Here is a 135242-nt window from a genome sequence, read left to right on the forward strand (position 1 = left end):
GGCAGCATCTCTTAATAAAACACCAAAAGGAATAATTATCTCCATACTGATAATTTTTAGAAACATCTTTTACAAAAGTCAGCCTGGTGCTGATCAGCATTTGCTGCAGCAATAGATGTTGTACAGATTGAAAGCTGTAAAACATATTTTCCTCACATATTGTTTTTCGTTCCCACTGAGGGCACACTTATTTATTCATATTTTCCCTTAAGAATATATGCAAAACATTAGTCATGCAACAGACATATAAAAACATTGTGAATTGTACCTTTAACGTGCAGGTGCATATATCTTAGTATAAAGTGTAATCCCTAATTTAACCCTAAACAAGCAGGGCTGGACTAACCAGTCTGCCACTCTGGCACTGTGGTGTCCAGGTGCCTTCAGAGCAGATTGTGCTGTGGTGGCCCAACCTGCCATCATGGCCCTTTGCCCTTGCAGCATCCTGCACTGTGGGGCTGGTTTGAACATTTTTTATAGGCCTGATTTTGGTTTCTAGGCCGGCCCTGGAAGCAAGAAGGACACATTAATTTTCAGTGTTGAATTTCCTAAAATCCTTGGGACCAGTTCAGCTGCCTAGTAAGGGTACAAAGTGTTCGGAGATTAATAAATGTAATAGTGCTCCCCTGTCATCTATTGGTTGATGTAAGGGAGATTAGAATGAATTACTGAGGCAAAATGTTTCTTGATGTGTAAAATATCGGGATGGGTGATAAATACACTTTTTTCTCTCTTGTGCTGAGTGTCAACACGTTTCGACATATCAAGGACAATATGGAGTGAGGTCTTCATCTGAACAGATAAAGAGTGGTTTCATGCTGGTACATGCCAGAGGCTGTTTGAAAATAAACTCTATTGGTGAAGGTTTTCTTTTTTGTGAACCTGGGGGCAGTAAATGGACTGGCATACCTCTTAAGGGAGTCTTTCCTTGTTGGGGACCTTTGTCCTGCTTCTTGTGGGAATAATTGAGGCAGATACTTGTTTGGGACTCTGCACTTGTTAAACAACCTTAACTTCTCGCTTGTAAGTTGGCAGGAGCTATCTGGAGTGGTAATCGAAGGAAAGTAGGATGTTTCTGGCATAGTTACCCCCACGTTTTATGTTTTGACTGTAGTATACTCGGATACTGCTGATCAGGACCCCAGTGTCTGTGCTCTCTCTCCTCAATTCACAGGTAAGTACTTTGTATACCCCACAATAGGAATACTGGTGTACCCTTGTAAGTCCCTTGTATATGGTACTAAGGTACCCAGGGCATTGGTACACCAGGGGTCTCCCATGGGCTGCAGCATATATTAAGCCACCCATGGGAGCCCTAGCAAATTGTGTCTGCAGATCTGCCATTGCAGCCTGCGTGAAATTGTGCATGCATCTTGCACTGCAGATATAAGGTTTTCCTTATATCCTGGTCACTGCACTTAGAACCCATAGTTCACCCCTAAGGTAGGCCTAACTGCCCACAGGCAGGGTGCTTGGTTCTACGTATGAGAGTGTCCCTGCACAAGCAAGGACACCCTTACAAACCCCGGAGTCCATTCTCTGGCTTTGTACGTGCAGGAATGGCATGTTAAGGTATGTAGTGGACACTGGCAAAGTCGAGATGTCCAGCTACATAATCGGTTCACTGAACCTGGACATGTTTGATATCAAACATGTTGGAATTATGCCACTATAACGATTCCGGTGCTAGTTGCATGATCCAATGTACTGGAGGGCTACTCAAGGGAACCCCTATGTCTTCCTGTGTAGCCTTGTGGGGTTTGCGTGCAAGCCAGGGCTGCTGCCGACCCCAGGCACTGTCCTGCCCTCCTGCTGCTGAGCAGGGGAAGGCAGAAGAAAGGATTTCATGTAGAAAACAAAGGATTTGCACAAGACAAGAGGTGTAACCACCTCTCCTTTAGAAATAGCTGTTTTAGGCTAGGGTGGGGCTGCTCTTGGGTGTCTCTAGAATCCTTCGAAGGGCGCATTTGGTGCCCTTCTTGCATAAACCAGTTTGTCCCAGGCCAGGATCCCTTGGCACCCACACTGGCGCAAAACTACACAAAAGACAGGGGAGTGACAACCCCCCTATTCAGCCCTTCCCCTAGGTGGTGCCCAGAGCTCCTCCAGGTGGCCACTTGATTCTGTCATGTTGAATCTTAGGTGGGCTGAGGCTCCTGGGAGCATCTGACTGGTTACTCCTGCAGAGTAGCATCCCTACAGACGTCCATCCCCTTTACTGGGTTACTTAAGGGCTCCCCTGAGGGTGGATCCTTAGATTTGTCCGGTTTGTTTTCAAGAACCGACTGGCTTCATCTGAAGTTCTGTCTAAAGACTGTCCTGCTGTTGGACACAGAACTCTGCTGCTGGGCTGAGCCGGGAACCAAGACAAAGACTGCTTCTGGCAGGAAGGCTCCTACTGCAACTTCATCTCCATGTTTTTCCACGTTCTGGAACTTCTGTGGCTGTGCATCCTCCTAAGTCTCCCATGACTCTGCCTGTATTTAGATAGTAAGAGGGAAACTCCCTTGGAGTGAAGGAGTCACTCCCCTGCATCTGCAGGCACCTCAATGGCGATAACAGGCTTGTGGATCCTGCTGTCCCAGGGACACCTCCCAGCTCCACAATACAGGTGGTGGTTTGTTGGCTTTCCAGAGGTATGGCCAGTCTTTCCTGCAACTTGGGAGATTGTAAGCCCTCTCCAGTTGACTGGAACTACATCCCTGTGCATTGCGTCCGTTTGCTGCTACTAGGGCTAGTTGTCTCTCCTGACTGAAGATCTTCAAGCTCCAAGAAGCCCCAGCCTTCAGCATCCTACAGCCCTAAGAGTGACATCCTCCCTGCTTCTCTAGCAACGTGAGTATCCATCTTCTGTGTGCTGCAGAGGCCTGCCTGCGACTCCCTGTGCCTGCTGCCAGAGGGTCCTTCTGGGGTCTCCATCAATTCCTTCTGGCTCTCCTGCTTGCTGAGGGCCATTCCTGACTTACCTTTGCTGGGTGATTCCCACAGACCTTGCTGTGCTGCAACTAATTATTGTTTCCTGCAACCTGTCTGTTGTGTTTGCCAAGACTTGTTGGTCGTCCTGCTGGCCACTGACTCTCCTGCATTCTTCGACCGACGTAGGACAACTCACGGATGGCTCCTGTGCTTCATTGGCCTGGGCTCAACAGCTGCATCTTCAAGACTACTGTGCTACAGCAAAGTACCTCTGGCAAGGGCTGGCATTGTGCTCCTGCTCCTCCGGGACACCTCCGGGTGGTTTGGACTCTGTCCCCTTCCTTCACAGGTACTTCTCATCTAGGTTCCGTGTTTGGGCTCCACCGATCTGGTCGACGAGATTCTGCAGCCGGCAGACAGCCGAGGTCCCCCATTGACTTCAACGGGCGGTTCAACACCAATTTGCACCTATGCACCTGGGCTTCCTCATTTAGGTATCTTGGTTTTCTGGGTATCCACGGGTGGGGGTGTCCTCCAACCTCCCTGGTTCCAACGGGTTTCCTCTGGGTCCTCTGGGAAGGGTCGTGAATCTGTAAAACTCCAACCGCGACTTCCCCATGTTCTTCTACGGAAGCTGACCCGGTGTAGCACCTCTGCACCTGGGCACCTTGAGAATCATAGTTACTCACCTGTGGTGGCTTCTTGCTTTCTCTGGTCCACAGGTCCTTGGGTGGTAGTCTCGTTTGGGTGCTCACCTCGCATTTCATTTTCTTAGTATATGGTTTGGCGCCTCACAGGGGCCCATGTGTTTTATGTGCTTTACTTACCTGTTCTTAAGTATATTTTATTGTGTAGTGATATCTGCGGGTAGAAGATATACCAAAGTAGTTTTAGTCTTAGTGTACAATAAGTGCAAGGTATTTTCTAAATCTGCTGTGGTCCTTTCTTGTGTGTAAGCTTTACTGACTGACTATGTGGTAATGTACCTGCTTTACACCCTCCTGAATAAGCCTTAGCTGCTCTCCACAGCTACCCCTTGAGAGCTCCACTACAACTATCCCTAAGGGTTGCCTGGACTCAGTGCAGGGTGCCTTACCAATAGGTGTACACAATATACTGAGCCAGCCTCCTACAGTAATGACACCAACGTCCCCATCTTGCATTACCCACTGTCAGTTGAAGCACACAGAGTGCAGTGGAAGGACCAGACTCTTTGCAGCTTTCTTAGCAATAAAGGGAAAATTCTAATGCAAAGTCAAGCTATTTCAGAGGCTGATGAAAGGAAAGCTATACGCACAAAGGCGGTGCAAGTCAACTCTAGTGGCATACTGGAAGAGAAAATGGCAATGCCAAGAGTGGCAGCTGGCACTGTCCATGGCAGCTGCACTCAAAGACAACATCCTGGTGCAGGGCTAAATTCCTCTTGGGAATGGCACGACAGCAGGAGACAAGAGCCAATCATGGGTAGAGGGCCCATGGCCTCAAGGGTCATGCAGGAAATGCATGCTGCATGTCACTTCACACACAAAATGTAGGGAATTTGCAAAGGGCCTCTGCAGTGGGTGTCAGCATCAGTGCCTGGCGAAGCGGAGTTCACTGGAAGACTGGTGGGGTAGAATTATCCCCTTTTAAGTAGGCCTGGGCAAAATTTCCGTTCCGTTCGCGGAATTTGCGATAATTTGGCATTTCCGCGTTCCGCGGAGAGCGCAGAAATGTCAAAAGTTCCGCATTCCGCAGCTTTGCGATAATTTGGTTCTTGCTCACGCTGTAAAATAATACAATATCGCGCGCGCGCGATCGCCTTACCTGAATCCCCGCGTTCGCCGACAAGTTTTCCCGATCCGGTCGCGTTCTCCATGAGATGTTGTATTGTTTTAGCCATTTGCGCTGTCTCGCGACAGTTCGCGTCCGCAGTGACGTCATGCGTCACGCGATCACGTCTTTTTTCTCGCGATCATGCACCGCGAGACAACTGAAAACAAGATGGCCGCGCCCGCAAGCAACCACATGGGTAAGTTGGCGACCCGCAACCATGCAGAAAATCTCGCGAACATGCCGGAAAAAAACTTCCGCATCTTCGCGATATTTCCGCTTGTTTGCGGAGATTTTTAACATTTTCGCGATAATTTGCGAAAGTCCCTTTCGCAAATTTCGCCCACCCCTACTTTTAAGTCTAATTTCAGTAGAATATTTTGGCAGCAGACCTGAGATGACTGCTCTGAATGCCATCCATCTGCTTCTGTTTATCTTTGTTGTACATGTGAGTACAGGCTTGAGTGATCCTTTTGCACATCGGTCCTACACAGCATGAACTATTGACCAGGGTTGGACGTTCCTCTCACACATCTGTCCTAAATAGCATGGACTGTGGACCATGCGTAAATGTTCCTCTCACACATCTGTCCTAAATAGTATGGACTGTGAACCATGCCTGAATTTTCCTCTCACACATCTGCTGTAAATAGTATGGACTAAGGGCCATGCCTGAATGTTCCTTTCACACACCTGCCCTAAATAGTATGGGTTGTGGGCCATGCCGGAGTGTTCCTTTCACACATTTGCCCTAAATAGTATGGGTTGTGGGCCATGCATGAGTGTTCCTTTCACACACCTGCCCTAAATAATATGGATTGTGGGCCATGCCTGAGTGTTCCTTTCACACACCTGCCCTAAATAGTATGGGTTGTGGACTATGCCTGAATGTTCCTTTCACACATCTGCTCTAGACAGCTAGGCATGTAGACCAGGGCTGAATGCTCTTTTTACACATCTGTCCAAGATAGCGAGGCTTGTGGACCAAGGCGGAGTGTTCCTATTACACATATGTCCTAGAGACCATGGGCTATGGACGGGGTGCCACTGTCACACATTTGCCATAGGCAGCAAGGCATGTGAGCCAGGGCTGAATGTAAGTTTCATACATCTGTCAAAAACAGCATTGAATGTGAACATGGGCTGTGTGGTTTTTCACACATCTGTTCAATGAGAGCAGAGGCCATGGAGAAGAACCACGTCTCCTATACTAGTAGATATTTACCTTAGGGTTGCAAGGCTGTGGAGAATGGCTGAATGCCCTATACTGGCACATGCCTATCCTAGGTTAGTGGGGCTGTGGAGGAGGGTTTATTTATTTATTATGCAACTTATAACGCGCAGACTAAACCCGAAGGTATCAAGGCGCCTATCAAAATCAATAAACAATAAACAGAATATACAAAGCACCACTACGGGAATGCACGTGTAAAAAGGTGAGTCTTAAGCGCGGATCTAAAAGTTTGCAGAGAGGGACTGGATCTTACTTCCAAAGGGAGGGCATTCCACCACTTAGGTGCCAGGAAGGAAAAGGCCTTGCCTCCCCATCTTGCTTTTCTGACACGGGGTACAGAGAGGAGAAGTTTGTGACTGGAGCGAAGATTTCTACTGGGGTTATGCCGAGAAAGAATAGATCCCATGCTTGTAGGGCTGGGTTTAGCTAAGGCTTTATACACCAGGCACATGGATTTGAAAAGGATCCGGTATTCAACGGGGAGCCAGTGCAGTTGTTTTCGGGCTTCGGTGGCAGAGGCACGTTTTGGTAGGTCAAGAGCCAATCTCGCTGCCGCGTTCTGGACCACCTGCAAGCGCTGTAGAAGACTCTTGTTCAGCCCTGCATACAGCGCATTGCAGTAATCCAGTCGCGAACCCAAAAGAGCGACAGCAAGTTGCTTTCTTGCCTGGGGTGACAAAAAGTGCCTGATTTTCCTCAGAATGTGGATAATCCCCCAGCAGGTCGAAACAGTCCTGTTGACCTGTTGGCACATACTAAGGTTGGGGTCGATCATAACTCCCAGGTTTTTTGCTGACAAGGTGGGCTCGGGACATACGCCCAGCGAGTTCGGCCACCACTCCGCCGACCAGATCGGTTCCTTTCCTCCAAAGACCATCACCTCCGTCTTCTCCCCATTCAGTTTTAGTGAATTGTGGATCATCCACTGGCCAACTGCCTCCATGCAAGATCTAAAATTGGCAGCAGTTGATGTAGCTGGCTGGGAGAGAGAGACTAAGATCTGGGTGTCGTCCGCGTAGGAAACTACCTCCATCCCAAAAGATCTAATGAGTCTGGCAAGGGGGGTCACATAGATATTAAAAAGGGTAGGACTGAGCGCTGACCCTTGAGGGACCCCACATTGCACAGACAGGGATGGAGATAGAAACGATCCCAGCATTATCCTTTGTTCTCTATGGTCGAGAAAAGAGGAAAGGAGTCCCAGAGCAGGCCCGCGGACCCCAATCTCCCTCAGGCGAGATGTTAACACCACAGGAGACAGGGTATCGAAGGCCGCTGTGAGGTCTAAAAGGATCAGGAGGGAGGTCTGACCCTCATCAACTCTAGTGAGGATGGTATCCAGCACTATGGTGAGGGCAGACTCAGTGCTGTGTTCCCTCCTGAAACCATGCTGGGAGAGATCCAAACAGCCCGAGCTCTCCACAAATGCAGCCAGATGTTTATTTAGATGGGCTTCAAGCATCTTTGCGGGAGCCGGGAGCAGTGAAATGGGGCGAAAGTTCTTTAACACCCCGGGGTCCAGAGAAGGCTTTTTAAGCAAAGGTTTTACAACAGCATTCTTCCACTGCTGGGGAAAAATGCCTTCCTTCATCGCTCTGTTCATGATGTCAACCAGAGGAGGAAGGAGAGATTCTCTGCACTGCTTGAGGATCTTTAGCGGGCAGACATCCAACGGAGAGCCAGATTTAGTTTTATCAAGCAGGATTTCAAGATCCTGACAGGAAAGGGGAGGAAAGGAAATCAAATCCTGATGTTGAGAGGATTCAGCAACACTGGGCTCAGGGAGAGCAGGCAGCAAAGGAACGGCGGTCAGGGATTTTTGGACCTCCAGAGCAGCATAGATGTCGGCGATTTTTGACTGGAAAAAGGCGGCTATCTTGTTGCACAGGTCCTGAGAGGCAACCACAGGATTCGGTGTCTGAAGGGTCGTAAGGGAATCGACAATCCTAAAGAGTTCTCTAGGAGATGACAATGAAGAGGTGAGTGCCGTGAAGTATTCCTGCTTGGTCTTAATAACTTCCAGTTTGTAATTTTTAAGCAGGACCCTATGGGCTTCTCTATCCTTAGGGGCCCAACTAGAGTGCCATAAGCGTTCCTGCCTTCTTACATCCTGTCTCCGAAGCCGGAGCTGTTCGGAGAACCAGGGAGCTGAAGGTCTTTTTCTAGCAGAATAGCAAGACCTTGCAGGAGCAAGTTCCTCTAAGGCCTCAGCAATGGTATTTTCAAATATAGAGACCGCAGTGGAGGTATCTGCCTCCTGAGGAATGGACAGACTGGTTGTCCATGGATGGAGGGAATCTTCCCTGATCTTTTTGAGGTTCCTTCGCACTTCCATGGTGCTCGAGGCCCTTCTAATATAGCCCCGTGAGGGATACATCATATTAAAGGGAACGGCCAGATGGTCCGACCAGGAGAGATGGAAGGGGCTGGCAGCTGTCAGCCTAGGGTCGTTAGAAAAGATGCCATCGAGCGTGTGCCCCGCTCGGTGGGTGGGACCGTTCACCAGCTGGGTGAGTCCGCAGGCTGACATTATTTCTACCAAGGAAATAGTGTCGTGAGCCTCCAATAGCTCAAGATGGAAATTGAAATCACCTAGAATGGTCAGATTTTGTCGGCCAAAATAGGGTTCCAGAACCTGCATCAATTTCAGCCCAAATCCTGCTCTTGGGCCAGGGGGGCGGTAGACCAAGATTCCATTAAATGCTGGATTAGCAGAATCGGAGAGGGAAAAATATAGGACCTGGAATGTGTCCTTGGGGTCAGAAAGGGGTATAGTGTGGCAGTGAAATTTGTCCTGATATAAAATAGCCAGACCACCGCCAACACGGCCTAATCTGTCAAATCGAGTTAGGCAGTAACCCTCAGGGACCGCTTCAACCAGATCAGGACCCGAGGAGTCTTTGGCCCAGGTCTCCGTAATAAAAACCCAAGAAGGTGTTTTATCTAAGACCAGTTCCTTGAATACAATGTTATTTTTAATGAGCGAGCGAGCATTGAGAAGAAGACAGGACTCGCTGGGATTTTTAGATGTTGATAAAGAGCAAGACTCCAGAGGAGCAGAGGAAAGAGAAAGCAGAGGCTCATCTGCATCAATCGGAAAGCACGCACAGCTAGGACATGTCAAATAATCCTCAGGTCTGTAGCGATGTGAGCAAGGGGCAGGGGCGGGCTTAAGCCGCAGCATTTCCCTTAAAGAGTATTTCAGGACAGGGGCGCCTGCCTTGTAATGGCCAGTGGTCCAGCCGTCCAGCCCGTCCTCAGCGCGGACGGGCGCAGACGGGCAGGACTCAGGCACGACTCCGGCGCAGGTTCGGCGCGTCCGCTGAACGCGTCCGCTGCGCGGAGGCATTGCCTTCCGTTTTTATAGTGGCCAATAGAGAACGTGGAAACGCTGCCCCAAACCAAGATGGCCGCCAAAGTCGATTCTACCTGGCCGAGGCTCGGCTATCTCAGCATCCAAATCGGCTGAGGGTGATCCGAGTATCAGGGTGAGTGCTAAGTTAAACAAGCGGGGGGCAGGGGGATAATTTCTGCCACTTTTACATCAAACAGAGTAAATCAGTCACAATTACTAAACAGTGCAGCTAAGCTTCGTTTTTCAAGCCAAGTGCAGTGGAGTTAAAAGCTAAAAATACGGCGAGGATTTAAAAGGTGCAAAACGAAATTATAATCAAACAAATAAAGCAGCAACCTCCCGGCTTCCGCCTCAGGAGGGGATTAAATACACAGCGAATAGGAGTGCTTGATAGGGGATGTCCTTTTATAGTGGCCAATAGAGAACGTGGAAACGCTGCCCCAAACCAAGATGGCCGCCAAAGTCGATTCTACCTGGCCGAGGCTCGGCTATCTCAGCATCCAAATCGGCTGAGGGTGATCCGAGTATCAGGGTGAGTGCTAAGTTAAACAAGCGGGGGGCAGGGGGATAATTTCTGCCACTTTTACATCAAACAGAGTAAATCAGTCACAATTACTAAACAGTGCAGCTAAGCTTCGTTTTTCAAGCCAAGTGCAGTGGAGTTAAAAGCTAAAAATACGGCGAGGATTTAAAAGGTGCAAAACGAAATTATAATCAAACAAATAAAGCAGCAACCTCCCGGCTTCCGCCTCAGGAGGGGATTAAATACACAGCGAGGGTTGATAATGGTGAAATGTCGTACACTGGCACTATCTACTCTACAGTAGCAGGGCTGTGGAGAAAATACGCTTCCTATTCTTGCACACATCTAACCTAAGGTAGCAGAGCTGTGGAGAATGGCTGAATGTTTCATACTAGCACTCATCTGGTCTATGGTATCCAGGCTGTGGGGAATAGCTGAATGCCATATACTGACACATATCTAAAATAGGATATCAGGAATGGGGTGAACGGCTGAATGTTGCATACTGGCACAGATCTTCCTTAGGGTAGCAGTTCCGTGGCGAATGAGTGAAAGTCATATATTGGCACACATCCACTCTAAGGTAGTAGGGCTGTGGAGAATGGCAGAATGTTCTCTACTGGCACACACTTATTCTACATTAGCATGGTTGAGGGGAAATGCTGAATGTTGTATAGTGGCGCTCATCTTCTGTACAATCAATCAACAATCAATCAATCAGGTTTCTTGCAAAGTGAGACTGCTCAACCGTTAGGGTCTCAAAGTGCTGGAGGGGAGGGGGATCTGCGGTTCAGTCAAAGAGCCAGGTCTTGAGGTCCTTCCTGAAAGGAGGCAGCAACGTTGATTGCCTGAGATGCAGAGGCAGGGAGTTTCAGGTCTTCGCAGCAAGGTAGGAGAAGGATCTTCCTCCAGCCATGGTCCTGCAGGTTCGTGGAATGGTGCCAGGGCCAGTTGGGCCGAGCAGAGGTGTCTGGTGGGTGTGTAGAATGAGAGGCTGTGGTTGAGGTATGCATGTCCTTCTTTGTAGAGGGCTTTGTAGGCATGCGCGAGGAGCTTAAAGGTAATTAGTTTGTTGCTCAGGAGCTAGTGGAGGTCTCCCAGGTGGCAGGTGATGTGGCTGCAGTGGGGGATGTTCAGGATGAGTTTGGCAGAGACATTCTGGATGTTCTACAGTTACTTTAGGAGTTTTTGGGTGGTGCCAGCGTAGAGTGCGTTGACGTAGTCAAGTCTGCTGCTAAAAAGCGCATGAGTTACTGTTTTCATGGACTCGTTAGGGATCCGCCTGAAAATCTTCTAAAGCAGGCGGAGTGTGGGGAAGTAGGAAGAGGAGACGGCATTGATTTGGTGATTCACTGAGAGCGAGGAGTCCAGGATGATACCGAGATTTCGTGCTTGATCTGTGGGCGTGGCGTAGGTTCCAAATCCTGCGTACCATCAGGAGTCCTCAGAGGCTGAGAGGGTGGAGCCCAGGATGAGGACTTTGGTCTTGTCTGAGTTGAGCTTGAGTCATCTGTCCTTCATCCAGGTAGCGACTGCCTTCATACCGTTGTGGAAGTTGCCCTTGGTGGCTGTGGGTTCGTCTGTGAGGGAGAGAATCAGCTGGGTGTCGCCGGTGTAGGAGACGATGTTGAGTCCGTGGTCTCTGACGATGGCTGCAAGCAGGACCACGTAGATGATGAAGAGGGTGGTGTTCGGGGAGGATCAGTACAGTAGAAGGACTGTGGACAATGGCTGAATGTCATATAATGGCAAACAGCTACCCTAAGAGACAGCTACCTAGCAGGGTTGAGGAGCATGGCTGAATTTTGGTTACTGGCACACTTCTACCGGAGGATCGCAGAGTTGTGGAAAGTGGATGAATGTTTTATACAGGCACCCATCTACTCTATGGTAGTAGGGCTGGGGAGAATGGCTGAATGTTGTATAATGGCACCTGTCTATCATAGCAGGGCTGTGTGAAAATGGCTGAATGTCCTATATTGACACAAATCTACTTTAAGGTAGCTGGGCTGTGGTGATTGGCTGAATGTCCTATACTGGAACACATCTACTCTACAGTAGTAGGGTTACGTGGAAATGGCTGAATGTCCTATATTGGCACCAGTCTACCGTTGCTGTTGAGAATGACTGAATGTTGAATACTAGCACCCATCAACTCTAGGGTATCAGGTCTGTGTAGAGTGTCATATACTATCACAAATCTATCCTAGGGTAGCAGGGTTGTGGAGAATAGTTAAATGTCTTATGCTGGCACCCATCTACTGTAAGTTTACATCATGGTAAGACATGAATGTCCTATATTAACACAGTTGCCCAGGAAAAACACCGACTGTGTAGCAAGGCATTCATAAATTATGATTTTGCAACCAAACACAGCCATGCTAGAGAAACGTCATCAGAGGTCTCCACAGGTGCTGTGCTTTCATGAACACGCTACAGTAGATGTCCAGCGAGAGCAAATATTCTCAGCACCTCCACTCAGTTACTTAATCCCAAACTACAACAGAGAGGACCACATGACCGCAGCTTGGTTTTAAAGAGAAGCTGTATCTGTATTTACTCACAGGAGTCAGACTCATCTTCACATAAATGGCAGTTAATATTGCAATGTGCAAAGGATGTCATCAGTACCACACAGCTTGGACCATTACAACCCAAATGTTTAACTGTATATCACAAGATTGTGTACCATTTGAATTTCAACCCGATTTCCCATATGCACAAATTTTGTACATAGTATGTTCCATTGCATTCTGCTTTTCTCCGTGTCACACCTGCATTCCTTTGTTGATGCCAATGTTAGAGCACTTTTATTCATGAGAACTATAATTCTTCATTTAGATTGACTGATTGGCATGACTGGGCCACAGCTAGCGTGCATTTACCCCTTTTTGTGTTTGCAGAAAGGAATATGCACTTTTTTAAAGTCAGCAAGCTTTTCTACGTGCATGTGTTTCTCTGTCTGCTTTTCCACTTTAGAAAAGAGAAATAGAAGCCTGAAGAACTTGTATTAAAATAAAAAATAGTATTGATTTGTGTTTGTCCAGAGAAAGCCCTAACTTGGTTATTCTTGTCTCTGTAACCTCCAAGGTTCTTTATTGGAGTATTTTCTATGGGCCATTCATTAGTTAAACTGTCTATGGTATTTTTTCAATATATAACTCTCATACCATTTCCTTAATTTCTTATACACACCTGATTCGTTAATATGCAGTAGAAGTAGGTGTGTCTAGGTGTATCTTATTGAATTTATCTTGTATGTTGTAATATTCATTAGCTTACTAGAATGATACATTGCTAGATGAACAATATTATGTCACATCTCACCACTGAATGTGTGTAGCTTTTAGTCTAAAAGCCTATAAAATATTATGTTTTTGGGGTATGTGCAAGAGTTTCCTTGCCTTTCATACTATGCAGACTCTATGCTAGTCTTTCATTTGATTTAAACTTAGTTCTGGCAGTTTCTTTTTTTTTAGGAGGTAGACCTTATGTTGACCCTCTCACAGTAGTTGATTTTGATTTTCTATTGAGACATTGATTGGTACTGATCAACTAACCACTTCTTGCCTACTGTAATGATCTACATTTTGAATAAACCTATATGGTTTAATTTGAAACTCTGTATCATGTGGGTTTATTTCGTTGGTTCTGACTTAGTCTTCTGAAGACTCGGATAATCCTGATCCTACGTATTAACCGTTTTAATTACACCTACACCAACACCAACATTCACCTGAAACCCATGACCTAGGATCACTATTTCCCTTCTAGTAACATGCAAATATAACCATGGGTCAGAGTCAAGTGAAGATGTCAATCGGCCCACCTCACCCTCCAGCTTGCCCAAACCCAAATCAACAACCCTTTAAAGGACTAGGGGGCATATTTACAACGGGGCGCTAAAAAATTATCGCCGCTTTAGCAGCCGTTTTCGGCCGAAAAGCGGTGATAATTTTATCGCTATATTAGCAAGGTCACGCTTATGCGTGAAACCTTGCTTTAGCGTGGGGATTTCTAACGCCCAGCTTTGCATCTCTAATGTGGGCGTTCCTGACCTGGCATGACAGGAGAAATGTCGCTAAGCGACATTTCTCCTATCATCAAGCCCCATGCTATGAAGCATAGCGTCAGGAAAAGTAGCGATAACACCTGTTATCGCTACTTTCCTAACACCTGCTTCAGGACTGACTTAGCCATGATATCCTATGGAAGGAGGATATCATGGCTAAGTTTGTGAGTCCCTATCAACAAACTAACGTGAGATTACAGCTGCGTTTCCAGCGATATTCTCACGTTAGCCAGTTAGCGCTAGGATTTTTATCGCTGATGAGATAAGCGTTGCTAATAGCACGCTATCTCAGCGATAAAAATCGGCGCTAGCCGGCGATAATTATCCGAGCGCTAAGTGCGCACAGCGATAATTATCGCTGTTTGTTGTTGATATGCCCCAATGTAATTATGTACATCAGGCATTACTTCCAGGATAACAGCAAGCCAGGTGGGAACAGGGGCTCCCCGGCATCACTTAGGCGTACAAGTCTGACACTCAATCTATCCTTTATGAAAGTGGCCCTGAATGAAGTCCCTCCCTCCACATTCATCTTTGGTGGTAATATGAATACAAAGACCTTGAATGTGGACAGGTGCAAACCCTCCCACTCCTGCCCCTTCTCACTGATGTAGCAATGTGTGCTCGCCCATCAGATTAGCTAAACCAAGCTTCAATAATAGTACAGAGGCACCCCTATTTCTCTGCTCGTTCCCCCACCTTTCCTCCATAGACCTCCACTGTCCTTTGTCCCGGTGACCACTGGGGATGAGGCATGGCCATCGCTTTCCATTTCCAGTCCTCATCCCAGTGACTCTTCGAGGGTTCTGGCGTGGTTCAGCTGCTAGATCCATTGCTGTGGCAGAGTCACTGGTCAGAGGAGTTTCTAAATCAACATCAATGAGAAAAGAAGGAAAGATGACAGCTTTCCCACTTCACAGGATGTGATGCTCTGGGGAAAACCTACAGACTGGGCTTCTGTGATTCTTTACTTTATGTGTCTGATCCAGCGGCGCACCAACAATAGGTACTCCAATACCATATACTCACCTGGGCCCACAAACACATGCTAAATTGGGTAAACCGCTGGAGTCGAAGTTTATGTTTCGAAAATCAAGATTAGTTACCTCTTATCCCTAACTAACCTTTCACTGATCAAAAAGTTCTTTCCTCTGGTCGATGGACCATTAGTTGAACTAGTTGATGGTGAAATGACATAAATTAACCCGTCTTACTTATAATGAAATGACCACAGACTCGGGAAAGGTAAAAATCTTTATCTAAATTAATTGCATGTGAACTACTTCAAAGTACAGTACAATCACTGTCACCCATAGGAGGAAACATGTAATCAATCAAATCATTCAAAACATACTCCAAACTTTGCAATGACTCATGCTCAGAAAGGAAAGGACAGAGAGAAAAGAACATCTACTAATGCACGGAATTCTAGTTACCAAGGATGGAGTGAAGACCAACCCCCTGGCCAAAGGGCTGGTAAGGGTCCCCCGGGATAGATCAGGCGACAAAGGCTTCAGGACAGGAATCAGGACAGGATAGATTGACCTCTCTAACACCGACGGTCACGTCGCACCCCTCTCTGTCACTCTCTTCCTCCTCGAGATTCTTTTGCGATCTTCTTTCTAATCCATATAATTTAGGATATCAGGCTCAGCATTCGATTCTTTATCAGCATCTCTCGCTACTCTGACAGCACCCACGGCTCACAGCATCGACGTCTCTCTCAACAGCATCCAGATCTCTGCAGCATTCAGCAAATCTTCATCCACTAACTAACTAAAAGCTACCTCAGTTATACCTTTCGTCCTTAATAATCCACCCACTAAAGTTTCAATATCGTAAAAATTGTAATTGTAATAGGTTCTTATATAGCTCATACTGCCACCCTACGCGTATCCTGGCGCTTAGACTTGAGTATGACCGTGATATGGGCAGACCGGAGTAACAGGAAAATGGAGATCAGTCCTTAGGAAAGAGCCAGGTTTTCAGACTCTTTCTGAACTCAATCAGGGAGTTGGCTTGTCTGATGCTCTGGGGTAGCTCGTTCCATAGAAATACTAACTCTGATTGTTCAGGCAAAGGGGGGAAAGATCATCACACCATGCTTACATATCACTCTTTTCAGTTAGCTCTTTGTTAACCAACCCGTCCCCCTAATGTTTATTCATACTTTATTTTCCCACCCGCATTCACATTTCATCTGCAACAAATGTGTTTATTTGATCATATAGTCTCATTCATTCAGGTTCTTTGCTGCTGGTTCTCAGGCTCAGGCAGGCTGTGTCCTTATCCTCTTTTTAATCCACACGTCATCCTTCCGGGCTGACTTTCAATTGCCATGCGCGAAACCCACGTGATTCGGCTCACTTCGGACATATCCAAGAGGCCCAAATGCGCACTAGTGATAAAGTCAGAAAGACAGACGTTACTTTAAAAAATAAACAGTTTCACTGTATACCACCCAACTCTACTCTTTACTTATCAATACTTTCCCCGCATTAGCATTAATAAAATAGCTCGATTTCATTTCAGTTAAGTAGGTGCCATGCACGCGAGTCTTCAAGACTCCCTATTAGTGCCTTCTGCTCATGTGCAAGAATTTACCTCCAAGTGACAGCTCGTCATACTGCGTAGATGCTGTTGACGCATGCGTAGTAAAGATTTCCCTGTTAAAGCGGTTTTGTTAGTTAGTTCGAATAGTTATCGTTAGTAAACACATATGCAAGCTTCTCTAACCCTCATTTTTATGTGTTGCGCATTAGTTTTACACAATACATAATTAATAACATATTAGGGAGTTAAATGAGAGGACTGCTTCCAAGCAAGTCTCTTTTCCACGAGTCCTTGCTCCATCAATCCCCTCTCTGATGGCATTTTGAGCCATCACAAAATTACCCATCTCAATCAGATGCCAACTTTAGCATATTTCAGTTTCCTTTCCTCCTTTTTCGTTCTTAATCTCATCTTTGTTTTTCAAATCCTTCATTCTTTTATACAATTTTCCTTTAATTTCCTCCAGCTGAATCTCTTCATATTTTCTTTTCTTTCCCTTTCCATTCACTTCATATTTTCTTCCTTTCCCTTTGTTTCTCCAACATTTATTATTGTTAAAACTAATATTGTTATACCAACTAACGGGAAAACTATTTGACCTAAAATACCTGTTCCTAAATCAGTAAACCAAGTCCCTATTGAAGAAGTACTTTTTGTTAGTCTTTCCCATACCCTGTCAACCTCCAGTGGTTTCAATTGTTCATGACGTTTTGTAATATTCTTTATATATCCCTTAATTTCCTTACTCTTGTCAGGAATGTAAGGGCAACAATGTTGAACTTTCAGCATTTTACAGATTCCACCCTCTTTTGCCAATAAGATATCAAGCGCAAGTCGGTTTTGTAAAACCATAGACCTAATCGCAACCATTTCTGTGTTAATCATCAAGAAACCCCCAGCAGTATCAGTCGGGAGACGATCAACCACTGTTGACAATTGACAGATTCTATGTGAATTTAGAATGACTCCCACTGAAGGTATCAATGCACCAAATATATCACCTATTATTTCTGAAAAACTATCTCTCTTTCTGCGTGTTAGTTCATCAGTGTTTTCATTGCTTCCAGTGATTCTTATTACATGATATATTTTCGAAAATATCATTCCAAAGTAACAACTTCTGTACCACCGTGCAGGTAATTTATAGTAAGCATTGTTCCCACACACGTAGTAAACCCCAGGAAATACTGGATCAGTTCCACCTTTTAGTCCCCTACCTCCCAAAATCAGGAAGTTATGTTTACATTCATTGGAACCAATAAATACATTGTTATAGTCTGTCTTTATCTATGGAGGTAGGTTTTCCCTTTCTTCACAAAGCCTCAGGACATCGCAGCATGAGCTTTGCTAGCTGTATAAATTCCCTCTTTCTCAGCCCATGGAGGTACATGGGTTTTTTGTTCAGCAGCTTTTCTTTGGTAATTCTGTCTCCTTTCTTCAACTAAATTCAAAAACACTTTCTCTTCTTCACGTAATGTACATGTTAAGTTATTTTTGTGTGCCTTTATTATATCTATTGACTTCATTGTTAGGAAAATAAACTATGTGTCTGGACTACTAAGCACTGGATTCATATTCTTTCTAATAGGAATTTCTGAAAATACTACATCTAAGTTTGAGTATTAATATTGAAGTTTTCCTGTTCTATAGAATAGACTTGTTAGTACACTACATACAATACCATATGTTAAAGGTAAATAATGGTATTTAACTCCCTCTGACACTGAAGCTGGTAATTTCATACAAACGTAACAATCACTAATTTCCATTGTATCACCATACTGAAATAATAACTTTGTGAAAACATTTAAAGACGTGTCATTATCTGATACTGTGTGATGTAAACCTATCTCATGTGCTGCTTCTAATTCTACTCTATCTGCTTTCATGGTGGCTATTCTCTCGATAGTATCAGTATTGTTCTTCTTGTCTGTTATCATAAGATAAGGAACTACTACTGTTAGAAATAGCCATACTGTAACCACTAATAAAATGCTACATATACAAGCTCTACAACATCTTCGTTTAAAACTTCGTTTTGGTCGCTCGGTAACCTCGTCTTTAGCCATTTTCGTCTAAAAAAAAAGGTTCCTCTTCTTTTCTTTTCTTATAAATTCAAACTCTTGTTTTTCAAGGAGGCCTCACTTTCCCTTCATCAATCTGTGCAGTATTTGCTTCTTCTGTTTCTTCACTCAAATCCAAATTTTCAAATTCTTCTAATATTACATAGGTCCACTCAGGACATTTGAATTTATTGTTCAGAATTCTCAGTCTTGGACTTCTTCGAGTGTTTTCCACAATTGACTGTTTAGACTGAGTAACTTAATTTATTTGTTCTGGTCGTTCATTTGTTTTCCTCAGATAATTCTCAGTCTTTTCACTCCATCTGGCCAGTTATCACCTTTTCTGACCCTTTAGACTTGTACTGCACTTTCACCCTCACTGTCTTTTTCTAAAAGTTCTTTTATTTTCAGGGTCTCTAGGCACAATCCGTTCTTCTTCTGAGTCACTCTCTACTTGTTCCCATTCAGATCTTCTTATTGTAGCTTCATCTGCCTGAACTTGTTCTTCTTCCTCTATCTGTTCCTGTTTTGGTCTTATTTCATATTGACCTTCTTCTGCCCAATCTTGCTCTTCTTCACCTAACTGGTCCTGTTCAGGTCTTACTACAATTGGTTCTTCTGCTGCCTGAACATGTTCTTCTATTCCTGTCTGTCCCTGCTCAGGTCTTTTGGTGGGTCTGCATACCTAAGTATGTTCTTCTTTCCCTGTCTGGTCCTGCTCAGGGTCTCGAGTAACTCTGTTAACTTATTCCTGAGCGTGTTCTTCTACACCTATCTGATCCTCACTACTTTCCTGTCTTTCTAATCTGGTTCTGGTATCCAACACTCCTGACTTGTGCTTGGTTGTTCCTTGTCTAGCACTCTAGACTCTTCGACTTCACATCCTTCAGCTGTTTAAACTGGTTCACTCAGTTGTTGTTCTTCTTCAGTAGGATCTGGTACCTTTTTGGTATGACTGGCATGAATCCAATTGGGTTAACCTGCACATTTCACTGCTGTTGTAGTGACCAGTATGACTTGACGTGGTTCATCCCACCTGGGTGCTAGGCATGACTTTCTGGTGTGTTTCTTCACTACCACCCAATCTCCAGGATTCAAATCATGCGCCTGTGCTGGCTGCCTGGCAACTGCGTCTTCCCCAACCTGATGAGACAGAAAGCACTAGGTCAGCCAACCCTTTCCAATAGTCTAATACCAGATCATCAGTTATATTTAGCAATTTATGTCCAGGAGTAAATGCTTGTCTCATTGCCCTTCCCATGAGTATCCTGTTTTCCTGTCAGAAATACTTCGGAGTCCCATTAACACAAGAGGCAATGCATCTTGCCAACTCAGCGATGTAAATGCACAGACTGTACTAAGCCTGGATTTGATTGCGCCATTTAATTGCTCAACCACACCAGAAGCCTCAGGGCGGTATGCACAGTGCAGTTTTTGTTAAATTTTGAATGCTTTACAGATTAATTGAATTATTTCATTATACAAATGAGGTCCTCTATCTGATTCCAAAGTGACTGGGAAACCAAAATGAGGAATCAACTCCCTTATCAGTAACTTAGCAACTGTAAGACTGTCGTTTCTCCTAGTGGGGGGATGCCTCCACCCATCGTGAAAACAAACACACTATGACAAGGATGTACTTCATTCCGTTGCTTGGTGGTAACTCTATGAAATCAAGCTGTAGTCTTGTGAATTATCCTTCGGCTTTTTGAATTTTTCCTCAACTGACCACTGTCTTCCTGCCTGGATTTTGCTGTTGACAAATTAAGCATCTCTGGCAAAGACTCTCTGCGACTACCCTAAACCTTGGGTTTTACCAATTTTGTCTGAATAGTCTGATCATGGCATCCCTACCTACATGCGTGTCTCCATGATACATTCTTGCCATTTGAGAAAGTAGGCAGTCTGGCATGACTGGTCTGCCATCAGTGTACACCCGCACATCATCCTCTGTCCTTCTTTAACAACCTGATCTTATCCAGTTTTCCTTTTCGCTTACCTCAACTTTTTCCTGCAATTGTCTCACCTCATCCCATGTTTCTAAAGCTGTGAATAACATAGGTTGGCAGCTGATTTCATTTGTTTTAATTTTTCTGTTCAAAGCCATATTATTTCTCGCACAATATTGAGCAATATGGTCAGCGTATCTGTTACCTGCTGCCACATAGTCATTTCCTGACCGGTGGGCAGCACACTTGACCACTGCTATTTCTTTTGGCAATTGTATTGCTTCCAATAATTCTTTCACATTTTTACCATTTCTGATAGGGGACCCTGAGGAAGTCAGAAAACCCTTTCCATAGCTGGCCAAAGTCATGCACAAACCCGAAACCATATTGACTGTCCGTAAATATGGTTATTCTCCAATTTTTCCCAATTTTTAATGCCTTTGTTAGGGCCACCAATTCGGCTACTTGAGCAGACTTGACTCCCAGTAAACAGGATGCTTCAACAACCCCAGATATTTTGCATACTGCATATGCTGCACTATGTTCTCCCTCCCCTGTTCTCATGCAAGAGTCATCTGCAAATAATTCATGATCGGGCTCTTTCAGAGGCTCTTTCATTATATCAGGACGGGGCTCGGTACACATTTCAGTCACATCCAGGCAATCATGATCCACTCATTTTTCACTTCTTCACAACGTGAGTCTGGTAATAATGTGGTAGAATTCACCATTGTACATCTAATCACTGTCACATTCGCTGCTCCAAGAATCACTCTTTCATACTTAGTCATCCGACTAGGGGTAAGATGCTGCATTTGAGTTCTTGTTAAAAGAATCTTGACTGAATGTGGGACATAAACTTTAACTGGATGTCTCTTCACGATTGACTCCCTTTGCTCCAGACTCATACAAGTAGCAGCTACTGCTTTTAAGCAGCCAGGTAAAGCTGAAGCCATAGGATCCAAGGTAGCAGAAAAATATGCTTTTGGACGTCGGCTTAATCTATGCCTCTGGATCAAGACTGAAAGCGCACAACTCTCTCTCTCGCAACAGAACAATGCAAATTCTTTGGTATAATCAGACATGCCTAAAGCAGGGGCCTCACACAAACAATTTTGCAATTCCACAAATGCTTCCACACATTCATCGTTCCAGACAATTGGACCCTTCGCTCTTTTTCGTGTCATCTGAATCAATGGATTTGCCAGCAGGGAAAACCCAGCAATTCACTGCCGACAGTACCCAACCACTCCGAGAAACATTCTTATTTCTCTTTGCATCTGCGGTAACTGCATTTGCTTGACTTAATTCTCTCAGGGGTCACCTTTCTCACTCCCCTTTCTATTTTGTGGCCTAAATATCTAACTTCTGTTTGACAAAATTGTAATTTTTCTGGAGACACCTTGTGTCCTCCATCAGCCAAATGATTCAGTAATGCAATTGAATCAGGAACACAGTCTTCTAGTGATTTTGATGCCACTAGTAGGTCATCAATGTACTGAACCAGAACCGAATTCTTGGGCATGATCAATGTTTCTATGCATTTTTTCAAGATTTGATTAAAAATTGAGGGACTTTCTGTATACCCTGAGGAACTCAGCACCATGCCAAGATACGGTCTTCGAACTTAAAGGCAAAAAGATACTGGCTGTCTGGGTGCAAAGGAATAGAGGAAAAGGCTTGGCATAAATCAATTACTGTAAACCAGCCTGCATTCCAGGGTATCTGATAAAGAATCACTGCTGGATTTGGCACTACGGGGCAACAAAGCACTACAATTTTATTGATCTTTCTCAAATCCTGCACTTTCCTGTATTTTACGCTAGGCTTTTTAAGTCCCATTATAGGCGAATTACAAGGACTACTCGTTATTTCCTTTAAAATGCCTTGTCTAATTATTCGGTCAATGTCTGAAGCAACTCCTGCTTTCACCTCTGGACTCATTTTATATTGTCGGGTGTTGGGATAAACTGCACCCTCTTTCACTGTCACCTTCACTGGATCTACGTTTGACATTAACCCAATTTTTTTCCCTGTGAAATCCCATACTTCTGGGTTCACTGTTGTTCATAGTTCTTCTGGTAAATCCTTTACTGTCATCAAAGAATACATTTCATCTACTTCCGTGCCTTGTTTAGCTAGCATGATTTTCTATACAATATCTTCATCAGGGGTTTGAAAAGCAACACCATCTGGTGTGCAGTAGATTGTAAAATTCATTTTGCACAACAGATCCCTTCCTAATAGATTTACTGGGCTAGAATCACAAACTACGAATCTGTTCATGTCTTTAAAATTTCCAATGTGCACTTCCATTGGTTCTGTAATTGGGGTTCTAATGGATTAATTCGAAACTCTGACAACTTCGATTGAATCTCCAGAGAGGGGAAGTTTTGGGATGTCTGCTGTTCTCACAGTAGAACGGGGAGCACCAGTATCCAATAGAAAAGTGATATCATTACCTTCCACTTTCCCATCAACAAATGGACCTGACTGATCTACCGGCAAGGATGCGCCAAGTACGCACTCCTCTTCCTCCCCCTCAGGCACCGTCATTGCAAAAAATTAAATTCATCATCATTATTCTGTAAGAGATATTGTGAAACCACAGAATTTTTCTTACCACTTGCACCTTGAAATCCGATGTCCGCACTGTACTTTAGTTGGTTCACAAAATTTGGCATGGGAGCTTGTGGCACCTGACACTGTGGGTTAACTACCTGCTGGGCTGATTCATAAGCGCTTCATTCTGCTTCTGTGGATTTAAATTTTGGTTTGGCCCGTTATTATTCTGAATACTCTTACACTCGTTCTTCCATGGCCAAGCTTTCCGCACGCATGACAAAGAAACTTCTTCTTTGCAACCTTTCTATTCATTCGTCCTCTTGATTTACCACCATTTGCCGCATAATCACTATTCAACTTAACTTCCTGCTGTTCTGCCAATTTCACTTGTGCCCACATCATTTTCTCTTTTAGCTTTCTATACCTCGCCTCAATATCGTCCCCACAATATTTTGTTTGCCTATTTCAAAACATCATCTATCGGTTTTCCCTGCCAACACAACATGTGCTGCTGAATCATCTGACTAATCTCTGGTTTCAGACCATACACAAACCGATACACAAAATGTCCCATATCTTTATCACCAATGTTCTCAAAACCACTATATTGCTTAAATACCTGTAGCAGTCTCTCATAATACATGTGTACAAACTCATTCGGTTCTTGAGTTGTTCTATCTATTTTTACCCAATCATTTTTTTGGGTTGAATTTTCCTATTCAGAAAAGTAATCACTTGATGATATTTCTTCATCACTTCATTTGAGGGTGCCCCTGTTTTTGAATCTCTTGGATACTCCTCACTTGGCCAATCAACTGTAATCTTACACTCTGCCCATAAATCAGTAGGTACCACTATGTCAAACAAACTATCCAAATCCTTTATCAAAACCTTCGAAACTTTCACAAATCTTTCAACTTGTTTGTACCATTCAACTGGTTTCACTCTTAATCTGGGGAAATCGTTTGTGAACGACAAAATATCCTGTCGGCTCCATGGAACATGAACATATCCTCCACCGGGTACCTCTCTCATGGGACACAATCTATCTACATTTTCTGATTCTTTCAACAAGTATGCAGAGAACGCTTCCTTCGCCTGTGCTTCCTCCTTCTTTCTTGTCCACCTCGTCCTCCACTTATCAATGTCTCCCCTTTTTTGTAAAATATTCATGAACCCCTTTACCTGTAGTTTCTTACCGGACACATTCATATTTTCTAAATCTTTATCCATAAACTCCACTCGATATGGTTTCTGTAACACTTTCGATCTCCCTATATCTATTCCCATTTCTGAAGCAAGTTCTGTCAATTTCTCATGATACAATTTCGCATTTCTGGTTATACTTCTACATATAAACAACAACTCTAGTTCATTGTAATTGTTTAATCTTTCTATTCCCACATTTCCACCTATCATCTCTTTCAATTCTACTTTCAATTTGTAAATATCTAAAATCTTTGGGGGTGATCTTTGTTTTTCTATTCCCTGTGCCCATCTCTCCAAATCTTCTGGTGTTACTGTTGTTAAACTTCTGGTTCTTGAGGGTACCACAGACTTTTTCTCTTTTGGACTACTGGGTGTAACTCTTCTTGGGGTTTCACTTACCGATTCTCTTATCAGTAGATCCATTAATGAAATGACTGAATCACACTCACTGGCTTGGTCATCAGATATTACTACCTCCTTTCTAGGATTACACAAAGGAGTTGTGACGGCTTGGGGTTTTGGATAACTTACTTTATCTCCATATAACGGAATAACAGGACCTATAGTCACTGGTACTGTCAACGCTTCAGGATTTAAATTCAATTGGCCAATTTTCTGTAATAATTCTTCTCTGTTTCTACTTAATGCTTCCTTTTCTTTGTCTTGAAGCACCCTATTGACTGATGTATCATGTAAAATTAGTGAAATTAAGGGCGTTCCCATCATTGGTGCACTTGGGGTGACTCTACTGGGTCCTTCCTGGTATGGTGGAGGGTTCTTAGTTAAAATTTCCTCTAATAATTCATCATCCGACTCACCATATCCTGTCACATTCATATGTTTAGTATTTTCTTTACACTTGCTCCCTGACTGTTCCTCAGCCATCAACACTGGGTATACCTTCTGATACCATTGCTCTTCTCCAATGCTTCATCTGACCTTCACGTGACTCACATAAATATCAAGGAAAAGGTCCCATATATCTCCCACTCCTGTTTCTCTCTCGTTCAAATGACTCAGTCTTCCATTCTTCTAAAGCCTCATACTGCGTTAACCTAGGTCTTGGATCCAAATCATTCATCCTCATCCTCAAAAATTCTCCCATTAAATGTATCATTTTCAGGGAAAGCTAGAACACCATCACCTTTAGTATATTCTATTAAATTATCCATTCATACACAAGTATGATATCCTCTTTCCATCATCATAAATGAAGCAGGCGTTTTTGGTGGCGTAATAGGAATTCCCTCTCTAGTCAACACCGGCTTATCTTTCTTAAAGAAATTCTTAATTTTCTTTATAAATGACATTTTTCTCTTTTCTCCATACATTCTAGATACCCGATGTAAGAAACAATAATCCATAAACCCTCGAGTTTTTCTGTCTGGGAGACTTGCACCAACAGGCAAATCAGAAGCAAACATACAAATTTTTGTCGACCAATCCTAAAGCAGACTCTATTCAATCACCCAATCAGACTCTAGCTCACGCTCGTGGTCTGACCAATGCCAGTGCAGCTTTTTCGATGTCATCAGTTCTGCTCTTTACTACTGACCCCTCCTTTACAATCTGCTTCCTTCACACGCCCGCTGTTTCAACCTATCCCAGCGCGGCTCTCTGTAACGTCAGTGCAACTCCGTCAACTGACCCTCCCTTCACAAGGTAACACAAAACTTTATTCCTTTACTTTTCTTCTCTTTAATGAAATTCGTTAGTAACAACATAAAAACATTCGCTACTCTGCCTGTTCCGCTAAACAAAGAATAGATTTCCGACTTGATCTGGAGTCTCAGAATTGCTCCTCTTCCACTGTGAGTAAAAACCTCTGTTTACCCTTCATTCAAGCTCAAGAGAACCTGTTACTCCTTCAGTGTTACCCATACTAGGTGATATAAGACCAAAGTTTCACCAGCAAAACTTTTTGCTACCATTCACACTCACCTTTTATACAAAATAGTCCCTACTTTAACACTGCCAGCCCTGCGTAGCTTCTCAGTGCTATTCCAACAGACGGGTAACCTCACTGTAGTGTGGCTTCTATCATCACCTGCTATTCATTCCCCCGGAATTAAACAAGATAACATAAAACAAGACGCTAACTCTTTTTGTTAAACATAAATCAATAATCAATAATCAATACTCATCACTAAACTAGTCAATAATAACTATAATTCTGCTACCACAAAACTGATCTAGCAGCGTACCAACAACAGATACTCCAATACCATATACTCACCTGGGCCCATAAACACACACTCAGGTGCCGAATACGATCCGGTAAAAAATTTCCCCGTGCGACTCGTATCCGGTCTTTTTACCGTACGAATCGTACAAGTGCCGTACGAACTGGCAATCACGATTCGCATGGTAAAAAGTCCATACGAACCGCATTGGGGATCATTCCCCACACGTCCTCGGGTCGGAAAATGTGTCCGACACGTCCTCGTACCATTTACCGTACAAATGTGAAAGGTGAAGTCCGACCGAGGAATCACGATCCATCCCGTGCGTCCGAGGTTACAACCGGATGGAAAAAACACCGTCCGCACCGAACTCCCATAGCAACCATGGAGACGTGCCCGCATACGCGCCGACCCCCCCAGCCCCCGTACGTACGCGCCGACCCCCCCCCAGCCCCCGTACGTACGCACCGAACCCCCCGTGTATGTACACCCGTGTACGTGTCGAACCCCCCCGTGTATGTACACCCGTGTACGTTCGAGTCGAACCCCCCTGTGTACGTTCGAGTCGAACCCCCCCGTGTACGTTCGAGTCGAAACCCCGTGTACGTTCGAGTCGAACCCCCCATGTACGTTCGAGTCAAACCCCCCGTGTACGTTCGAGTCGAACCCCCGTGTACGTTCGAGTCGAACCCCCCCGTGTACGTTCGAGTCGAACCCCCCCGTGTATGTACACCCGTGTACGTTCGAGCCGTACGACTCGAACGTACACGGGTGTACATACACGGGGGGGTTCAACTCGAACGTACACGGGGGGGGTTCGACTCGAACGTACACGGGGGTTCGACTCGAACGTACACGGGGGGGTTCGACACGTACATGGATGTACATACACGGGGGGGTTCGGCGCGTACGTACGGGGGCTGGGGGGGGGTCGGGGGCTGGGGGGGGGTACGGTGCGTACCGGGCCACCTACTCTGGTCGATTCGCGCCGTCCTTCGCTTTTCCGGCACTTTTTGGGTGCCGTGAAAATATTGCCGTCCGGACTGCTGTCGGTTCGAATCGTAATTCCTGGGTCGTGAAACGCTGCCTGAAAGCGTCCCGACGTCACGTCGCAGCATTCCCGGATCACATTCGTATGTATGTTTTCGTCGGTCGGTGTTTTTTACGATTCGTACGGAAATGGTGTTTCCGTGTGAATCGTAATTCCATGTTTGTAAAGTTTTGCGACCGGGTACGAGTCGGACGGGGAAAACGCTCCGACCGACGGTTCGTACCCGGTTTTTACCGGATCGTAATCGGCACCTTAATTGGGTAAATTGCTGGAGTCAAAATTTATTTTTCGAAAATCAAGATTAGTTACCTCTTATCCCTAACTAACCTTTCACTGATCAAAAAGTTCTTTCCTCTGGTCGATGGACCATTAGTTGAACTAGTTGATGGTGAAATGACATAAATTAACCCTCCTTACTTATACTGAAATGACCACAGACTCGGAAAAGGTAAAAATCTTTATCTAAATTAATTGCATGTGAACCACTTCAAAGTACAGTACAATCACTGTCACCCATAGGAAGAAAAATGTAATCAATCAAATCATTCAACGCATACTTCAAACTTTGCAATGACAAAGAGAGAGGACAGAGAAAAAAGAACATCTACTAATGCATGGAATTATAGTTACCAAGGATGGTGTGAAGACCAACCCCCTGGCCAAAGGGCGGGTAAGGGTCCCAAGGAATAGATCAGGCGACAAAGGCTTCAGGACAGGAATCAGGACAGGTTAGATTGACCTCTCTAACACCGACGGTCAGGTCGCACCCCTCTCTGACACTCTCTTCCTCCTCAAGATTCTTCTGCGATCTTCTTTCTAATCCTAATAATTTAGGATATCAGCCTCAGCATTCGATTCTTTATCAGCATCTCTCGCTACTCTGACAGCACCCACGGCTCACAGCATCGACGTCTCTCTCAACAGCATCCAGATCTCTGCAGCATTCAGCAAATCTTCATCCACTAACTAAAAGCTACCTCAGTTATATCTTTCATCCTTAATGTTCCACCCACTAAAGTTTCAATATCGTAAAAATACTAACTCTGATTGGTCAGGCAAGGGGGGAAAGATCATCACACCATGCTTACATATCACCCTTTTCAGTTAGCGCTTTGTTAGCAAATCCATCCCCTTAATTTGTTTATTTGATCATATAGTCTCATTCATTCAGGCTCTTTACTGCCGGTTCTCAGGCAGGCTGTGTCCTTGTCCTCTTCTTAACCCACACGTCATCCTTCCTAGCTGACTTTCGATTGCCATGCGCGAAACCCATGTGATTTGGCTCACTTCGGACATACCCAAGAGGCCCATATGTGCACTAGTGATAAAGTCAGAAAGACAGACGTTACTTTAAAAAATAAACAGTTTCACTGTATACCACCCATCTCTACCCTAACCCCTTTTACTTATCAATACTTTCCCCGCATTAGCATTAATAAAATAGCTCGATTTCATTTCAGTTAAGCAGGTGCCATGCACGAGAGTCTTCAAGACTCCATATTAGTACCTTCTGCTCATGCGCAAGAATTTCCCTCCAAGCGACAGCTCGTCATACTGCGTAGATGCAGTTGACGCATGCACAGTAAAGATTTCCCTTTTAAAGCAATTTTATTAGTTCGTTCGAATAGTTATCGTTAGTAAACATATATGCAAGCTTCTCTAACCGTCATTTTATCTGTTGAGCATTAGCTTTACACAATACGTAATTAATAACATATTAGGGCGTTAAATGAGAGGATTGCTTCCGAGCAAGTCTCTTTTCTACGAGTCCTTGCTCCATCATGTCCATGGAGCAGTGGCCAGGCACCACCACATCCTCAAACAGCCAAGTCCATCCCTTCTTCGAAGAGGTCGGTTGCTGGCTAATCCCATACAACCATGAAGATGTGTGTAGTGTGGAATACTTGGTTCTTCTTCATGGTCCCTGCTATCCCTGAATAGGTGTGTGAAAGGAGCTCTCAGCTCTGGTCCACAACCCTTGCTCTTGGACAGATATGTGTGAAAATAATATTCAACATTTGTCCAGAGTCCATGCTGTCTGGGACTGATGTGTAGGCCTGGGCGGTAAATTCCGTTCCGCTCGCGGAATTTGGGTAATTTCGTATTCCGGGCAGAACATGGAATTGCCAAAAGTTCCGCGATCTGTGGCTTTGCTGAATTTTTTGCTTGTTCGCGATTTCAAAATGCGTGTTCGCAAGATATTTCTCCCCGAGCATGCAAACAGCGTTCGTGAACAGGAAAAAAGCCTTGCGAATGGGCGGCACAAGCAATTCCGCGTGTTCGCGGAACTCTGTGTGCTCGCGGAGATTTTTTACCATTTCGCGGAGCTTTGCGTAGCGCGACTACGCAAATTCCGCCCACCCCTACTGATGTGTAAAAGAAAAATTCCGGCCTGGTACCCATACTACTAACGGCAGGTGAGTGAAGGGAACACCATGCCCTAATCCATAGTCTATGCTGTCCAGTGCAGATGTGTGACAGGGAGCATTCATGCTTGGTCAACAGTCCATACTATCTAGGGCAGATGTGAGCTGGTACTTTATGAAACTTAAAAATAGGGAATCATTTTCACTCTGGCAGGAGCATTTCAGAGTGTGAGGTATTGGGACGTTATAGCATCTGCTCCCCTGGCAGAGGACCAGGTGCCCTATCTAGAGATCACCACCAAGTTGGCTTGAATCTCTGTGCCTTCCAGTGGCGGCTCCTCTGCTATGGCAGAGGAGCGTCGCCCCACTGCTTTATCGCAGTGAAAGAAGCAAAAACATAAAATTATAATCACTTTCAGTTATTACCATTTTATGTTTCCTTTGTGGCTGGGTGGGGCTGCTCTGCTAATGGGGCAGGGCAGGGGAGGAGTGGTTTGTCCACTCCTCTCGTGCCGCCCAAAACAGTCATGCGCACTTTCTCCTTCTCCATGCAGGCTGCATTACAGCCTGCATGGAGATAATGCCCACCCTTCCAGGGTCAGACCAATCACAATGCTGCATTGCAGCGTTGTGATTGGCTTAGGGGAGGGAGCCTGGCTGCCTGTTTCCTGTTCCTGGAGTTGGAGAAAGCAGAGCAGAAGCTCCCTCTTACGTGAACCCCCCACGCATGAGCCCCCACTCGACCCCCCTGTGTGACCCCCCGCCACAAGAGCCATACCGGTGCCTTGAGCAGAGCTGCCATTGGAGCGGCTCCATTGAAGTCACTGAACATTTCCTGAGCAGGTGTCTTGTTTGATGTGCTCACGTGCCAATGAATTAATTTTTTAGAGAAACAAACACCTAAAGCTGCAGTTTGTATCCTGAATTGCCGTAAAGTCAGTGCTGGAATGTTCTCCTCATGTGTAGGTGCCTTTATGCTTTTTTCCCTACCTTCTACCACCATGCTCAGCATGGCGGTCCGGGGTGATGCAAAACAAGTAAAAATAGCCCTGTGGGTAAGGTCAGGGTAGCTGACACTTTGACATGATAGCCTTTTGGCATAAAGGCTGTCAGGTAAAAGGTTTGTGCTGGTGTTATAAACTATTTTCTGATTAGAATCCTATCTGCTTATTAACATGAACCTTTTGCCATTGAAACGATAATGCTGCGATGTACAGAGCTGTGTTTTTCTGGCATAGGTTAAACTAGGCCTCAACAAGGCCTCGACTCCATTTTGTTTTTGGAGCAGCCATCTTATTCATTGTGGACTTACACAGCACTCCAGGTCTTAACTTTAACTCATCCCCTACTTGCTCTGCCACTGACTCTCAACGAGTTCTCATGCATCGCACTTTACTTCTCTGTACCTTCAATGGATGTTTGTTAAACCACACGGGAGAAGCAGTTGTACAACTTTAACACACGTGGCCAGTGGCACCACAAGAACAATGAAAACGGAGGAAAAGAAATTGTGCAGAAGTCTGACTAGGAGAGGTGAGAGAAAGAGAGTAAGACAGGCGATAAAGGGACCTCATGGCTAGAGTAACAGGGGCATATTATCAACGGCCAGCGATAATTATCGCTGGCCGTGCTTAGCGATAATAATATTATCGCAGGCTATCTCTGGAATTTAACGCCCTGGTAGCACGTTATTAACAACGCGTTTCTCCAGGGCGATAAAAATTCCACAGATAGCGAGGTTATCGCCCTTTTGCAGGGAAAATCGCTGGTTTTCCAGCGATGTTCCCTGCAAAACGACAATAACCTTGCTGATACGACCCACAGGGTCGTATCAGCATAATCCACCCCCTATGTTAGAGATGGCTAAGTCAGGATTTTAGCAGACGTTAGATTTTGGCGAAAACAGCAGTTTTCGCCAAAATCAAACGTCTGCTAAAATCATGTGGGCTGCCTTGTAAATATCGCGATGTAAACATCAGCGATAATTGCAAGGTAGTCCATCCGGGGTACGCCCAGTAACGCCCACTTTGCATCTCATTGAAGATGCAAACGGAGGCGTTGGGAAAAAGGGTGCTAACATGCGATTATGCATGTTAGCACCCTCTTGTAAATAGGGCGCTGGTTTTATCTCTGCTTTTTTGGCTTTGTAAGCCAAATAAAGCGGCAATAAAGCCCTTGTAAATATGCCCCTAATAGAGTGGTGGAGACAAAGAGACAGGACGAATGATTGAGGGTGTGAATGTGTGTGTGTGTGTGTGTGTGTGTGTGAGAGCGAGAGAGAGAGAGAGAGAGAAGGAGAGAGAGGATGTGTGTGTAAAGGAAGGAGGGACTAGAAAGTGGGAGAGAGTCTGTGTGCGAGAGAACGAGAGAGAGAGTGAGAGAGAGCGAGAGAGAGAGAGAGCGAGAGAGAGAGAGAGAGACCGTGTGTGGATATGAGAAAGCACAAGACGTAAAAGAGAGTGCGTTTGTGTGGGGGTGAAAGAGTGAAGAGAGAGCGAGTGAGTATGGGTTTCAGAGAGAGAGAGAGCACAGGATCGAAGAAAGTGGGTTTGTGAGAGATGCAGAATGCAAGCGTGTAGAAAGAGAAAGCAGGTGATTGTGTACTTAAGAGACATAGCAAAAGAGAGCAAGAGTGACAGATTGACAAAAAGAGAAAAATATAAATCAAAAAAGAAAGGAACCTAAGAGTGCAGGAGGGGTGATAGCGAGAGAGCGAATAAGATGAGAGAGAGAAGTAGATAGAGAGAGAGAGGAGATGGGGTGGGAGAGAGAGATAGAGAGAAACAGAGAGAGAGAGAGAGGAGATGGGGTGGGAGAGAGAGATAGAGAGAAACAGAGAGAGAGAGAGAGAAGATGGGGTGGGAGAGAGAGAGATAGAGAGAAACAGAGAGAGAGAGAAGAGAGAGAGAGAGAAGATGGGGTGGGAGAGAGGCATTAGAACTCCTCGTCTAGCTCCCAACATGCCTTTTTCCAACGCAAATTGTCTTATTTAAGACTTATTTCAGCCTGAGGCTTCATATGTACTCTACCATGTTCCTACCACATTGAAAAAAAACTTCTGCCTTCTCACGACTCAGATAAAAAATACAAATAGATGGAGAAGAAAACAAATAGAGAGAGCATGTGCTGAAGCGTAAGAAAGAGATTAGCTGACCGCAAAAGAAAGACAGGAAATAGTGCAAGGGAGATAAAAAAGAGTGTGAGTGTGTCCTTGCTAGACTCACAAGGTCACATTCAGAGTGACCTTCCCCTTCCACGGCAGGGGTAATGCTGTGTGCTGCAGACAGACGGACAGGCGCGGCCCAGGCTGCTCCGCCCTGAAAAGCTGTGCCAGTGCTAGGCACGGACATCTGCGAACAAAGGTGGCGTGTGAAAGAAAAGCAGAGAGGAGAACGAACAGGACGACGTGGGGAGGGGGGAGAGAGAGAGAGAGAGAGAGAGAGGGAGGGAAAGAGAGAGAGAGAGAAATAGTGCCAGAGAAGGACAGGGGGCTGCACCACTCTAAAGACACACATTACTTTCTCACAAGCTCCATGCAGCTGCACATCACAACACCAGCTGGTGGAGAGGACGTGGTCAGGGCTTGCCTCTCTGATGTCACTGACACCTCCCAGAACACCACCATACCCTGCTGGTAGGTATGAGAGCAGAGGGACCAGTACTAACCGAGAGTGGCAGGAGAAGAAGAGGGAGTGACAGACATCAGCAACAGCCACTACTCATCTGCAGCCAGCCAACACTCATCTGCCACCAACCAAGACCCAATCAAGACCAACCAATACTGAACTGAGATCAACAACGAATCAAGCAGGCAAAAACAATACGAAACAGGTCTATCTAACCCTCAACTGAGATCAACCGGGACACCGGGTCCAGCCAACAGTCAACTGAGACCAAGAACGAGTGAACCAGGAATATCCAAGATTCAACTGAGTCCAGCCAAAACTCAACTGTGATCAACTAAGACAGAGTCAATCGAACAGTCAATTGGGACCAATCAAGACTATATTGAGAAAATCCAAGACGCAACCCGGTCTAAGTAACAGTCAACTGTGATCAACCAAGAGCGTACTTGAGACTGAACCAGGAAAAACCTATACACCTCAGGGCTAGAAAATATTCAACTGAGATCAACCAACACAATCAAGACGAGCTATCACACAATTAGCAACAGCCAACTAAACCCCAACCACATAAAAAACAGTACACAAGCAAAACTAACCAACCATCTGCTAAGATCAACCAAGACGGAACAAGGTCAAAACAAAGAGCAACTACCACCACACTGGCATCAACTAAGAAATAACTGGCACTAATCCACACAACCTGTGACCAACCAGCACTCAAGTGGGACCAACAAAGACAGAACAGAGTCCAGGCAAGTCTCAACTGACCTCAACCAACATATATCTGTGACCAACCAAGAAACAACTGGCAACAATCAGAACCCCACTGACACAAACTAATATAGATTCTGGATTGCCAAAAACTCAAAAAGCATCAACCAAGACACAACTGGGACCAGCCAACAGTCTCCTAAATAAACCAAAAGAAAACCCTAACCAATCCAGGACAACTCGGAGCCAGAACAACACCCGGACTAATTGTGAATTTGACTGACAACCAGAACATATTGAAAGCAGCTTTAAAGCTTTTGGCCACTTAGCACCATCTAAATCACTATCACCCAAAAAAAACACAAAAACTGGAAGCATCAATCATTGGATCCAAAGCTGCTCTAAGAACTCCAGGACACACCAGGGACCCACAGAGCCCACCTGAACCTCAGGCTAGTGGGATTTCATCAGCAGACAAAAGGAAGCCATGACCCCCTTGGAGCCCATGAAGGTAGGGTCCTAGCAGCTCGCTGCTGGGGGTCCTGTGGTCCTGTCTCATCCACGAGGAGTTCCTGTACCTCCTGCTGTTCTCGCTCTCCCTTCAGCATTTACCGTTCTCCCTGATTCTCTGTTCTTTGCCCCATCATTTTTCCTGCTGGCCCTGACGCCCCCACCCCCACCCCTTCTCTTATCTCAGAAGCTCCCACTCACGCGCATTTCCCAGGTTTGACCCTATTTCCGATCAGTAGTTTCTGACCCCCCTCCTCGCCTCTTCTTCCTCTACCGCTCTCCTTGGCAGCCAGTGCGCCCCCCCCCCACCCCTTCCCCCGCTGCCCCTTCCTTCCATCTGCTCCCCGGGTATCAGCGGCCACTTCCCTCCCTAGATGGAAGCTGGTAAGTTGATTTAGTTAAAGATAGCTCGGTGGGGAATGCCGCTGCTCCAGACGTGTGCAGGCTAACAACGGGTTGGATTTAGTGTTGTCTTAATATTTTTTTAGGACTCGGGCAAGATCTATTTTGGGACCCTTATTTAGAAAAACTTTGAATTCGATTGCCCATTTACTTTTAATTCAGCATGATGACAAGTGACATCGAATTATATGTCCTCGTCACACAAAAACAGCCAAATGATGTGTTGCCCAAGGGCCCAGTGTAGATGGACCCAGGGGTAGATGTAGGCAGAGATACGGAGACAGACTGGGGTAGAGAAACTGACAGATGTGAGATCACCTTCTCAGGGTGCCCCTTGGAGGGGGGGGGGGGGGGTGCTGGGCAGTTTCCCTCTTTTGCCTTAAAACGTCTCTGCAGCGCTTGACTCCTAGAGCCGCAGGGCAGGTTTTTAAGATATGCCTAATGAATATGTATGAGGGAAGGCATGTTTGAACAGTGTAAGTGGTGCTCATTCTGGCGCTGCTCTCCTAATTAAAAACAGGTGTTTTCTTTTACACAGTGAGTGCCTTCTTCGCACCCACCCCCTGTTGTGAAAAGGCCGCTGCTGGACACCCGATGACGCTCCTTTCGAGTCACCTGCTTTACATTTTTGGGTCTCATTAGACAATTATAAATGTTGCCGTTTTTGTTGTAAGTGCACCCAGGTCTACACTGGAGTGTCTGGCAGCCCTGATGTCTGTGCCAGTTAAAGGGCAATCGGAGGTCATAACGATAAAAGCATAGACGTCATTTAGGGGTCACCAGGGGTTGTAGCTGCGACCCCTGGCTTCCCCTTACGACTCCTGGCCTCAGAGGTGGCAAAATCAGTGCCAGGAACATACGGGCAGCTCGTCCGTATGGACAGCGGTTGATGCTCCACTTTCCTTGGTTTCGGTCAATTTTTTATTGTACAACAGTGATAATAATATATTAGTCACACTTAGTGCAACAGAAAATGGAGTGCAATTGGCTGCAAAATAACCTTCCCTGGCAGCAGAGGTAAGTAAAAAATGCTTTTAAATGTATGCTGTGTGCGTGCGTGCAGGTGAGAATGTGTTTACGTGATGGAGAGTCAGTGGTGTAGCTACATCTTTTGCCCACATGGTGGTCCCTGCATTTGCCGCCATGCGACGGCCGCAGGTAAGGGGGAGGTGCTGGCAATCCATGGGTTTGTTGCCCTGCGAGGGCCGCATGTAAGAGGGGGGTCCGCCGCCGCCAAAACATGTGTCGCTTCCTTGCTGCGCCACTGCGGAGAGTGTGTGTGCATTAGTGATTGTGTGTGTATGTGTAGGCATGCAAATGTGTGGGTGAACGTATAGGTCAAATGTCGTGTGTTGTTATTTTCGCTAACCCTAGCCTTTTGGTGAATTGACGTTCATGAATAAGAGTGCCTAAAAACTTCCTTGAGGAGTCTGCCCTGCAGCGCTTTGTGTTATGGATGGCGCTAGGAGAGGCCCGCAGGAAGCTGGGGTTTCAGTATCTGGTTACCTTGGCACCTTCTGCCAGTCCTGGCTTTTCAGCCAACAGCACTTTGCATGCTGGGACTTTGAATCTCTTATTTACTACCTCAAAATACCCAAAGGCAGAAATTCCCCAGAATGCAATGTTCTGTTGGCAAAAGAACTAGATGTGACTGAGGTGTCACACTGAGCATGGGATCCCTTGAGCGCCACGGAGGGACGGAAGCACCTCAGTTTCTGTTCTGTCTCCAGGACTGTTAGTCTTTCTTGGACAAACAGCACAGTCAGAACTACCCATCCAAGGCACTGATCAGAAACTGAGAAGTATGCACTTTTGCCTCTGTTGAGCCCTATTTTTCGGGGGGGAGGAAACCCCAAATGAGTCACATTGAACTCTACCTTAATGTACACTGGCCCACGATTGACGAATAACTCAGGACCCATTCATACAACTTCTTTTTTCATAAGTGTTTCACACATGGGAATGCAAGAGTTAAACCACAGCTCTTCTGAGATCAAGACACTGCTTCTCACAGAAACAGATCTGGTGAGTTGGGCCTATATGAGTTTCTTTCACACACATTTTTTAACTGCATTCTTTCATACCCTGTTCTTAGTATTTTTTCTTTTTTTTTTTAAGTTCAAAAACCTTTATTTCAACTTTCAGCAATCATACAGCCCTTCGCCTACAACCTCACCGGCCGGCTACGATAGAATTGTATTGAAATTACAAACATCTTGTACACAGCCAATCTGCCCACAACCCTGGGGTCCGGCGGCACGTTTGTATATACCCCTCTGAACGTCAATGTTGTGTGAGACAGAGCAGCCCCGGGCCACGGAATGAGGGAGCGTCCAGTAGGCCCATTCAGACCATTGAACTCTAACGCTCCCCAGGCATGGAACTCAACACCCCCACGCAGCCCACCAGGGACTACACAAGTACCAATCCCTCTGGACTATCAAGCAAAACACCCCCCCACATATGTCCCCACTCGTCTCTTCTCCACCCCGGCCAAGCCACAATGAGCCCCCACTAGTCGGACGCCACACCAGTCCGCCCTGCACTCTCCGGCACCTGGCTTTCCCCTGCAGTGGAGCTAGTCTGCGCCGCTAAGTATGCTTTAAACGGATCCCATATGTCTTTTGCCCTGCTCTTCAAAGGTTGCGTTTCGGCATATATCGCGTTCTGATCCTGACAGTACAGAACATCCGCTAGCCACTCCTTGAATTTTGGTGCTCGACCCCTACCCCACCTACATGCAACACGCCGTTTCGCAAGCAACAATACAATGTTAACAAATCGACGGTGCTCCTTAGGCACCAACACTGTATGGCCCAGCAGCATCACAAGCGGGTCAAGCTCAACCACAGCCCCCACCATGGCCGCAAGCGCAGTATGGACTTGCAACCAATAGTCAGCCACCCCCGGACACATCCAAGCCAAATGCAAAAAATCCGCCCCCTCCGATCGGCACCTTTCACATCGATCCGAATCCGACAACCGAAATCGAAACTTCCTAACAGGAGTGTAGTACCAGCGCTGCAAGAACTTATAATGGATGATCCGCAGTCTGCAGCTGGAAGAGATCTGGGAAGTGAGTTCACAGCAATACACCCACTGTGCCTCCGTGACGTCCCTACCCAACTCAACACTCCATCCGCGAAGCGCTTTACTGCCTGCAGTACCACCACCTTCTCGAAGACTGCAGTATAACTGAGAGACTAAATGCCTACCATCCGTAGAAGCAAGTAGAACCTGCAACGGCTTCACCACCTCGGGCTCCACCGGATAAAGCGGTATCACCATTCTCATCCCCTGCCGCAACCGGATATAGTAAAAGACCTCCAGTGGATTAGGCTGATATCCCTCGAAAAATTGCTCCTTCGTCTTGAACTGGCCATTCACAAAGAGATCTCCCCAGCGTCGGACCCCTATCTTAGTACATAACACGCGGAACCCGCCTTCCTGCAACAGAGAGAGGCCCGGATGATAAGCCAACGGCAACAGCGGAGCATATAACAGACTAGCTGACAGCCTGCGTAATATGCGCTGCCAGGCATCAATCGTGCACGTCACGGTGGTGAGCGGCGTCACGATCGCAGTGACGGGGCCATGAATGATTCCCTGTAGTGGCAGAGGCCGAGCCACCCAGTCTTCAACCGCCAGCTGCGGCATGCAGGGCGTAGGGGTGATCCAATGATAAGCAAAATGTGCCTGCGCGCTCAGATAATATGCCTGAAAGTCGGGGACGTCAAATCCCCCCTTACTGTACGGCAGGGTGATAGTCGACCAAGCTAGTCTGGGCTGCTTACCAGCCCAGAACAGTCGCAGCAGCTCAGAGCGCAACGTCCGGAAGAAAAACGCCCCTGGGTAATACGGAATGTTCTGGAAGAAGTATAAAAAACGAGGCAAAACCACCATTTTAATCAAGGAGGCCCTCCCGGCCATGGTCAGTGGCAACGATATCCAGCGCCTCACATCCTCCGCCAGCTTACTAATGGCTGTGCCATAATTCAGACGGAGAGTCTCTTCTCGGTCCGTCGAGACTCGAATCCCCAAATATCGGAGATCCGATTCACACCACTCCAATGGGTAATCTAGTGCATATCGCCCTACCGCGGCCGTCAGGGGGAAAAATTGCGACTTCTTCCAGTTAATGTGGATTCCAGACAGTCTCCCAAACACAACAAACTCGCGGAGCAGCGAATTCAGGTGAGTCTGCGGATCCACCACATAGAGCGTTAAGTCATCTGCATATAAGGACACATCAATCTGCCTTTGAAAACATTTGAAGGCACTCTGCTTATGGAGTTGTCGGATACGACATGCCAGTGGTTCTATCGCTATGGCGAACAGTAACGGGGACAACGGGCACCCTTGTCTGGTTCCCCTACTTAATGAAATCGGATGTGATAATTCCCCATTGATCAACACTCTAGCCTTAGGGTCAGTATAAAGCAATTTTATCCAGTCGACAAAGATTTTGGGAAAACCCATCCGATACAGAATAGCGAACAAATAATTCCACTCAACGGAGTCGAACGCCTTGGTGGCGTCCAAGAAGATAGCCGCGACAGAAAGTTCTGGCGCTATCGTTTGAATCAGGGAGAAGAACGTTCGCAAGTTACTGGCAGTAGATCTACCCGGGACGAACCCCGCTTGATCAGGAAGGGCAATTTTAGTCATTAACAATGAGAGTCGCGTGGCCAACACCTTCGCCAGAATCTTGGCATCACAATTTATCAAGGACAGTGGTCTGTAGGAACCGCAATCCACCGCATCCTTATCTGGTTTCAACAGGGAGGTTATCACCACCTCTCTCATCGATCCCGGCAACACTCCTGTCTCCAGGGCGTCCTCATAGACCTCTCGAAGTACAGGAGCCATTATATCAATATAGCATTTGTAAAATTCCGCCAGCAACCCATCCAGCCCAGGCGCCTTGCCATTTCTCACAGACATTATCGCTTCTCGTATCTCATCCAGCTCAAATCGGGCCCCCAAAAATTGCCTATGTTCATCGCTCAGCCAACATAATGCTACATCGTCTAAGAAGTCCCCAAACTGAACATCCCCAACATCACGGGCTGCATATAATCCCTCGTAATGCTCAACGAATTGCCGTAATATCCCCTTTGTGTCTTGATGTAGAGCTCCGCTCTGTGCGCGTATCTCTAATATGTGCGAAGCGCCCCGTGAATGCCCAGTGATTCCCGCCAATGCACGCCCAGGTCTCTCCCCTTCACAATATCGACGGGCCTGCCAGTGTTTCCCCCTGAAGTTGGCTTCTCTGTCCGCCTCTCGCTCGTATTGCGACAGCTTTTCCCGAAACTCCCCGTGGAGTGGGCCCATCGGCTCTCGGGCCATGGCCGTCTCCAGCTCCTTAAGTTCAGCCTCCAGCTTGGTGAGCGTGCCACGTATGGCCCTTAATACCCCAAAGCTCTTGGAGATGTAAAAACCCCGAACCGTAACCTTAAACGCCTCCCAGATGGTCTCAACACTGTCCACCGACCCCTTGTTGCGTGAAAAAAATTCCGCAATCTCCTCCCCCAGTTCCGTCTGGAATAGTGGATCCAGTAACGCCGTGGGTTGCAATCGCCACCGCGACGCTGCCCTGCCGTACCCCGGTATAGCTACCTGCACCAGCACCGGGCAATGGTCCGAGTAGGACCGCGGCAAATGCGTCACTCTGCCCAAGTCCACCGCCAATCCCCGGGACAGTAAGCAGTAATCAAGTCTAGCCCAGGTGTCGGCATACCCCGTGAAATGCATCCCCTCACGGACCCCAGCATGCACAAACCTCCAACTGTCTATAAGGTCGCCTTCCGTCATTATGCCCTCCACCGCGTCTCTCGCGTTTCTGTTATACTGGGGGCTACCCTCCGATCTATCTAGCCCAGGTGTCAATGTGATATTAAAATCTCCACCCCATAAGATATGCATGGATCCAGTATTCAGTACCTCACCCCACAATTTGGTGTAAAACGCAGGCGAATCCACGTTAGGCCCATAACAGTTGACAATAGTGACCGTATCAGTTCCCAGTCTACCCCACAGCAATACAAATCTACCCTCATCATCCATTCGTTCACCCAACCGCACGAACGGCACCGTTTTTTTAATCAAAATCGCCGTACCCCGGGCATACCCAGAATAAGAGGAGAAGCTACGCACTGCCGCCCATCTATTCGCAAAGGTATACGTAGCCCGGGGGCTAAGATGCGTTTCCTGCAGCAAAGCGATCTGCACCTGATGCTGGTCCAAATAGGCCACCACCCTCCGACATTTTCTCGCATCATTCAACCCACGGACATTCCAGGACATAACCGTTATTCTGGAATTATGGCTTTGTTCAGTCATCCCCAGTCAATCCCACATGATCCAGATCACCACTCCGCTCCGAACACATCTCCCGCCAAAGGGAGCAGCCACATCGCACGTACCCCCAGCTATATCCAACCAATGCAACCACGAGAGCCCCCGCAGTGTCAGCGCTGTGCATTCCTAGCTTTGTCCTATTCCGTAGCCTACCAACACCATACCCCGTAGGCACACTCCTCTCAGTTTGCAAACTCCGATCATACAAGCAACCCCCACAACCCTCATACCCACCCCCCTCCCACTGAAGCAATCCCCAACCTGCCAGCAACGTACCCTCCCAATCCCTCCCACACACACCCCCAGAACTAGGGCTCAAACAACCCTCAACCCCAAATCCGTATACTAGGGTAATTCCCATAGGGCAACGCATCTAGGTGGCACCGCTAATACCCCCCCCCATGACAGCCCGCCCGAACCACATCAAGTGCAGCCAAGCCCGGCAACCAGGAGAGGGCGTCCGGCGCTATAATCAAAGGCAACCTTATGCATACCGTCAGCTTCTGTTGATAACCATAAACCTGTTATAGCAATAAGTTCCTGCTTCACAGACGAGGAGGGACCCCATCCCACAAGGACCCCGGCAACCACCTTCTAACATGATACCCCCCTATCCCCCACTGCAAACATGCCCACTCTGAGAGCAGTACAATGTCTTTCAACGATAAATCCCAAGCAGAGCACATAATCAGCGCTCCGCGCTCAGCAAAGAGTCTATATGCAGATACAGTACTGGCCACTCACGGTTCACCATCGTCCTGCGGCTCTTGACTGGGGGCTAGTTCCTCGTCCGCTCCTGCTCCCAACCTCCGAGCCCTTTTATGCTGCTTGAGAAATTCCTCCACCTGCTGTGGATTCGTGAAGAATTTCTGCCGCCCTTGGTACGTGACCCGCAGGCGTGCCGGATAGAGCAACGCGTAGTCCATTTGCAGGTCGCGCAATTTAGTCTTGACTGCAAGGAATTTCCTACGTTCCTCTTGAACCAGCGGGGTGAAGTCCGGATACAGCGTGAAGGAATTGCCCTCGTACGACAATGACCTTGTGCGTCTCGCCGCTCTTAAGGCTGCATCCCGGTCGCGGTAATTTAGCATCCGGGCTATAATTGGTCTAGGCGTCGCCCCCGGCTTTGGTGTGGGGCCCAGGGCCCGATGCGCCCGCTCAACTATAAAGTGTGTAGAGAAAACCTCAGAACCCATCGCCGCCACCAACATCTTCTCGACGTACTCCTCCATCTTGCCCACATTTGTTGTTTCCGGAATACCTACGATGCGTACGTTATTATGCCTGCTCCTCACCTCTAAATCCTCATTTTTAGCTGCGATGACACGTAGGAGATTATCCATTCTGGATAACTGCGACGAGTGTTGGGTCACCACATCCTCTGAGTCCGATATGCGCTGTTCAGCCTCTTTCAAGCGATCCTCGTGCGCATCCACCTTGTGCACCACCGCATCCATACGGGACGAGAGCCTGTCCACTTTGTCCGCAATTGTCGCGAACCCTTGGCGCACCTCGCGTAGTATTGCCTGTAAATCCGTCGCCGCATCCACTGCTCCACCCGATGCTTCAGCCGTCTCCTCCGGCTGACGCGACTTCTCTTCTGGGGCTACCACTTTCTTACCAGCCGCAAACGAAAGTTTGGGCTGTCTAGTGTCCGTCTTGCCCATCGTTTTCCCAGGGCAAGGGTCTCCAGCACCGCCAGTACAAGCACCGCGACACCCCCACCTCGATCGCCCACGAGCGTCCGATGCGCCCGTCGGAGCTTCCAAGGGACTACCGTGCACGCCCCTCCATGCAGGCCACCGCTTTCGCACCCAGTCCACAAGGGGAGTGCACTCGCCAATTCACCAGCTTCTCTTCAATAGTGCAGGCCACGTGCGTTCAACCTGCGCAGCCACGCAAGCAGGGGGCACCAGCGATGATCTTCAGGCCTGGGGGGACAGTACTCCACTGATGATGCCAATCGCGGCGCCGTACGCTCAGCCACCAAGCTTCACCCCACCATGCCCACTGCACACCTGAGATTGCTACCGCTGCATCAGGAGCTCTTCGGACCGATCCGCTCACAGTGTCCAGGGGGGGGGGAGGGGGGAGGGACCAACACCCCCCGTCGCTATCCCAGGGTCCAGAACAGTGATGGCCTCGAGGACCCGTGCCAGCACCAGCCAACACCTGATCAATCCCGGCGCCCAGGCCCTGCAGTCGCTCCAGGGGGCGGGGGGGGGAGATGGCGCAGCCCCACTCGCTCTCACCCTACTCTCCAACGCTCCGCTCCTTTCACCCCTCCAGGCCACCACGATCGCAGGGGGCCTCTCAGTCTGTATCCGCCGTCCGCGGCCTTCCACCTCGCTACCATCCACGGCCTTGCCTGCCAGCCCGATCCGGGGCCTCAGCACCGCGTCCTCCTGCGTCGCGTCCGCCGCAGCTTGCGGCTCCTCGCACGGCGGCCTCCCAGCAGCTGGAGCCCTCCACGTCCGCCCGCACACTCTTGCCAGACAGCTAGACCTTCGCCTGCAGTGACGGCACCCGGGTGTGCCCCGAAGAGGATAAATTACCGGATGAATGGCGCCAGACTGCGGGAGCCCTACAAGAAGGCGTCCATTCGCGAGCGCGCCACCTAGCGTCCCCTGCTCTTAGTATTTTACAGTTTTTGTTTCATTAACCTGTTTTTAGATATTCTAAAGTGGTTGTTTTTGCAGCTCAACTGTACTCTATTGACAAAGTGAAACTATTGCATGCTTTGCATTCAACAAATACGTTCTGTTTCTGGTGTTCTTTTTAGGTCAAGCCTAGAGTCAGCGCGCATAAGCTGCTCTACGAGACTTGTTGTAGTGGAGTACGGAATAGAAGCCCCCCCTACTCTCCACCCATATTTGTTATTGGCTTCTTTCTTTGTCCTTCGTAAATGCTGCCTTCTGATTCAGTAATCAGCTTGTTAGCCCCTCCTTAGTTCGGCCTTATCTTCATTTGTTCCCTCCCATGGCGACTGGCCCCTTTACTTCTGTTGTTACATGATACGTCTTCTTTAGTGTGTCAGCATAATTTTCTTTACTAAGTTTCTCACCGCAGACGTTCAGTGAGCAGCTCAGGGAGAGAAGGCAGCACGCGTGGCAATGGGCGACGCGGAGGAGATCCGATAGACTTAGTGAGCGGGATAGCCAGAGACTTGAGTTTTTGTGAGCAGCACAGTGAGAGAAGGCATGCAACGGTGTGTGCCTCAGTGAGGCGGGTGTCTCTCACCACTGCGGCGGTGCCGGTATTTCACTGAGCTGGACTTGACCCCAGTACCACCACTGCCAGCGGCGGCTGACTTGCAGTCGTGAGCCAGACCCACCTGGATAAGGCAGGGGGTGTTGGTTACCCCACGGGATCCAAGTCATTGCGGACCGGCCACGCAGGGGGCCCGCCTGTTGCCACGACGCAGCTCACCGGAGAGCTTCAACCAAAGAAGTGAGTGCCTGAAAGAGAGTGACACTGAGCCCGGACATTAATCGTAAGTAAACACTTGTGCTGTCACCCAGCAAATAAAGCATCAAAGTAGCAGTTTGCTTTTGAATTTCACAAAAATGTGCAATGCTTGTTCCTTATTGGGGGTGCTCCAAGGATGATAAATTTGACATGAGGGTGCAAATGTTTTTCCACGCGCCTTACTAATGCTTATGAAAGCCCTGATACTGGCATAGTTACAGATAAATCGCTGATAAACACGTGACTCGTGTTCCTAGGCCATGCCCATCCATACCGCGCCTCCTGCTTCCTTTGTTCCACCCCCTCCCCTGCCTCTCTCCCCCCCATGCATAAATATCCTACCAGTCCCCAGAATCCATTGTTATGTCGGCACTGACGCCAGTTTGGCGCCTAACTTTTAAATTGCATATTTAGGTTTCCTGCTACCTCCTGCAGGAGCCTCCAGCGCTTGATTGAAACTGCACTCTATTCTCTGCTCCCAAGGGTCCCCAGCCCTGAAACACAAGAGCGCTCCACTTTCCTCCTCCTCCTCCTCCTCCTCCTCCTCCTGCCCTCTCTCTTCCCCGGAAGCCTTTGTGCTGCTCAGAGAGCGCCTCAGCAGGTACGGATCACTGCTCTCTCACAAGCATGCAAGCAGCCTGGTCAAGCGGCTTGTAATAACCTTGGATTGTGCTTAGAACACAGACTTGCCTGGCACCTAGTTCAGGTGATGGGTACCACCCCTCCCTACATGCGCACACTCTATGTTTGACACCTTTCTCCCCCCACGGTTCCACTGCACCAGACCAGTGCATAGAGAGTGTCTGCGAACAAATAAGACACGCATTCCTAACTCAGGCTCGGCCTCTTCTCTGGCCCCTTCTCTACATGTCCATCTATGCGCCACAACTTGGTATTCGACACCTCTTTACGTACCACAGTCCCTCCATTCGTACGCTCAAGGTGAGGCAGCACCTACCCCTGCGTTCCTGTGGGTACACTCTCGGTGCCTGGCACCCTTCCAAAAGCAGCTTGAAGCATTTACAGGCTTTACCCCCCATTTCTCCATGTGACCATTCAGTGTCCATCTTTCTCCAGGCCGGCGAGCTCCTTTGTCCAGCTATGCACACAGTGCCTGCCACCCATATTACCTACCTCCCCAGTCTCCCTATGCATGTAAACAGTGCTTGGCACCTCTCGGTTCTCCTCCCTTTGACCTTTTGCATGCACCCACTCAGTATGTGGTAACTCTCCAAGGCTTCCCTCCCCCATGCCCCTCTTGTTGGACACGCTGTTCGCTGGCACCCCTGTGTCTCCGCGCATGCGCACTATGCCTGTCACCTCTTTCGCCCTCTGTCCCTCTACATACACCGCTCGGTGAGCAGAAAGTGCCCGGCACCTCTCTTGATCACCCTCCATACACTGTTTGTCTTCACCCTGTACCTGCTGTGTGTTTTGGCTGCTTTTTAGGTCTCGCCTAGGCAGCGCACATGCGTTGCCCTAGGAGAGGGCTCTTGGAATTACTTCAGACTTCCAAGAGCCTTCTACATGTGGGTGTGCCTCCTCCCACACATCTCATTGGCCTTTGCGTGTGGCTTTCAATAACTGAAATCACGCACATGGCCAAAGACGGGTGCATGTCCCGCCTTTCCTCAAATCTTTCACTCCCAGGGCCTAGGGGTCTCGGGAGCACACAGGGTGCCATCTGTTCTGGATCAGGTTTCAAATTAGGGAGCGAGCAGGCTGGCAGATGCATTCTTCCTTGGTCACGTACTTTCCCTTCCTTTTGCTTGTCTTCAAATGGCTAATGGTAGCTTTCCGATCCATCAGGTAAACAGCCCATGACAATGCTATGCAGCTGGACAGCGTAAATGTATCCCACATGTCTTAGGGCAGAGGCATCAGAATTGGGGATCATCCTCGTCCTCCACGTTACAAGTGGACGCTAGTCCCTTATTTATGTAGGTCCATTTTAACATTATCCGGTATTTACATTAGCAAGGTTTTTTTTTTTAACACTTTATTGATGGCCGCAATGTGTCAAATACATAACATAGGCAATATGCAGTCTATACAGTCTGTTTTTTCCTTTGCCCTTAGTACATCAATTACAATATATATGCCCCCACAGAAATTCTGTTTCCATTGTCCTATAAAGCAATAAAAAACAAAAGGAAGTTAAGAGTCGCATTCTGTGGCAATAATGCTGTCAACCAAACAGTGGAAAATGTTCTCTCGTGGGTGTCATTACAAAGTTGTATATGTTAACATTCAACTGATAAAGCTTATTCAAACTCATTGCCCCCCCCTCCCATCCCTCCATACCCTACTCCTGGTCGTTGTTACTTCAACTAGCACGGTGATCGTGATTGGTCTATGTTCATTATTCTCCTAGGGGGGTGTAATTGTCATAGCAAGATCATAATTTCTCGGGTCTCAGGGCCTGACTCCGAGAGGCCATAAGGCGTCGTTGCGTATTGCTGGGTCAGGTTAGCTTATGTAGGGGATAGATCAAGTGCTTCCAGTTCAATTATCATAGCCTCCCACTCCAGTGAGATAGGGTGCTTCCTTAGCCCTCTCTCTTCTTCTCTGCGAAGAGCTGCACCCTCCGCCCGTCCCCACTGAATCATGTCAGTTTGCCAAATAGCCACCGCCGTGCATCTGGGGGACTTTCACCTCATAGTAAGTACTCTGATCGCTAAAATGAGTGATAGGTCCAAGAACCTTAACCGCACCTTCTGCACCCCTGAGCGCCGACGAAGGCCCACCAGGCAGTTTAGGACCTCATCCGGAACCGAGAGCTGAGTTACCCTCGTCAATGAATTGCGGACTCTCCCCCAGTAGCCCCGTATGCAGGGGCACGACCACAGCATATGAATAAAGTCCGCCTCGTCTACCCTACAACGGGGGCAGCAGCAAGGGGAGTCTGGAAACATGCGATGTATCTTTTTCGGGGTGAGGTATGACCTATGAAGGATCATTGTCTGAATAAATTTGAGTTTCGCATTACGCGATACTTTTTGGGGGTGTTCCAGCATACTCTTCCATGCTTTATCCGTAATCTCAACTCCAGAGTCCTCCACCCAGCGCGCCCTAAGGGAAGTAAGTGTAATTGCTGCATGTGCCCAGACTCCAGTGTATAGCCAGCGTACTAAATGCCCCCCGGTCCCATATAGTATAATAGGTGTACCAAGTCGTGTTGTGGGGGTTCATTCCTCTGTGGGGCACAAGCGGTTCTGATGTAATGCGTTACAGTAGCGTGCAAGAGATGTAAGCGTGGGGGTGCCCCCGTGGCCTGTATGAAAGAGTCGTGATCTAGCATGGTGCCGTCCCCAAAGAATGCCCCCACTCCCTCCACCCCATTGTCTGTCCAGTCTCGTAATATGGCCTTCGTGAGTCTACCCTGCGGTGTAGGGATACCGAGGATGGGGATGTTTACGGCGTACAGGAGTACCATAGATGTATAAGATAGAGCCTTCCTCCAACACAACAGGGCAGTCTTCAGTAGGGGAGGACAATCCAGGGGAATCCTAGCCTTCGGCAGCAACAGGGAATGCAATTCCCTTGATCCAGCCTCTGCAACGTAAACCCAATCTCCTGCAAATTCCTCCCTGTGGTCCAGTATGAGAGCCACTGGAGCTGGCTTGCGTAGTAGTAGCCTCGGAAGTCAGGGACTCCCAGACCGCCATTGTGTGTTGCCAGCTGGAGCTTTCGAAGACTTATTCGTCTGCAGCCAGCGCCCCAGATAAGACTCACCAGTATCGTGTTTAATGTGTTAAAAATGGATTGCGGGAGGATCACGGGTAGATTCACAAAGTAATATAATCAGCGAGGCAGCATCACCATTTTTGAGATAGCGATCCGTCCCATTACCGATAAAGGCAGAGAGGACCAAAACCCTACAATAGCACGGAGCCCCGTTATTGCTCGCTGTATATTGCCCTCAATTTGATCCTCCTGTGTTCTGTAAACCTGGATACCGAGGTACTTAAAGGTGGTAGGAGTGACCGGTAGAGTATAGGTGCCGAACTGCAGGCGGGTTAGTTGTGGTGCCTCTTGGAAGAAATAACTCGTCGATTTCTCAGGGTTTATGGGCAGTCCCGACAGTCACTCAAAGGTGGCAAGTATATTAGGGAGAGGGGCATTATCAGCGGTCAGGTCTTGTAGGTATAGGAGTATGTCATCTGCATAGATGGACATCAGGTGGCACACTCCATCAATAGGAATGCCAAGCCGGGCCTCGGAAACCCGTAGGGCCAGGGCCAAGGGTTCCAGTGCAAGGACAAAGAGCAGGGGGGATAGAGGGCATCCCTGCCTCGTGCCTCTGTAGATATTATATTGATCTGAAATGTAGCGACCCGTGCGAGCCCTGGCCGTAGGGGACGTGTACAATAATCGGACCCATTTAAGGTATGTGTCTGGGAATTCAAACCGTCTCAGAGTCGCGAACATGAAGTACCAGGAAAGGGACTCAAATGCCTGTTTAAGGTCCAACGCCATACACCCTGCGTATTGGTAAGCTCGTGGGGTGGCCTTCATTACATAGTGTAGCCGTCTGGTGTTCAAAGAGGTGCTGCGGTTTGGTAGGAAACCGCACTGATCCCGGTGGATGAGCGTTGTAAGATACGGTTGTATACGATTAGCCAGGGCCTTGCTGAGGATTTTATATTCTGTAGATAGCATAGAGAGGGGTCTGTAATTAGACAGCTCCAGCCCGTCCCGCCCTGGTTTAGGTATGGACGTGACCAGTGCCTGCATGGTGGAGTCTGGCAGGTGGCCAAGCTCAAAAGCAGTCTTGAACACAGCCTCCAGTGCAGGTACTAAAGATTCAGAGTAGGTCTGGTAAAATTCTACAGGGAGCCCATCCTTCCCAGGCATCTTGTTACAGTTTAGACCCTTGATCGCAGCACTGATCTCTTGTTAAGTGATAGGGCCATCTATTTCTTTCTGCACATCAGCAGATAGCACTGGGAAGGGGAGGTCTTGGAAAAACTCAGTGATTGAGGAGCTTTCTACCGGAACAGGGGGTGCATAGAGTGCTTCAAGGTGATCATGAAAGGCCGCGTTGATTTCTTCTTGTGTGTGGACTGTATGTCCCGCTAGGGTCCGGATTCTAGTTATAACGGGTGAGTCCGGTCTATCTCTAACTATGCGGGCAAGTAACGCACCCGATCTATCCGCTTCGGTGTGTTTTCGTTGGAGAAACGCCCTGTAATCTATTGTCCGCAGCGTCTCCAGCGTTTCCGCATGCTCAATGTGTGCGGATTGCAATGCCCCCTGTTTGACAGGATCTGATACTACCTCCCTCTCCAGTGCATGTAGCCTATGTTCAACGTCCTTCAGCCGTTGGTGTGTCTCCTGCCTAGCCCCCACTAACTGTCCAATCGTCGCCCCTCTCACCACCACCTTCAATGCCTCCCACTCGGTCAGATTGGAGGAGGCCGTGTTCCAGATTTCAGCCAAGTAATTGGTGATAGTGTTAGACAGAATCGTGCGGAATGGGGCATCTTCAAGTAGGTGTGGATGCAACCTCCATGTGGGGACTGGGGCAGGCACCATGCCCCAACGGAGTGTTAGCTCGAGGGGGCTGTGATCAGAGAAGGTCTTTGCTAAATATGTGGAGTGGTGGGCCTTCGCTATGATGGATCTCGAACAGAGGAACCTGTCAATTCTGGTATGGAGACTGTGTACCGGGGAGTAAAAGGAATATTCCTTGTGGGTTGGGTGAAGGCTGCGCCGCACATCAGAAAGTGTCCACCCGCTGGTCCATGTTGTGAATTGCTCTTCTAGTTTGCTAGCATTCGTGCCATGCAGGGGGGGGTGTGTGACCTGTCTAGTTCAGTGTCCAGTACCGCATTCCAATCCCCACCTAGTATCCAGGGTATCCCGTCCCAGTCCGCTAAGACTGCACCCACCATACCCAAGAAACGGTCCTGGTCAAAGTTAGGGGCATAAATGCTGCCAAGGACCACCGGGGAGCCATCGAGGGTGCCTTTCACCAGGATGTAGCGACCCTGGTCGTCTACCCTGCGCTCCAGTTCAAGAAAGGGTACCCCGTGGCGTATCCAAATAGTCGCTCCCCTAGCGAAGACGGAGTAATTGGTGGAATAAATATGTCCCCTCCATTTTTTCTGCATCTTTTGTGTTTCAGATTCGGTTAGGTGGGATTCCTGGAGGAACGCCACCTGTGTCTTTTGTCGAAGGAGGAATGCATGAATACGGTGCCTTTTCTGGATTGCATCTAGTCCCCGTACATTCCATGTAATAAAGTTATACGACCCTGTTGTGTTAGCGTTCCCTGCCATATTGCAAAGTATACTGTGGAGCTCCCATTCCCGTGTAGCCAGTAAAGCAGACCTGACCAGTAGACCCCTTTCCCATAACCGCAACAAAACTTGGTACAGCGCCTAAACTGCGCTGGGCCCAACATTGGAGTACCAATAATATGAAACAAACAACGGTGCGTACGCAAGCAAGGAGGTAGCCATCCCAATACCTAATCATGGTCATAAAAAGGGGGTCTGCAACCCAGCGGCTCTACAGTACCCCGCCCCCCGGGGGGAGGAAGTGTGTGCAGATGTGATGGGGACATAATTATTGGCACACTCCATCACAATGGGGAGTGTCACTAAGCCCCTCCGCAGATAGCGCACAGTCCAGGTGCATCAGATAGGCTGCAGTTGTATCAATAGGATAGAAGGCTGTAGCCCCTCCCACTCACAGAGAGAGTCCTGGAACTTATCAGCATACACAAAAAGCATTATAAGTTAAAGGATATGATAGTCTCTCAGGTGCAGGGCTCATGCCGTTGGCAAGGGCAAGTCCAAGTCCCACATTCTCCGACTCAAGCTTCGTTGACTCTTCCCCTATATTCAGTTGTCGATCATGTCATCAGCTGCCCTCTGTGTGATCGTGGGGAAGAGAATTGCACTGTGCACAGAGTCCGAGTGAGTAGCACTGTCCTCAGAGTCGGTGGAGATTTTGTGCAAGTCATCACGGAAGGCCCCGGCAGCCGCAATCACTCCCTCCTGATCTCGTCGCTGTTGTTCCCGTGATGGGCTGGCGCCTCCTGTATGCCCGTCGGGGTTCTGAGTTCGGCGAGGGGCCCTTTTCAGGAGTGCGTCTGAATCCTGCGAGGAAATATCCGGGTTGCTAATTTGGCTAGAACCGATGCACATTACTTCCAACCATTCCTCGACGTCTGCTGGGCTTTCAAAAAGTGGGTTTTCTTATCGTGTATAACATTCAGCCGGGCAGGATATAAAAGTGCGTATTTGAGGTGTGCTTTCTGTAGTTTTTTCTTCACAGCCTGGTAGGATGATCTTTGTCTCTGCACCAACACCGTGTAGTCGGGATACAGGGAGATGCAGTGGTTTTCATACTGGATTAGTGCCTTTTCTCTAGCTTTTTGTAATAGGACGTCGCGGGCTCGATAATTGAGTATTTTCACGATCAGGGGGCGGGGCGGTGCGCCGGGCCTGGGCTGTCCCGCCGGAATTCGCTGAGCTTGTTCCACACAGAAGTACGGGGAAAGTCCTTCAGGTGCTACATGATCCCTGAACCATGTCTCCATGAAGTCTGCTGCCCTGTTCCCCTCGCAGCGTTCCAGCAGGCCAACGACACGGACATTGTTGCGTCTGTTCCTGCCCTCCGCATCCTCCACCCGATCCAGGAGCGTCGTCACCTGCTTTTGTAGTTGTTGCAGTGTGGATGAGTGTTCCGCTACTCTGGGGGTAAGGTCAGTGATTGATTGGCCGTGGTCTTTTACCGTGTTCGCCAGTTTATTATGGTCTGCCTTCAGCAGAGTGAGCCCCGTGGCCAGCGTACCCATTTGTAGTTCCAGTGCTGTTCTAGTGTCTTGGATCTCCTTGAGAATGAGGTCCAGTTTATCCGGTGGCTCTTCTGTATGTCCGGTCGATGTTGCCCCCGACGGGGAGAGCCTATAAGTGTGCCCGTCACGGCGGAAGAGCGGTCAGGGCCCTGTGGTCCCTCCAGCGTCTTAGCCCGATGCCTGCCCATGACGCAACACTGCCGCCAATCTTCGTACTGAGCCGTCCCTATGATCGGGTCCACGGGAACTCTGGTAGTGTCCCTCGTAGGGTTATGGCGCAGCCGGAGTACGTTTCAGCGCACTCTGGAGGAGTATCGCCGATGGGTCAGGGGGTCCAGGGAGGCAGTATCCTGCCACGTATGTCCAGGCAGATCAGGTAGGTCCCATGTTCGCGGGCAGTGGTGTCCCAAAGTTGTTAGGTAGTATGCCCTCCCAGGGCCCTCTGTATGTTGTTCGCTATGTGTATCGCCCCAGTACGTGTATAAGACGCTCGGTTCACCGTAGGAGAATGCGTCTCGCGTCGTCGAACTCCGACTAAAGACGACGGTAGGGGTGCCCAGGGTCCCTCGTCAGCCAGCCCCACGTCACAGGTTTCGTTGGGAGGAGGCGTCTCAGCATCTGTCATGCAGTTCCCCCCCAGGGCTCCGTGGTCCTTCCACGTCCAGGCAGCCCACTGGCAGGGGAAAAGGGGTCAGGGTTGTATACTCGGGTCACCTCGCTTCCCATGAGGCTCAATGTCAGGCCGCAGGGGTCCCACGCGGTGCCGTGGCACCACACCTGGCACTGTACGGGCCGTTAACAGGGTCTTCCGGCGCTCCCCCGTGTTCCTTCGGTCGCGCCTCCTCTGGGGGCCAGTCCGGTCCGCGGGCTGAGTGTCTTTCTACTGTAAGCCTCCAGCACACCTCCGCCGTGTGGCTGTCCCAGGAAAATACGTGTCGTATGGGCCAGGCCAACGGACTCCTCCACCGCTGCCCCAGGCCCACGTCGCAGTGCCAATGTCCCGCCGCAGGTCTCGGCCTCTCTTCAGGCGCAGCCTTGAGCAGGCCCGCGTCCGCCTCTTCTCTGCAGGCTGAACAGCTCCCGGGTTGCAGCAGGCCACAGATCTGGGGCCCGGGCACAGCGCAGGTGCCTCCGGAGCCCCTACTCACCTCGCCAGCCCGCAGCGGGCACTCCCCTGGGCGACAATACTCTTGGCTCAATGCGGAGCCCCAGGCCGTTCCTCCGCTAGGCCCTTCGCCCCACAGCCACTGTCCAGTAGGGGGGGCATGAGGGGGGCCCCCAGGCCCCGCGCTTGGTGTTGTAGGCTGGCGCGGACCTCGCAGGGGCGCCCGGGAATTAACAAAGGAGGGTCCCCAAGTCCCACGCTAAGCGCGGGGCTCGGGCGGGAACACGCCCAGGTGTTCGCCTCGCACCCGGGCGCCCTCGTCACTCCAGGCCCCGGCCTCCGCTCGGATCCAGCAGACAACAGGCCCCAGGGAGGATTCTCACCGGAGCGCCTCTATTCTGGCGGGTAAACGTCCTTCGCCGGGCTGGGGGCTGCGGGCTTCCCAGACGTCTGTCTCCCATCCATAAAAGTCCGTAGGACAATGAAGGATAAGTAGATTCCCCCCTGGAGGGTCCGGAGCTCTACTGTGCTGCGACCGCCATGACAGACGGCTAGCCACGCCTCCACATTAGCGAGGTTTAAATTAAAATCCTGGTCATGACTGATCAAACACTAGTTATCCAGGGCAACACTACCCTCTTGTGGTCATTAGAGGGAACAACTCAATGTTTGTGAACTGCCTACATTGCCTTAGTCACTAGAGAACATCTCCCTGTGTTGGCTGCACTGTTTTGTAGTATTTGTATATGGCTTACTACCCCTATGTAGGGGGCCAAAGCGTTTACCCTCACAGGTAGAAAGCTGCACATTTAAGTTATTGTGTGTTTGGGATTGTACTGTTTTTTTTTAGCTTATATAGGAAGTGTTTTCGTGCCATTTGTTATGAGCACTGATGTGCTGTTATCGTGCTATGGGATGCAGCACCTGGCGGTGTGGTGAGTGAGGCGATAGACCCACAAATTATAATTATCCTAAGGACTAATCAGCTTAGCGACAGGGGCAGCAGTATGCTGTGATCATATACCAACAAGCATTTGCAATGCAATAGGTCTCGCATTTGCGAGACTTTGAGCTACTGGCATTGTAAATGACAAACCTTTTATCTTTCTGTTGGTTTTGAAAACAGATAAATAAAAGGCCTCGTCATTTACAATGCCAATAGCTTAAAATTTCGCAAATGCGAGACCTATTGCATTGCAAATGCTTGTGCTTCCATAGTCTCTACTTTGAGAAACTGAAAACATTACTGCAACTTGGCTTTGTGTATCTTATTGCATGACCTCTTGCCACATGCAGTTCCTTCACTTGCTTGCAGTATTTCGCACTTTATAAAATAATTCTGAGCATTTTACGGCATCAGCACGTTTGAAGACATTTGATTCATGAGCCTAACAAAGGAGCTGTTTAGGATTTGGAGGCTTTCGGAATTCCCAGGGTTGTGTAGCAATGCCTCCATCTACTATGAGTTTACCATTATGGTGCACTGGTTAGCGGCGGTGAACGATAATGATACTTTAGCCATGATTTGTTTCTGTCGTCTTTGTTAATGCATCTTGTTTGCCGCAAAGAATTCTTGAGTATTGAGGTGTTTCATAGATACAGATGTGTGTGGGTTTTAGCTTCCTGTAGTCTAACTGCTGTGTGAAAGTAAATTATTTCTACCCTTTTAAACTAGAACCAATCTTGAGGCTAGAACTTTTTTGACTTCTCTTGCACATGGTGGATATGGACAGAGTTTCATGCTACCCTCAAATTCAGCCACTAAATACCCCAACTCGGCCTTGCCTCCCCACCACGACACTGGTGAGATCTGCAGGATGCAAGTGAAGGAATCTAAGCCCTCTTACTAGTACTACTTCCAGCCTGCTGGCACAAGTGTACTGAGAGCCCGGGGTATCTCAGTGGCACACTGTAGACTCTGCAGTGATTCCCGCTCCCCTCTAATGATCCCACTGACGTCTGGTTCTAGTTTCCTTGCTGGAACAGAAGACATTTCAGACCACAAATACAGAAAGGGGGTGTAGATCAACTATGAACAAGCATTTGCAATGCTATAGGTCTCGCTTTTACACGACTTTAAGCTGTTGGCATTGTAAATGACAATGCCTTCTATTTTGTTTTACGAACCAAAATATAAATCTAAGGCATTGTCATTTACAATGCCAATAGCTCAAACTCGCGTAAATGCGAGACCGACTGCATTGCAAACGCTTGTTTGGTGTGCACTCAGTTTTGTTCCTCTGCACCTGGGTCAGTTCGTCTGCTTATGCCCAGTATCTGCGGTGTTTGTATGGAGCCACGTTTTTGTGTGTGACTGCCTGTGTGCACTCTGTATTTGTACTGCGTGTTTGCTTGCGGCCTTAGACCACCAGTTAATAAGCCCCGAAGGAGCGCCATGCCCCCTCCCCACCAGCCCCCCTCCAAAGATTTTCCTCTTTCCGTGTCACTTAGTTCCATAGCCTCCATTTGCAGCCTGGGATGGGGGCGAGGAATCTCCACCTGTCCCTTAAAGATGCTCTGAGTACAACTATGGGCCACGGGAGACATGACCGATTTGAAGACAAAAGATAAGTAGTAACAGTAGATGTTGTAGCACCCAGGATAATGTGCTGCATGGCGAAACACTTACAAGGTCCCAAAGGCAAGACCTATTGGCTATGCCAATGCTTGTTTAAGATTTGGGGTGAAGGAGTGAGCTGAGGCTGCGTCACTTAGGAATGGATGGCGCCAGGTCTTCAGTTCCATCGCTGTCTCTTTCCCTTTATGTTATGTTATGTTATGTTATGTTATGACTATTTATTGTGCGCACAGATACTCCAGCCAAGGAGCGTCCTGGCGCAGAGACAAGGTAGCACGTAACACAACCACAGGCTAAAAACAGAAACTAAGAAACAGCTAAAACAAGAAGGTTTTTATAGCCCTCCGAAAGGTCAGAAGGTCCTCCAGCAAGCGGATTTCAACAGGCAGGGAGTTCCATGCTGACGCAGCCATTACCCTAAACGAGCGGCCTCCCATGCGGCTAAGCCTGAATCTGGGAATCACCGCAAGGGCCAGACCCTGAGAGCTCACTTCGGATCTCTGTCACCTTTATTAAGGTCTGAAAACCTCCTGGTTCTCTGTGATGCAGACTAGGAACTGATGTAGAGGGTGGCAGAGGAAGAAATCCATCGAGACGTGATGGCTCTGTCATATGCCGTCTTACGAGTGCCATGGGCTATAATGCACTTGTAATATGGCGGACAGGACACCTGCCACATTTGGACGGAGTATTCCGCCCGTCAAACCCTAAATAAGGCCCTTTATTTCTGACTTCCGGGCATTTCTCTTGTGCCACCTTCCAGTGCAGAGAAACATTCTCAGGGATATTCACTCTTTAACGAATAATTCATATCACACCACATCACATGTCATGCGATATTATACCTGTTTTTGAGGTGCAGCAGCAGCCTGCTGTTCCCTCTGCATGAGCGAGATGTGTTTAGCATGGAGAGGCCAATGAATGAATGAGCAACAGGCAGACTATATCCCCAACACATATCTCTCACAGCAAAGTCATGAGCTTGCACCAATCTGTAAACATCTGTGTGTGTGCGGTGTGTGCGTGTGTGTGTGTGTAAACCGTTTTATGTTATGTTAATTGGATTTATATAGGGCATGCCTACCCAGAAAGTATTTCCCAGCGCTTTGCCAACCAAACAAATCCGATATATTCTAGAAAGATAATTCCTGCTCCAAACGTTTAGAACAACAAGGTTTTCAACTTCTGAAAAATCAGGAGGGAGCGACACAACCTCAGCTCAGGAGGGAGGGAATGCCATAGCTTTGGACCAAGGGAATAGAAGGCCTCCTTGCCGAGATCTCCTGATTCTCGGAACCAAAGCAAGATCTTTTTATTATTTAGTGTTTTCTATAGCGCGAACATGACCCTGTGTAGGGTATCAGAGCGCTTTACAGCTTTATTTCAGTGAAACAGAACCATATACGTTACAAGTCATAAGATGTTTACCAAGTTTAGAACAAAACATTAGGCAACAAAGGATAATATATACACATATAGTCATCAGTCAACATTTGCATTACCATGAGTAGTTTAAAGTAATAGGCTACATTTTGAACATGCATATACAAGCCCATATAAGGTTAGTGAGCGGCTAGAGGGCGCATCGAAAAGTCATGAGAGGTTTGTAGACAGTGACAAAGATTCTGCTCTATGGACTTATGGGAGAAATTTCCTCATATAAAATGCTTTTGCTTCCTTTTTGAATGCCGTGATGGATGGAATTCTTCTAATGTTAGGGGGGATAGCGTTCCAGATTCTCGGAGCTGCCCCGGAGAATGCTCTGTCATAAGTTCTTTTCTTACAAAAACAAACCGGTTTCAATAGTAGGTCTGCGCGGCTCCTGGAGAATCGGCACCCTCCCGATAGCGTGAGTTTTTGTGCGAGGTAAATTGGAGTTTTGTGGTGTAATGCTTTGTGCGTGATGCATGCCAACTTGAAGATCAGGATTACTTGACTGCAGAGATCAGCTGGGAAAACACTAAAGATCTAAGATAGATCGGACCTGAATGGGTTAAACATTTATGCACATAACATAGTGCTTTGAATTGGACACAGCGCTCAATAGGAAGCTAATGATGTCCTCGAAGTAGATTGACAGTTTAAGAGAACTTCTTGGGATGGAGTAAAACTCTGGCTCCTGTATTTTGCACCATCTGCAACTGTCTGAGTAGGCTCTACTTGACCCCTAGATAGAAAATGTTTCCATAGTTTAATCTTGACATAACTGAGGCCTGAATGACTATTGTTGGGCAGAGCTGGCAAGACAGCCCAAGATTTTTCTAACCCTTTTTAGGATGCCAAAACAAGTGGCCTCCACTTTTTTAATTTGGTGACTCATGGATAATTCATTATCCAGCCAAACTCCCAAGTTCTTAACCACAGGGGCAGGGCTGGGAATGTTTACCATCACCTTTGGCCATAGGTGAGGGCCCCAGAGATGAGGAAGGTTGCCCAAGGAAGGTTAGTGTTGAGACCAATTCTGCAGAGTTAGCCTTTTTGTGCATTTTAGGATATGAAAACAAAACATACCTGCTTCTCCCTGGAATCAGGCAGGGCCTACAGAGGCAGCCAAAAATGAAATATGGAAATTCATACATTTTGCTTGACGTCAGTTGAGGTGATTGCACATACAAAGCAAAATAAAGATCGGGAGGTAAAATCTAAGATAAATCCTGAGAATTCCATTAAAGTAGACATAAGTGTATCATTAGTTGTCTGTTTTATTTTGCTCGTCATGAATCATGAAAACCTCTTGGGTTAATTTGATTATGTTCCATCCAACCACCCACCTTCCTTTTCCCTGACACCACTGATAAATTCCTTAGCTTGCACCTTGCTAAGCACGTGATGTCATGCTTGTCGGTCAAAGGACCTTCTTTGTAAAGGAGTTAGGAAAATGCACCTTGCAAGAGGTGGCCATCTTGTCATTTCCTACTGTCCCATGGCAATGACAAGATGTCTGCCTCCTGTAAGGCAGTTCCTTTTTTATACCCTTTTTTGACTGATAACCTGCCAGAGACCTACCATGAATTACTTCCCACTGAGTTTTAGATTAACCCTGTCACATAGATGGAAAATCCCCTGTGGCCCTTGGATCTTCCCCAAAGCTGCAGAGGCTACTTTGAGAATCTCCAAAGAGAGGACTTGATTTGAGGATGTTCGGATGCCACGACCTCCCCCAAGACCAGCTCCTATGGCACCTTGTGACCCTCTGCATTTTGAAAAGGAAAGAGTTGCTATAGAGATGTAATTGGTGGCATCATGCAGCCCCTATCTCATGCTGCTCATCATAAATGCCAACCAAGAGGCAACCAGTGCTGGGTACATGAACATGCTTGACAAAACGAACCCACCTGGTACAAAAACATGCTTGACAAAACTGATCCACCTGGGACAAGAAAGTGTTCGACAAAACAAACCCACTTGGTGTAAGAAAAGAGGGTCTTTGGGTAGAAAAGGTGAGCTACAGCACCATACGTGGTCACCTCAGAGGCGGATTAGCTGCAGGGTCTTGCTACCCATTGGCTACTAGCTCTCACACCTCTAATTCCCCTAAATCTAGAATTTAAGGGACCCCCTGACACAAGAACCTTGGATCTGAACAACTTGCTTCAAAGATGGACAAAGAGGAGACCCATGTCGCAGATGACAGGCCATGGCCCACAACACAAAGCAAAAGAGGGATACTTTATCCCTGAGGCAACAGACTTGGAACTCAGTGAACGACCCTCGTCCTTGGCTAAAACTTGACACTCCCAAAGAGAAGGACCCTTGTGGAAACCAGAAGCACCCTCAGTCTCCCCTGTACTAGTGGCACTAGTCCCCTGCAAATTGCAAGTAAAAACACTCACCAGATCCAAAGAATCGCTGAAACATCAGGCCCTCTGAGGGGATGCCCAAATCCAGGTGGTCCAGTGCATTGTGGGAATTGTAATCTCACCAGCCCCAACGTTTCAGGCTGCTACGTTACTCCCACAGTGAAATTAAAGAAGCTTGTCGTTGTACTTACCATTGCCAAGGCTTGTTGGTCACCAATCCTGGTAACCAACTCCCACACTTGATGCTGCAACTACAGAGAACACTGTGCAAACAGCATCCGATGTCAGCAGCTGTGTACCTGTTGTGTATTTGCATTTTGTTTCTTGCAGTACCACCTGCAGCTTCCATTCAGCACCAAGGACAGCCAGAGCAACTCTGCACCCTGACTCCACGGGCTAGGTAAAATTGATCTGACTGTTGTGGCCTGGACCACTTGGGGTCTGCATGACCTTATACCTATAAGGGTTCCAAGTAACTCGACCTACAAGTGACAGCTTGTCACTAGCGGATTTTGCCTTTGACAGCAATGTTATTTTGTTTATGTATTTTACTGTTCTGATGCAATGTTGCTTACAAAATCTGTGTGCTATTCCATTCATTTTGATGTCTTAATTAAGATGAAAATACTCTCTGTCTTTATAAATTGATGTCAGATTTCTCTCAAGTCATGTCAATTACTTATTGTACATGTTGTATGCTGAAATGCTTAACATGTGTTCCTCTAGTGAAGCCGGACTGCTCCTTTCCACTCTACCAGGAGTGAGCTAAGGATTTATTAGTGTGGATCCAAGGACCATCTTTTGGGGTATTGTGATAATATTACATGGTAAGGCTCCCTAGACACACCACATAATATTACACTTTCCTGCACCTGGGAATTAAACTATTGTTATTGGTGACCTGTAAGTGGGAGGAGTCTTACAGAGAAAGCCAGGGGGCAGTGTATTTTGACAAATATCAAACCCTTGAGAACTCTTGGACCAGAAGTGTGGTGATTCTCATACCCACTTGGTTCGGGAATGTGGGTTGCAAAGGTTACTAATAGGTTGAAGCAGACATTTTTTGCTACTTTCCATTTTCTGGGTAGTAATATACATTAGACCCTAGGGTTAATGAATTGTGCCTGGCTAACAGACCTATTTTTTCTTTCTACCTCAGCATTTGTTCTGAAGTTTTACTTTACATCCAGCATTGCATTTTTTGGGCATTTACATTTGAGAGATGGCATTATTTAATTTTTTCTCACTTGTTTCCCCAATTCTCAGGCAGGCCTTCAGACTGACTACCAAATGGATGGGGAACCGGGGAGGAGAAGTGCAACACTTGTCATGCAGGAGCATTTACCTAAAGTTAGCAAGGGGTAGTCAGGAGACCCACAATTTGCCTGATTCTGAGTTTTCCTCTTACAGGCATCAACCTGTGCCCCTCCCCTCACAGAAAGACCCCAGGGAGTAAAGAGGGCATGCTTAGAAACAAATCTATCATCTCCCCCCTCCCAGGAACTGATTTTATCAGCAGCAGTGTCTCTTGGGACAGGATTTATGTTGACCTAAACCAGTGCTTAATTTGAGTCGGTGGTTTGTGCTCAGCACTGGCACTTTATTGGTTTCGGTGTCGGCACCACACTTAATTGTCAACACCGCACTTATGACAGTCTGTCACATGGTGGTGCGGCTCATCTAATTTAGAGATGAGCAGAACAACGGTTGTCTATTAATACAATATACATTTAAAATTACAAATACCTGCCTTCCCAGCCATTCCTTTAGCTTTGAGGACCTGGAATAATCTGCACTGTTGCAGTTACAGGTGAGAGAGATGGTTAGTAGTTGTTTTGGTACCACCATTGGCAGCGATGTCAGGGTTAATGGTTGGGGCAAGCTGCAGCGGCCTCCTGGTCAGGACCCTGACACTTATTATTTTACAAAATAAGCACTGACTTACCCTCTGAGGGTCAGATTTACTAAAGCTTTGTGATAAGGCTAGTGTGATGCAAGCAGTGGTCAGTTTGTAAAAGAATGAGTCTCATGCCCAAATCTCTTCTCAGAAACCCACGACTGTCGCAACTTCATGTCAGTGCACCGAATACCAAGGCTGCATAGTCTTGAATCCACCTCAGGACTCTTTTTTGTTTTGTTTAATAATTTTTTACTAAGTTTTCAGATAAAGAGAAAAGAAAAACATTATCAAGCAAATGAACACATTATGGATAAAATACAACAATTAATGTATAAGAAGAAAACATGGGCCAATAATTTAAGAGAAAAGGAGAGAAAAGAAAGAAAAAGAAAAAGAGAGAGGGAAGAAAGATATAAAATACAGAAAAGGGAAAGAATAAAAATAAGATAAAAGCTAAGATGCAGGTGCATATGTAGAAAGATATGGAGTAAAGGGTTACCACAATAGGTCAGATTTAATTTTCTGAGATAAGGAAAGAGAAGAGACATTATCAATTCTGTGTTCATCACAAATATAGTTCCACCAAATTAACGATGATAATTTAGAGTTATCTTTCCAGCAGGACAAAATCACTTTGAATGCTAAAGCAATAAAAAGATCAAACAACAAAGAAATAGGAGAAGAAACATCTAAAGTAGGTGAGGGGTAATCTAGAAAAACTTTTGCATTGATAATGGAATATTACATTGAAATATTTTCATACCTTTAGACCAAATAGATTGCCAAAACTTCAATACATTAGAACATTCATATAATTGATGAATTAAAGTCCCAGTGGACACCGAACAGGACCAACAAAGGGAAGAGGAAGTAGGGGAAAACTTGGAAATACATACAAGAGTAATAACAGCTCTACTGTAAATAAAGTATAAGGATTGAGTGATTCGGGGGCAATGGAAGTTTTGAATAACTTGAGCCAAATGTTTTCCCATGAAGCAATAAAGATAAGTCCGCTTCACAGAGTAGTTCGGTATGAGAATTAGAATGTTCAGTAACAGGCAATAACAACATCTTATAAATAGAAGCAGCCATAGGTTTATGGTCCTGAGAAATACTATATATAGATGTGGGAGGAGTATGTGAGGGAGAAGCTAATAGAAAATCATTAGCTGTTAAATATGACTGCAAAGCAGTTGATAGTAAAAGGTACTCATGAAGAAATGAGTTGGGCAAATTATACAGCAACTGCAATTGGGAGAAGGGAATAACAGAATTATGAAGGATCAACTGATGAATAAATATAATTCCCTTCTCCTTCCAATGTTTGTAGTAAAACGATTTATGTCTATACTTAATACATTTATTATACCAAACCGTAGAGGACAAAATACATTGGTGTGGATCAAGACCATCTGAAAAAATATTATATAATAATTGTTGGGAATATTTTAGAATGGGATTATCTGATATGAAAGTACAATTAGACATATATATGATGTTTCGAAAAGGAAAATCTTTCAATAGGGAACGTTCAAAACCAATCCAGCGAGGGATGGGGTTATCAGCAAAGTCATAAGTTAAGGCAAAAAACTGACAAATTAAAAATGCCGAGTGATATAATTTAAAGTCAGGAAAACGCACACCACCTTCAGTTTTGGGACGCTTGAGTTTCACAAGGGTAATATGGGGGTGTTTATTATTCCATAAATACTTAATACAAATAGAGTTAATTTGTGAAAAATATGAAACGGGAATCCGAAAAGGTAACATGGATAATGTATAAAGGACATGGGGACCAATCATCATTTTAATAGTATCCAGTCTACCCCACCATGACAAATGAAGAGGGGACCAAGAAAGAAGTAGTGATTGTAATTTGGTAATTAATGCATTAAACATATAACTGATTGTGGTAGATAAGTTAGAGGAAAACCAAATACCAAGATATTTTATTTTTGTGGGACACCAGGTAAAGTTAGTATCATTAAACATATATTGATAGCAGAAGGAGTTCAAGGGTAGAACCTCTGTTTTAGAGAAGTTCAACTTATATACAGAAATACTGGAATACAACTGAACCTCATATAACAAGCATTTGCAATGCAATAGGTCTCGCAATAGCGAGATTTTGAGCTATTGGCATTTTAAATAACAATGTATTTTATTTATTGTTTTTAAAACCTGCAGTCATAAAAGGCATTGCCATTTACAATAGCAATAGGGCAAAGTTTCTAAAATGTGAGACCTATTGCATTGCAAATACTTGTTATAGACAGGAAACAGTCAAATTCATACAACTCTAGGCATTAAAATCGTGTGTTCAAAAAGAGGTATGGTCTGGTAATGTATGAACAAATATATGCGCTGTTAATATGTAACAAATATATGCAAGGGTGTGAGCACATTCACTAATGTTCCTTCCCATGTAAACATAAAAATAAAAAAATATGCAGTGTCTTTTTTTATTTTGCTCCCTCCCGCATCCCCATATTTCTGAAAAGCTGCAGAGTACACAGAAGGCTTTCCAACTCAGTGGGACAACAGGTATATACAGAAAGAGAGCGAGACAGAAAAATAGATGGGAGAAAAGGAGAAAGGGGCAGAGAGAATTAGAGAGAGTGAGGGAGAAACCGAGAGAGAGCATGTTTGTTAAAGAGAGTGCGTTTCAGAGCGAGAACAGGAGTGTGTGTCAGTGAGAAAAACATGGTCCGTGACTGGCTACCCTCCCCTCCCAGCCTTCCACACCACCTTGAAGGATAGACATAAGCAAATTATCTTTGGAAGGCGGGGGGTCAGCGACCCCCTGGCCGTATTTATTATACAAAACAATAAAATGATGAATATTAACATAACATCGATTATGTAAGAATAAGCAAAATTCATGACATTAGATTTACAGTATTGTAGACAAAGATTGAAGGCTAACCTTAACAAACGTCTAATACAGCGTGTATCCTATCCGAATCTACCATCCTGCCTGAATTTTGCATTCTAACATTTCTGGCCGGACGGCAAGGTCGCTAACCGGTGTCAAGTCCTACTAACCACGCCCTTACCCACAGGTGCGCATGCGCGACAGGGGACCGCCTACCCCGTCGTGAACTTCATTTAACCAACAAGGAGGGCCCTTACACTCTGCGTCATATGCTGACGTCATGGTGTATGTGCGGGGTGGCTACCTGCCTAAGGAAAGCGTGACTCCCTCCCCCGCATTTTTAGCAGCTAGCGGATATTCCTGCCCCTGAAGTTCTAGGAGGGACCAGTGGCCCCTCCCCCTGGGCCGCCCCCTCCGTGGATGGTGACGCCCCCCTTAGGACCTTAAATTGCTGCTCACCGATCATGACCTTACCGCCCGACCAACCCTAATAAATACGACGATGAACCTAGGGAAAAAGAACTAGCTAAAGGACAACTACACTAAACTAAAAACCAGATCATATAAATACAAAGCATGCTGTGCTAATGGGAAAAAAGGCCTAAGTACACACAATATTACCTTTATCAGAACAACTTAATCGCAGCTATATAACGGGAAAAAGGCCTAGGTACACCCAATATTGCCCCTACAATAACATAATCTCAGCTGTATAACGGGAAAAAAGGCCTAAGTACAGACAACATTCCTACCTACCACAACCAAACCTACCTGTCAACGGGAAAAAGGCCTAAGACAAATTCAACTAGAACCCCCGACTAGCATGTTCAGTACCTTGTTTTTGGGCTGGTGGGTGGGGAAAATTAGCAAGCCCCAAGCGTGGGGCAGACGAGAGGCGCGGGGAACCAGCCAAGGGCAAGAGGGTGTCCAGCTCGCCCTCCGCGCCTTAAGTAGCGAATTTACTCGCCGTTCTCGGGGCCCGCCCCCCGGCCGTCCCGCCCCCCTGCCCCGGAAGCTGAACAGCTGCTTCCGGGTCACGGGGGAGGCATCAACCAATCGGTGTTGAGGGCGCGCCGCGCGCGTCATCGCCCCGCGACACACCCCCAACACCGAAAGGCCGGGGGAGGGGGGGGCGCCGCACTGCCATGAGGACGTGAGGGCCGAGTGGCCCCCACTTTACAGCAAGAACGTGAAAAATCGATTGAATGTAACAAGAAGAGAAAGAAAAGACAGAGTATGTGTCAGAGAGAAAAAGACAGAAAGTGAGATTGAGGACGTGTGTGTGCGTTAGAGAGAAATTTAGTTAAGAGAGAACGTAACAAAGATACACGGAGTCCCTGTGTTTGTGTATTAGAGAGACAAAGCAATAGAGACCGATAGAAAGGGAGGGTAAGTGGGAGGGAGAGAGATGGGAAAAGAGAGACAGGGAGAGAAAGAGACAGAAGCAGAGGGAGAGAAAGTGAGAGTAGGAATCGTATCTGAGCAGTGCCTCAAAAAGGGTTGTAATTATTTTCGGAAGCCCGGGCATTCCCAGGGCGGCTGCTAATGAATTTCTGCTCCAGCGGCTGAAGTGAAGAGAGGTCAGAGGAAAGGGGAGCGGGGAGAGGTGGGGGAAAGAAGCGATAGGAGACGGGGGAGAGGGGAGACCGAGCAGGAGGAAGGGAAGGTTAAGAAAGCAAGCTGGGTCAAGGAAGGGGGAGAAAAGGAGCGCTGGGACGTGGAAAGTCACGGAGTGGGGTATGATAGAGATGGTGTGCGGGCGGGGCGGAAATCCCACTGTATAGGGGATTGCATTTACAGTATACAGCTCTCACTGCTGTGCATCGCCCTTTTGGCTTTGTCTTCATGCAGAAACAATACCGCAAACATCAGCTTTGTGTGAGTTTTTTCCCTTGAATGCGTTTTATGTAATTGTGAGTTCCAGACATCGCAGTTGTTCCATGATTTTTCTCACTTTTCACAACTTTAGACTGCTTAAAGTATATTGCAGCCCTTGCACCATTTTTGGATGGTGGTTATCATTTAATAGGTCGAACCTAGAACAGCACATGCGCTGTTGCTCGAGATTTAGTATATGGGTTTCCAAAGTGCTACCTACCAGACCTCGGTGGCCTAGCGCTTGCATTCACGCGAGCGTGCACGCGCGCAGCCGCCAATCACTGCTGCACGCACCACTCGCGTGCTTGCCACACAGCGCGTCCCGTCCTCGCGTTCGCGATCACTTTCGCTTTCATGTCCGCGCGGCCGTTACTTTTACGGCCGTGCGGCCAATGCTTGTTTTAGATTGCTTTGTTTTTGTAAGGTGGTCCTGTTCTGATTTTCTACCTGATACGGTTCTCTGTCTGTAGGGCGCTGTAGATGAAATTGTCTTCAGGGTGCTGCTTTTTGTATGGCCACAAACTGCTATGCTGCTATGTGGGTCCCTTCTCCCCTAGTCTGCTGGGTACTGTTGCTCTGCCAAAACGGGACTGAGCCTCTCTTTCCCTGCAGGGTATTCTGCTGTTTCTGCTGGGTGGTATTGCTCTTGGTTTTCAAGGTACTGTACTCTGTTCATGCTCTATGTGTTAGTTGGGTGATGCTGCTTAGTTTGTGTGCACGGTAGAGTTAGTCTGCCAGGGGAGTCCCATGCTCAGTCTGCGATTGCTGGTCCTTTGTTAGTTGGCACAGTGTTGCCACTCCAATAACATGCAGGGTACTTTGCTCTGAATATTGGACGGGTGCTGAACACCCTCTGTAAGCTGGTGCTCCATGTGTCTGCTGGTGCTGTTGTCCTGCCTGTCTGCATGGTGGTGTTTTGTCTGGAGCATTCTATGCCATGTCTACCGGCTTCTTTAGATCTGTTTATCAACACAGATGATACTTTTTTATCTGTCTGCAGAGTTCTGTGCTCTATTTTCTGGGTGCTGCTGTTGTTTGTTGTGTGCTGCTGCTATATTTGTGCAGCCCAAAGAATGCGCTTGAAAACGGACTTACATCTTAGTTCACTATTGACATTATTGTCTGGGTTGGGGGATGAATTCTTCTTTGTAAATTCATGTTTGAAAATTGATGCTTTAAAAAACAAAAAGATCTCAATGCACTGGTATAGTGTGATCTACTGAGGCTCCTGTGGGATGCAGGCAGAGCACGTGGAATAGGCACCGGTGGGGACCAGGATGTGACTGCGGCATGCAGAGCAGCCGCAGGCAGGACCCGATACATTCAGTGCAGTTTTAATGTGTCTGTTTTGTTAAAGCTTTTGTTTTATTTTAATCATTTTATGTAAGCATTAATATTATATTGTTGATGTCACTTCTGGTGACAACATCATTATGTTAATTCATTCTTACTCCTTAAACTTTTGGAAACTTGAGAGCTCTCTGTTTATTGGCAAAAGCCAGTGATCTCTCTGTAGATCTTTGCTTCATTTGTTTGCTGAGTGCAATTCAGTTTGTCTACACGTAGTGCTGCTCTATTTGTCTGCAAAGTGATTTGCTTTATATATTGGACTGGTGTTGTACTATTGTTGCAGGCTGCTGGTTTGTGTGTCTGGTGGGTAGCGGCCAGAGTTGCGGAGGAGTTGCGCGGCGAGTGGGAGGTGAAGTAGGGGGACGGGATCACAGGACAAAATAAAACACGCATTAGCATAGCCAATCGGTCTCGCTTTTGGGACCTTATAAGTATTTAGTTATGCAGCACCATATCCTTGGTGCAACAACATCAACCGTTGCATGGCTAAACACTTATAAGGTCCCAAAGGCGAGACCTATTGGCTATGCCAATGCTTGTTTTTCTTATTATTGCTTAATGTGTGTTTTGCCTACCATCCTCAGCCTTTGGCTCACATTTGGCTTCCCATTAAAAAAAGATTGATGCATAAATGTGTAATTTAATTTCTTGTTGGTCTACATGTGCTGACAATGTGTTATTGTCATTTCATCCTGAATAATGGCAGAGAATAATCCCATACTAAGATCATGGTCAGTGCTGGCTGCGGCAAAGCGCTTTTTTCCCTAACTCTCAGACCTGCTGCACAGCAGCCGCACTTCTATACAACATGGCTAAAAGACATTGACTAAGCCAATAGTGCTTACATAGGTGAGGTCTATTCCTTTGCCAATGCTTGTTTTGTTTATTTCTTTGCCAGTGTGCCATCTGAAGATTTGTTATAACTTGTCTCTCTTTCTGTCTGTGGCAATCTTTTACAAGCTACTCCCATCAGTCAAAAAGTTTGCTCCTTCGTGGTGTGGGTTTTCCTGTCTGTTCATCTTTCTCTCAGGCCCCATCTTTCATGATAGTGTGACTCGGGGTATATCACTATATATTTTCTCTGGTTGTAGTAGCGTGTCTCTGACGGCCATCTACGAACCCTCCCATCTGTCAGGCAGTGTGAGCGCGACCGTGCACATACTACTTCTTATCATCTATTTTATCACGTCCCTTCATCTGTCAGGCAGAAATAAACCTTTTTTTTCCCCATCCCTTTTTCGCAGACGCGCCTCAGTCAGCCTGCCCCATGATCTGCAGACATGCTTCCTCCTCTCATGTTCAGTACACGCCAGAAGACGGCACTCACTCGCAGCAGGCTCGGCTCACATGCCATCGGCATTTCCTTTACACTGTCGATGTGGCCCACACGGTAGACTTCTCCTTGGTTTTGCTGGATTCCACTTGAAGCTCAAACTTTGCAGACACTCCCTGCTCGGAGCCAGACGAAGGCGTGTGGGTTCTTGTGAAGACTGCGGGGGGGGGGGCGCTGGGTGCCTCTTTATGGATCTGGGTAATCTGTGGGGCTGCCAAGCACTTTAGGAAGTCCTCGGGGAGCTGATCAGTGAGTAAAGAAGCCAGCTATTTACGGTGAGAGCCAATAAGCACCTGGGTGAGGAGCCCGCAAGTGACCAGCGGTGCCTAGACTGACTCGAGGGTTATCTGAGGGTAACTCTACTTGGGGTAGCGGGGGTCAAGAGTGAGTGGGAGAGGAACCCACACCTGCTCTGAATGTTCCACAAGTGAAAACTTTGCAGGAGACAGGGGCGCATAGGGGAGCTCCACGTGTGATCTTGTACTGCAGGTGACTGGGCACTTAGCGTGTGGAAAGGGTAGCTTGCAGGAGGCTTAAGGAACTCTCAGGTGACCAACTGAGCTGGCAGGCGAATAAGATAACTTGCAGGTGACCCACGTAGCCCGCATGTGACCTAAGAAGTTTGCATGTGATGTAAGAAACTCGCAGGTGATAGGGGAAGCTCAGCGGTGGCTGGGGAGTTGCAGGTGCCCGGCATAGTTCTGACATTATCGTTGAGCTTGTCGGAGAGTGCGGTGCTCACCTGCGAACTGGGGAACTCACAAGTGACTAATCGAGGTCACAGGTGACTGAGAGTAGCACAGAGCAAATTAGGAGGTTGCAGTGGAGTGCGGAGGATCTCAGGGGACAGGAGTTCGATAGTGACTGCATAAGATCCCCGCTGTGCAGAGCCGGCAGACGTGCTTCGTTTTGTTACTCATGACCTGCGTGTCTTGCAATGCTGCCGGTTACTATCTGCTGTGAAAGCGCGCCAGTGTGAAAAAACACATTAAACTAAATGGAAGCAGCTGACGTAGGCGCGCCGTGCCTGCACACCATAGACGTGCACATCTCCTGCCCGGGCGCATACGCTGCCAGTTACAATCTGCTGTGAAAGCGCGCCTGTGTGAAAAAACACATTAAACCAAATGGAAGCAGCTGACATGAGCGCGCCGTGCTCGCACACCATAGGCATGCACATCTCCTGTCTGGGTGTGTACGCTGCCGGTTACAATCTGTTGTGAAGCCGCGAGCTGCACACGAGGAGATGTGCACATCGCCTGTCCGGGCACGTGCACATCTCCTATCCCCCTTCGGAAGCTAAACCCACAACAATAGATCTCGCCAAGGTGTGGAGCGCATGCGCTGCGTCGCTAGGCGAGACCTAAAAAGGGAGGGAAAGAGGTAATAGGATTGGCCATATATACCAGAATGTCATCAACGTACGCTGACAGTTTGGTTTCTATGAAGTCATGTGTAAAGCCAGAAATAAGTGTATTAACACGAATGCATTCAAGGAAGGGTTCTAAACATAAAACAAATAACAAGGGTGAAAGAGGACAACCCTGACGGGTACCCCTATATAAAGGGAAATATTTAGAAAAGCGGTTGTTCACAAAAATACTGTCATGAGGAAAAGAATATAACAGTTTAACATAAGAGATAAAATTCGGTCCAAAGCCATACCACTGAAGAGTTTTAAACATGAATTGCCAATTAATCGGATCAAAAGCCTTCTTGGCATCTAAGGACAATGCTGCAAGGGGAGACTTGTATTTTTTCCCAAAGGAGATGACATTAGCAAACATACGAGCATTTTCTGCCACCAATCTGTCCTTAACAAAACCAGCTTGATCAGTTTTGACCAATAGTGGGATAATATTCTCAAATCGAGAGGTAAGGATTTTAGCAAATATCTTACAATCATAAATAATTAATGAAATGGAGCGATAATTTTTACAAAGGGTGTGTTCTTTATCGGGTTTAGGAATAAGGACAATCAAAGCCTCCATAAAGGAACCAGATGCCTTAGAGTCATCAAGAAAGGAGTTAAAAAGAGCAAGGAGTTTGGGAGCAAAAATAGTAGAAAGAGTAGAAAAAAATTCAGCAGAGAGGCCATCAGGACCAGGTGCTTTAGATGTTTTTAAGAATTTAATGGCATCCGTTATCTCTTGAAGAGTGAGCTCTGTTTCTAATAGCTCAAATTCATCAGACAGCAATGTGGGTTTAGGAAGATCCGTAAAAAGGTGCGTAAAGTTTGACTAGAGGGATTTGTGTCATCAGAATATAGTGATTGGTAGTAATCATGAAAAGCAGTAGAGATATCTTCATCAGAGGACACCAATTTATTAGTAGATTCATTTAGGATAGGTCCAATATTTTTACGTTCAGATTTAATTTTTAAGTAATTGGCCAGCATCTTGCCAGCTTTATTTTGACCCCCGTGGTACTTGGACTTAATTTTAAGAAGGACATTACAAGCATCAACTGTTGCAGATTTGTTAAGAGCAGATTTGGCCTTAATTAATTCATGAAGAACAGAGGGAGACCTAGAGGTGAAGAATTTATGTTCCAGCGCTTTAAGTTGTTGAAGTAAAATTGTATACTTGGCCTTTGTGGTTTTCTTTTTCCTTGCTGAATATGAAATAGTAAAGGCACGAACGGAAGCCTTGAAGGCATCCCTATTATTAGGAATGGAAATATCCAAAGGATTATTGATAGTAAAAAACTCATTAATAAAAGCAGTGGCTTCAGAAATGAAAACAGTATCTGACAACAAACAATTATTAACCCTTTCGATGCTTGTGACGGAGCGGTTCCGTCATGCTCGTCGGTTGCGCTGTGCGGATGACGGAACCGCTCCGTCACGGCCCCGCCCGCGCAAGAACCCTTCAGCACAGCGCGGTAATCCGCGCCGCTCTAAAGGGGTTAAGTTTCCAGCGACCAAATTTTGGAGAACTCAGGGAGGAGAGGTCAAGTGCAGAGAGGACAGGAGCATGATCAGAAATAAAAATAGATCCAATCTCGAAAGATTGAATAGTTAGGAGTAAGGGGTTACTAACCAAAATATAATCAATTCTAGAATGGGTATGATGGACATTAGAAAAAAATGTAAATTCAAGGGAGTCAAGGTTACAAGTCTTCCAAACATCAAACGATGGATGAGAGGCAATGGCAGATTGAAATGATCAATGGGGTTTATCGGGATTAAATTTGCATTTGGACTGTCCATCAGAGAATGGGTCTAATCATTGTTTAAAATCACCAGCAACAATAATATTTGAACTATCAATGGAGGAAATTAAAATCTCAATATTATTCCAAAAGTCAGGGTCTGGTTTAACCGGGCCATAAATATTGAATAAAACAATTTCATTATTGTGTATAACAACCTTAGCCATTACCCAATGTCCATCAATATCACATTGTGCAGATAACATTTGTACATGTAATGACTTATGAAACAGTATAGCAACACCACCCTTCCGATTGGAGGCTGGAGAATAAACAACTTGATCCACCCACTGTCTTTTTAATTTAAGCGATTCTATATCATTACAATGAGTTTCCTTAATGAACAAAACATGAGAATTCAGTTTAGACAAATGAGAGAGTATCTTTTGTCTTTTGACGGGGTGTCCAAGACCACGAACATTCCACGTAACAACATTACACATATTGGAGGGAGGGGAAGCTAGTACATTGATGGAGATGATACACTTCAGGAGAACAGCTGAAAACAGAAAAACACCACTTATTAGAGGAATATGAAAAACAAAATGAAGAACAACAAATAACAACAATAGGCACATGCATCATACAAAATACTGTCAAAAAAAGGGACAAACTGAGAAGAATAGAAAAAGGGAAGAAAATCCGAAGAAAAAAAAGGTAGATCAAGGAAAGAGATCCAGATCTAAGAAAAAGAGTAAACAAAGTGAGCATGAGGCGTAACAGCACAGAAAACAGACGGAACAACAGAGGAAGAAAAATTAAAAAGTAGGAAAATAAACAGCCATACGAAGTCAGTTAGAGAGACGGAAAAGAAAGGAGTTAGAGACGTTAAATAGAACTATCCACAGAATTCGGCAAGAGACTGTGAAGGAAAGAGCTCAATTTAACAGGATCATCAAATGAGCGAGAAGAACCACTATGAGTGATTTTACACAAGCAAGGGTGCAAAATGCCATGGCGAATATTTAACTGTCTCATCTGAGGACAAAGGGCCAGAAATTCCTTCCTTCTGGCATTAGTGGCATTGGAAATATCCTGAGAGAGATAAATTGTATGACCAGACCATACAAGGCCACACTTTACTTTTGCTGCTTGAAGCACACGCATGAGATCTGTAAACTCCAAAAATAACATTATAATACCTCTAGGTCTAATAGAGTTCGGTTGAATACGTCCAAGGCGATGAGCACGCTGGATATTTAGTGACAGCTCTAGTGGAAGATCAAGGAGCTCAGGCAGGAACTTCCTGAGAAACAGGAGGATATCTGGACCCTCCAAATTTTCTGGTAAGCCATAAAGACGAAGCTTATTATGTCTATTGCGGTTTTCAAGATCCTCAGTGTGAAGTTTAAGATGCTGAATTACCTGTTCCAATATAGGAATTTTAGTAGAAACATCATGAAGATCACTGATGTGCTGTTCCATGTCAAATACCTTCGCTCCCATGGTAATCCATCTATCTTCAATTTGTTGAAGCTTCTCCTTAGTAGTGGACATAAAAGAGTTCAAACCCCTCACCTCATTCTGAATAGTATCAAGGACAGGATTATGCGATGACAAAATGGGTGAGGGGGGGTCATTTTTAACCCTCTTGGGTTTTGTACCAGAAGAAGAAGCTCTGACAGGAGGAGAAATGTCACTAGCCATCGTTGAACACCGAGAAGGATGATGTACAACTTTTAAAGGAGATCTCAACCTGTCCATATGCTATGAAAACACACTTTCCATCTCAACTGGAGACTTGAAGAAGCAAGCGACAGGCTCAAGATAACGACCACTCACTTTTATGTGGGCAATGTTGGATCTCTAGTAGAGACCACAGCACTTTGACACAAATTAAAGGAGGTCTCGACCTGTCCATAAGCTAATTAAGCACACAGCATAAACGGACAGGGATGTAGAAGAAATATTAGTCAGCCAAGGAAAAACATTATGTCACCCCCTCTTGGTGCAACAAAAAAAATAACTCAGTAATTTCCCCTTTGTCTGTTTTCCCTCTCCTGCTCGCGGGAAACGTCCATTGAAGAAAAATAACTGTTGGTCCAAAAAAATGAGTGCCGGTGGCCCAACCGGCAACCACCGGCTCAAATTAAGCACTGGATGCAGATGTTCTAAAGCGTTGTGAATACCACTAGTGCGATGCAAAGTAGTGACTTTGCAGTATAAAAACGTTTGCACTGAAAAAGTGCCATTTTGACAGCCCCAGATTCACATTGTGCTGCTTTGCATTAAGAGGGGCATTTATTAAGGCAGACCACCTCAAATACTCATTGGTTTTGAGGCTAAGCTTGAACTATTAAGATAGGTTTGCGTAAAAAACTAGCGCTTAGTGGAGGCGGGTGCAAGTAAGGGAGAATGCATTGGTTTCCACCAAAAAACAGACACTTTGCATGTGTGTTGCAGGACCTGCCACTCATCTTATATGCATGAGCCTTCTGCATTTGTCTATTGCGTATCAATTTGTACTGAAATGTATGGTTCCTGTGCAAATCTTAGCTTGGACAGCGCACAAGCACTTTTGCGCCATGATGCAAGGCTGTGCATGGTGCAACGCAGCCTGTGCACTAATGCGGGGAAAGCCCCAGCAGCAAACCAATCTTCGCAGTTATAGTGCAGCACTGCATTTTTCCTGCACTTAAAACTGCACAAAACATTTGGAGACTGCTCCCTGCATGGTATTTGGGCCTAAGTTTGCTCGAAGATATATCTTTGAACCTTCAAAGTCGACCTATGCAAAGTAGCTACTGCAAAAGCATAGCACAGATTACAGCTCAGCTCATGTTAGATTTGTCATTATTTATTGGACCTTTCCTCGTTTGGGCTAAAAGGATGGTCTGGCTCATTTTTCTATAAATTCTGCAATCTGCTATTATACATTCGCTCGTGCTTTTCTGTATCTCTGTAGATATATTTTGCACGACGTTCATCCTTTAAATGAACCCCTCAAAGATTTTTTGTAATGACTCTTTAATATTTACATTTGGAAGATCTCTCCCTTTGTATATTAGCAGGTAATGTGGGAGCCACATAACACTGTCAATCCATTCAAACTGAGCGAGGGGCGAGCTTCTGATTTGCAAACCCAGAGCAGCGCTCCCATGACTCAGGGCGGGGCCTGTGCAGTCCTCCTTTTGCCATCTATGGCTTTAGAAGGGCTGTTATGGCTGTGGGGGAGGGAGGTGCATGGTAGAGGGAGGGACAGCCTAACATAAGAAATCCACAGTTATGCGTGCTATGCTATGTACATGAATGCCTTTCAAACTCTGACCCCTTACACTTAAGAACTCTAGTGTCACCCTACACACCAAACCAAGCCCTGCGTTCAAGAAATCTTGACCTAGCTGCGGTTCCCGGAGTTAAGAGATCCAGGTAAGGAGGCCGAGCCTTTCACTTCTTAGGCCCAACGCTATGGAACTCTCCCCCCCCCCCCCCTGGTCTGAGAGCTTGTAGATCAATTTTCCGTAAGATGCTTAAAACCCTGGCTGTTTTAACCTTCGACTTAGGATATGCTATTGGGATTTTCTCTGGGTATCTATGTTGTGAGGTAGCGCTGTGAATACCTTGGTTGGGTAGCCAGGCGCTCTATAAATAACATGCTCCTCAACATATGTTTTCCTCTGTTTCAGAAACAACTCACCTGCCCACTGGTCTTCTCTGTGACGGTTGCTGTGATTGGCTCCCTGCAATTTGGATACAACAGTGGGGTGATCAACGACCCTCAGTCGGTGAGAGCGGGGAGGGGGGCATTCCTGGCACTGAATGGTACAGGGATTGCAACATCATTTCTTAACAGCTCTCTCAGTGCACCACTCTAAATCTGCAGTTCTCCTGCAGACCCATTCCTGATAAACAAGCCCCTTAGCGTAGCCGATGAACCACAGAGTTAGCCACCTCCCAATCAAGCCTCATTGGGGCACCTCCGCCCATACCGATGACACACAGATGAATCCACACTATGATGCTTTGATACTATAGCTTCCTGCACCATCCTCCTTCCCTCTTCACCTCAAACTTACACACAAGGAGCATCCTTCCCACATACTGAGGGCCTTCCTAGACAACCCACCCTCTTTTTGGTTTATCAGTACCTACTTATAGGATCAACCAATCTCACCTAATGCTGTTTGGTCTCCACAACACCGCTATCCCTCACAATTACTCCCACAGCCTTCCCTCTGGTGTCTTACAGTAGACATCACCCCACATGCTATACCCTACCACACTACCTTGCACTCTTTCCCTCTTCGATCTACTACACAAGGAGAAATAGCCACACATACGAAATTCCCACCTGACCAGCTCTACTCCCCTTCACCCTAAAGGTACCTCTATAGCAGAAATACCATTCTCACCTTAAGTCGCTTAGCCCTCACAATTCACACATCTCCCCCAAATACTCCTACTACAATCCCTCAGTTGTCAAACAATAACCACCATCTTCCCACAGGATACCTACCCATAGCAAATGGCCCATTCCCCACCTCGATCAAGCATCTCCCTGAAGGCTACTGACCGCAATTCCACTGAAGTTACTCAATACACACCTTCCTACTAGATGACCCATTTCCAAGCCACCTTGCATTTCCCACCACCTTGACTAACCGCACAAGGAAATCTCCTGCATACCAATTGCCAACCCTGTGAACTCCACTCCCCCTACACCATAGCAGCAACTACATACATCAATAACCAACCCCTTTTAATGCCTCAAATCTCTATGGACGCTTCGTACTGCATTCCCATCAAGGTCACCCACTACACCCTCCTACTATATTATGCTTTTCCACACCACATGACACCCCTCTCCACCTCCAATAACCACGCTAGGGGACTTCCTGCATACCCAAAGTCCACCCACTGAACCCTACTTCCTCTACACCTCACCAATACCTACATACAGCAATGACAAATCCCTAGAAACTATAATGTGGAATGGTGCCCCCAATCAATGAGAAGTCCATAGGCCTGTGTCTTTAAAAAACTTCCTTTATTAAATGTCATGTGTTCCATCAAAACAGCCAAAAAGCAGCCAACACGTTTCATTCAAAAGAGTTGAGCTTCCTCAGGGCTCCTAAATATGTAATAATGTGTACATCAGGGAATGATTTATTTTTCATGGTTCAATCGTCATATTCATCGCGATCATGGAAAACCATAGATCGTCATAAGAATGTCATGGTTCAATTGCCATATACATCATGGTACAAGCGAAAGTCATCCATATCATGGGGGGTGGGGGGGTAATAGTAGGGGTGGGCGGAATTGGCGGAAGGCACTTCCGCCAATTCTCGCGAGAATGCACGCAATTTCCGCGATCACGCGATATTTCCGTGATCCCGGAAATTGGTGCTTCTGGCCTGCCGCTGCCGCCCGCTACAGTTTGTGTGCGTACTTGCCACGGCGCCGACGTCCCTGGGGTCCCTCGAGTCAGCTGTCCATCGTAGTGGGGGAAAGGGCGGAAGACGTTGCCCACCGCTGGTGTGTGGGGCGGGGCTTCCATGCAGTTCACATGCCGCGGGCCAGAGACCGATCAGAGCAGCAGACGAGGAGACAGAACCTCCTGGTGTCAGAAACTACACGGGGATTGCGCTCGAGAAAGTCATGGCTGCACATCAGGTAAGGAGTCGCCACGTTACTGAATTTGAGCTTCCACTCGGGCCCCTGCTTTATTTATATCTGTAAGTGCTTCCTGTTGTGGTTGGCAGGCAACAATTTCCGTTCCCTCCCGGAAATTGCGACAATTCGGCATTTCCGCGTTCCGGTCGGAACGCGGAAATGTCGAATTGTCGCAATTTCCGGGAGCGGAACGGAAATTGTCGCCCACCCCTAGGTAATAGTGCCTGTTTCCTTGAATAAAGCATCCCGCCCCCCAAACGACTTCTGGAAAACAAAAAACTAAATGATTATATATGGCTGTTTTTATGGAACACACCGAAATTTAATGAAGGAAGTTTTCAAAAGACACAAGACTGTGGACTTCTTGTTGATTGGGTGCACCATTCCACGTTATTGCTTGACTATATCTCTGCTTAACAGCGGTATCACCAGCGGCTGATACCAAGGAAAGAGTACACCAAGTCTTGACGTAAGGAACTCTGTGGGAGGAGAGGTTGGAAGTGTCCGCCGTTGTGCTGTTTATTTATGCAATGACAAATCCCTTACTTCACACAACTCCTACAACACTCACAACACCACTTCACCAATGATTAGATGAAGCCTCAACAATGAAAATCTTGAAGAAATCCTAGTACACTAATTGGATGAACCAGCCCCCTCCCAATGATACACCAGGCTACAAAGGTCCAAAACCCGCAAATAATATCAACAATAACCATCTCGCATTGACAAAAGGTCTAAGTGAACACCATCACAAGTCTTATTCAACAGCTCTGCATCCTGTAGAACACAAACTAGATCGTCTCAACTCAAAATGTTCTCAGCTAAATGTTACTCTCTTCCACCTAAGATCTAGGCCCTCTGCCTATAGACTCTAAACTCCCCGAGCTGAGGTTACATCATCTCATTACAAAAGAGCAATTGTGTATCTCATCCCAAAAGATTCCTACCCTCTCTCTCCCAGGCTGATATTGTAAACCTACTTGAAAGTTACAACACCTCAATATCCTCCACCTCCTCTGCTCCCTCAATCCCAACTTCTATACATAACCCAAGCCAATAAATAATACAGACTATTTCATTGACAATGACTAAACACCAGCCCCGCAAAAAGCGGGCATTATTGCTATTACGACTAAACCTGTTGGCACCCCTCACACCAAATTAGTTACATCGGATTTACGATGCATGCTCCATAACTGTAAATCAGCAATGAGGCACACATTGGAAATTGTGGCCACTATCTCCCACTACAACCTTGACCTATTAATCTTTACAGAGACCTGGTTTAATGACACATCCCACCAACAACATACTGGAATTCTAGTACCTCCAACCTACTCCATCAAAAGAATCTCCCAAAAAGGACTTGATCTCAGTTGGTGAACCCATATCACTAGACTGGTGCTATCATTTTCTTATTCCTTTCTCTCTGCAACTTTCGCATTCTTTGAACATGGGCCAACTGCAAAGGGTGATGACCTGGTTTCATGATACCAAGAACATTGACGTCAGCACACTCAGCAGCACCACACAGATTCTGCTACCATCCTTCAGCCACGGCATAAATATCAATGCCTTGAATGCCCAGTACATTCGCTGTCTTTTAGATCTGCTTGCTGAGGTAGCTCTACTCTCGAGCAAAACGAAAAGACCAAAACCATTGGCTCCCTGGTACAGCAAGGCCTTATATGAGGAAAGAGGGGCCATTAGAACTCAGAAAAAAATAGAGACAATCGCCCTCCACCACTTTCTTCACATGTCTCTCAAATGCAAGCTCACTATACAAAATACATATTTTCTGTGAGAAATCAAAATACTTTAGATTTCTCCTTTGCTCAGCCAAGAACCAATATAAACAACTCTTTGATCTGGTGAAAGCCGCTAACAGCCCCTCCATGCCCATGCCTATTGAATTTGATGACCCATCCACGAAAGCAGAAGAATTTGCACAGGTCTTTGACTTCAGAATAAAGTCACTTTGTGTCGAGAGAACCATCCTGACCAGACCACTATGTCCAGATCCAAGAACACTTGGCAGCTATTTAACACAATTAGGGAGGAAGACTTACATAAGAACATCCCAAAGACAAAACCTTCAAACCACCTTGTGAACCCTATGCCAGGGAACATTGCCAAAGACGTTTACACACGCATGCTCTGATACTGGATTAAATTGGTGAATATTTCACTCAGCCAGGGAATATTTCATTATTGCTTCAAGACTAGACAAGTTACCGCACTACTTTATAAAAAAAGCTACAAATCTGAATGACCTCAACAGTTTTTGCCCTGTCACCAATCTCCATTTCCTTGCAAAAGTCACCAAAAGATGTGTAGCGGATCAACTCACCCAACGACAATGAATACAAATCTAATTTCAATAAGGGCTCCAGCACTGAAACTAGACTGCTACAGGTGGTCAATGATGCACTTCAAGTCCTAGTTTCATCAAACTTTGGCCTTGTCATTCTTATTGGTCTATCCGCAGCCTTTGATATGGTAAGCCACTTTACTCTTCTTGAAATACTCAAAAATCAAATGAGCATTAATGATGTTGTCCTTCAATGATTTGAGTCATTCCTAATGAAAAGGTCGCAGAGGATAAGAATTGTTGACAGTTTGACAACCCCAATGGCCATGGATCAATGGGTCCCTCAGGGATCTATCCTTGCTTAGACCTTGCGCAACCTTTATATCAACTTTCAATTGCAAATCAACATCATGGCCAGAAATGCACAATTTCTGTTGTGTGTTATGTGGGGAATTTGTCGCTGCATGTTAGAGCAGGATCTGAAAACTCGTGTTCAATCTTTAGTGATTTCAAGAATCGACTACTGTAATTTTCTATTGAATGGTCTCTTCAAGATCCATATTACTCCTCTTAAATCAAGCACCCTTCGTATATGAGGCCAAAAGGAATAACCACATATCACCAATACTTCTTACTCCGCGCTGCCTGCCCTATGAAGCCAGGGTCGTATGCAAGATGGCTTTTATCACTCATAAGGCCCGACACACATCCACTCAACAATACCTGGTGGACAAACTTAAGCTATCTAGGAACACCATGTCATTGGAAAATGCAGAATCTCTCCTGCTAGAACCTCCAACCTTTAAAAATTAATGACTCATGGCACAATAATCCTCAGGAATCACAAACAGAATATGAAACAGCTCACTTCCAAACCCACATACCATCACTTTGAAGCTTATATTCAAATCAGATCTGAAAGCCCTTCTCCTGCCAAGACATTTTAGCTAACCTCTCCCCCGCCCCCACTTTTGGTGTAGTCCCAGCAATAACCACTGCCATAAAATTTACGGCACTGCTCTTATTTTTATTTCATTCCATCCTGAACATAGAAGCACACAACAATGCAAATTTGAACACTGCTGCAATATATACTATACTCCACTGCTTAAGGCTTTTTAATGTGCATACGTCTTCAGATAATATAATTCAACGCCCTCTAAATAATCAGCTCTTATACTCTAATGTAATTTTAGACCATATGTAATTGATCCATGCATATTGTAAAGTGCTGTAGCACCTTTGAGTAATACCTCCACTCTCCAAAAAAGAACAAATAAATAAATAAAAATAAATAAAAGCAGCAGTCTTGACCAGCAGCAGCAGCTCCCCAGCCATTCAATCAATTAATTATTCAATCAATCAATCAATCAATCTATCAAACAATCAGGGTTCATGTAGAGCGTGGCTAATCACCCCTAAGGGTCTCAAGGAGCTAGGAGGGGGGCGGTTCAGCGGTTCAGTCGAAGACCCAGGTCTTGAGGTGCTTCCTGAATTGAGGCAATAATAGTGATTGCCTGAGATGCAGAGGCAGGGAGTTCCAGGTCTGTGCAGGGAGGTAGGAGAAGGATGTTCCTCCAGCCAAGGTCTTGCGGATCCATAAGATAGTGGCCAGGGCCAAATGGGCTGAGTGGAGATGTCTGGTCGATGTATAGAAGGAGAAGCGGTGATTGAGGTATTCAGGTCTGGTGTTGTAGAGGGCTTTGTAGGCATGCGTGAGGAGCTTAAAGTGATTCTTTTGATGATCGGGAGCCAGCAGAGGTCTCTCAGGTGACTGAAGATGTGGCTGTGGTGGGGGATGTCCAGGATAAGTCTGGGTGAGACATTCTGAATGCGCTGCAATTTCTTTTGGAGTTTTTGGGTGGTGCCGGTGTGGAGTAGGTTGCTGTAGTCAAGCTTGCTGCTGACGAGTGCCTGGGTGACCATTCTCCTGGATTCGGTGGAGATCCACTTGAAGATCTTCCGAAGCAGGAGGACCATGTGGAAACAGGAGGATGATATGTCATTGATTTGGTGGTTCATCCCATTGCGGAAGTTGCTCTTAGCGGCTGTGGGTTCTTCGGTGAGGGAGGAACTCAGCTGGGTGTCGTCGGCATAGGAGACAATGATGAGTCTGTGTTTTCTGATGATGGCTGCCAGAGGGGCCATGTAGATTTTGAAGAGGGTAGAGCTCAGAGAGGAGCCCTGGGGGACTCCACAGCTGATCTCTGTAGGTTCTGAGAAGAACGGTGTGAGCCGATCCACTCTAAAGCTTTGCCGTGGATGCCGGCATTGTGAAGTCTTGTGCAGAGGCTGTGGTGTTGAAGGTGGCAGAGAGCTCCAGGAGAATGAGGGCTGCAGTTTCACCTCAGTCAAGGAGGGTGCGGATGTAGTCAGTTAAGGCAAGGAGTGCAGTCTCAGTGCTGCGGTTGCTCCTGAAGTCAGATTGGGAGGGGTCCAGGGTGTGGTGTGTTTTGATGAATTCTGTGAGTTGGGTGTTGGCCTTCTTGATGACTTTGGCTGAGAAGTGGAGCAGAGACATGGGTCTGCAGTTCTTGAGGTCCGTCGGTGCGACAGAGGAATCTTCTGCAGGGTGTGGATCTCTGTGTGTTTCCAGTCTTCAGGGAAGGTGGCGGATTCGATGGAGCAGTTGATGGGGCAGCAAAGTTCAGGGGTGATAGCGGTGCCAGCTTGGTTGAAAATTTGGTAGGGGCAGGGGTCCAAGGGTGCGCCATTCCATCACTGACACTTATAGGCTGCTTTTACTCGGCAAGCACAACCTCAGGCCTAACCTACAGCACTCTCTGTTATATCTGAACTTAGCGCATAAAGAATAGATGATTGACAGAATGCTGAACAAATCAAACATTCACCTCAAATCACAGATCTGGGTTTAATATATCGTTTAATTGCTTACCACGCAACCCCAGTTTGGACTCAGCCATATGCAAATCAGTCTTGACCCCACTCCTCATGGGAGCAGTCCAGCATGAACTACCAGGCCAGGTCATCCCTGGACTGGAAACAAGCATCCTGGGACCGGTTTCATGGTCTTTTTGCATATGTCAGCACTTAAGAGCTAAATACAGCCCTTCAAAACAAAGCATCCCAGTCCTCTCCTGCAGCACCACTGCTATTCCAGCACTACGAATGATACGCAGTTCCACCAACGCACCTGAGTTCTTATCTGCAGACTCATGTTATTTGAACAACAGTCTTGACCTGCAGCACCCCCTCTCCTCTTCCTAGGGTGACCATCCATCTGTTATTTACATGGAAGTCTGAAAATAAAACCTAATGTCCGTTGTCTGTAATGAATATATTAACAAATGGCACATGTGCTTACTTTTAGGCTTGCTTCTGTAGCAGTCTTACCAGGAGACTGCCCTCTTACGGCACTAGATTCAGCTCTGCCACTGCCAGTGGTGGCCAGTAATTCGAGCAGGAGGGGTGGCGGGTGGGCTACACACATGCACACACATACACTCACCCAACTACATGCACGCTCACTCATGCCCATGCATTCACAAGGGTGCACACATATAGCATCATTCACAAGCACACACACACACCCATTCACAGCATGCACTCTCAAATACACATACATTTATACATGCATGCAAGCACGCTGCAAACATTAAAAAACATAACACAGTTTGCAGAGTCTAAGGGAGTGAAGCCCGGGTGGTTTCAGAAGGGTTGGGAAGGCTACCTCTAAGGTAAGCCAATTAGAGGAGACGTCAGCACCTACCTCGTCACAGAGTAGGATGGGGTAAGTGAGATTGCAGATTCCACCCTACTCTGTGATGAGACCTTAGTCTTAGAAACTCACCCCGGCCACTTCATGGCTTAAAACTGATCCAAGGCTATCATTGTCACGAGGGGAGGGCCTTGAGGCACCTTTCCAGGCTGCAAAGGTCACACTCACAGGGCTGTGACATCTTCAGCCTGGCAAAGGTCAGCTCAGGCAGCCAGTAGTCGGGACCGGCATGGCTCGCGGGTGAGGGGCGGGTGCAGGGGGTAGCGCGGGGAGGGGGGTCGTGGGGAGGTCACACGGGGGGTTTAATTTAATAATGAAAAAAATAATAATAATTTAAACGTACCTTTCCGCCTGCTAGGTCCCGCGTATTCTCAGCTTTTGCTCTCCTGCCTCCGGCAGGAAGCACAAGGCCAGGCTCCCTTCTCCCTTAAGCCAATCACAACCCTGCAAGCAGCATTGTGATTGATCGGGACGGAGCTCAGCAAGGCGCTTATGAGGAGGCCATATTCTCCATGTAGGCTGAATTGCAGCCTTCATGGAGAAGGGCAGAGTGCGCATGACTAGTTTGGGCAGCCCCAGAGGGCCGACCAAACAGTCTTTGCAGGGCACACCACTCCCCCACTGCTCGCAGAGCAGCCCCGCCCACCCACTCGCCCGCAAACAAACATTAAATGGTAATAACGGAAAGTTGTTACCATTTTATGTTTCTGGTTCTCGCACTACGAGAAAGCAGTGTGGCGACGCTCCTCCATCCTAGTGGAGCAGCCACCCCTGGCAGCCAGGCACCTGCACATTTAGCAGATGTCTAGCTACTGGCTGCCTGACCTGAAAATAAAGAATGTCTGTCTGGCTGTGCTCCATCACAGTTTGTCATAACGTTCGACTGTGCCGTGGTCTCACGTGAATAGATGTCCGCAGTTGGGGCTTGATCATTTAAGCATTAGATTTTACTCAAAACTTTGAAAAATCATTACTCTGGTTTTAATGATTGGATTTTTGACATTTGGGTGTCAAAAGAATTGATTACATTTTACACTGTTTTTCTAAACTGATGTGAGATTTTTCTTGTGTTGTGTTTTCACTTTATTACTGTTCGAGTGGTGCATAAATACTTTACACATTGCCTCCAAGTTAAGCCTGACTACTTTTGTGCAAAGCAACCAGAGGGTTAAGCACAGGTTAATGTAATGATTATGTGGTTCATCCTGACAAAGATTGTGGTTGTTGCTTGAGAAGGGTTCACAACACCTCAATCAACAACCCCATTTCTCACAATCACTCTGCTGACCTGCAGCTCCCTAGCTTTTCCAGTACAAGAACCCACATGAGGAGTACCATTTTCCTTTTTCCTTTGACTTATCCTAAGGGGCATATCTAGATGTGAGTCCAAAAGCTGGTGCATATTACCCATAGTGTGCTGTAAGAGGCCTGCTGCACCTTACCCTTGAGGCCCATGAAATCTGGAATGTATGTGGAGTTAAATGTCTTCCCATCAGAGAGGATACGACTGTAAAGTGAGGACAGGACTGTTTCTTTTGGGTGGAACCAAGACTGATTGCCATATGGTTGATCCATGTCTATAATAGCAATGTGAACAAAAGAGATGGAATGGAAGGTACTTAGAACAACTAGTAATGGGTAAGGGTCATTCAAACCAACACATTTTGTTTTTCTCACTGAGTTGTACTGGTATGGCCAGAAAATGGGCCACATTCTTGCTAACCCAGACAGACATAAAGTGCACTTCACTGATGAAACCCATAATTCTGACACATGTCTGGACATTTTGATTTTCTAAGAAAGTTCACCTTTCCTGTTCTGCATCCTCTCCCACTGTTTCAGTACTAGGACATTCACTCAGGTATTCCTCATGCATCTACTCTCTGGACCCTATCTCTAGATCCCTCTTTCAGCCCACTTCTTACATTATAGTTTTGGCCTGGAGCACACGGCTACTCTTTCAGTACTAAGACCCAGAAACACCACTGGGACTCCACACCATCTTGTTTCTGGGACATGGGGCTCCTAACTCTTGTGCATTGTTCCCTCTCTTCAGATCATTGAGAAATTTTACAATGAGACGTACATGGCCCGGTACCACAAATGGTTATCCTCCAACTTCCTGACCTCTCTCTGGTCGGTCTCGGTTGCTATCTTTCCTGTTGGTGGTATGGTAGGATCCTTCTCCGTGGGGCTATTTGTCAACCGCCTTGGCAGGTGAGTGACTGATTGTTGGGTTGTGCTGACATATATGTTCTTCAAACTCTCTCCCACTGTACTAGTGTTCATACTTCTATTTATTCTCTCCCATGCAGGAGGAACTCCATGCTGTTTGCTAATGTCTTGCCCATCGTTGGTGGGGCGCTGATGGGCTTTTCCAAGCTGGCCTGCACCTATGAAATGTTTATCATTGGATGCTTCGTTGTTGGTGTTTACAGTGGGCTCACCACAGGCTTTGTACCCATGTACATTGGAGAGATTGCACCCACCAGCCTTCGTGGTGCCTTAGGGACTCTCCACCAGCTGGGCATCGTGATGGGCATCTTGATTGCGCAGGTGAGAGAGCAGGCTGGGTGTTCATGAAAGAGAGAAGGTTTTTTATAGCAAGGCAGGGGAAATAAATGGAAGGCAGAGTATTTGTATCAAGTGGAAAACTGGACCCTAGGATGGAAGGATAGGTGTCTGCAATGGTTAGTAGGGCAGGGGATGGTGTGCTTGGATGGGGTTGCTGGGTGCACGTTTAAGGGAACTGCAGGAAATGGCAGGATGAGAAGTCGGGAGCTAAATTAGTGATACCTTTGATTCCCACAGGCCCATCTGGTTCTGAGAATCACTGCAGGCCGCATGCCTTTGTTGCAGCAGCAGTAGGATCACAAAGGACCCTCATTATACTCATTCCCGTTGCATATTTGCATTGAGGCTGTGCTCCTGTGCAACATCCCCTTGATAATTCTGTGACCCCAAGACCAGACATTAAATTAAACTGTATTCAGATTCTAGCATTTGTCAGTGTCACTTTTATGCCCTCTTCATACACCACTGCCATCCAAATAGGTCCAGCGAGACATTTGGCCACTCCCGCATAGGCTGCAGACAAAGTCAATCAATGCTGGTATTCTGGGGTCAACCTTCCCTTCATCTAGGTATGTCTCAGGCACCATTCATCCTGGGCAAACTTAGTGCCTGAGGGTCCTCTACATGAGCTACAGGAAACTGGGACTCAGAAAACCCAGATATGTCAAATTCCCGAAGGAAATTCTATACCACCATGTGCTCTGAGATGGAACAAGCAGACACTGTGTTCAGCTCTGCTATCTCTTGGTCTGGCCGGTCTCTCATTGCTCGTCAAACTGCTTCAGCTGCTTTGGTCTCTGATGCTCTTATCGACCAGCTTGTGCAACGACCCTGCTTCACGGCGCTTCTTCACGCTTTGAGCATACTACTCAGACATTACCCTTGATCATAACCAAAAAGAACAATTGATGGACAGAATGCAGAACAATGTCATACATTCACCCCAGTACAGGGATCTGGGCCTAAATCTATTGTTTGTTTGCTCACCATGCCATTCCAGTTCAAACCCAACCATATGCAAATCAGTCTTGACCCTGCTCCCCATGGGAACAGTCCAGTCCGAACTGCCAGGCCAGGTCCTCCCCGGACCAGAAACAAATATCCTGAGACAGGTTTCGAGGTATCGCCCCTCATCAGCCAGGATAGCTTGACTCCGGTGGTATGATGAGCACAGGACCCTCTACCTCCCCTGAACCCTAATAAGCCCTTTCCTCCTTTACCTCTGCCCATCCATTAACCCTAAAATCACCCTTACCGCCATTTAAAGGTAAAAGATGCTGAGGTAAGGGTAAAAACCCATTAGCATCACTTTCCTGTGTGGTACTTACCTGTGTGATAAAGACTGTGGGGTAAAGGTCATCCGAGTAAAGACTGCTGTGTGAAGGTTACACACCTTCTTGCACATGTGCAAAACAAATGTTCCCTCTAATTTACAGAGCACTCAAATGCAAACAATCTCTGCATTGTGCTTACCAGGCACCCTGTCGCTGGAGACTGCACTTGGGAACGTAAGGAGAAGCCTACACATCCTACAGCAGTAGTATGAGGGATGCTGGTTTGGCACTGACAGTAAAAGAGCCCATGGTCGTTTAGCCCTGTGGTGTAGGCTGAAATTTGGCATCTGCACATGGGTTCATAAAAAGAGGATGAACCCCAAATATATACAGGCTTTAAAAGGAAAAAGCTTACACGTTTCTCTTTAGGTGACCTTACTATGTAAATAAGACAGTTCACCAGTGTTAATAAATAAAGTCAACTTAACAACAGTCAGCGGTTTTTACACAAGTTTGTAAGTAAAAGATTTCAAAAATATTTCAGAAAAGATTATACTGACCTTTGCGAGGATCCTTTAAAGCAAGCAATTCAGGCCTCTTTGATGGTCCTGATGCTGGATACTGTAAACGGGGGTCAAAAAGGACTTCAGCAGATTCAGACAATGATGCCTTCTGCTGTTTCTTTATTTGTACTAACACTGGTTCATTAGTCTGGCCCTCTGAGTTACTCGTAAGGAACTTATATGGAATTAGAAGTTCACTAAAGAAATATCAGAGGTTACGGATAAAAAAGTCCCCCCCCCCCCAGGTATTTTAGAGTTCCCCTGTGGTCCCAGGTATTTTAGAGTTGTAACACCCCCCCTGTGGTCCCAGACAGGCTCCTCCCACCCAGCTCTGTAACCTGCAGAGGCAGGAAGGCACCAAGGTGTGAAACTCGAAAAAATCATCTTGGTATGGAAAACATTTCTGTAGACTTGTTAAGGAAACACACAGATTTGAGGTAGAACACGAGACACAGGGGTGTGCAGGGGAAGAGGTCCGTGGATAAGTACACCTGATGCAGAGATAAGCCTGTCACCGGGAGAAGCGGGTACCAGTCTCCGTGATGTTGAACCAGCCATTCGCTCTTTCAAGGGCGATAATGTGCAAACTGAAAGCGCGGCTCTTGCCAAATATGAGAGCATTTGGTTTATCAAAACCCATCCAATGATAAAAGTTTATTTACCCCCCCCTCTCTCTCCATTTCCTCCTTTTCTCTGGTTTATCGTCCTTCCTTCTCTCTCCCTCTCATCATCTAAGCTCCACCTTCCCCACTCCTCTGTTTAACCACCCCTCTATTTTGTACATTATCCTCTTTCCTTCCTCACTTCCATCCTCCCTCCCTCTCCTTCTCTTGGCCTTTGCCCTTCCTTCCTCCTTGTTTCTTTTGCTCATCCCTCACTCCTTTTTTTAATGTATCCCCTGGATCCCCTTCCCCTCCCGCACTTCACCTCACCTTACCTGACCTGACCTGACCTCTCCTCTCCTCTCCTGTCCTGTCTTCTCCTCTCCTCTCTTCCTTCCCTTCCCTTCCCTTCTCTTCTCTTCTCTTCTCTTCTCTTCTCTTCTCTTCTCTTCTCTTCTCTTCTCTTCTCTTCTCTTCTCTTCTCCCGTCCTCTCCACAGGTCCTCGGTCTGGATGTCATCATGGGCTCTGAGCGCCTCTGGCCCCTTCTTGTGGCCCTCACTGTCTTCCCGGCCTTCATACAGATCGCTCTGCTGCCCTTCTGCCCGGAGAGCCCCCGGTTCCTGCTCATCATCAAGAAGGAGGAGGCGCGAGCACAGGCCAGTATGTGAGGCTTTCCTGCTCTTCCTATGGGCAGTGCCCCTCACAAAAAGATGGAGGTGTAACTCCTGGCAGGTAGAATGGGAGCCCACAGCTGAAGACCATAAGGACTCCTGCTCCTGGCCATGGCAGGGCAGTTTCATCGAAATGGGGAAACTTTGAAATGATGGGCAATAGGACCTCTGTAGCTTGACACAACTGTGCAACTTATAGACTCTGCTACTTCTGACAGGGGCCAAGAGTTTATTAAGCGTGTGGGGAATCAGCTGGGTGGTGGAAGACTATACTGAGTGGCAGGGTTTGGGACAGCTACAGACATATATCATGAGATTATTGTAAGTGCTGGGGCACTGGACTGCTGTCAGCAAAATATTCCAGGTGGTTTTTGTCTAGACCACCATCAGAAGATAATTGAAGGTTGTGGAGCTCAGGGCCATTGTCAAGATATAATTGAAGGTTGTGGAGCTCTGGACCACTGTCAGAAGATAATTGAAGGTTGTGGAGCCATTGTCAAGATATAATTGAAGACTGTGGAGCTCTGGACCACAGTCAGGAGATCATTGAAGGTTGAGGACCTCTGGTCAACTCTTAGCATACTATTAAAGGAGGTGGAGTTCCACGCCCCTATGAGGAGATTATTAAAGGTGCTGGAGCTAAAGTCACTGTTGGGAGATAAAAGGTGCTGGAGCTCCAGGACATAGTGAGGAGCTTATTAAAGGCGAAGGAGCTTAAAATGGCTGCCTGGAGATTGTTGTGGGTTTTGGAGCTTCTGATACCCTTGGCATATTATTAATTATGGTGGGGCTTTAGGAATGTGTTGGGAGTTGATTGAGAAAAGTGGCACTCTGTACAGCAGAATTGGACAGCATGGCATGTGCTGTCAGAAGATGGCAGGTCTTACCCGCATCAAAAGAGTATTGAATCTGCCTGTATTCCTGACCCCCATCATGTGTTGTCTGAAGATAAAAGGATTCTGAACCACAGCCACAAGAATATTTTGATTCTCGGACGATGCTTAGAACATTATTTAGGGTGGCAGGGCTCTGGATTATGGTGAGGAGAATATTGTAGGTGGCGGGGTTCCAGATCACTGTATCAGACAACTATTGTAAACAATAGGGTTTTACTGAGGGGAGATTACTCTGGGTGGAGGTGCTTGAGAGACTTGTAAGGAGAGTACTTTATGGTATTGGGTCTCTGGACCACTGTAAATATATTAATGATGGTGGTGAGGTACAGCCTCTGTCAGGAGATTGTTGAAGGAGCTGTGGCCTCTGACCACTATCATGAAATTGTTCAATGTGATGAGGAGGTATTAGAATGTCAGGAACATATTTAGGATGGTGGAGCTCCTCATAGCCAATGGTAGAAAATTGTGGGTGGTAGTGTTTTATAGATTGGGAGAGATTAAGGAGGATGATGTACTGCTGAAAGAGGTGTAGTTATGATAACTTGTTGCTTGGTTAATAAGAGCGTTGGGACTTCTAATAATTTTTGGTAATTATTAAAGATGTTGGGGCTCCTCGTAGTGGACGGTGGTTTTTAGGTCTCGCGAGCCAAAGGCTCGAAGAGACATTTTATAACTGGGCTTTTCAAAGTGCTGCCGTGGCCTAAAGCTACAGTGCCCGTGAACGTGCACGCGCGCAGCCGCCAATCACTGCTGCGCGCGCACCACTCGCGTGCTTGCCACACAGCGCTCCCGTCCAAGCGATCGCGATCACTTTCGCTTTGATCGCGATCGCTATTACTTTCGTTTTCGGCCGCGCGGCCGAATGCTTGTTTGCTTTTGACTCTGGCTTGACCTCTCCTACCGTTTGTTTGGGCATTTTCTTGAATGTCTTTTTTTCATTTCTTGGGCTGTATGCGATATTTTCGTTTTATTAGGTGGCATAGAAGGCTTCTGTCCCCTGACTTATTTTCTCCATTTCTCCAGATTAGTTTAGTTTTGTTATTCTCGCTATATATTCCTTTTCCAACATTGCGCCCATCCTTTCAGCCCGTGAGACGATTCTGTAGTCCTTTCTTTATGTTTTTCACGCATAGAATAGGACGTCTTCTTGATCATGGCCCCCCCTCCGGGTTCGGCGTTCTCGCGTTGTTTTTTACATTTAAACCCCTTCTGAAATGATACTATCATTCCAGGCCGCCGGTCATCACTGGCGGGAGGATCCATACACACTCTGTACCCTGGTCCACGCACTCAGCGCCAGAGTTCTACCTGAGGTAAGTGTGCTGCGGTGCCGAGTTGTGCTGGTTACCTCACCGAGGAATCCGTCCCTCCGCCTCCTTGGTCGTGATTATATCTTGCCCTGCTTGGCGACCATTTAGTCTTAGTGATCTCAGGTTTTTATGTAGCATAGCCTTGATATTGGTATCTCTCTGACCTCTATGACCTGATTAATCTGCCACCAATCCATCGCTAATGTGCTTCAAGGCTTTGACGGATTGATTTACAGCATTTATGGCGTACTCCTGGTGCCAATGCAAGGCAACGCTCCCTGCATAGGGCTAGAACACAATGAGTGCATACAAGAGTGATCCCTTTAAACTAAGGTTGTTGCAGGGCCTGCTCTAGGCCTTCCCACCATCCAAATCCTTCCTACGGTGAAAGTGAGGAGCGTCGAGTCTAGATACAAGGGGTTCTTTCTGGCCACAAAAGTGCCGTTTCCACTTCCGGTGCAGATTGCTTTCTGCCTGATCTCCAGTCCTACGGGATTCTGCGGGGCCACGCGCTCCAGGGAAGCCATCCAGGTGGTGTACAGTTTACACTTTCAACGAGCATTGGCATAGCCAATAGGTCTCACGTTTGGGACTTTATAAGTGTTTAGCCATGCAACAGTTGATGTTGTTGCACCATGGCTATTGTGCTGCATAACTAAACACTTATAAGGTCCCCAAAGGCTAGACCTATTGGCTATGCCAATGCTTGTTATCAAACCTCACAGTTAGCTTTCTGGGTCACAAACTCCTTTTCCAGAGCTGCACTGGAAACTTTACCATTCAAATCACGTACCAGAATTATCTGGGTCTTGTATATACTGTTCAGTCAACTCATGCCGGATTTAGCCATAACATCACTGGGAATTGTTGGTGGAAAATACACATTCAATAATATGCTATTTGGTACAACACCCATACAATCATTTAAAGTAGCAACATTTAAAGATCATCGCAGACGATAAACTACTCTCAATTAAAAATTGAGTCTCTGCTCAGTGTTGCCAAGCTTCCATAGCCTTCTTTGTGTTTTGCACTTTTTCAGGCTTCATGAAGGTGATAATATATACTCTCTCAACCTCTGGCCAACCAACCCACTTCGAAATAAGCCATATTGCAAAGGAAATTGACATAATCTCAGTTTTTGGCCGCTCCCTTCTTGGTTGGGTCTGCCAATTTCCAACTCTGTAGCAACGCACAACCCTTTTCCAAAGGTGCAGTGAAAAGGTTCCAGCCTTGGGTTACATATCTATAAGACCTGGTTCAGGTGGCCCGAGCACTAAACACTAGATTTCCATTACTTTAAATTCTATGGGCGACGTTATTGAATACTGCTTGCGACTACAGGGTCTGTGATTTCAGAACACATTTCTTGATTCTGGAAGACAAAAGCACACTACTAAATCACAGTTTCTCACTCAATATATAGAGGGTCCTACCAGCTTCAGTTGCAACTTTTAAAAAGATGTATTAAAATGTTGCAATGTGTGCACCTTCTCCAGGACTTAGTGAGCATTATGGGGTTTCAATGCACCACCAAATCCACTCATGCCCAAACCAATGTCTACCTCCCAAAATGTCCATAATAGCTGACCCAAAATCTGGGGAAGTCAAGTAACCACAAAGGGGTGAAGTTGGGTGTCCACTGTTCAGAGACTGGCATAGTCTAACGGAACGCACTGCAATGAAGGCTATAGTTGGGTTGGAGTCCTTTTATCAGAACCACTGAGCCTTCAGTAAGGTCATTTTAAACTTTTATTTTGAGGCATTTGTCCAGCACTAGGTGTGCCTGCAGATCCAGGGAGCACGCATTTTGGGAGTGGGAGTAAAGATGGAGACCAGCAACCAGGGTCCTCAAAAGCAAACATTTTGGTAACTGCTTTACACATAGACAACGGTTTTCAACCCATGGCAACATTACCAAGCTGTTTCTCAGACTCCTTCAAACCAGAGGATGGGACTGAAGGAGTACTCGAAGTTCCTGAAAGCAACTAATGGGTTACACAAGATTTCCTGTGGTGCTGAAGAGAAAAAGTGGGTCACTAAGCATTGATGCAGGGGACGATCTTTTCCCTGGGCCCCGGGGAAGGCAGACACTTGTTGGGGTTTCGTGCACCCACACAGCTAGGCAACTTTGTATTAAGGGGCAGCACACACCTCACTGAGACTCCCAAAGGCTCTCAGAGAGTTGGGCTAATGAGCATCTCTTTCAAGCAGGCTCTCATCTACATGTTGCAGTCCAGCAATTTCAATCACAGTAAACCAGGCACTTCGTCTTGCAAGGCAGTCTAGCAGCACTTTCAGCAGGATTAACATCTCAAACTTATTTACTGGACAGCAGTCACGAAGACTATCCCTGGGAGTCGGTCATCCTCTGCTGTACTGGTGCACAGCCCCTTGCATAGTCATAAAGGATACTAGGACAAAGTACTGGTCAAGCCGTCTATTATTTACTCTTGGAGCTGTCCAATCGCCATTCATGCAAATTGTAATATTTGTGGGGCTCCTCCAATCAAATCCTGCATGATCACCACATGGCTAGAACATGCCCGAGCCATGGGTAAACATGTGCCTCCTCTTGGCTGGTTCCAACTGGCCACGGTACAGATGTGGATATGTCCCACAGCAGCCTCCGTTCTCTGTGAATGTGGATCAAGCAGGAAGAGGCAGCAGAACTGAGAGTGCACAGGCAGATACAGAGTGACAAGCTTAAAATCAAAGATGCACTTCAAGCCCCATCCACAAGAACACATTAGCACCTACCTACAGCAGATCAGCTGGGAGGGGAGAGAAATGCTGCGCACACAGGTCAGCAGTGGTCTGACAAAGGCAGTCTCATACAAACTTCCAAGATTCTAAGTTGCCTCACTCATCACCCTGTACTCTAACCAATGGGAACACAGTGCTTCGACCTAAACCACAACACAAGATGCAGATTGAGGGAAATGGCAGAATGTATTATATGTGGAATTTCAGTAGGCAGCTCACTGTAAGGGACACAAATAAAATGCCTGTCCCTTTACTAACGATCACTCTGCTGCCAGCGACAGTATAATGAAGCCCAGACAGAGAGGGATGGAGACACTGTTTTGCTTGGTTGTTGAGCTCACTGGGTTCACAGAGACAGCGGAGTGAAATTACATAAAAGAGGGAAGCGCACACTCTCCAGAGCCAAGTGGTGGGTTTTCCATCCCAACAATAGCTGAAGGCTCACTGTCTATTGGCCTCCTGGAGAGGGCTACAGAAACCCCAACTCATTTCTTTATGGTAGATTCTAGTTTAGACACTTTGATGTCAATTGGAAAGTTTGTTTGCCCATGCCCACTGCGGTTTGTTTTTCCACTCACCTTTGTTGGCTCTGAACATGCTGTAAACAGCTGTAGCAGTGTCTTACTAGCTCCTGCTAAATTTACCAGGCTTGATGCTTCCTCCACAGTATACAACATATTCTACAGTTGGCTATTCTCATGAATCAGTACGCCAATGACAGCTAGAAGATTTTCCACAATACCTTCTCTGATCTACATCCTCTGAAAATGAAAGGATAAGACTAAGTAGTTTAGAGAGCAGGATGGATCTTACTACCTTGAGAGGATACCTTGGATGCTCCTGAGATCGAGTACCATGGATGTTTCTGATTTGGGAACTCATTTTACAAGAACCAATTGACCTCCCTTCCCTTATCAGGCCTTGCAATGAAATCTATCAGCTAGCCCATCTTGTTGGGCTGGGGGAGGTGGGGATGGCAGAAATGGTCATAGCTTCTCTTTTGCCTTTGGCAGAAAAGCCCAGTCTGCCAATTTTGACAATTTTAAGCTGCGCTCCTTGTGGTAACGAAGCATAATGAACTCCAGAAAAGAGCCATTTCCATTGATGTTTTAAAGCCATATGGTCACAACCATGGACCATTGCTGCATTTGAAGTTTTGGGGAGGTAAAATTCCACTACAGCTTGCTTTGCATCTTTGGCTGCGCCGTACTAATGTTTGGTCCTTTTGCATGTTAAAGCTTATTCTGTTTCTCTCACGAATGCACATTTTTAATTTATGAGCTTTTACTAGGTTGAATAGTTGATGTTTTTTAAGACTGCAACACTCTCAGCACTAGGGTAGTGCACTTAGGACAAATGTGGAAGTGCGTTAAACCTTGTTAAGCTGCTTTTTGCCAATGTACATTCAGAATTCTAAGTGAGCTTTCAACCACACAGACAAGAGGTTGCATATACTGTTGGATGGAAGGCCAAACTTGATTTTTGGGTGAAATACTTCATTCTATAGCCAAATAAATACATTACAAATCATTTAAAACGGCAATGGACAGTACCTGACATCACACTTATCACTGTATGTACTGATCAGCACTCCTGTCCAAATTCTGGTTCTGTTTAATAATTCTGCCATTTTGGAAAGGTATTGAGAAGCTTTGTTCCTATGAGCCTACCTTTAATCCTGTTCAGTGCCAACCTTCCCCTGCTCAGTCCCCCCCTTTCCTCTTATTACCACCATGCATTTTTAGGTCTCGCCTGAGCCAGCGCTTTAGCGCTGCTCTGGCGAGAGCTATAGAAAACGGGGATTTGGAAGTGCAAACGAGTGCTTTTCAGGCCCCCAACTACAGTGCATGTGCGCCGGGCGCGCGCACCATTTGGCAGCCTGCGTGTACATTTCGCGAGCGCTTTGATGTTCTCAGTGAGCCGCGCGGCCACTGAGAACATCAAAGCACCCGCGAAAGTGCACACCATTTGCCAGCCTGTGCCTCTCTCCCCTTAGACGGCGCGACCTACCCCCTCCCTTATCCCACTTCTTGTCTTCAATTAAAGACCAGATAAAACATGGCAGGAACGTACGAGATCGTTCGGCAGAGAAGCACGGAGGTATTTACAAGTGGGGGTTGAGCAACTATCATTTGAGTAAGACTTGAGCAGGTCTCAAAATTGAGCTCGTTTTGTGGAGAACAAGAGTCCGTCCGATTTACAAAAATGTCACTATTGCTAAACTAACATTATGTCACTTTACCTACAGTGTGTTTTACAAGGCCACCTCTCCTTCTGTGCAAGTTAATGGAGTCAGACAAACCTACTAATTAGCGTATGTACAATATCTTCTTAAAACGCTTATACCGTGTCTCTTTTTATAAAGTATGATAAAACAAGTATGCCGCATCTGTCTGTTAAGATACTCAGTGAATATGCTTCAATAGCCCGTTTGGGATGTATGGTTGTGTGATTCATCTACTCTAAGAAAAGGCTCAGTTTTAAGAAACGTTCACAAAGATGGGGTGTTCATTTCAGCAGCGATATTACTTATTCCTAAATTTCACACTTCAGTCTGTGTGTTTTATGATGATACACATCAATCACAGACTAACTGGCACTTATTATCAAAGCCACTGGAATTTGCGCTGCAGTTGAGGACCAAATTATAAGGCAGGGTGAATAAATTATCCAGTAACAGGCAAATTATGCGGCATAATGCGGCAGAGTCTACACTACTTTGTGATTTCAAGCCACATTGATATTGTCGGGTAAAGAGATTTCACGTCATTAGTACCACTTTTACGCCTGGCTGCAGGAGTCGGCCACCAGAATATGACTTGTGAATCTTTGAAAGGTGTCTGCCACCGTGCAGTCCCACATGAGGTGTTATTTTAAGAAACCTGCGAATCGTTTTAGCTAGGAACAGAAATGTTTAAATCTGCTAATTATGTAGCAGATGGTGTTTTGTGTGGCAAGTGCAGCAAATTCATAATTATGCGTGGAATTTCAGAGCCGCAGAATTGCATAATTCCAGTGATCCTGCTTCTCCTAGTCCATTTCCGGTTATGTCCACAAGTAATGCACCTACAACCTCTGCTTACTTCCTTTCACAGTTCCCTTGGATTTATTTCTCTTAGAGTTACTGTTTTCCTTCATGAATCAGGTGGAAAGTGTTGGAAACTGATGGCATGTATCAAGCATCTGTCTGTTAAGATACTCAGTGAATATGCTTCAATAGCCCGTTTGGGATGTATGGTTGTGTGATTCATCTACTCTAAGAAAGGCCTCAGTTTTAAGAAACGTTCACAAAGATGAACTGCATCGACCTTTTTTCCCCAAAGCCAGCTACTTTAGGCAACCAATGTGAATGTGTGTATATGTTTCAATGTGTGTATATGTGTTTTAACGTGTGTGTGTGTTACAAATAACTATTATTTATCACCACTCAGGCACAAGTGAGGTGCACCCGAACTGCTAGAAAAATATATCACGGCTGATGTGCCAAAGAATGTAGTTCCACGTTATGGTGATGTGTTTAAAAAGTCAAACAACATTAATACAAATAATGGTGTTGTTTATTATATGCTTCTTTATTCTTACAGATACCCATTGGGTTTTTGAGACTACAAGGGGCCATTACCCCACTTTTCTGACATGGCAAATTTTGCATGTTAGTTTTTGAGAAAATAGGCATACAATATATATAAACAAGCATTTGCAATGCAATAGGTCTCGCATTTGTGAGAGTTTGAGCTATTAGTATTGTAAATGACAGTGCCTTTTATTTATGTTTTAAAAAACCAAACTTAAATAAAAAAGCATTGTCATTTACAATGCCAATAGCTCAAACTCGTACAAATGCGAGACCTATTGCATTGCAAATGCTTGTTCTTGTAGCACCTGGGAGATTATGTAAGGTGGTGGAGTGCCTAACATCTAATCGGAGATTTGTGGGTGGAAGGGCTTTGGGTGGCTTTCTGGACATTGTGAGTGGTGCAGCTTCAGAAACTGTTGGCAAAGTTTTCAAGGTAGTGAGCCTTCTAATATTTATTTGGGGATAGTTGAGTGTGACTATGTTTCTGAGGTCTGTTGTGAGATTTTTGGGGTTGATAGTGTGTCAGACATTTATTCGGTGATTATTGAATGGAGGGGACTTCAGAGACCTTCTGGGACATTTTTAGGGTGGCAGTATGTCTGAGACTTGATAAGACATTATTCAGTGTGTTGGAATTGATGAGACTTGTTGGAAAATATTGAGTGTGGTGGAGTAACTTTAACCTTTTTTGAGATTATTGATTATGGTTGGGTCTTTGAGACTGATCAGTAGATAATTGAGTATGGGGGAACTTCTGAGAGCTATCTGGACATTGAGGCTATTGGACGTTCCAATGACATTTTGAAGATAATCGCGTGTGGGGGGGGCGTACAGTGGAGTTTTGTATACATATCTGGAGATTAATAGGATCTCTTTCAAACACTGAGTGGAAAACTATTGAGGATTGTGGGGCTTCTAATACATGGTAGATGACTATGTAGGAGGCCTATAACCCTCAAAGGGCCCCAAAGCATTAAGAACGCACTCGACTTCAAAAGCAAACCTTCCAGTTTATTTACAGGAAAACGGGCTGCAACATTCATGTCATTTCTTCTCCGACGCGTTTCGAGGCTCCTGCCTCTTAGTCATGGATAATTGACACTCTGCAGATGGCTCCAAATCAGCATGCTAATTTAAATACCCTTAGTGGGCGTCGCTCAATGCGTCCTTCTTTTTGCAATGCAGGCTGGACCTTGTAGTAAGGATTGGAATTTATTTAACCCTCAGTGGGCTCTGCTGAATGTCAATGCATTAAGTCTGTTGTTACCCTCCAGTGGGCCATGTTTGCTGCGCTCGTTTGAATTTTGCCGCTCCTGAAGTGCTGAAATAAGTCAGGCATTGTTCCTGCTCACAGCCTCTCAAATCTATATCTAATATATATATATATATATATTCACTTAAAAAACCATAGGTTTCACACATGTTATAGTTAGGTGGATATTTCACTCGTAAAAAACCAATGAAATTCCCCCGTTATAGTTAGTTCAGATAACTATAACTCGCGCGGCCGCAATCCACTGCTCATGACGTCACATATTACATCACTCATGACATGGTCAGTGGCATCACTCATGACATCACTGATGACATCATCCTTGTGATAGAGTGGCGGTCGCGCGAGTTATAGTTATCTGAACTAACTATAACGGGGGAATTTCATTGGTTTTTTACGAGTGAAATATCCACCTAACTATAACATGTGTGAAACCTATGGTTTTTTAAGTGAATTTGCAAGGTTTTTTAAATGCTAATTCCTAACTATAACGTGTGTGAAACCTATGGTTTTTTCAGTGAATTTGTACAGTTTTTTAAATGCTAATTTATTTATGTATTATTATTTTTTTTATATATTTATTTTACAATAAACTACGTATTAACAATTTTTTTTTTGGGGGGGGTTTTAACGTGCACCCCCGCGATTTAAAAATAAATAAATGAATAAATAAAATGTTCTGCCTTCGGGGTCCTTCAGGGACCCCCTGACAAAGGCTAGTGGGTCAGGAACTCTCTACCCTGCCCCCTTTTCACGTTCGCCACCTTCCTTTTTCACTCTCGCACTGAAAACAAACAAAATGGCGGCCGACACTTCCTGATTTCGACCAATTCGAATGTTGACTAACATGTAACCACCAATCAGAATTACGCTCGTGCACGTTAGGGTGCTCGCACGGTGCGCGCACGGTGCGCGCACGGTGCGCGCGTATAGATATTTATATGCTTTTAAATGCTATTTTCTCAGGAACTACTGAACAGATTGACACCAGACCTGCAAAAGGCACTTCCCTGACCTGAGGACTACCTCTCTGCCAAATTTCAAGTAATTCTGTTCAGCCGTTCGGGCTGTACCTTCGACTAAAGGTCCTATAGAAAAATGCATTGGGAAAACGTGTTTTGGGACCCCGCTTTTTTCTCGGCCCCCGCTTGACGAATCATCCCGAGACTTTCAGGGTAGGAGCGGGGTGGAGTGCCCCACCTATTTTGAAAATTTCGCGAGGATTCGTCAACCGGCGCCAAAGTTATTCCAAATAGAATGTTGCGGATTTCCTATGGAAACACGGTCCTAACTATAACTATCTACTGGCGACCGCCAGTAGATAATATATGTATATATATATATATATATATATATATATATACATATATATATATATTTATATATATTATCTACTGGCGGTAGATAGTTATAGTTAGGACCGAGTTCCCATAGGAAATCTGCAAATTCAATTTTGAATAACTTTGGCGCCGGTTGACTTATCTTCGTGAAATTTTCAAAACTAATGGGGCGCTCTGCTCAGCTCCTACCCTGAAAGTCTCGGGGTGATTCGTCAAGCGGGGTCTGAGAAAAAAGGGGGGTCCCAAAACGCGTTTTCCCTATGCATTATCCCAGAGGACCTTTAGTCGAAGGTACAGCCCGAACGGCTGAACAGAATTACTTGAAATTTGGCAAAGAGGTAGTCATGTGCCTTTTGCTTAAATGGTGTAAATCCGTTCAGTTGTTCCTGAGAAAATCAAAAGTAAAATCACATATATATCTGGGCGGAGCCTAACCACACATCTCATCGTGAGATCTGATTGGCTGTCAGCACTTCATCCAAGAAGTGTTGGCAGCCATTTTGGGACCAAAATACATGATAGCACCTCATTAAAGCATTGCAGTTAATAGAAGGTTTTAAGACTTTAGTTACATTATAAATCATTTGTTGATGGTACCATACTCATTTTAGGAATTGTGGTGTGTTCTAAGGTGATTTTACCATGTGAAAAAGCCTTCTGCTGTGATATCATGAATCATGTTTGAGAGAAAACTATTTTCTCATGTTTTTCCCACAGAGGTTCGGAAGGTGATCTATAAGCTAACTGAGAGCATATTTTCTGTAAATTCACATTATCTTTCTCAGTCATGTGAGAATGAAGTCTGACATTCTCAGTAAAACATGTACATCCAACAAGGGCAGAGACTGTCAGTTGATTCCTTTGTGTTCTACTGCAGCTTCCCAGAGTGTTCTAAAGAACAACTAGAGCGCTAACAGTCCTACTTATGACAAACGTATGGCACACCTGAAGCCATATTGGTTGGAATAAAGTGGTAATTCTTAAAACATTTAATTTAAAAAGGAACAAAATGAGGGGGTTCATTTTGCCATAGAAAGTATGATTAGTGCTGCAGAAAGAAAAATTAGGGCACATTTTGAGTGACTTCTCAAATCCTCTTCTATTTCATGAAAAAATTCTGACATGCAGACTGAAACATGCACTTTCAATACCAGCAGCAGACTTCCCTGGTGAGCAGTAGCTTTACTACAGTGATCTAATAAGCAACTAGAGTGCTAACATTCTGAATTTATGGCAAATTTGTGACACATCTGAATGCCTTCTTGATGGAATCAAAGTAAAAAACTGAAAGTATTTCCTACCGAGAAGACTGTAGTAAATGAGGAAATTAGGAAACATCATAACAAATAAGTCTCCCAAAATGGCCACCAGAGACAAAAGAGCCCAAATGTAGCCCAAATATCACCCAGATGTAGCCCAAGTATAGCCCAATGACAGAATGTCCCAGAGTGTTCTAACAAACAACTAGAGCGCTAACAGTCTTACTTATGACAAAAGTATGGCACACCTGAAGCCATCTTGAATAGAATAAAGTGGTAACACTTAAAACATTTAATTTACAAAGGAACACAATGAGGGGATTCATTTTGCCATAGAAATTATGATTAGTGCTGCAGAAAGAAAAATTAGGGCACATTTTGACTTCTCAAATCCTCTTTTATGTCATAAAAAAATTCTGACATGCAGACTGAAACATGCACTTTGAATACCAGCAGCAGACTTCCCTGGTGAGCAGTAGCTTTACTACAGTGATCTAATGAGCAACTAGAGTGCTAACATTCAGAATTTATGGCAAATGTGTGACACATCTGAATGCCTTCTTGATGGAACCAAGTAAAAAACTGAAAGTATTTCCTACTGAGGAGACTGCAGTAAATGAGGAAATTAGGAAACTTCATAACAAATAAATCTCCCAAGATGGCCACCAGAGACAAAAGAGCCCAAATGTAGCCCAAATATCACCCAGATGTAGCCCAAGTATAGCCCAATGACAGAATGTCCCAGAGTGTTCTAACGAACAACTAGAGCGCTAACAGTCTTACTTATGACAAAAGTATGGCACACCTGAAGCCATCTTGATTGGAATAAAGTGGTAACACTTAAAACATTTAATTTACAAAGGAACAAAATGAGGGGGTTCATTGTGCCATAGAAATTATGATTAGTTCTGCAGAAAGAAAAATTAGGGCACATTTTGACTTCTCAAATCCTTTTCTATTTCATAAACAAATTCTGACATGCAGACTGAAACATGCACTTTGAATACCAGCAGCAGACTTCCCTGGTGAGCAGTAGTTTTACACAGTGATCTAATCAGCAACTAGAGTGCTAACATTCAGAATTTATGGCAAATGTGTGACACATCTGAATGCCTTCTTGATGGAACCAAAATAAAAAACTGAAAGTATTCCCACTGAGGAGACTGCAGTAAATGAGGAAATTAGGAAACTTCATAACAAATAAATCTCCCAAGATGGCCACCAGAGACAAAAGAGCCCAAATGTAGCCAAAATATCACCCAGATGTAGCCCAAGTATAGCCTAATGACAAAATGTCCCAGAGTGTTCTTAAGAACAACTAGAGCGCTTACTGTCTTACTTATGACAAAAGTATGGCACACCTGAAGCCATCTTGATTGGAATAAACTGGTGAAACTTAAAACATTTAATTTAAAAAGTAACACAGTGAGGGGGTTCATTTTGCCATAGAAATTATGATTAGTGCTGAAGAAAGAAAAATTAGGGCACATTTTGAGTGACTTCTCAAATCCTCTTCTACTTCATTAAAAAATTCTGATATGCAGACTGAAACATGCACTTTTAATACCAGCAGCAGACTTCCGTGGTGAGCAGTAGCTTTACTACAGTGATCTAATGAGCAACTAGAGTGGTAACATTCAGAATTTATCGCAAATGTGTGACATATCTGAATACCTTCTTGATGGAATCAAAGTAAAAAACTGAAAGCATTTCCTACTGAGGAGAGTGCAGTAAATGAGGAAATTAGGAAACTTCATAACAAATAAATCTCCCAAGATGGCCACCAGACACAAAAGAGCCTAAATGCAGCACAAATATCACCCAGATGTAGCCCACATGTAGCCCAATGATAGAAGTGTGCAAAACACTTATTTTTTGTGTATTTGCAGTTTTATATAGTGCAGACTTGTCAGGTATTGGAATGCTTTTACATGATCATTGGTTACATCACACAAGATCAAATTCATTTTGGTTGTAGACATGGGGAGATTAAGTGATTTGACCACAATCACAGAATGTTGAGCTGAAGCAGAAACTCCAACCTGGTTCCCCAGTTGCAAAGTCTGCAGCTCTGGAAGTAACACCACATCCTCTCGCCAAGGTGCAACATTTAATCAAGTGGTCAACTGGATAAAAAAACATAAAGATTACAAATAATTTAAAAGTTCTTTGTCGCTATTTGAAAACTCAGAAAATATGTCCTCATTTTAGTTTTTTAGAGCACTAACCATAATTTTGATGCAAATAAGACCCTCTCATATATGTAATTTCTAAAGGAAATACTCTAGGTATTACAGTTTTGATTACATCAAGATGACATCAGGCGTTCCACACTTTTGTAATAAATATAGAATGTTAGCAATCTAGTTGTTCATTGGGATACTGTTGAGAGGCAGAGGCCAGGGGCACGGACTCTGAAAATTGAAGGCAGGTAGGAGAGTGCAGAGGCAACAATTTGACCACACTGGGCAGGCAGGAAGGGCAGTGGCAGCACAACAGACTATGGAGGGCAGTGGAAAGGGGGCAGGAGCAGCAAACCAACAATACAGGACTGGCAAGAGAGGCTGTGGCAATATAATAGACCATTGTGGGCAGAAGGAAGAGGCAGTGGTAGTACAACCATACATGCCAACAGAGCCGTTTCAGCCAGGAAACGTCCAATGTTTTTAAGCTCAAATGGGCTTTATTTGATCGGTCTCCTGTCTACAATCTCCTCTTTTTCAATGTAACTCAAAGGGGAAAATCAAAACCCCAGTTTTTTTTCAAAATCTCCCTCTTACCAAGTTCAAAATGTTCGCAAGTATGGTACATTGAATCATGGTAGGCAGGAGGAATTGGGGTAGGGACATGGACTCGGATAACAGAGGACAGGAGGGACATGGAGAGGTGCACCAAACTGACCCTACAGGGCAGGCATCAGGGTTTGCAGCAGCACAATACACCACACAGCGCATGCGGGACGGGAGTGCAGCACAACAATCCATAGAAAGCAATAGGGAGGGGACAGGACCATGCACATGGACAACAGAGAACAGATGGGAAAGAGGCAATGGTAGCTAGCTGACCATAATGGACAGACAGGAGAGAAAGCTGCAGCATAACAGACCATAAAGGGCAGGAGGGACGGATCAGGGGCATTACAATGGAACAGACAAGCCAGGAGGGAGGGAATAGGGGGTCTGCATATGGAAACAGAGGGCTGGGGGCAAGGTGGCAGGGCAGGAGCAGCAAGATGACCATGGAGGTCAGGCAGGATGGGCACTAGAAACAAGACACACCATGGAGAGCAACAATGAGACTATGGTGGCATACACACAGACCATGGAGGGAAGGTGGGAGGGGGTCAGGGGCAGCTAGCTGACCACACAGGGAAGGTGGGAGGGGCCATGGCAGCACAGAAGACCATGCATGGCAAGCGGGAGGGTTAGTGGCAGCACAATGGCTATGATGGGCAAGAAGGAGGGTGCAGGGGCATGCACAAAGGACCATAGAGGATAGAAGGGAGGGTCAGGACCTGGGCACAGACAAGAGAGTTCAGGGGAAGGGGCCTCACAACAGACCGCGCGGGGCAGGCAGGAGGAGCAGTTGCAGCACAACAGATCAGGGAGGGCAAAAGGGTGTGGCAGTAAAATGGACCATGGAGGACAGGAGGAAGGGGATAGGGGCATGGCATGTGGACAGGCAGGGTGGAGGTGGCAGGGACAGGTTACAGTCATCTGACAATGCTAGGCAGGTGGGAGAGGAGTGGCAGCTCAACAGAATACTCAGAGTAGATAGGAGTGGCAGGTCCATGGAACATAGTGGGCAAAAAGGATGGAGCAGGGGCATGCACAAAGACATCAGAGGGCAGGGGGAAGGAGAATAGGGGCAACAAGCTAAGCACAGTGGCTAAGCAGGAGGTCAATGATGGGCCATAGAATTGGGCAATGGAGGGCAGGAGGAGTGGACTGGTACATCATGCTAAATGGAGGGCAGTGGCAGCACATCAGACCATGCATGGCAGGAGGGAGGAGGCTAGTCCATGGATTCAGACAACAGAGGATAGGGAGGAGGTGGATGGGGCAGCAAGCTAACTGTTCAGAGAAGGTGGGTATTAGGAACTTTATTGTTTTTAAAATGTGTGTCTGTGCGAACTACTTAAAATATGAACAAGTATGCAGCATAATCTCACTTTTATTCAGGAAGAAGAGGACGTTTGTGACTGTGACTCCGGGCTCACTTGGCAGAAACACCCCCTGACCCTCCACCCCCATCGCAAAATGTAATGCCCGTGAAAAGGGTAGGTGGACGCAGTGTTATATAGAACATAGTCCTGAGAGCACGATTGAAAATGAAAACTAGATGTAGTATATGGTATAAACTATGCACCAAAAAGTGTGATATAAGATGAACCGGGCCGTGAAATATAATATGCAATACATTGTGCGCAATGACAGATTCATTGGAGAGCGCGAGATAGCACAGGCACTAGCGCGTGCTATGCGATATGCGCCTTGGAGTGTAATATGCACAGGGCAGTGTTGTGTAACATAACTAGTCTCTAAAGTTGTAATATAAAATATGTGCTGGGGAGTGTAACGTTGCATATGCACTGTGACAAAGATATGGATCCCAGATTGTAATATGTATGGCATAGCGCTGTGCGTTATAACATACACATCGAGGAAGGCACGTTAGATGGGGCAATATAACCCGTGCGAAGGCAAGTGTGGCATGACATATTCACGGGGTGGTGTTACAGTGCACATGGGCTAGAGAGTGTCATAGCATACGCACTAGCTGGTGGAATACAACACAGAGGTGTGAGGCAATCGGCGGGCACTGGTGGCTAACACAGCATTGGGCTCAGCCAGGAGCACGCTGGGACTCTCAAGTGAGGTTCGTCTCCTTTCCAGAGAGTAAAATAAAAAGTATTACACATCCGGCGGTGGATGTGTTTTTTATTAACCGTGAGGGGGGTTTCTTGCATAGTTTGGTCGAATTTTTGTTGAATCCCCTTTGAATGGCTTGGTGTGCGTGTATATTAAATGTGCCCGTCAATAGCTACCCATGTTTGTATAAATAAACGACAAGGGTGTCTACTTGGAGAGTACCGACCGGCGGGGGCGCCGGGATTAGGCACGGTAGGGCGTCAGACACGTCAGAGCTTCACTAGCGGTGTAAATACATTCCATGTGGATTCATTCTATGCATAGTCGCCTTTTAATGAATATCACGCAAATCGTCATGGTGATAGGTACATATGGTTTGACCAGCATATCCTAGGTGTTTCTATAAATATATATATTTTTAAAATAATAAAAAACAAAGGCCGGCCCCGGGGGATGGGGTCACCGGAGCCATGGGTGGCCTGAGGAGGGGGGCAACGCAGCCCCCTCCTAAAGAATTTAAATTAAAAAAAGGCCATGACCCGGGGGTTGGGGTCCCTGGGGCCGATTAAGGCCTTGGGTGGGCCAAATCTTTTTTTTCAACAAAACAAATTAGGGTGCAGGCCCTGGGGGATGGGGTCCCCAGGGCCAGTAAATTAGAAAAAGAAGGGGGGCCGCACAGCCCTCCTTCTTAAAAAAATAAAATAAATAAAAGACCGGCATCGCGCTGGAGGCCACGCCCCCTCCTTGCAGCACTCTGCAAACGCGCCCCTGGCCAGTTGTAAGTTGGGGAATTAATTCCCCTTCAATACTGAGGGTCCCTGAGGGCCAACTAGCCCAACAGGTATCTCCAGTGTGCGCCAGGGAGCAGCGTTGCAGACAGGTGTTCTGAGGCCACGCCCCTTTTTACACCTCTATGCAACGCAGCTCTGTGGTGCTTACTGGAGGTACCTAGTGGGCTAGTTTGACCCTAGGGACCCTTAGGATTCAAGGGGACTTAATCTCTCAACTTAGAACGGCCACAGGGCGCGTTTACACAGTGGTGAAGGGAGGGGACGGGGCCTGAGGTGACGTGTGCAAACACGCCCTGTGGCGCGTTTTAAGTTGGGGAAATAATTCCCTTTCAATCCTGAGGGACCCTGGGGGCCAACTAGCCCACCAAGTGCTTCCAGTAAGTGCCACTGCTCTGCGTTGCAGAGAGGTGGTGCAGGCCGTGTCCCTTTTTACACCTCTCTGCAATGGCGCTTACTGGACGTACATAGTGGGCTATTTTGCCCCTAGGGATCCTCAGGATTCAAGGGGACTTAATCTCCCAACTTAAGAAACGGCCACAGGGCATGTTTACACAGTGGGGAAGGAAGGGGACGGGGCCTGAGGTGACGTGTGCAAACACGCCCTATGGCGCGTTTTAAGTTGGGGAAATAATTCCCCTTCAATCCTGAGGGCCCCTGGGGGCTAACTAGCCCACCAGGTGCTTCCAGTAAGCGCCACTGAGCTGCGTTGCAGAGAGGTGGTCCAGGCCGTGCCACTTTTTACACCTCTCTGCGACGCAGCTCTGTGGCGCATACTGGAGGTACCTAGTGGGATAGTTGGACCCTAGGGACCCTCAGGATTCAAATTAACTTAATTTCCCAACTAAAAACGGCCACAGGGCGTGATTAAACAGTGGTGAAGGGAGGGGGCGGGGCATGAGTTAACGTGTGCAAACAAGCCCTGTGGCGCGTTTTAAGTTGGGGAAATAATTCCCCTTCAATCCTGAGGGCCCCTGGGGGCTAACTAGCCCACCAGGTGCTTCCAGTAAGCGCCACTGAGCTGCGTTGCAGAGAGGTGGTCCAGACCGTGCCACTTTTTACACCTCTCTGCAACGCAGCTCTGTGGCGCATACTGGAGGTACCTAGTGGGCTAGTTGGACCCTAGGGACCCTCAGGATTCAAATGAACTTAATCTCCCAACTAAAAACGGCCACAGGGCGTGTTTACACAGTGGTGAAGGGAGGGGACGGGGCCTGAGTTAACATGTGCAAACAAGCCCTGTGGTGCGTTTTAAGTTGGGGAAATAATTCCCCTTCAATCCTGAGGGACCCTGGGGGCCAACTAGCCCACCAGGTGCTTCCAGTAAGCACCACTCCGCTGCGTTGCAGAGAGGTGGTCTAGGCCGTGCCCCTTTTTGCATCTCTCTGCAACGCAGCTCTGTGGCGCTTACTGGAGGTACCTAGTGGTCTAGTTGGACCCTAGGGACCCTCAGGATTCAAGGGGACTTAATCTCCCGACTTAAAACGGCCACAGGGCGTTTTTACACAGTGGGGAAGTGAGGGGACGGGGCCTGAGGTGACGTGTGCAAACACGCCCTGTGGCGCGTTTTAAGAGGTAGTTTTAATTCCCTGCCCTATTATATACTAGGGGCTTACAGAGGAGGTCATGCTGATCACAGGGGGACCCCTACGCATAGTGTTCCCTAGTGTATGTAGGTGTTTTCACTGTATTCTGAGTGTCTTTTAACATAGCACTGGCTCTAGGACTGGTTAGTCAGACTCAGTTACCACCAGTATCCGTCTGAAAAAGTTGAGGGTACAGGATGATTTTGCAACAAGGCTTCTTTCTGCTCTTCTGTTTGTTCTTTCTGCACGTTATCCTTCTTCCTGCACTTTTCTTCGTCTTTGAGGACTTCTGTTGCTTCTTTCTGCATTTCTTTTTTTTCTTTCTGTGCGTTTTTTCTTCTTTCTTCACATGTCCTATCTCTGTAGGTATAGTTAGAAATTAGCATTTAAAAAACCTTAGAAATTCACTGAAAAAACCATAGGTTTCAGGGGCGTTATAGTTAGCTGGACTTTTCACTCATACAAAACCATTGAAATTCCCCCATTATAGTTAGTTCAGCTAACTATAACTCGCGCGCCCGCAATGCACTGCTGATGACGTCACGTATTACATCACTCATGACATGGTCAGTGACATCACTCATGACATCACTGATGACATCTCAAATGACATCACTAATGACATCACTGATGACATCATCCTTGTGATAGAGTCGCAGACCTCCTCTTCCCCTAATATAACCTTTGATACACACATTCAAAAATAGAAACTACAATTTTCAAAACAATGGAGATACCAATACCAGTTACAACAACCTATTCAGTAATTCTAAGATCCACATACACATACACTCATTCACCAACAGTCCTATACAGTCACTCATACATGTACTCACTCATCATATGTACTCACACACCTATACATCCTGTTACACAACGCCACTCATCCATAGAGTTACTCACACACATAGTCACTCATGCTAATAAAGAATCAAACATCCATTTACTTGCATATACAGTTATACACACACCACCACACTTACTTCTACAGAAACTTACACATACTTAGTCTTTTAAACAATCACTTATAGAAACACATACTTATTCATACAGGAACTCTTTCAATCTCTCACTCTCACATATACTCACTTATATACACCAATAGTCACATATACTAGTTTAAAACATATGTAGTTACTCATTAGACACTATTGAGACAGTCTATCACTCACTAACACACCCATGCACACACTCATCCACCCATACAGTCCTGCACACATGCTGTCTTCAACACATACAAACAGTGAGTCACTCATTCATGCACCTATGCACTACGTAATACCCCCCACCGAACCATACAGACACTCAGACACTCATACTGATACTCAAAAAACCAACTAATAACCTATATAGACACTCATGTAGCTACTCACCAACCCATGCAGCCACTTATACACAAAGTGAGAGACTGATACAGATATTTACACATTTAAACATTACTCACTAAGCCATGTATTCACTAAGATACACTTAATCAGTCAGTTATACAATCAATTTTTCAAAAACAAATCATCCATTTAGACACTTATATACCCATTTATTCTTCCATCGACCTTGAGATATACATATATAAAACATATGTAATTTTCAGAAAAACACACATTCACTGGATGATGTCATCAGTGATATCATTTGAGATGTCATCAGTGATGTCATGAGTGATGTCACTGACCATGTCATGAGTGATGTAATATGTGACGTCATCAGCAGTGCATTGCGGGCACGCGAGTTATAGTTAGCTGAACTAACTATAACGGGGGAATTTCAATGGTTTTGTATGAGTGAAAAGTCCAGCTAACTATAACGCCCCTGAAACCTATGGTTTTTTCAGTGAATTTCTAAGGTTTTTTAAATGCTAATTCCTAACTATAACGTGCCTTAAACATATGGTTTTTTCAGTGAATATATATATATATATATATATCAATATCAGGCGGGTCCTTCCGGGATCCAAGCCCTCGTCAGGTGGTGCGCTGTCCGGCGAACCCAATGCCGGATAATCCAAATGCCGATACAAAGAAGAGAAAACGCACTCTCAGAGGTCAGTCGTTTTTTAATTAACAATCGCTACGCGTTTCGACACAACTCGTGTCTTGCTCACACGATTTTTTGCACGGTACCCAAACGTACATATAGTTGTATGTAAACATAAAAGAAGTGCTAACATATTGCTCACTTAAAGCTGTGTAAGCAGCCGCCATTTCTGAACAGGTTAAAGCTTCATGCAATTGAATGAATACGTACATATTTCCTTGCCGAAGGGTTAGCAATTGGACTGTACAACAACTTGCTAATCAACATTACTGAACTGTAAATTATAGTAATGTAAAATCATGATTACGTAAAATTGAGTGACTGGTCCGTGTTTACTATACAACACACTGCTGGTGCAGGCTTGAAGGCATTTCTACAAACTTTATAGATTGCATGTTGCCTCACACGAACAAAATTACTTGCAAACGAGGAATTACTGAAGCTATGTGAGCCATAAGTATATGCATCAAGCGGACTAGTGCCGCATACGTTGATGTTTACGTGTTGGCAAGCATGCATATTTAAAAGTCCAGCTTAGGGTTCTCGGACTACGCACTCAATTATTGATTTGTCAGAGGACTAGTGCCCCATATTCAAACTACACCCATAACATTTTGAAAGCATAACTCAAATACCAAATGGCACATTAAAGCTAGGAGCACATAGCTTCAGTAATTCCTCGTTTGCAAGTAATTTTGTTCGTGTGAGGCAACATGCAATCTATAAAGTTTGTAGAAATGCCTTCAAGCCTGCACCAGCAGTGTGTTGTATAGTAAACACGGACCAGTCACTCAATTTTACGTAATCATGATTTTACATTACTATAATTTACAGTTCAGTAATGTTGATTAGCAAGTTGTTGTACAGTCCAATTGCTAACCCTTCGGCAAGGAAATATGTACGTATTCATTCAATTGCATGAAGCTTTAACCTGTTCAGAAATGGCGGCCGCTTACACAGCTTTAAGTGAGCAATATGTTAGCACTTCTTTTATGTTTACATACAACTATATGTACGTTTGGGTACCGTGCAAAAAATCGTGTGAGCAAGACACGAGTTGTGTCGAAACGCGTAGCGATTATTAATTAAAAAACGACTGACCTCTGAGAGTGCGTTTTCTCTTCTTTGTATCGGTATATATATATATATATATATATATATATATATATATATATATATATATATATATATATATATATATATATATATATATATTACCTACTGGCGGTAACCAGTAGGTAGTTATAGTTAGGACCTATTTTCCATAGGAAATCCGCAACATTCTATTCCCAATACGTCTGGCGCCGGTTGACGAATCTTCGCGAGATTTTCCAAACTTTTGGGCAGCTCCGGTCCGCTCCTATCCTGAAAGTTTCGTGGTGATTCGTCAAGCGAGGGCCGAGAAAAAAGGGGGGTCCCAAAACGCGTTTTCCCTATGCAATTTCCCATAGGACCTTTTGACGCAGCTACAGCTCGAACTGCTGAACGGAATTACACAAAATTTGGCAAAGAGGTACTCCTCAGTTCAGACTCGTGCCTTTTGCTTAAATGGTGTAAATCCGTTTAAGTAGTTCCTGAGAAAATTAGAGTTAAAAGTTCAGATATATCTATGGACTCGGAGGTTCTGCGCACCCTATGCGCACCCTGAGCTCACCCTCTGCGAACCATGTGCGCACCCTCCCGATCACGCGCTGAATGCTAATTGGCTGTCAAGTGTCTGTCAACATTCGAAACCAGGAACTGTTGGCAGCCATTTTGTCCCTCGGTAGAAGCGAGGCTGAGGAAGTAAGGGAAATAAGTGTGTGAAAGATGTAAAGGGGGCAGGGTAGAAATAGTCTGACCCTCTAGTGTTGCTTAGGGGGTCCCAGAAGGACCCCCCAGGGCTCCTTTTTTTTAAACGGCAAAATGCACGCAGGGTGCGCGGATCCGGCCGTAAAAAAAAAAAAATTGAAGCTCAGACTTTCGCGCTTCCTTAATAATTAGCCCCCGGGGTGCCAAAACCCGGGGGCAAATTGCGTAATAAATTAAAAGGGGGGCCCCCCGGGGACCGCTACCCCGGGGCTACAAAATAAATAGGGTGGGGGTGAATGGCCCCCCAAGCCCCGGGGACCACCAGCCCTCGGGGCTTTATTTATTGAGGGAGGGGGGCTGCATGGCCCCCCTCCTGGAGCATTTGAGGGCACTGGGGACCGCCACCCCCCAGGGCCGGCTCCTACAGTGTCCTGGGGTGCCCACCCCCAGGACACTGTTGTTTGCTATGAGAGGGCGGGAGTCTCCCGCCCTCCCATAACAAACTTCGTTTGGATTTTGAAAGAGAGAGCAGGGAAACCTGCTCTCTCTTTCAAAATCCAAACATATTGCTTTTGCATGTCAGCAGCTTCCCATGTGGAAAAGCAATGCCGGCTCCCACAGGACGCGGGGAGCCGGCTGGGACCGTGGGGGCTTTGGGGCGCTCCACACGGTCCCCAACGTGTTTTTATAAGCCCCGGGGGATGGAGTCCCCGGGGATAATAAAAATTAGTGATAGGGGCTATTTATTTTTTACGGTAAAATTAGGAGTCGCGCATCCTAACGCGTTGGGTGCACGATTTCTCTTGCATAGGGTTGGTTGTTTCTTATCGCGTTGGGTGCGCGACTCAAAAAAAAACCAATTAAAAAAAATAAAATAAGTATATTTAAAAGAATCTAAAATAATAAAAAAATATATATATTTTTTTTAAGTGTAGTGTAATTTAAAAAAAATAAGTAGATTAAAAAAATGTAGTTAAATAATATAAAAACAATTAGAACAAGAAATGCATTTTAAAAATATCATTTAAAAAACCTTTGAAATTCACTGAAAAAACCATAGGTTTCAGACATGTTATAGTTAGGAATTAGCATTTAAAAAACCTTTGAAATTCACTGAAAAAACCATAGGTTTCAGACATGTTATAGTTAGGAATTAGCATTTAAAAAAGCTTTGAAATTCACTGAAAAAACCATAGGTTTCAGGGGTATTATAGTTTGCTGGACATTTCACTCTTACAAAACCATTGAAATTCCTCCGTTATAGTTAGTTCTAATAACTATAACTCGCGCGCCCGCAATCCACAGCTGATGATGTCACATATTACATTATTCATTACATGGTCAGTGACTTCACTGATGACATCTCAAATGACATCACTGATGACATCATCTAGTAGATGTAATATGTGACGTCATCAGCAGTGGATTGCGGGCGCGCGAGTTATAGTTATTAGAACTAACTATAACTGAGGAATTTCAATGGTTTTGTAAGAGTGAAATGTCCAGCTAACTATAACACCCCTGAAACCTATGGTTTTTTCAGTGAATTTCAAAGGTTTTTAAATGTTAATTCAAACTATAACATGTCTGAAACCTATGATTTTTTCAGTGAATATATATATATATATATATATATATATATATACAAATATACACATGCACACCATTGGGAGATTTTTTTAAACTGTTCGGGCTTCAGAAATTTCTTAGGGATTATTGGTGACAGTGGAGCATCTGTTCCTCTTAAAACAAAATTGAGGGCACCTGGAATTCTAGTAATTATTGTGATATTATTACATTCAGTAGGACTTCTTATAACACCTCCCTGCATATAGAGAGTTGCCTGAGACACACAAGACTGAGTCAGCAGGGAGGAAGTAGTTGATGCTCCTTGATATGGCAACCTCCATGTCAAATAATCTTGATTCTTTCCTTTTGTCTGCAGTACTGCAAAAGCTTCGTAGCACAGACGATGTATCACAGGACATCCAGGAGATGAAGGAAGAGAGTGCCAAGATGTCACAGGAGAAGTCAGTGTCGATCATTCAGCTCTTTTGTGTGAGCAAGTACCGCCAACCCATCTTTATCGCCATCGTTCTGCAGCTTTCTCAGCAGCTGTCAGGCATAAATGCTGTAAGTCTTATCTAAAGCTATCCACAGCATTGAGGAACCCTAAAGCTTCTGCCCTATTATTAGATGGAGACACACCAGCCAAACCCAGTTCTAATCATCCCCAGAACCCCATCCAGGATAAGCCACATGGTTTAGCTTGTGTACATAAAAAAGTAGTTAAACAAAAATACTCTGCTTATCTATAAAGGCTTGACCACCATTAGTGCCATAATCTTAATAGCACACAAGCATGGAGCTACCTAAAATCTGTGGGGGTTTATCATGCTGCACTTGTTGTTGATATACTCTAACTCACTTCAGCTTCCCTACCGCAATCTTAAGTTAACTGATCTAAAAATCTTTTTGAAAAAGGCACAGTTGAAACAATTGCAATCAAATGTCTGATAGCATGTTAAATAGTACAGAATTCTGCAGAAGCAGAGTGAGCTTTTGGGAAAACAACATACTGTGTACTTGGACTGGATGGGAAATTCATAGTTGATGGTCTCTGGGTTTTACCCCTTGTATGTGTAAGATTGCTTTGTGTCAGTTCATGCTCATAATTCAAGCAGGGACAATGTTTTGTAGACAAATGTAGACCCAATGGCTAATGTTGCTATTAACCAGGATATGATGATGCACTCCATGTGATGTTGTCTCAGTTTCTAACGTGAAATTAAACTAGTGGTTGCATGATGGCCATGTTTCAAACTCTATAAATCTATCCATTGACACAAAATGTAGATTTAGGTTTCCTTTTTTAGAGAAACCAGCATATCTTCTTTCTCTTCCCCAAGGTTTTCTACTATTCCACTATGATCTTCAAAGACTCAGGTGTTGCTTACCCAGTGTACGCAACCATTGGTACTGGAATTGTCAACGTCGCTTTCACTGTTGTAACGGTAAGGCACATTTCAAAATCATTCATTAGCTATTCCATTGGCCAATGCAGGAGAAGAGCTTGCATATGGACAGGATAAAAGAAGAAGAGATACATGAGTTAAAGAATTATTTTGCCAAACTTCAAACTTGGCTGCCATACCAAGAGACATGTTACTAACTTGAATAAGACTAGTTATTCATGATGTTCACCTTTTTGTCTTCTTTCTAACTATCTCTTCACATTGCAGGTATTTCTCATGGAGCGAGCAGGACGCCGTACCCTTCACTTGACAGGACTTGGTGGGATGTTCTTCTGTGCCCTCCTGATGACCATCACACTCAAACTCAAGGTGAGGCCTTCTTGATCCACCTCACCAACCTGCTCGACCCACATGCAGTGGAAGGCTAGGCTGGGGAAAGCGATATGCATGAATTGCCTGAGGAAGCAGATAACATAAGAGGCACAGTATCATATGTAATCATTAATGGTCAGATCTGAGTTTAGAATATTAAGACCTGACCTCAGAATCGATTATGTTAGTGTTGATACACATAGGGTTCAAAGGAAAACATACAGGGCTATGGCTGTACAAAGGTAGTTAGTGGTGGGTCACCTGGGGATTAGTCATCATTCACTTGAGATTGATGTGATACACCGAGCTTTAGTGGTCATCAGGAGGTGTGCTTGTGTGGTCACCTGTTGTTCATAAACGGTATCCCGCTTCCCTCCACGTTGAATCATTAAAATGCCCTGTCGTTCTCAATTCTTTCAATAGGAGACCATCTTCCAGATGAGCTATGTCTGCATTGTGGCGATATTTGGCTTTGTGGCCTTCTTTGAGGTTGGACCTGGCGCGATCCCCTGGTTCATTGTGGCAGAACTTTTCAGCCAAGGTCCACGGCCAGCTGCCATGGCTGTTTCCGGATGTTGCAACTGGACAGCCAACTTCCTTGTGAGCATGCTCTTCCCACATGCAGCGGTAAGATTGCAAAAAATGAGGATGAGCCTTCACTTACTCTGAGTGTGTGTTTCTGGGTACCTTAACCTTTTAGAACGCAGGGCATCTAAGCTTTGTGTCACTATTAGTATTGCCCAAGAGGTCTGGGTTAGGTCATCATGTCTTCTATGAGCATGGACCTCATGAACACTGGGTATGCTCAATTTGTGGTCAGTATGAGTGCCTCCCATGGGTTCTGGGAACGTCCAGCTTGAGGCCAGTGTGATTTCAGTTAATGAGTACCTTGGTGTTGATGTAATTGGAGCCCATACTTTTTTAAAGGCCAGGTGAATATTAGTGGGTTTGCAACCCTTCAGTACTGGGAAATGCCAGTTTTTCCACAACCTGCAGATCTGTGGAAACTTAGCTGAGGCGTTAGTGACAAACAACTTCAAATAGTCTATAAAGTTGCATTACCTTTCCCCTTACATTGTGATTCATGTTGAGAAACGTTTGTAAAACAACTAAGGAGGTTTCTCTGCAGTTGCTATTGTCACGATCATGGAGCTCTGATATATGGTGGCCGAGGCCAATCCCTTCTTTTACACCTTAGGATTCCGCCTACCCCTCTGTTAGGTAACCAAGGTGGTAAAGAGGACCCAGTTTTAGGGGAAAATGGGATTAGGTGAGGGAAGGAGAGACATTCCAGCAGGTGGGTTGTGAGAATACCTGGATTGGATAACACAGTGCTCAAGGCCTCCAATCCCAATTGACAGCAGACTGAGTATCAACTTATGGGTGACAGGACATATATTAGTGAAAGAAATACACCAAAGGGAAATGGATAGCATATACTCAAAGCACGCACATATGGATTTACCTGGAGCAGTCAGTAGATAAGCTGGAACTAGTTCCCCCAACATACAGGGAGCTCCATGCAGGAACTGAACAAGGATGGAAACTTGTTGCAGCACCTGGAAGAAGGGAGCTTCATAGAGGGAAGAAAACTAACATGCAAAGGTAACAATGTAGGTACAGGTAAGTCACAGATCAGGAAAACACATGGGGACTGAAGAAACTTGATAGAGCGCGAACAATAAGTGTTGGAGTGGAATAGCCAAGTGCAAATTATAACGAGGTGCAGAGAGAACCAAAGCCACTGATGTTGCTAGACAACTTGACCCTGTACTTGCAAGTTCCTATATAATGTCTGCCACTAACAACTCTTTATTCTCCATCGGCCTGTTTTCCACCTTATCCCTATTTTCTGTCACCTTGGCCTTTTATGCCCTAATCCGCTAGGTGACATTTGCAGCACGGAGGATCACACCACATGCTAGGTCTCTTTAGAAAATCTTCAGAGCTGTCGTGAACGATGTGTAAGCCTTGGTTTAAAATTGAATATGTGTGGGTCAATATTAAGTTATCTTCAGAGATGTCTCCAGTATGACCATGAGTGTCTGTAACATTAGCATTAGTTGTGGAATAGGGTTAGCTTGATGCCATTTCATATACTTTGTGTGTGCCTCTTAATTAGGATGTACTAAGGTAAAATGATGAGGATCTACTAGTATTTGGCCTGTGGGGCCATCTACAGTCAGCTGGCACATGGTTGCCCATAGTTTGGTACCATTACTGAGGGCTAGAACTATATTATTTCATCTGGTGGGGAATCTCCTAATGTTTTCTAAGCTGTCATGAGTTTTCCCCTATGCTCATTATTAACACTGGGAAAGAATCTGTTTGGTATCTTTGGTGGAGGACTATCATAAAACTGACATATCCAACCTCACTTTGCAAACACTAACATACTTTCAACTTCTTCTCTTTAATAACACCCAGGTGTACTGTGGTTCTTATGTCTTCATCATCTTCACTGCATTTCTTCTCATCTTCTTCCTCTACACCTTCTTCCAAGTCCCTGAGACCAAGGGACGAACATTTGAAGACATTTCCCGGGACTTTGAAAGATGCCCAGCTGAACAACCTGTGGAGAAAGGTCCCAGTGCGGAATTGACCAACATTATTGGATCATTTCCTTCCGCAAATGGGGAGCCACCCTGTCCTCCTCTGGTGTGAGAAGACGCACTTCTTACCATCACCTTACTGGGCTCTCTAGATGAAGCTCCGGAGACTTGCTTCAATTGCTGTAAATTGTTTTGTGTTAACAATGTTATCACAATGACTAATGACTACTCGTGGAAAAAGTGCATGCCGATGTTTGGAGGAATATGGATTTCCAGGATTGATTTTTTATTTTAGAACAAATTCTCAATGCCCAATGCAACACAAAAGAAATTCTCCTATTATTGAGAGTTGCCCTAAGTTCCTCACGTCTTTCTCTACTTTGATCCCCTCAAGGACTTTAAGAAGATAAATATGTTCCTAGAAGACAGACAAAGAATACCAACCTCAGGAACTCATTTTTATTTTTGAAGAATTTTAAAGAATAAGAGCAGTATTCCAAGATTATTGCTTACTTCTTCCTGGACAAATTCTTGTTGGCATGTCTAAAATGAAGTTTAACTGACATAATGAGCAAATGGATATCAAGTCCGGCATTGTTGAATGGGTCCATTCACACTTCTGTAAATTAAAATACCAGAGGACAAGAGATTTTGAAACCTGTGAAAAACAGAAATGAAAATAAAAAAATATATTTTTGTCTACTACCTGCACTGAAATGGAGCAGGAAGAAAAAAAGGTCTCAAATTGACTTTTTAAAAAAAATATTTTATTTTTCTTAGTATGTTTCTTGAATACTTTTGGTGCGCAGAACCAGACTTCCTTACTTTATCACAGTGACACAGAAAGATATTATTTCATGGCTCCACATGTTGTCACCTCGCTGATACCAGTGGATGTAATGAAAGGAATTAATTTTAAATTCACCATCAGTGTAACAATGCAAAGACGCCATTCTCTTAGCAACCCTTTGGTCAAGTTTGAGTTGCAATGCTTATTGCCTTATTCCTAGTGCGATCTGAAGATGAGAGAGATACAGTGAGAGAGAGAGAGCAAGAGAAAGAGATAGACAGACAGACAGACGGATAGATAGATAGATAGATAGATAGATAGATAGATAGATAGATAGATAGATAGACAGACAGACAGACAGACAGACAGACAGACAGACAGACAGACAGACAGACAGACAGACAGACAGACAGACAGACAGACAGACAGACAGACAGACAGATAGATAGATAGATAGATAGATAGATAGATAGATAGATAGATAGATAGATAGATAGATAGATAGATAGATAGATAGATAGATAGATAGATAGATAGATAGATAGATAGATAGATAGATAGATAGATAGATAGATAGATAGATAAGAGTATTTGTATGTCTGGTTTCTTGTGTATGTAGTGGGTTGTAGTCTGCAATATATCGAGTGCAGGAATATTATGCTCTCCTAATATCTTAGCCAAAATATCAAGGACCAAATATTGAGGACCAAGATATCGGAAGGTAAACAGGGCCAGACAAGCCTTATATTCCGCTGGGCATTTTCCCAATGGGCTGGAATAGTCAGACCCAGTTTTAAAAACCCAGGGTCGCTGCTGGTTCCTCTGTCGGTTGCCCATTCTACTTTGGTTAATTGCAACAGGCATAGGGAGGCCTCAAAAGAGGGATAAAGAGAAAGAGGGAGGGAGGAAATAGAGGCAAAGTGATCACAGGAAGAAGAGAGTTGAGAAGGAGAGAGAGAGAATGGATGGGTGGAAAGAGGCAGATGAAGTAAGCGGGCTGGTTTGAGCATTTTTGCCAGGGCTGCTTTGGTCCCCAAGTCCGGTAAGTGGATATAGGAATGTATAGATGTATTATATGTATTATCCAATTCTATTAATTAACCCTAAAGAAAAGTATTAATGTGATACTGTTCATTTAAGGCTAACATAAATACAGCCAATATGTTGAAAACTTTAGATCTGTATGATCCTTCCCTTAATAAAATTCTTAAAGAAAAACACACAGTTTGCTTTAATACGGATCCCATCATCATTAAACCTTCTATCTCTAAAATGACATCCCTTGCTAAAACATTTGTTGATTTGCAAAATGTTAACAGACAGTAAAGTCTACGAATTTTCAATGTGCCCGAGAATGCTGAGGGTCACGACTTGCCCGGATAAAATTACATTTGCCTGAGAATGCTGAGGGTGAAGACCTTTCTACCTAAGCTCTTGAATATTATGTTCATTGATTGAAACTTTTGAGATTGACAAAGTTCATTGAATACCATCCTAAAGGAAAGAAAATCACTCCAAAACACTGCAAATCATACTTAAAGTATTGCAAAACAATCATTGGTACTAAACAAGAAAGACACTTGTGAAATAGCTTCTTTGATGGTTAATGGCAATAAAATTTATTGCCACCATGATTTTATGAAAACAACATTGTAATAAGAAACAATTTACGTCCCTTCAGCCTAGACTCAAAGAAATTGAATAAAAATGTGGCCTACTTCATCCTTCAATCATAAGAATATGGTCAGATGACATCACTAATTCATTTACCTCTTGACAGGACTTGATTGCTTTTCTGGTTTTGCTGATCAGCCTCTTCTTATTGGCATTGAAGAACAATCTATTGGTGACTCTTCAATAACTTGATGAAACATATGTGATCTTCAGTATCTAATGATTCAATGTGGCATTCTTGTTTTGCTATGACTTTTTTGCCTTGTACTATATTTTCCCCACCGAGCCTCCCTAATTTTGAATGTTTCTGTTTTACTTGTTTTTTCTTGTGTATTGTTTTGTCCTCTTTACCTTCTGCCTTTTCAGCACTACTACCCAGTTTTATTGTCTCTTTTTCTTCTACAATAATCTTCTCCACTCTCTCTGTACATACTTACACTTTCTACTTCCCAGCTTAGAATTGTTTCACTACATGTAAAAAAGGAAAGAAATCCAGTTCAACATAAGAAAATAAATGATTGCTTTATTTGACATAAAGCTGATATTTACTTCAGAAAACCCATATTAATGATCTACTTTAATGATCTATGGTTAAAAGATAGATTGGTAGTTGTGTTTCTTCTCTCTGAGATGGAAAGAAAAGAGGTCATGCTAATCTTTTTTGTGAATAATACCATTCAAAATATTGCACACACAATAAGACTAATGGTAGATTTCTATATGTTGAAGTTGGAAGTGATAAAACCATATTCCATATGGTCCTACAGATGGGGGTCTCACATTTTGGTTGAACCTTACCACTGAAATACTTAAACTTGGCAATATCCCCTTCATAGTTTGAAGACATTTACATTTTTATTAAAGATCCTTTATTAGATTGTCTTTCGTGCCCCTAAATCTTCCTCAACATTTACATTTCCTTTAAAAATACTGAACTGCTATATATATATATATATAATTCACTGAAAAAACCATAGGTTTCACACATGTTATAGTTAGCGGAAATTTTACTGATAAAAAACCAATGAAATTCCCCCGTTATAGTTAGTGCAGGCAACTATAACTCACGCGACCGCAATCTTCTGCTGATGCTAATACTGTATTTAGACACTTATTTGCCCATGTCTTCTTCCATAAATTTTTAGCTATACATATATTACAAATATTTTTTTTTCATAAAGACACATATGTCATCAGCAGAAGATTGCGGTCGCGTGAGTTATAGTTGCCTGCACTAACTATAACGGGGGAATTTCATTGATTTTTTATCAGTAAAATTTCCGCTAACTATAACATGTGTGAAACCTATGGTTTTTTCAGTGAATTTGCAAGGTTTTTTAAATGCTAATTCCTAACTATAACGTGTGTGAAACCTATGGTTTTTTCAGTGAATTTGTACGGTTTTTTAAATGCTAAGTTACTTTACGCCATTCGTGGCGTGCGCGCCCACTTAACGCAGTTCGTTCCGTGCGCGCACGGTGCGCTTCGCGCACCGTGCGCGCACAGTGAGCACGCGGTGCGCTTCGCGCACCGCGCGCCCACTTTACGCAGTTAGTGCCGTGCACGCACGGTGGGCACGCGGTGCGCTACGCGCACCGCGTGCCCACGTGACGCTAGATGGGCCATGTACGCACGATGCGCTTCGCGCACCGTGCGCACATGGAGGACATATGATGCGCTTCGTTTTGAAAGGTAATATTTTAATTTTTCATTAAAGTTAATATGCCATGCACAAATGGTGACCTTCGGGCACCATTTGCACATGAGGTGGGGAGAGAGTGGATAATTTTTTTTTTTTAAGAATTTTTTACCGTACGCGTACGGTAAGCGTAATCGGCGAAATTATCGAAAAAATTAAAATTTCGTTTTTGGCCTTGGGGGATCTTTGGGGACTCCCTCAACATGGCTAGGTGCTTTGGAGCTGTCTAAACAGCCCCTTTACATGTTTTTGTCCTTTTTTTTTTAATCCACACTCTGAGTGCGAGAGAGAAAATGGCGGCCGCCGCTTCCTGGTTTCGACCGATTCGAATGTTTACTAAGATCTAACAGCCAATCAGAATCGCGCTCGCGCACGTCACCGTACGCGTACGGTAAGCGCACCGTAAGCGCACCGTAAGCTGGCTCAGATATATATATTGATTTAAAGGCTATTTTCTCAGAATCTATTGAACAGATTTACACCAAACCTACAAAAGGCACTTCCTTGACCTGAGGACTACCTCTCTGCCAAATTTCAAGTAATTCTGTTCAGCCGTTCGGGCTGTAGCTGTGTCTAAAGGTCCTATGGAAAAATGCATGGGAAAAACGCGTTTTGGGACCCCCCTTTTATCTCAGCCCCCGCTTGACGAATCCCCCCGAGACTTTCAGGGTAGGAGCGGAGCGGAGCGCCCCACCTATTTTGAAAAATTCGCAAGGATTCGTCGACCGGCGCAAAAGTTATTCAAAATAGAATGTTGCGGATTTCCTATGGAAACGTGGTCCTAACTATAACTACCTACTGGCGACCGCCAGTAGGTAATATATATATATATATATATATATATATATAGAAACATTTCTGGAAGACACTAAACATTCAATTCTTGAGATTTCTTTTTTCAAATCCTCACTCATCACACTCAAGAATTAAATGTTTATTGTTTTCCAGATATTTATGTCACCTAATATTGCAACCTATGATTCATTTTAAAGATATTTCCGATCATGCCGAGATATTTTTTCCACTTACATTTGAAACATTTTCATTACCTAGACCTCATTGAAAAACTAACACTGACGTTATTCTTAAAAATTACAATATAAATAAAATGCTAAAGTCAATCACACAATCACACAATATTTGGCATTAAACAATTAATCTAATACCCCCAAATAATTGGATGTGATGTTTTTAAAGCTGCTAATAGAGGTTCTGCTATTTCTATTATGGCTTATGAAAATCAAATATTTAAGTCAAACATTTCTGCAGTGAAGAAGGAACATTATAATCTAAACATGAAAGATGTGTTTTATTTTCTTTCTTAGGTAAAATTAAATATAAATACATTTACGAAAAGTCAGATGTGACTATATAACTCATTACTTAGTAAACAAACAGGCTTAAAAATGTTAAACGATAAAGTAAAACAGAGTTTCCAGGTTATTATATCTGAAAAGTTACTTGCAAATTATCTATTTATCAAACATGACAAAAAAACAAATTCATGCTGTTTGCCCTAATTGTCACCACTTATTAACCCTCTTAAAAATATCATAAATATTGTTCTGATCTTTATAATAATCATAATTAAATAGATTTTGATTTGTCAGTTTTTGTCATCATGTATTATGCCCTCTTTATCACCGGATGACTAAAGAATGTTGTACACTCCTATATCAATAGATGAAATAACCTCTTCCATTGCCTCTGTGAACTCTGGGAAAGCACATGAGCTAGATGGTATCCCCGATTAATTTTATTAAGCATTCTGGACACAATTGACTCCACGATTTGGGAAAAAGGGGGTGGTGATGGACAGAGTTTCTGAATGATGCAGAATACTCTTACCAAGTCAAGAGATCATGGTTTTAATCCAACACCGTTTTTTAGCTCACTGCACCATCCCAGCTCAGAACCTGGCTACATGCAAATTAGTCTGTACCTGTCCCAGTGCATGATGGGAACAGGGCAAACCAAACTACCAAGCCAATTCTTATACTGGGAAGGAAACAAGCTTCCGGGGACCGGTTTCTGGCATCACAGCCTTCGTCGGCCCGGCTTGCCTGAATCCTGATGGTGCAATGAGCAAGGGACTCACGTCTGAGCATACCCTCCCACACTGAGTGTGGATAAAATCGATTTGGGAAAAAGGGGGTGGTGATGGACAGAGTTTCTGAATGATGCAGAATACTCTTACCAAGTCAAGAGATCATGGTTTTAATCCAACACCGTTTTTTAGCTCACTGCACCATCCCAGCTCAGAACCTGGCTACATGCAAATTAGTCTGTACCTGTCCCAGTGCATGATGGGAACAGGGCAAACCAAACTACCAAGCCAATTCTTATACTGGGAAGGAAACAAGCTTCCGGGGACCACCCCCCTTTTTCCCAAATCGATTTTATCCACACTCAGTGTGGGAGGGTATGCTCAGACGTGAGTCCCTTGCTCATTGCACCATCAGGATTCAGGCAAGCCGGGCCGACGAAGGCTGTGATGCCAGAAACCGGTCCCCGGAAGCTTGTTTCCTTCCCAGTATAAGAATTGGCTTGGTAGTTTGGTTTGCCCTGTTCCCATCATGCACTGGGACAGGTACAGACTAATTTGCATGTAGCCTGGTTCTGAGCTGGGATGGTGCAGTGAGCTAAAAAACGGTGATGGATTAAAACCATGATCTCTTGACTTGGTAAGAGTTTTCTGCATCATTCAGAAACTCTGTCCATCACCACCCCCCTTTTTCCCAAATCGATTTTATCCACACTCAGTGTGGGAGGGTATGCTCAGACGTGAGTCCCTTGCTCATTGCACCATCAGGATTCAGGCAAGCCGGGCCGACGAAGGCTGTGATGCCAGAAACCGGTCCCCGGAAGCTTGTTTCCTTCCCAGTATAAGAATTGGCTTGGTAGTTTGGTTTGCCCTGTTCCCATCATGCACTGGGACAGGTACAGACTAATTTGCATGTAGCCTGGTTCTGAGCTGGGATGGTGCAGTGAGCTAAAAAACGGTGATGGATTAAAACCATGATCTCTTGACTTGGTAAGAGTTTTCTGCATCATTCAGAAACTCTGTCCATCACCACCCCCCTTTTTCCCAAATCGATTTTATCCACACTCAGTGTGGGAGGGTATGCTCAGACGTGAGTCCCTTGCTCATTGCACCATCAGGATTCAGGCAAGCCGGGCCGACGAAGGCTGTGATGCCAGAAACCGGTCCCCGGAAGCTTGTTTCCTTCCCAGTATAAGAATTGGCTTGGTAGTTTGGTTTGCCCTGTTCCCATCATGCACTGGGACAGGTACAGACTAATTTGCATGTAGCCTGGTTCTGAGCTGGGATGGTGCAGTGAGCTAAAAAACGGTGATGGATTAAAACCATGATCTCTTGACTTGGTAAGAGTTTTCTGCATCATTCAGAAACTCTGTCCATCACCACCCCCCTTTTTCCCAAATCGATTTTATCCACACTCAGTGTGGGAGGGTATGCTCAGACGTGAGTCCCTTGCTCATTGCACCATCAGGATTCAGGCAAGCCGGGCCGACGAAGGCTGTGATGCCAGAAACCGGTCCCCGGAAGCTTGTTTCCTTCCCAGTATAAGAATTGGCTTGGTAGTTTGGTTTGCCCTGTTCCCATCATGCACTGGGACAGGTACAGACTAATTTGCATGTAGCCTGGTTCTGAGCTGGGATGGTGCAGTGAGCTAAAAAACGGTGATGGATTAAAACCATGATCTCTTGACTTGGTAAGAGTTTTCTGCATCATTCAGAAACTCTGTCCATCACCACCCCCCTTTTTCCCAAATCGATTTTATCCACACTCAGTGTGGGAGGGTATGCTCAGACGTGAGTCCCTTGCTCATTGCACCATCAGGATTCAGGCAAGCCGGGCCGACGAAGGCTGTGATGCCAGAAACCGGTCCCCGGAAGCTTGTTTCCTTCCCAGTATAAGAATTGGCTTGGTAGTTTGGTTTGCCCTGTTCCCATCATGCACTGGGACAGGTACAGACTAATTTGCATGTAGCCTGGTTCTGAGCTGGGATGGTGCAGTGAGCTAAAAAACGGTGATGGATTAAAACCATGATCTCTTGACTTGGTAAGAGTTTTCTGCATCATTCAGAAACTCTGTCCATCACCACCCCCCTTTTTCCCAAATCGATTTTATCCACACTCAGTGTGGGAGGGTATGCTCAGACGTGAGTCCCTTGCTCATTGCACCATCAGGATTCAGGCAAGCCGGGCCGACGAAGGCTGTGATGCCAGAAACCGGTCCCCGGAAGCTTGTTTCCTTCCCAGTATAAGAATTGGCTTGGTAGTTTGGTTTGCCCTGTTCCCATCATGCACTGGGACAGGTACAGACTAATTTGCATGTAGCCTGGTTCTGAGCTGGGATGGTGCAGTGAGCTAAAAAACGGTGATGGATTAAAACCATGATCTCTTGACTTGGTAAGAGTTTTCTGCATCATTCAGAAACTCTGTCCATCACCACCCCCCTTTTTCCCAAATCGATTTTATCCACACTCAGTGTGGGAGGGTATGCTCAGACGTGAGTCCCTTGCTCATTGCACCATCAGGATTCAGGCAAGCCGGGCCGACGAAGGCTGTGATGCCAGAAACCGGTCCCCGGAAGCTTGTTTCCTTCCCAGTATAAGAATTGGCTTGGTAGTTTGGTTTGCCCTGTTCCCATCATGCACTGGGACAGGTACAGACTAATTTGCATGTAGCCTGGTTCTGAGCTGGGATGGTGCAGTGAGCTAAAAAACGGTGATGGATTAAAACCATGATCTCTTGACTTGGTAAGAGTTTTCTGCATCATTCAGAAACTCTGTCCATCACCACCCCCCTTTTTCCCAAATCCACAATTGACTCCACACCATTTACCCCTTTTTACTGAATTTTCTCACAAAGCTACGGTTGTAGGATCTGTTTATGAGGCTCTCATTGGAGTCTTTGTTAACCAAAGAGCCCACTATTGTTTCCAATTATGGACCAACCTCCTCCATTAATCAAGATTGTAAAATGTATGTAAAATTCTTGTCAATAGATATTTTCAGTCCTTGACCCTGTAATTCACCCAGACCAATTTAGTATTATTAAGTGTCCATTATGTGCTCGCAACAGGAGGCTTATTTGTAATTTTCCATCAACAATATCTGATAGTGACCTCCCTTCAGGATTAATAGTACTAGATGCTGAAAAGGCTTTTGACAAAGTTAATTGACAATTTTTACTTAGTGCCATGAAATGGTGCAATATTGGTCAACGTTTTATTAATATAGTTAGTGCTTTATATACTCAACCATCAGCAAAACATTTTAGAATGGATACTCCTCTAATACCTTTTCATATTTTTAAATGTACTAGGTAAGGATGCCTTCTCTCCCCATAATATTTTCTTTTAGCCATTGCACCACTTTGTAACCTTTTCAGAAACTCTCTATATTATAAATGTATACCGATTCAAAATAACAACATTACTCTATCGGTATATATAGATATTAATTTGTTATTCATGTCAAATCCGATTGTTCTTTATTATCAGTATTAGATATCAAGTATCTTTCTATGAACTAAATGTAAATAAACTGACATTTTTCCTTTGAATGTTCATTGCACACCAAAACAAAATTAAATCAGGAGGCCCAGACCAAAAGCCTGTCCGAGAGGAGAGAGTAACACCCCCTCACACAGGATGACCTGCTGATTAGTCTCCTTGGGCTGGGGAGCTTCATAGAAGCTGCCACCTTTGGAATGGCTCCCCTCACAGGAGAGGAACCCACCCCCACCCTCATCCAGATCCACCTTTTGCACCTCGAGAGGTGGGAAAATTAGTTAGTCAGGTAGGCGTTCCTCCCCCAGGCTAGTACCACCCCTAAAGTGGACTACTGTGAGGTAAACACCATTTTTCAGAAGTAGCCATCTTTGTGATGGCTTACTTAGGAATTCTGGGGTAGGGTTATGCCCAGTTCCCACAGGAAGTGGTCATATAGGGGCGTAGTGACCCCAAGTGCCAGTAGCCCATCGGCTACTACTTACACTCCCCTAACACCCCTGAATTCATCATTTAGGTGAGCCCCTGGCACCGGAGAAATGGATCTTGATTACCTAAGAAGAGAGAGGGCATTGAAGAGCTGCAAAAGCTGAGAAGAGAGAAGCAACTAACCTGGTACCACCCTGCCAGACTGTCTGCATCCCTCCCCAGAAAATGGTGCCAAAGCCAACTTGTCCTGCAGCTGTGACTCCAGAAACTTGGGAGTACTGCCTCACTTTGAAAATACTTACGACCTCCTGTGAACAGCAGACCTGTTCTAAAGAAGTCCAAAGGAGAAGACTCTGAGGCCTCCAGAACCGCCAAAACCGAACAACACGTGTAGCAACCACTGCACCGGTCGCCTCCGACCCGAGTTAAAGTGAGTCAATTGTGCCAACCAGGTCCTACAGCCCTACAGAGCTCAAATCCATCATGGTTTCACCCCTCCTGGACTCCCCAGCATAGCCTGCAGCCTCTCCACGCAGGCCCCCTCTACTGCGACTGCTCCGGTAAACGTTTAGAAAGATACTTGCTATTTTTATAAATTGGTGTGGATCTCCTTCTTGAGTCATGCTGTAATTTATTAATCAATATGTGTATTTTTCAAATGTCTTGCACTCCCCTGTGTTAGGCCTAAGGCTGCTCGGCCACACTACCTCAGAATAGAGCACTTTGGGATTGCATAGCAAGCCCCTGTCCACTCATAAGGGAACCCCTGGACTTTTTGCACTGTATATCAGATTTGTTGTCTTTTTTAAATATTTTTTATATTAAATAAGAAAAACAGAATAATAACAGGTGATGATAAAGTGATACAGTGCATGTGTACATTTACAATCATTTTGTTTCCGCAGACCAACATGTTTCGTACATTACATACTGTCATCTCTACTTCAAAGATTCGCTCATACCTGCGGGGAAAGCAATCATTATATGGTGTACACAACATTCCTTTACTTTTGTTCCACTCCCCCAAAATCTTCATCCATTTTTGTGGCCACCCGCTCCCTTCATATACTACCCTCTCATCTGCATGCACCAGTCCATCTCAGCCTTCCAATCGCGGAGCTTGGGCTCCGTGGCTCCCTTCCAAGTTCTTGCTATATTGCGTTTTGCCACCACATTTCCTAGTGAAACCTAGGGCCTCTCTTTTGCGTCAAATCAGTTGCATCCCATATGTTGAGGAGGCACAACCCGGGCGTGACTTCCATAGTTTTCCCACAGACTTCCCACATTTTTTATGTTACTTTCCCCCAATATGACTGCACAATCAGGCAGTCCCACCACTGGTGTAGATACTTCCCCACCGGACCACAGCCTCTAGGGTATGGGTACTCACAAACTTTCCCTCGAGGGCCAAATTTACAGTGTAGTTTGTGGTAGAGGGCTGCACTGGTGGGGAGGGGGTCAGTGGGGGACTGAGCCACCAGACCCGGCATACACAAATCTCTCTCTCTCTCTTTGTCTATCTCTCTCTCTGTCTCCCTCCCTCTCTCTATCTCTCCCTCCCTCTCTCTGTCTCCCTCCCGCTCTCCCTCTCTCTCTCTCTGTCTCCCTCTGTCTCACTCACTCTATCTGTCTCCCTCTCTTTCTCTCTGTCTCCCTCCCTCTCTCTCTCTGTCTCCCTCCATCTTTCTCTCTCTCGGTCTCCCTCTCTCTGTCTCCTTCTGTCTATCTCCCTCCCTCTCTCTCCCCTCTCTCCCTTCCTCTGTCTGTCTCTGTCTATCTCCCTCTGTCTGTCTTCCTCCCTCTGTCTCCTCTGTCTGACTCCCTCCCTCTGTCTCCCTCTGTCTGTCACCCTCCTCCCTCTGTTTGTCTCCTTCTCCCTCCCTCTGTCTCCCTCCCTCCGTCTGTCTGCCTCTGTCTCCCTCTGTCTGTCGCCCTCTGTCTCCCTCTCTCTGTCTTCCTCTGTCTCCGTCCCTCTGTCTCCGTCCCTCTGTCTCCCTGCCTCTCTCTCTCTCTCTGTCTCCCTCTGTCTCCCTCCCTATCTCCCTCTCCCTCTCTCTGTCTCCCTCTCTGTCTCCCTCTCTGTCTCCCTCCCTCTGTCTGTCTCCCTCCCTCTTTCTGTCTCCTTCCCTCTGTCTCCCTCTGTCTGTCTCCCTCTATCTCCCTCTGTCTGTCTCCCTCCGTCTGTCTCCCCCTGACTCCCTCCCTTTGTCATCCTCTGTCTTCCTCCCTCTGTCTCCCTCTCTCTGTCTCCCTCTGTCTCCCTCTCTCTCTGTCTCCCTCCCTCTCCCTCCCTCTATCACCCTCAGTCTCCCTCCCTCTGTCTCCCTCCCTCTCCCTCCCTCTGTCTCCCTCTGTCTCTATCTGTCTCTGTCTGTACCTGTCTCTGTCTCTATCTCTGTCTGTGTCTGCCTCTAACTTTCTCTTTCTGTCTCTGCCTCTATCTGTCTCTGCCTCTATATGTCCCTGCCTCTATCTCTGTCTCTATCTCTGTCTCTCTCTCTGTCTCTGTCTCTACCTCTATCTGTCTCTGCCTCTATCTGTCTCCGTCCCTGTCTCTGCCTCTATCTAGCTCTGTCTGCCCCTGTTTCTATCTGTCTCTGCCTCTATCTGTCTCAGCCTCTATCTGGCTCTGGCTCTCTCTGGCGCTGGCTCTATATGTCTCTATCTGTCTCTGTCTCTATCTGTCTCTGCCTCTATCTGGCTCTGGCTCTATATGTCTCTATCTGTCTGTCTATATCTGTCTGTATTTCTATCTATCTCTGTCTCTGTCAGTCTGCCCCTGTCTATCTCTGTCTTTGTCTATCTCTGTCTTTGTCTATCTCTGTCTCTATCTCTACCTATCTTTTTCTGTTTCTGCCTCTGTGCCTCGGGCAGTACACACGTACTGTGTCCACACATCCCTGTCACCAGTCCAGAGACAGCCCGCCCCCTCTCCCCCCTCTCCCTGTCTAATGTAAAAGCCAGCTTGTTTTCTCTCTGAATTTGCTGCTTCGTGGCATTTGTGTCCCACCACTGGGCCTGGGGTCACTTCTGTAGCTGGCTTTAATTCTGACTCTCATCCCGAGATGTGAGATCAAAGCTCCCCTTTAGCGCCAGTCACCCGTCCGTGTAAGTTTGCATGCATCAATTATATATAGCGCCAACCTGGCGGCGAGCATTTGTACGCTGTGCTGAGAGAGCGGAGACCAGGCCTGAGCTCCCTGGCCTTGGCTCAACTCTCTGACTACCGGCAGGTGGGAAATATCACGTCACGGGCTCTTAACGCACACCTCACCCAGCTCTCAGTCCCTGCTGCCCTCTGTCACCTCACCCGGCTCTCACTCCCTGCTGCCCTCTGCAACCTCACCCGGCTCTTACTCCCTGCTGCCCTCTGTCACCCTCTGCCATCTCATCCAGCTCTCACTCCCTGCTGCCCTCTGTCACCTCACCTGGCTCTCACTCCCAGCTGCCCTCTGTCACCCTCTGACGTTTCACCCGGCTCTCACTCACTGCTGCCCTCCTTCACCTCACCCAGCTCTCACACCCTGCTGTCCTCTGTCACCCTCTGTCATCTTACCCCGCATGGGTGGCAGCCCGGGCTGAGACAGCTTCCTGGGCTGACACACAGCCGCACCGAGTACTTCACAGGTCTTTAAAAGACCATTTACTTGTCAATGAGGCTTTGTTGTATTTCACCTCTTCTTAGCGCCCCTGCATCTCCACTCTATCGTTGGAATCGCCCGCCCACCATAGAACAGAGTCTCTCGGAGTCCGTGCTGCTGCAACCATCGGTGTTTGCTGACACACTTTAAAAAAAAACAAAAAAACAAGTACGGCGTCTGCAAGGTCCGCGGGCCGCCAAGGAAGGCTTGCCGGGCCGCTGGCAGCCCACGGACCGTACTATGAGTATCCTTGCTCTAGGGCATAGTGGGGAGCTTAAAGTACCAATTTCAACCCGTGCTACACTGGTATAATATATCTATGTAGGAGCTGAAGCTGAATTAATTTGAACCTGGACCGAATTGCCACCTCCCGGGGAGATGCCAGTGCCTCGTGCCATTCTTCATCATCTAAGTCACCCACATCATCCGCCCACTTGGTTCGGGTTTTCTCCAATGCATCTGGTGTATTATTTAATATCTTCTTGTAGGTCAAAGAGATTGCTTTTTCTTTGAGGTAATCATCAAGGAGTCTATCCTCTAACGGCGAGGCGGCCGGGAGAACTGTACCCTTGGGAATTGCATTGTATAACGCATTCCTGACATGGAGGTATCTAAAGGTTTCCCCCACACTCAACTCATAATCTCATTGGAGGTCACTGAAAGGGACCACTTTACCTCCTGCCCACACATCCCGACCCTTGAGAGCCCAATAAGATCCCATTTGTCAAATACAGCACATTTTGCCAAGAGCCCCAGCCGATCCGTCTCCAGAAGGGGGGGGGGGGGGGGGGGGGGTGACCTGTGTAAACTTGTTTCTCCATCCCAATGCGGACGTCGCCGCATGCCATAGTGTGACCGTAGTCGCGGTTGGAGTATTCACTGGGCCATTTTTCCTTCCCCCATACAATGCCGTTTGATAAGACCCTGCTGTCATATTATAGCTGTTCATCCAATAAGCGGGTTCGGTCACTGGCAAATGTACGTAGAGATTTTTGACTACCAGCTGGGAGGCTCAGTAGTAACTTTTGATCGCTGGGAGGGCAATCCTTCCGCCGTACCAGCTTCTCGCGAGCTTTGTAAATGAGATGCGAGGGGAGCCATTGTTCCAGAAAAGGATCCGGTCTTCTGACTCCACGACCTGAAAATACTTGATTGGGACAGGGTACGGTGTATTTTGTAGAGCGTAAACGAATCAGGGCAGGGCAATCATTTTATATAAGTATATCCGATTTTTGATATATCGCAAAAAGAGCCAGCTTCCTACAAATTGCTTATGTAATTGTTAAAGTATTGCTTAATTCAGTGCTCCTTTTTCTATGTCTAATGTGTTGTATAATTGTATTATTTTTCAACATAATAAATATATTTGATCTCAAAACGAAAACATTATCTCCATAGCAACCAATAATTTATTTCTACACTAGTGGATGCCACTGTTTTTACTCGGGAAACAGCCTTTATTCCGAAGTTTTTACTTCATATAGCATTCACCACGCATTTTTACATTGTAAAAAACTTTACCATGTATTTGAACAGTAGGTGGCAGTGTTTCTCTATGTGACACGCTTTATAACTTTTTGAGGATAATTAAAAAGGGTTTTTTGGGGGTTCCCTCCCAAAAATATAAAATATTAAAATGCTGCCAAACCTGTAAATGACAAATGAAAATTGTTTCCAAAAATCAATCTATCTATCTATCTATCTATCTATCTATCTATCTATCTATCTATCTATCTATCTATCTATCTATCTATCTATCTATCTATCTATCTATCTATCTATCTATCTATCTATCTATCTACCTACCTACCTACCTACCTACCTACCTACCTCTCTCTCTCTCTCTCTCTCTCTCTCTCTCTCTCTCTATCTATCTATCTATCTATCTATCTATCTATCTATCTATCTATCTAGGGAAATGAGCACCACGCAAGTGACCTTTCTGGACCTAAGAG

The 135242-nt window shown here is 45.6% G+C and overlaps 1 protein-coding gene across 1 annotated transcript; it reads left to right on the plus strand.

The window, feature by feature from the left end:
• The first annotated feature begins 33382 nt into the window (after positions 1 to 33382).
• On the plus strand, positions 33383 to 121492 carry LOC146812799 (solute carrier family 2, facilitated glucose transporter member 3-like). The gene is made up of 10 exons (XM_085619912.1): positions 33383 to 34699; positions 76397 to 76495; positions 86496 to 86656; positions 86755 to 86995; positions 89952 to 90114; positions 115562 to 115749; positions 116526 to 116630; positions 116859 to 116960; positions 117387 to 117590; positions 119391 to 121492. Exons 1-10 carry the CDS (start codon positions 34676 to 34678, stop codon positions 119625 to 119627), a joined length of 1524 nt encoding a protein of 507 aa, XP_085476038.1. The 5' UTR covers positions 33383 to 34675; the 3' UTR covers positions 119628 to 121492.
• Positions 121493 to 135242: the final 13750 nt, after the last annotated feature.

Source organism: Triturus cristatus, chromosome 7, assembly GCF_964204655.1.
Source record: "Triturus cristatus chromosome 7, aTriCri1.1, whole genome shotgun sequence".
Classification (NCBI taxonomy): Eukaryota; Metazoa; Chordata; class Amphibia; order Caudata; family Salamandridae; genus Triturus; species Triturus cristatus.

Excerpts from the sequence above, each read along its gene's own strand:
- LOC146812799 (XM_085619912.1), top strand. The coding sequence starts at position 34,676 with ATGACCCCCTTGGAGCCCATGAAG. Across the intron at positions 76,496-86,495 it reads TGATCAACGACCCTCAGTCG|ATCATTGAGAAATTTTACAA; the intron begins GTGAGAGCGGGG and ends CCCTCTCTTCAG. Across the intron at positions 90,115-115,561 it reads GGAGGCGCGAGCACAGGCCA|TACTGCAAAAGCTTCGTAGC; the intron begins GTATGTGAGGCT and ends TTTTGTCTGCAG.